The sequence below is a fragment of the Vicugna pacos genome, chromosome 10, assembly GCF_048564905.1.
Source record: "Vicugna pacos chromosome 10, VicPac4, whole genome shotgun sequence".
NCBI lineage: Eukaryota > Metazoa > Chordata > Mammalia > Artiodactyla > Camelidae > Vicugna > Vicugna pacos.
This window is the reverse complement of record NC_132996.1, coordinates 6,449,023-6,593,201: the sequence shown is the minus strand read 5'-3', so window position 1 is coordinate 6,593,201 and position 144,179 is coordinate 6,449,023. Positions and strand designations below refer to the sequence as shown.

The following is a 144,179-nucleotide window of genomic DNA, read 5'->3' as shown; positions in this document are numbered from 1 at the left end:
TATGATTGCTTTTATTATTTATTTTAAGAAATGTCTCAGATATTATCTGTGATGGTTAATTGTATGTGTCAACTTGGCTACACCACAGTACCCAGACATTTGGTCAAACATATTCTAGAAGTTTCTGTGAAGATGTTTTTCACATGATTACGAGTAAAGAATATTGCCCTCTATAATGAGTGGATTTCATTTAATCAGCTGAAGTCCTTGATGGAAAAAGTAATATTCCCCCAAGAAAAGGGAATTCTGCCAGCAGACTACTTCAAATTGAACTGAAGCAATGACTTCCTGGGTTTCTAGTCTACTGGCTTGCCCTGCAAACTTTGGACTTGCCGGCCTCCACAGTCACATGAGGCAAATCCTTATAATTTTTGTCTCTCTCTAACTCTATATGTGTGTGTGTTTGTGTGTGTGTGTGTATGTGTATGTATGTGTATATACATACATATATATATATATATATATATATATATGTATATATATACACACACACACACATACACATTCATTCTTCATATGTATACCAAGAACTGGGATTTCTGGATCATGTAGAAGTTCTGTTTTTAGTTTGGAGTCCCCATCCTGTTTTCCAATTTACATCCTGTGCCAATTTACATTCCCACCAACAGTGTTACAAGGGCTCCCTTTTCTCCACCCTTTGCCAACTCTTTTTATCTCCTGTATTTTTGTTAACAGCAATCCTAATAGATGGCAGGTGATATCTCATTGTGGTTTTAATTTGTGTTTCCCTGATGATTAGTGCTGTTGAGCACCTTTGTGTGTGACCATTTGTATTTCTTCTTTGGAAAAATATCTGTTCACATCATTTACCAATTTTAAATTGGATTATTTATCTTATGCTATTTAGTTGTATGAGTTCCTTACATATTTTAGATACTAACCTCTTATTAGACATATGGTTTGCAGATATATTCTCCCATCCTGTAGGTTGCATTTTCATTTTGTTAATTGTTTCTTTTGCTGTGCAGAAGCTTTTTATTTTGATCCAGTCCTACTTGTTTATTTTTGCTTTTGTTGTCTTTGGGTTTGGTGCCTTTGCTTTTGGTGACATAGCTAAATAATTGTTGCCAAGGCCAATAAAAATATCTTCAGTCTTCCTTTGTAAGGAATTGAATCTGTGTGTCTCAGGAATGCATTCCCTGTCATTAATCCTTCATTCTGGATGATTCTTCTTCCCCCTGGATTCACAGTTTTGCAAGTCTTCTCAGTTTGGGATTGCATACTGATTTTTCTCCCTGTTTGGTAGAATCTTCTTGTGAACGCTAGACTGGAAGAGTATGAAAAGTCTATTTAACTTTCCACATACACTTCGAATCTAATGTATCTGTGGCAATATTTACTTGTCTTTTCAGACTAACCACGAATCAGATTACTGCTTTCAATGATATATTATAAAAACCATTGCACTGTACTCAGACAGCCCTGTTTTCTTCTTGCACTGATAAATACAAAATGACTGTCAGATTTTCTACTCTGTTCCAAACTTGAAATGTGATAGACAGGAACACAGTGGACTTTTATCAAATTGCTCTACTGGTGACAGCATGATTTTTCTTTTAAGGGAAAGAGTGGTCCTTTTTCCACTTGCTTCAGTGGAGCTATCAGAGAGTAAGTTAGCACAACATTCTCTTGCTAAGATTGAATATAAATGGTAAGGAAAACATTTGGACTATGTACAGGTAGATTATAAAATAAAAAATATGTCTCTGCTCTGTTTTTTTAAAGAGAGAATTGCCTTGGAGCATGGATGTCTCTTGAAAATAAATTGAAACATTTTCTTGAAATAGAGAAAAAAGTAAAAGAAATTAATTCGACAAACATTTGTTAAGTGCTAGTAGCTAAAATAATACTAAGTACCTAAAATAATAAAATCCAGCCTCTGTCCTTGAAAAGCTTATGGTGCATTAGAGGAGACATGACATTCAATTTTGATTCATTTGATACATGATTTTGGCATTGCACTCGGACATATAAATGAACAATGAGGAAATATGGCAGGAAGAGTGATTATCTCTACCTATTGAGTCGGGATCCTAAAAGATGTTCCAGATGTTGTTATAGATAGGCTACAATTAGAAGGCGGAACTGGAGTTTATCAAGTTCCTATGGTGGAGGATAAGTAGTGGTTGAATAAGCATTTCAGGCCAAAAGACAGATTTGTGCAGAGGCTCAGAACTGTGAAATAGCCTGGTACACTTGGGAGTTTAGAAGCAGGCTGGCACTGTTAGAGCATAGACCTCCAGGGGACCAGGTTGGGAGACAACAGCCTCCCTGGTGACACAGGAAGGAGAGGTCAGGTCACGATGAGTCCTGTTTCCAGACAGAAGCTTAGATTTTATATTTAGGACTATGATTCAAATCTTGGATGCACATTAGTCACCTGGGGGAACTTTTTAAAAATTTCGTATCCCATTTGCAAAGATTTTTATTTAGTTTGTATCAGATGGGACATGGGCATCAGTATTTTTTGGAAGGGCGAGGTAATTAGGTTTCTTTTTTTTTTAACTTTTTAAAAATCTGTTTTTACATACAGTGGCTAATATTTATAAATCTCAAACTCGCAGATTTATCCCTTCCCACCCCCTTTCCCCAGTAACCATGAGATTGTTTACTGTGTCTGGGAGTCTGTTTCTGTTTTGTAGATGAGTTCAGTGTCCTTTTTTTTTCCTTAAGACTCCACATATGAGTGATATCATATGGTATTTTTCTTTCTCTTTCTGGCTTACTTCACTTAGAATGACGATCTCTAGGTCTATCCATGTTGCTGCAAATGGCATTATTTTATTCTTTTTTGTGGCTGAGTAGTATTCTATTGTATAAATATACCACAGCTTCTTTAGCCAATAATCTGTCCATGGACATTTAGGTTGTTTCCATGTCTTGGCTATTATAAATAGTGCTGCTAGGAACATTGGGGTGCATGTATCCTTTCAAATCAGAGTTCCCTCTGGATGTATACCCAGAAGTGGGATTGCTGGATCAAATGGTAGGTCTGTTTAGTTTTTTGAGGAATCTCCATTCTGTTTTCCATAATGGCTGCACCAAACTACATTCCCACCAGCAGTGTAGGAGGGTTCCCTTTTCTCCACACCATCTTCAGCATTTATCATTTGTGGACTTTTGAATGATGGCCGTTCTGACTGGTGTGAGGTGATACCTCATTGTAGTTTTGATTTGCATTTCTCTAATAATTAGCAATACTGAGCATTTTTTCATGTGTCTATTGGTCATTTGTATGTCTTCACTGGAGAATTGCTTGTTCAGGTCTTCAGCCCATTTTTGGATTGGGTGTTTTTTTAACTTATTAAATCATATGAGCTGTTTATATATTCTGGAAATCAAGCCCTTGTCAGTTTCATCTTTTGCAAATATTTTCTCCCATTTTACAGGCTGTCGTTTTGTTTTGCTTATGGTTTCCTTTGCTGTGCAAAAGCTTATAGGTTTAATTAGATTCCATTTGTTTATTTGTGCTCTTATTTCTATTGCCTGGGTAGACTGCCCTAGGAGAACGGTGCTAAGATTTATGTCAGAAAATGTTTTGCCTGTGTTCTCTTCTAGGAGATTTATGTGTCTTGTCCTATATTTAAGTCTTTAAGCCATTGTGAGTTTATTTTTGTGCATGGTGTGAGGGAGTATTCTAACTTCATTGATTTATATACTGCTGTCCAGTTATCCCAACAACATTTGCTGAAGAAACTGTCTTTACTCCATTGTATATTCTTGCCTCCTTTGTTGATTAATTTGACATAATAGGTCTGTGGGTTTATTTCTGGGCTCTCTTTTCTATTCCATTAGGTTCCTCGCTGTATTTTTAATTAATTTTTTATTTTATTTTATTTTTAGAGGAGGTACTGGGGATTGAACCCAAGACATTGTGCATGCCAAACATGCACACTACCGCCAAGCTATACCCTCCCCCAGCATCAGTGTTTTTTTAAAAATCCTGATTGTTTTTGTTTAATTTTGTTTTACTTTTATTTTAATGAGCAGCCATGGTTCAGAACCACTGCTTCAGAAATTGATTAGTCAGTAAAGGGCAGAGAAATCTACGCTCATAGGTGTGTCTTCAACTGTTCATTCTGGCCATAGAGTTGAGGAGAAAATTTCGATTCAGGGGTCATGTCTGAAAATAAGGGGAACAACTCTCTCATGAGCTGCTAATCCAGGCCCATTGACTTCCAGCCTCACCCAGTGTGCTAGAATTTCACTATGGACAGACACCTGCCCTCTCTAAGCCTCAGTTCCTGCACCAGTAGAACTGGGAATCAAGTAATATCCATCTAACAGCATTGTTATGCAATTGTATATGTGAGAGCTTTGGTTAGGAGGCACTCTTCCTGGGTAGAAGCAGTCTACAAGTTGAAGTAGACAGTGTTCTTGATTGTCCATCATCCTTACCCCCAGCGCATTATGAGATTTCCGTCTCCATTCTACAAGGTTTACTGCTCCTAAGAGAGACCCATACAGAGAAATGGTTTCTCCTCTTCCACTAGACCCTGTTATTTGGGGAGGTGACTCCCGGAACTGCTACAGCCACTTTGCTATTGAGAAGAAAAGGCATATTCGGTGTACTTGAAGGCGGTGTTGAGGATGAAATGACCAACTCTGGAGCCCACACTACTTCGATGTTTATTGTTATATGAGATAACACATTTCCTTATTATTTTGCCAATTTGAAGGGGGCTTCTTGTAGCAGAAAGATACACAAACTATGGATCAAAAAATAAGAGCATTCTTGGAGCAGATACCCAACTTGTTGAAAGCAGACTTAATTTTATCTTAAGCTTGAAAACAGACCCAAGGAGTCTGCTTTAAATCTCATTTAAACTTACTAAGAATGAAAAATTGATTCCAGTTAGATGGGAGAAGTTCCAGGACTAAAATGGCGCTTTAAGGACACCTAGGGGAAGCTGTGAAGTCCATTTAATCCTAGGTCCCTGGAGGCAACATGGCTTTACTTTTCCATGTACCCTTGGAATACCAGCCTCCAGGGAAATCATATGACACAATGCAAAGCACAAGTTGTAGGGGATACTGATGTAGTTTAATTCCGTTGCTTTCCCACTGTGTGACCTCGGAGAGGTTATTTAACCTCTCTGAGCCTCATTTTCCTTAAATATAGCATAAAGAAAATGTTACCCACCTCAGAGAGTCTGCTGTGACTATTAAGTGAGGTATAATAGTAATAACAACAAGAGCAGCAGCAGCATTGGTGGGAACATCTGTTTGTTGAGTACTTAACTGCAGAGGGAGGAGCCGTGTTTGGCGGTGGTGACTCCGCTAGACTCGTCCCAGACTACACCGAGTGCCCGGACCTATGTCTAAACAGACTCGATCCCCAGAGGATGTGGTAAGGAGCATGAGCTGTCTTCTTTCTTAGAAATGATAAGTGGCTTAGATATAGGAGCATCCCTTTATTCAATATAAAATTTCTACAGGGAGCTTTGGAAATCTACTGCTTGTATAAAAACCAAAAATCTCAGGAAGCAATGATAACTTCACACAGGAACAATTTGGTACAAAATTAAAATGCATGATTTCCTTCAACTTGATTTTTGGCCTCTTTCCTTAGACTAACAGTCTGAATTTCAGGAATTAAGGAGTGATAGTGATTAATGTCCCACATGCTTAAAAGATGTTCAAACTCTGAGAAGTCAGATAAAAAGATGACATTTTCCCGGGAAAATGAAAAATTATTTTATTTAAAATAAAATGGCAAAACTGTACAGTTTGGTAGGATGTTAGGGCAGATAATATAAATATAAAATATGAATATCCTTTGGCATAAGAAAGGATGTTTAGAAATGAATACTGTTACTTAGGAATTAACCGAGATGATAAATCTCTTAAGAAGACACATGGTTGAGCTTTAAGTCAAAGGAAAGCAAAGTTCCAAGAACAGAAAAGCCTGGAATGAGGGGTATGGATGAACTGTTAAAAGGAAAAGGTGAAAGTAGTAGCTTTAAGGAGTGAGATTCTGCCTTTTAGGATTGTTCCCAGCCTTCTTTTTCATTGTCATCAGAAATCTAATCTGGTCAGAACCCTTACTCAATTTAACTCCTGGGTCATGCTACTCAGCCAACTCTATAAAATCCTCAAATTATGTTAGAGTTGTCATCTAGCTGTGTGCATGGCACTGCGTAAACTATCTCTGGCTTCTGCTGAATGTATTTTAACTCTGCTCTGTAGCATAAAGGATTTCATCATGTAAAACTGGAGAAATGAATCTTGTATCTTGTCTTTTGAACAGAAAGCAAATATAAAAATACATGAATTAGAAAATTTACATTTGGTAAAATCATGTTATGATTTTATTATAGTTTTTTTTAATACTGTAATTTAAAAAAAATATTTTCCCTGTTGGAATTAAGTTCAGGCATTCTTTAGTAGAACAATTATACATTTTAGATCAATAATATTTTCAACTGACTATAAGAAGGATGCTGGGATTAAGAAGAGCATCTGCTGAAAGACTGTCTATCGAAAGAAGCCTGTATGACTTAGTACATTTCAAAAAAATGTGTATGTATTTTGTGGACTCATAAATAATATAAATCTTGTAATCCCCCAAATTGTATATCTAGTTCTACTCCATCATTTTACTAATGAGGAAAAAGACCTAGAGAATAAAAAAAAATGTCTTGAACAGGATCATATTGATCCCAAGTGAACCAATGGCCCACAATTTCTAATGTTTAAAAAACCTTTCAAAAATAAAGTCTGCACTGATTATACAAATATGCTTGATATTTTTTTTTACTAGAACCAAACTAGGCTTAAAAGTGAATTTTATTTACCTGAAAGGAGTGCTTTATCTAAATATGGATCAAGTGATTATAAAGTAAGAAAGCAGCATCAAAACTTAGATGAGTTCCCGAAACGTCATCAGTAGTTCTTAATCTTTGACTGAACCCAGCTAAGTTTAGTATAGATGAGGTCAAAGCTACCTTTTCTAGGCTTTTACCAGCAGAGAACTGTTACTTTGTGCGGTATTGGACTATTCTCCAAAAATGGAAATGTCTTTGGGAGGTTTGAAGTGGAATCTCAGTAAGTTATTTACAGCTCAGTGTGATTCTTTTTAACGATTCATCTCCCCACTCCCACCCTAACGTCAAGCATAAGCTAAAATTATCTTGTTCTTTGGGGGAAAGATTTGATAGTCATGTGGCCAGTGGGAAGGGATGATTGCAGATTATTGAAAATCATCACGTGATGGCAGATTTGGGTCAGGAGCAGAGAGCAGTCAGGTAGATGCGGAACTGGGGGCACATGGACACGAGGAAAGAACTTCAGGAGGAGGAGAGGGATGGCCTGGTCTCCTTGAAATGCCCTACAGAAATGGCCCTAAAACCCTCACTCTGATAAATTAGACCCCAGTATTCCATCTGAGCCAAACCGGTGAATAGCTGTCCAGCGCCATAATGTTTCAGCATTATCCCTAACTTCCCTAGGCTTAGAATCAGCTGTGACAAAGCCCCCGTGGGCAGAACAGAAAAGCATCTTCAAGAGGTCAGGCCTTTGAGGTGAAGGGGCTCCTTCGGGGAACTGAGTGAGGGGGTCAAGGCAACTCATCCTCTGGCATGTTTAGGGGAAACTGACGTGGCAGATGGCACTGGAATTCTTTCCCCCAGAAATGCAGCCTCAAGACAAGAACCAGGCGTGCCGACCTGAGGTTCATGTGAAGGTACCCTCATCTCGTCTGTTCAGTGATGAAGGGGGAAGGGGGCCACAAGGCACACCTCCCTCTCCCCCAGCTTCCATCTCCACGCCGCTCTGCAGCCTCCTTCCCTGCACGCTCTTCTCTCAGACTCCCGCAGTCCCTTCGGGTTTCCTCTTAGTGTGCCAAGCTCTTTCCTTCCTCGGGACCTTGAACCCACTGGTTCTCCTGGTGAATTACTCTTTCTCTGGACCTTTGCAGGATTTGCCTCTTTGAAGCTGAAATATCATTTTTCTCGACTGTTTTCTTCTTATTTCCTTGATCAGCTCCCTTTTAATTACTTAAATGACTTAAAGAAAATAAATGCAGGCTCTCGTGGTTTACTCTCTGGCCTCCTCTCACTAGACTGTGAGCTACCTGTCAGCCAGGGTGCGCCTTGTTTTCTCTTGTTTCTGACTCACCTACCACGTGATTGAATTTCTTAAAGCACAGATGCTGTGCTGGTTTTAGTGAGAGCTAAGGGGTGCAGAGCTCAGGAAAGGGCCAGATGGAGAGTGGGATTTGTAGACGCGCCGCGACAGAGGGGCAGGCGGGATGGCCCTTCGCGGCGGGAGGTGGAGGAGCGGGAAGGAGGGCTGCAGCGGGAGGCTCCAGACACCTGTGCTGTGGAAAGGGAAAGACTTTAGTCTGAAGAACTGACAGAAGTGGGGTTTGATCCCACGCTCCCCACTGATTCTTACGTCCAGAAAGAACAAACAAGAAGCCTTGTGTAGCCTGTGCGAGACCTGAAATTTCAGAATTGCTACCTCAAGACTGTAATCTTCTTGAAGGAAGGAATTCTGCCTTATTCATTTCAATAGCATTAAGCTCTAGACAGAAAAAAGAAATTATGCATCATTTGAAAAGTGCTAACGGTTCCTAAATACTACCGCTAACACCAAATTAAATCCTAACTGCTCCCTCCAGCGTGAGAAGGCTGCCAAGAGTACGCTCAGTAACTGGAGTCGTAACCCGAGAGAGAAAATGTTGGTTTCATTTAGTTAAGATCGACATGACTATTCCTAAGGTGATAACCATTTCTAGCTTCCTGCTTTCCTTTTCCTTCTGTCCCACTGATGCTGGAGCTGAATGCACGTGGGGAACAAAGGTGGGGACAGGGCAGGACGCCGTTTACCAAGCGCTCCCTCCGTAACAAACCCAGGTCTGCGTGCATTCCTTCCAGTGTGTCGTACGAATTAAAATATTGAAAGAGTCCACAATGCTGTCATTATTTTTACTGTTAGATCGAGGGCTAGCTTGAGATCCAGAGTGCTTATGTAACTTATAGTCACAAAGCTAGGAAGTGGCAAGGCTGAAATCCGAGAGGAAGTCAGTTAGTTTAACTTAGAAACAAATTCTCTTTCCATTACAACACACTTTCAGGAAAACATTCTGAGAAACTGAAGAAAACACTCATGTGCTAGCAGCCTCCTGGGGCACCCTTCATTACAGCTTCCCTTTTATAATAACCTGTAATGAAAAACAATTTGAAAAGATATATATATAGATATATATATATATATATATATATATATATATCTGAATCAGTCTGCTATCCACCAAAAATTAACACATTATACATCAATTAAATTTCAATAAAAATAATTAAATAAATAAATTTCATTCAAAAAAGGGGGCTGCAGAATGGCAGGTTTAAAAGAGTAATGCTTAGACCCAAGAAGGGCTCTCCAACAGCAGACACCCTATGGTACTGGTAGTTCCCATCCTAGTGAGAGAAAGGCAGAGAATAAACAAAAAAAGCTTTAGACCTGGGATTATTTCCTTTAAGATATTTAAATAATTAAATGGGGGCTGAGAAAGAAAATAAAGAGAAAATGTTTTCTAAATAGGGCAGCCAGGGAAACGGACATCTGTACTGCCCAAACCTCGGGAGAGAGAATCCTTCTGTGCTGATGAGATGCCACTCACGGGATCTTCGCGTGGGCCGGCCCTCAGGCTTCGTTTCGTCTTGTCTTTTCCACCACCCTTATTTTGCATCTTATTTCCCTTGGTCCTCCAGTGTCTTCAATACCTGGTGATTTCTGTAGCATTCAAGAAATTTTACTATCCAATTTCTTGAAATGCTGTTAAATAGCATTAGTAGTGTTTTGTTTTGTTTTGTTTTGTTTTTTCCTACAAATACAAACCTTGACTAAAGCTCCAAGTTTGTTTTGACCTTTGACTGCCGTGGTAAGCATGCCAGATGTTGTCCCAACCTTTGTTGTTTCCTCTGTAAGGACCAGAGTGACAAACTGACAATTAATCCAGGTTGGCAAAGCCCACATTGAGGTGTTTTGTTTGAAACTCACCTCTGTCACAAAATAATGTGTATTTCAAACTGAGTTTCTAAAAAGATCAGGGCACAAAGACAGAGACGTACTCTTTAAAATTCAGTTATGAAAAGCATCTCTTGGAAGTCACTCCACAGTGACTTCCAAGCTCAGCCATAAGCTCAACCATACACCATATCCTGTTATAACAGGGACAGATCCTAAAATCTATACATTTTCACTTCCACATCCATTATCTTTCTCATTTCCAGCAAGGTCCTCTGAGATAAGTGTTGTTATACCCTTTAAATAAGTAAATTAACTGAGGCAAAGCAAGATGAAGTCACAGTGAATTTCCAAAATTAGGACTGAGATGAATCTCGCGTCTCCGGAGCAAGAGAGCCCAGTGGTAGAGAACACAGATGTTGGGATCAGACAGAGCTGTGTTTGAATCACACTTCCATTATTAGTCGGACAGTGGGCAAGTTTCTTAACCACTTTATGCTTTGGTTAAAACAGGAATAATAACATGTATAACTGAAAAATTGTGCTCCACACTGGAATTTGACACAACACTGTAAAATGACTATAACTCAATAAAAAAAGTTAAAAAAAAGGAATAATATGAAGATTAAAAAAACATGATCTATACAGTTATTTATTATTATTACTAGTCTGTCTCCAGGTTCCTCATTCTTCCCAGTTCACCTCAGCTGCAAGTGAACAGTCCTGCCACAGTAAGTAGCTTCAGTCCAGCTGCTGGCAAGGGACCCTCGCACCCTTTCCCAGGGTGCCTGGGGCAGACGTCTTTATTGTTACAGCAGAAAACGTTGACAGGGGACAGCACTGTTTTTCTCCAAAACTACTATCGCAAGATGAGAAACGTATTTGGTTCTGTCTTTAAGCTTAGATGAAGGTGAACAAAATTTCCCATCCTGATGCCAGGAAAACTGAGGTTTCTCACTACCTGCTAAGAGAGGTATGTGCCTTAAGCAGGCAAGACCCCCTGTATGGGTCATTTACAATTCTTACAAGGGAGTAAATCCCCCCTTGAAAGGAATAAGTCCTCAACCACAGGCAATGTGGTCCCTGTGCCTACAGAAAAATAAAACTAAGCCTCTTTATAAGAGCTGCCATGAGACATAGTAAGTCACGGTCATGGGGCTGGCAGACGACAGGGACCAGATCTGAAGTAGCATCTGGAGCGGTGGTGGGACTGGGAAGAGCAGGGTGTGTGCAAGGTCCCCGAGGCAGCCCTGAATAAGGAAGAAGGAGACATTTTTAAGGCACCTGCACCAAGGCCATGGTTGGAGGGCTGGAGGGGTAAGGTGGGTGGGGGGCAGGAGTGGTGGTAGATAGTCAAGACGTGATCATTCAAATGATGCTTGTGCAAGAGTAGGGGCCACCTCTTACCCTGTGTACTGCTCCTGTCTCATATATGATATCCAGTGCTTCTCAGACTCAAAGACAAGTCCCAGGGGAGTCAGACTTCCAGGACTCAGTGTGGGCTGCTCCCAAAACCAGGAGGAATGCAGCAGGCTTGCCAAGAGATGAGCTACCCCTGCCTGAAAGCAGAGGAAAACAGTTCTTTTTATTCTTTCCTTCTCCCATAGCAAAATGAAAGGCCACGGAGACCTGTTCTGCAGGACAACGTGACCTTTCATGTTCAAGCCTGGGCCAGGAAATAAGGCAAAATCTGCCACTTAAGCTATGTATCCGCTTTCGGGAAATTATTTTCCATTCGGGTTTCTAGAAAATGCCACATTGCACACTTGTGTATTTTTTTAAGCTTCTCCTTTTCTAAGATTCGATCAATGCGAGCATTTAGATATGAGATATAGAGATTTTGAAAGATGAAATTTAAAGTCTTCCTCTGATAATTTAATATCTTCTTCAATGACTTGTCAACAAACACGTGTAAATTAAGTTTAATTCCTCTCCCTAATTCCATTTTTATGTCAAAGTCAAAACGAAAGATGGTTAAAGCATTCTAGAAAATTCTAGAAAATCAGTATTTAGATTCATGTTATTACTTTTGTCAAATGTTGACTGGTGATAGTGAGGGTCCATTTATGTCAAAGTGAATTTTAATAGGACAAGACCTAGATTAAAATTTGACCAAGATGAATAATTCCATTAAAAATGTTTAAGGCTGTCATTCTATTTTTTATAAATGGTAACATAAGACAAAGAAGTGAGAGGGTTCCCAAATACTAAAAATAGGCCATTTCATTCTGATTCTGCACGTCAGCAATGTCCTGTGTTGATGTGAATAATATAATCCTTTCTTTGGAAATTGTTCTAAAGATAAAGACTATTGTGTTGGTCTTACTTTATTTTTAAGAGGAAACTTGAAAAACCATTATTCACATGCCACGTTAATGCTGACAACGTGAACTATACTGAAATATTTAAATTGCTAACGGACATCGATCCTCATTGTACGAAGGAGTTTCACGGGCATCAATCCTCATTGTACGAAGGAGTCATCCCTAAGCACACCGGTTGGTAAGCGGTGATTTCCACATGGGTTGCTGATGCAGCAAATGGAGTGTACATCTGAGAAGAGATCCAGAGGATGAAAACTAGAGACACTGGAACATGAAAAACACCGCTAAAGAAGCTAAGAATGCCGACTGCAAACCCAAAATGACTGTGTTGCCCTTTTTTGATCAATTACCTATCTTTCCAAAGACATCCTACGGCAATCAGCATCCAGTTTCAACAAGTGCTTCCCAAGGCCAACGTGGGCCAAGGCATGTTTGTATATTTTACCCCATGTAATTCCCTTCACACACCGTTGGAGTAGGCTTTATTCCCCTGGCAACCCAACTGGGGACTGGATTTGTGCTCTCATTTGGGGGTCATATAATCTTCTACATGCCAGTTGACCCATCTTAGACAAGGGTTCTGTTTTATTTTACTTTGTTTGATTTTCCTACGGCTTTGTACTGTGCAGTCCCAGGCAGACATAAGTGGTGGTTCTCAACGTGGGTGATTTCACCTCACAAGGGACATTTGATGATGTCTGAAGGCATTTTTCACTGTTGCAGCGAGGTGAGTGCTACTGGCATCTGGTGAGTAAGGCCACGGGTGCTGCTGGCCAGATGGTAATGTCCCTCACAACACAGAACTACCCAGCTGAGACTGAGAAACCCTGGACAAAAAGAAGAAATCGGGAGGCTAAATCGTGACAGAGTTAAGTCTTGAGTTGGCAGTGGTTCACTGTCAAAAGAACAGAGGCATTTTTAAGCCACATAGCTCCCTCAGCTCATCCTTTCTTTGGACAGTCTGAAGATGCTTTCCGGGGTGAGCAGTGAATGCAGAGTCCCATTTATTCGATATTCATTAAACATTGAATTGTGTGCTGAATACTATCCATGAGAACATTGAAATAAACAAGGCTTAGGAAGTTCAAACTCAAATGAAGGGGGTGCTGACTAAAAACCCAGCTGTTTTTATGTAACACGTAAGTGCTGTGATAGAGGAAGGGAAGTCAGGGAACCCTGTCTGGGGCAGCAGAGAAGGCTTTCAGTGATGAAAAAACAGAAAAGAAACATTTTGAATTTTGACTGCAACTTAAACTTTCCTGTATGCTCACAGAAGCTCAGTCTGTTGGGTTTTTAACGTGCTTAGTAATTATGTACTTTCTAATATGCTTTTAAAATCCCAGGTTTCATTTCAAATTCATTCGTACGGGCGTATGCTTTTATCAAGTATGGATGAACTAAAAGTCGTTCTCTACTGTCTTTGTGACTAGGGTCATAAGTTAATAGCCTTTTTCTGTGGGAAATGGCCACTCCAGTGCCAACCCACACTATTCAAATTCTTAGAATTCTGATAATGCATTTACTATAGTCCTTTTTAATGAAAATTGAGTCATGTTCTGTTTATTCAAATTTCTTTATTTCCTTAGCAGTTTTTATATCTACACAATTTTTTTATAACCTTTACTAAGTAGCAACTTCCAGAAAATAAATCAGCATCTCTTGAGTGTCTTTGAGAATAAGTATGTATTGAGTGAACCAATAAACAGTTCACAGAATATCCTATTATGTGACAGATGTTATGCTAGCTACTGGCACTTTGACGACAATCAAAGGAAAGAGACCAGTGACAGAAATAATATGATTAACTTGCTGTATGCAGTCCCCATCCCCTCCCTTCATCCGTTCCATCACCAGTCATGCTGATTCTGCTCAGTACCTTTTGAACCTGCACACATCTCTTATATTCACTGCCACTACCCCAGTCAAAGCCACCAACGTCCTTCTTGGTGTCATGCAATAGTTTCTTAACTGCCAACACTTTCTCTGGCTTCAGAATAAGGAATGCCCTGGATGGGGGATGGGAACAATCTCTTACAAATGCAGTTCTAATCACTTCACTTCTCTGCTTAAAACCCTTTAGAGGCTATGTAGGCTTTGGAGAAGAATTAACTCTTAGAAAACCTAAACAGACGGATGCTTGGCAAGAAGTCAAAATTTTATCAAAATTTTAACATGAGATAGATAACATTTTCCTATGAATTCCTATGAATTCCTCCATCACATTTAACTTTTCAGATCTGTTGCCACATTTTTCAAAGTACTCAATAATTTCTGTAGAATCGTTTTTTCTTTTATTGTTCAATTCTTTTGCCTAGAGTATTCTTTCTTTTTTTCCTGAGTAGGTTAGCTAGTGTCTTACGTATTTTAATGTGTGTACCTTTAAAGCATATCATACATGTGTCAGTGGTCCTATTGTTTTTCTCTTTTCTTTTTTATTAAAGTATAGTTGATTTGAAATATCATATTAGTTTTATGTGTACAATATTGATTCAATATTTTTATAGATTATGCTCCATCTAAAGTTATTATAGAATATTAGCCACGTTCCCTGTGCTGTACAGTATATGCTGATTGCTTATTTATTTTATCCTTAGTAGTTTGTACCTCTTAATCCATTACTCCTCTCTTCCCTCCTGCCTCTCTATCCCCACTGGTAACCACGAGTTTAACTCTATATCTGTGAATCTGTTTCTATTTTGTTATATTCATTCATTGTTTATTTTTTATAAGTGATAACATAAAAAATTTGTGTTTCTCTGTCTGGCTTATTTCACTTAGCATAATACCCTTCAGGTCCATGCATGTCTTTGCAAATGGCAACATTTCATTTTTTATGGCTGAGTAGTATTCCATTGCGTGTGTGTGTGTACACATATATACACATACACCACATCTTCTGTATCCATTCATCTGTTGATGGACATTTAGGTTGCTTCCCATGATAATAGCTGTTGTAAATAATCCTGCTGTTAATTGAGGTGCCTGTATTTTTTTTTTCAAATTATTGTTTTCATTTTATTTGAATATATACCCAAGAGTGGAATTGCTGAATCATATGGTGATTTTATTTTTAATGTTTTGAGGACGCTCAATACTGTTTTCCATAGTGGCTGCAGCAATTTACACTCCCACCACCAGTGTCGTAGGCTTCCCTTTGCTGCACATCCTCAGTAACATTTATTTGTTCTCTTTTTGATGGTAGTCATTCTGTGACTGTATCATCCTGTGAAAGTGTAAGGTGATATCTCACTGTGGTTTTGATTTGAGTACCCCTAATGATTAGGGAGGGTGAGCATCTTTTCATGTGCCCATTGGCTATCTGTATGTCTTCTTTGGAAAACATCTGTTCAAGTCTTCTGCCTATTTTTTACTCAGGTTGTTTGTTGTTTTTTTGATATTGAGTTTTATGAGCTGTTTATATAATTTGAATATTAACCTCGTGTCAGTCATATCTTTTGAGAATGTTTTCTCCCATCTAGTAGGTTGTCTTTCTGTTTTACCAATGCTTTCTTCTGCTGTGCAAAGCTTTTAAGTTAAGTTATGTCCCATTTGTTTAGTTTTGCTTTTGTTTCCTTTGCCTTAGGAGTCAGCTCTAAAAAATATTGCTATGATTTATGTCGAACAGTATTCTGCCTATGCTTTCTTCTAGGAATTTAATGGTTTCTAGCCCTACATTTAGGTCTTTAATCTACTTTGAGTTTTTTTTTTATGTAGTGTGAGAAAATATTCTAATTTAATTCTTTTGCATGATGCTGTCCAGTTTTCCTAGCACCACTTACTGAAGAGACTGTCTTTTGCCATTGTATATTCTTGCCTCCCTTGTCATAAATTAATTAAACATAAATGTGTGGGTTTATTTCTGGGCTGTCTACTCTGTTCCACTGATTTTTGTGTCTGTTTTTATGCCAACCATACTATTTTGATTATTGTAGCTTTGTAGTATAATCTGAAGTCAGGGAGTGTGATACCTTCAGTTTTGTTCTTTTTTCTCAAGATTGCTTTGGCTATTCAGGGTCTTTTGTGGTTTGATATACATTTTAGGAATATTTGTTCTAGTTCTGTGAAAAACATCATGGGTATTTTGATAGAAATTGCATTAAATCTATAGATTGCTTGGAGTATTATGTACATTTTAAAAATATTAATTCTTCCAATCCATGAACACAAGGATATCTTTCCATTTTTTGGTGTCATCCTTCATTTTCTTTATCAGTATCTTATAGTTTTAAGAGTATAGGTCTTTAACCTCTGTGGTTAAGTTTATTTCTAGGTATTTTGTTCTTTTTGGTATGATTTTAAGTGGGATTGTTTTATTTTTTTCTCTTTTGACAGTTCATTATTTGTATATAGATAAGCAACAGATTTCTATATATTAATTTTGTATCCTGCAACTTTACTGAACTCATTTATTGGTTCTAATAGTTTTTGGTGGATAATTTAGGGGGGGTTGTATATAGTATCATGTTATTTGTGAATAGTGACAGATTTATTTCTTCCTTACTAGTTTGGATTTCTTTTATTTCTTTTCCTTGTCCAATTGCTGTAGCTAGTGCTTCCAATACTATATTAAATGGAAGTAATGAGTGGGCATCTTGTTTTTTTCCTAATTTTAGAGGAAAAGCTTCTAGCTCTTCACCACTGAGTAAGATGTTAGCTGTGGGCTTGTCATAAACGGCCTTTATTATGTTGACGTATGCTCCCTCCACATCAACTTTCATGAGAGTTTTTATCATGAATTAATGTTGCATTTTGTCAAATGCTTTTTATGTCTCCGAGATGTTCATGTGATTTTTATCTTTCTTTTTGTGGATATGATGTATCACATTGGTTGATTTGCAGGTATGAACCATCCTTGGATACCTGGAATAAATCCCACTTGATCATGGTGGATGATTTTTTATATATATTGTTGAATATGATTTGCTAATATTTTGTTGAGGATTTTTGCATCTATGTACATCAGTGATATTGGCTGATATTTTTATTTTTTATAGTATCTTTGTCTGGTTTTGGTATCAGGGTAATGGTGACCTATGGAATGAATTTGGGAGTGTTCTCTCCTCTACAATTTTTTGGAATAGTTTGAGAAGCATGGGTGTTAGCTCTTTTCATATGTTTGGTAGAATTTCCCTGTTAAGCCATCTGGTCCTGGACTTTTGTTTGCTGGGGGTTTTTGATTACCAACTCAATTTCAGATTGTGTCTTCCTATTTCACAATGGAAGGCTGCAAATTTTAGAAATTTATCCATGTCTTCTATGTGCTCCAATTTGTTGTGACAAAACTGTTCATAGCATTCTCTTATTGTTTTTTTAAATCTCTGTGATACTGGTTGTATTTTCTCCTCTTTCATTTCTTCCTTTGTTTATTTGGGTCCTCTGTCTCTTTTCTTTTTCATAATGAGCCTGACTAAAGGCCTTATCAACTTTTTTTATCTTTTTAAAAAACACAACTCTTGCTTTCATTGATCTTTTCTATCCTTTATCTCTATTTTATTTATTTTTCCCTGATATTTATTGTTTTCTTCATTCTGCTTACTTCTGGCTTTGTTTATTCTTCTATTTCTAATTCATTTAAATGGTAGGATGGTGTGTTTATTTGAGATTTTTCTTGTTTCTTGGGGGTAGGCCTGTATTGTTTGAAATGTCGCTCTTAGAACTGCTTTTGCATTTAGATTTGAAAATTTGTGTTTTTATTTTCATTTGTCTTGAGGTATTTTCTGATTTCCTCTTTGATTTCTTCACTGACTCGAGGGTTTTTTTAGTGGCATGTTATTTAGTCTCCAAATAGTTTTTTTGTATTTTTCTCATTTTTTCCCCTATACGTTGCTTCTAGTTTCATAGCATTCTGGTTGCAAAAGATGTTCAGTACAATTTCTATATCCTTAGACTCACTGAGACTTATTTTGTGCCCTAGCATGTGGTCTACCCTAGATAACGGTTTATGTGCAATTGGAAAGAATGTGTATTCAGCTGTTTTTGGATGGAATGTCCTATAGATAGCTATTAAGTCTAATTAGTCGAATGTGTCATAGACCTGTCTTTCCTTCTTTATTTTCTGTCTGAATGATCTGTCCATTGATGTAAGTGGGGCGTTAAACTCCATTACTATTATTCTATTATTGTCAATTCCTCCCTTTTGTCTGTTAGTATTTGCTTTATAAATTTAGGTGATCCTGTATGAGGTGCATATATATTAACAAATACTATATCCTTTTTTTTATGTGATCTCTTTATCATTATATAATGCCTTTCTTTGTCTTTTGTTATAGACTTCGTTTTAGTCTGCTTTGTCTGATATGAGTATTGCTACCTCAGCTTTCTTGCCATTTATATTTGCATGAAATATCGTTTCCCAGCCTCTCACTTTCAGTCTGTGTATCTTTAGCTCTAACATGAGTCTCTTGTAAAGAGCATGTACATGGGTCTTATCATTTTTGTCCACTCAGCAGCCCTGTGTCTTTTGATTGAAGCATTTAGTCTGTTGACATTTAAAGTGATTATTGATAGGTATGAACTTATGCCATTTTGTTACTTATTTTCTGCCTAGTTTTGTAGTTCTTCTCTGTTCTTTTCTACTTTTGGTTTGCTAATTTTGTTTTGTGGCAAGCTAGTGTTCTGTTCTCTCTAGTTTTTGTGTATCTGTTGCAGATTTTTGATTTGTGTTTAACATTGCATTTATACATGTTGCCCTGTATCTAGTTGTTTTAAACTGATAATCATTTACATTCAAACACATTCTAGAAGACAGATGTTTTTAGTTCCTGCCACACATTTTGTGTTTTTTGACATCATATTTTACATCTTCATGTTTATCCCTTAACTGTTGATCTTAGTTACAGTTGATTTTATAATTTTTGTCTTTGAATCCTTGTACTAGTTTATTTTGATGTTTCAAAGGAATATTCAAAATTTACAACTTCTGAGTGGAATAATATCAGATGAGACCAAGTTCTAATCTACAGCCATGGGAGTGGTTAGTAATAGACAAGGTGATGAGAAGGTACTATAGTCAGATGTGTGAGCCTCCAGCAATAATTGAACTATATCGTGAAAATATCATTGAGGAATTAGGAGAATGCTGGCTAGACCTCTGCCCTTCTCCTATATAAAATGTAGGAGAATAAGAAGCTCTCAAGGAAGAGGACTTCAGAGTAATTTGCATCCTCTGGGGACAGCTATGATTTAGTTCAGGTTAAGGAAATTTAGGGAAAGTTCTTTAAAAGCAGTGAGTATTTGCAAATGTTAACCACTATATATAAAAATAGATTTAAAATTTTTCTATATAGCATGGGGAACTATATTCAATATCTTATAATAACCTTTGATGAAAAAGAATATGGAAACATATATATATATATATATGTCTCACTCATGGATATATATATATATCTCCATGAGTGAGACATTATGCTGTACACCAGAAATGGACACATTGACTATATTTCAATTTAAAAAAATAGTGAATATATAGATAGAATTGACCCTATATCCAAATTGGAACGCAGTCCAAATTGTTGCCTGGCTTCCTTATTGTTTCCTTTTACTCTCCAAAGTGTCTTATCTTGGAAGATGAATTATATGATCACCCTAGGAAAAAGGGTGACCATATAGGATTTTGAAATCCGTACAAAATCATAAAGGAGTCAATGTGACTATTAGAAAAAGAACAAAGATGGAAGTACTGATCCAGGGACAGGAGGCACAGAAGGCTTTGGAAATAAAACTTCATCTCCAATTTTAAAGAGGAAATAAAAGCCACCAGATGGTAACTCTGTAAGTACTCTTTCACCAAGTTCTAGAATTCATGCCTGCATCCTTCCTCTTTCTTGCCCATTAAATAAAGAGGTATTGCCTTCCAGCCTAAAGATAAGCTCTTCCTCTATACTCCTGCATGTCCTCTTATTTCCACAGATAACTTGCTTTCCTGTTTAACTGATTTCTCTCATCTCTTCAACTTGTGGCTCATCGGCATTTAAATATGCCTAAATGTCTTCTATCTTAAGAATAATAACCTCTCTCCAAACTAATAACCTTCCAGCTACTATACTGTGGTTTTCTACGCCTGTTTTAACTTCTTCACTCCATTCACTCATCGACCATCTGTATTTTAGCCTCAGCTTCTTCAGCTCCATTGAAACGATAATCATCAAAGTCACCAATGATCTTCTTGCTAAATCCAAAGTCATGTTTTCAAGAGTTACATGACCACATATTGAAAGTGCTGACCACTCCTTCCCCCTTCTTGAAACCATCTCTTCTCTTAGGAACAGCACATTCTCTGTTGCTCTTCCTAACTCTCTTAACACTCCTTGTTAGAGTTTCCTTTGAAGCTTTTCTCACTGTCCACCTTTGCAATATTGGTGTTCGTTAGGATTCTGTCCAGGTACCTCTTACTTTCTCACTCTTCCTGGTTATGCTTACTCATGTCGATTGCTTTAAGTATTATATATATAAGCTTTTAACCCTGATGTCTGTATCTCCCACACAAATCTCTTGAAGTCCTGATCGGTATTTACAGCTGCTTACTGAACGTCATCTTTCATTTGACTTTCCCATGAATACTTCACATCAGCCTGTCTGCAAATAAAATCACGATCTTGTTCTCAAACATGCTCCCTCTCCGTGTTCCTCATCTAGGTGAATGGCATTGACATGCGCTCAGTTGCTTAAGCTGGAAGCATGCAAGTTATTCTGACTGTTCCCATTTTCCCACCCTCAATAGCCACTTAACTTCAGAGGACTTTTAATTCAATTCACTTTGCAGAATTGGTCCGTTGTCTCTATTTCCACCGACACCACCACCTTCTCACTGGTCTGCCTCCTTCTAGCTGGACTTCCAAATCACTCCTCTCCTGCCATTTGCTCACACACAGACACGTTCACCTACAACCCACTCTCCACGGTGTGCCGAGTGATCTAAATGTAAATATGATCAAACAACCCTCTTCCTTAAAAAATTTGGCATCTCCTTATTGCCCTGAGAACTTCGAATTCTTTTAACTAACTTTTTGGAGCATCTCAGTTTGGAGGGAAATAACTTTGAAACGGTTTTAACTTTCTGCACTCATGGCTGGTGGGCAACGTCGACTCTCCTCTCCCTGCTCAGGAGCACGGTCCTTCATGGCATTTGGGGCAGATTCTTCAACACCCGTGTTATTTGTATCTATTACAAATCAATCGAGTTTAAAACCCAGACCTCCTAATGGAGATTCACCTCACTTTCTCCTCTGTTCCTCTGGTTGGTCAGCTGGGTGGAATTGGAGGAGGGAGCCTCTTTCTTGCTGTCTCAGCTTGGGTGGGACCAGAAGCAGCACTGCCTGCCTCTGGGCTGCTTCCTTGTCCTCTCTCTTTAGAATTCTAGCTCCCCAGCTGTGCCAAGGCAGGGTGAGGGCAGGCAGCATTTGTCCTCCCCTAAACCATGCCGGTGGCTGTCACAGTCCTCTCTCCGTTGGTTGTCACGGCTTCTCTGGCTAACACGAAGCTCGCCTTCATTTTCTGACTTCTGCTTTGTTTTCCTTTTGGATTTTCACTTTGAATAGAAAAGAGGCACTGTTCTCTTCCTTCGCTTTTGATTTCCTTCTTCCTTTACCACTTTATCCTGTGTCTTCCTTCTGCCTCTTGTCTCCCCCCATCTTTTATTTGGAGAGGAGTTGGCAGGAGTCAGTCCCAGGGATAAATCGTTGTGTACAGAATAGGCCTCTTCAAGGTGTGGACAGACACCTCTGGAAGGCTGCTTCCGCGTCAGCTAGGTCTGGAGGGCAGCCACACAGCAGCAGGGAAGATGTGATGCCGTGAAAACGTGCCACTCAGATCTCCTGCTACAGGGAGTGGGACTGACTGGTGGCTCCTGGGCAGCATGCTAGGACCCCGCTTCCCATGGGTTCCTCCCAGCTAACAGATGAGCATCGTTGAGGAACTAATACGGGACTGTTCCTGCAAAACACAAGACTCCTTAGTAGGCGGCTTTGCTCGAGAACTTCCAGCTGACTGAAGTTGTCATAGAACAGTGCTGCAATCTGAGACTCTGACTTTCTGTTCCCTCTCAATTTTCTCAAGACCTCCTTCCCTTCACAGGTTTAAGACTTGTATTATGGCCTAAAAGGCTCTCCCTGCCTTTTCTGGTGTCTTCCCCTTAATTCTTAATTGAAATCTTCTCCAATAAATCAAATCCCATCTCGACATCTGCTTCGCACAGGAACTGAACTAACACAAGTGAATCCTGGTGTGAGCCAAGAAAAAAGCAGTAAGATGGCACTTTTGGACTAGCTTGCTCACCGTCCAGTGACCAGTGAGGACGCCGTCCTGGGTGGTATGCAGTGCATGGCTAGTCTCTGGCACTAGGTGGCCTCTCAGATGCTAAAGACTTCACAAGTAGTGACCTGGAGAAACTCTTGGGTGGAGGGAACATCACTGTAGGTACAGTGATCCAAGATTTTGAAAGGTATGGGGGTGCCATGTCTGTAGGCAGAGGAGCTGGTTGGTCAGTGAATGCCAAACTGTATTGATGCCTTCACAAGGATGATGAAAAACTGAGGGCCTTCAACACGCATTTAAAGGCTGAGTGTGAGAGCCAGAGAGCATCCTTAGTGCCTTAGCTCCCGCAGTGGGGAAGCTGGCACAGCTGAGTAGCTGACCAGAGATCCGAATGTTAACGTCGGAGCTCCTAATACATTTAAATGGCCAGAAAGCTTGGAAAAGGTTGAGAAAACTTCAGATTCTGAAAAATGGGATGAGTATGAGGATGTTGTTGACTCCGTACACACACCCAGCTTACAGCAGCAGTAAGAGCTAACGCTCCGCCCATACTGGAAGATGCAACAGACTTCTCCCCAACCATGTGAGAGGCGCCCCCATTACAGCTGCTCCCACCTCCTCGCCTGGATTCCAGACTGATAACCAGCTGAAGATATTCTGGGCCTGAGAAGAGAAGGAAGGTATTATATATTGTGAGGAGCCACCAAAGCGAGCTGGCCTATACCAGTGTTGGATTTTGAGGGTCTTTGATCCAGGGTGATGGAATGTAAGAGTGGACAGGCAAGAATTCATTGACTTGGAGGAAACTTCTCAAGACACTGAATTTGACGCCTTGGCAAGGACCCTAGGGGATAGGGCTAACTCACCACTGTTAGAAACCTGGAGAAAGTGATGGCCCAGGTTGAGTAAAGTACAAATGCTCGAGTTCTGGAAGACAGCAGAGGAAGGAATAAAGAGGCTGAGGGATGTGGGCATGCCGGCGTGGATGTACTCTGCGAGGCCAGAAGATACGGCAGAGGATTCTGTTTCACGGGAAGGTGCAGAGGACACACCAGTCACCAAGGTCTTCATTAATGCACTGACGACAGGGACAGCTGTTCAGCGGTAGCTCTGCGCTGCCGGCCGGTGAGCGAGGCAGTCACAGGCTGGCAGAGCTGGGCGCGTCAGTCTCCATGGGGATGATGGAACTTTGAGGTGTTAGTGGTTAGGTGGCGGCCAGGAGACCATAATCACCATAATAACTGCAGGTACGGGGGGCAGCTGAGGCGGCCCGATCGTCAGGGCGTTTTGTAGATGGTTAATTGAGTGTATCGTTCCCAGGAGCAAAATGGACAGCAGCCAGAAAGGGTGCTGTAAAAATCTACAGCCAGAAAAAGGAAGAACGGAGCAGCAGGAGGCTGAGGACATTACTCCAACACAAAGTCAAAAGTCCTTGCTCCGTACGTTCCCAGACGTAAGCCAGATGTCAGATGCTGATGGACATAGCTCATCCTGGGACGGATGGTGCCGCCGCTAAATACCGAAAGGCGCCAGGGCCGTGGTTCCTGTCACATCTCCATGTGAGTCGCAGTCTGGCCTCCGGAGAAACAGGAGGGGCCCTGGAAATAGACTGCAGCGCGCCCCCAGCTCTGCTGAGCGGTGGACCTGGTCACATTGACAGCGGTCTGGGTCTGATCAGGACGAGGAGAAGGTGGCCTGCGCAGCGAAGACTCGTGCACTCCCGGTCCAGTGAGCCTCCTTCCTGCCCCCTGCCCCTCACAGGTGCCTCTGCCCACCTTCTCAGTGTCCCTCCCCTTTATCCTTACAGGCGCTTCCCCCCTAGTAAATCACTTGTGCAGCCCATCGTGTCTGGAGTCTGCTTTTAGGCGGGTCCAAACGAACACAGGAGCCTTTTGAGCCCATGAGGAAAAAAGAGCAAGAAAGACTAAGAAACTGCATCAGGGCTTTTGTTTTACTTGAGGCGTTTTTTTCCCTTGGATATTTTCCCCAAATCCCTTGTAAACAACGTCAAGTCACGAGTTGTTTGTCCCCAGGCTGTCCCTGAACTCTCAGACTAGGAATTCTATTTCCCAAAGCTACTCCCGTCCACAGCAGGGCCGTAAATTACCATCTAACTGTAGCAGGAACTGGAGTGCGAGCCCCAGCCCCGGCGGCCCAGGCCAGAAGGCACTCCTTTCATGCTCAGGGCTCCCTTTCCAAGCCAGCTTCACTGTGATCATCAGCGCCAAAGGAGCGCTGCGGATCCTAGCCTGTGTGGTCCCCCTTCCTCCCTTGACTTGCGCTCTCAGTACTGTGGTAGGTGGCCCCTGAGCGAGCCGAGGGCCTGTTCCCACACGTGGCCCACCCTCGGCGAGTCATCATGTGGTTCTGAGAAGGTTTCAAGATCCACCCTGTCCGGGGCTTTTGTGACCTGACAGGAGGAGCCCCCTTGGGGCTTGGTGGAACTGTCTAAAGGTCAGCAACACCCCCTGCCCCATGATCATCACCTAACCTTTGAGCTGAAATTAACAATCACGTCCACCGGGCACACCCTACTTGTAAGCAAGGAATCCCCTGGCCAGTACTGACCACCCACCTCACAGTATTCCCTGAGGCTCCGAGAGCATGGATTTATGCAAATATCCCTCAGCATCCTTCCTCACCCACCAGTGGCTCTGTATCAGGTTAATGTGCCGTGTGAGGTGCGCGTCATTTCTGCATGCCTTTTTCAAAACAGGTATCACCGCTGATCAACTATACTTCAATTAGGAAGAAAAAAAAGTGTGTCACCAAATGCTCATTTCTTGAGATGTTCATGATTGTTCTGCAAAAGGGTTCTGTGGTGGTAAATTGATTAACCCAAGAGGCCATTAGCCTGAGGCGGCGTCCACGTCGTGGTGACCTATTTATGCAAACCAAACCTGTGAAGGACTCAAGGTGACCACAAACAGCCAGCTGTGCTTCAAGCCACAGCCCATCAATTATTTCCTCTTTTTTTGTTCCCTTTCTCCTTCCTCACTTTCTCTGTATCAGCCTTTCTTTTAGCTCCTGTTGGAGTCCTCCGAACCACTTCAGCTTGGTGCTGCCTGATACGAAATGATTTCACTCAAATAAACTCTTAAAATGTTCACTGTGCCCCAGTTTCATCTGTTAACCATGGTGAAAGAAATTTTGAAAATGCTAGACTAAAAAAATTATGTGAAGGAATACCAAAAAAAAAAATTAAATGTTTTGACTTCAGAACTTCTCAGAGGTTTTCAAATCATCAAGCATCATGAATCTTCCAGAGGGAGTCAAGGAGATAATATTTGCCAAAATTATTTATCATAAAACCCAGGGAGCCTCTACTCACAGAGTAGAGAACACAGCCTGAATCAAATGGAAATTCTGATCTCTGCAGGGTAACTTTCCACAAGCAATGCCTTGGGGACTGACACGTGCAAAATTCAAGGTGGAAATTTCGAGCTCCCAATTTATCTTTCAGAAGTGTGTACATTTATCAAAATTCATCAAATTATACATCTGAAATATGTGTAGTTTACTGTACAGAAATTATACCACAATAAAGTTGTTTAAAAAAATGAAGGCCAGGAAATAAAATGTATTGAAGTGGGGAAAAAAAAAATCATGGAGTGATGAAAAGAATTCAGGGTGCCGCCCCCTGGCTGATACAAGTCACACCTTGAGGTTCCAGTCTCAGCTGCAATGAGGCTGGTGCCTGGCACCCCTCTCCGTGGAGCTCCCGGCAGCCCAGGCCAACCAGACTGGAAACAATTTGATTGTAAAGTCCTGGAGTCGTCTCTGGCAAAGTAAGGGTTTAGCTGTAGTCCTTGCCTTCAACTTTACACATTGTCTGATCTAGGCTGGGAGGGACACCATTAATTATTTCAGTTCCTTCTCCCCAAGATTCAACTGGGTTCCCTCGGACGACAAACTGACGGTGGCTGAGAAAAGCAGGTCAGAGTTTGAATTCATTTGGCAATGAAGGCTACTGGATTATGTCCCTGGATATCTCCTCTGGCAACCCGGAAACTCCCAAGCTTTTGCTAAATCAAAGGCACCTGTGATAGCCGGGCGTCCACACTGCTTGTCAGCGTGAAGGCCACCTAAGTTGTGATCTGTATTCCAGCTTGGTGCACATCACCATCCGATGTTCAGCAAACCTCCAGGATGCACAGACATTCAGAGGCTTCCTCGATTGCTTCAGAGTGAACACTTTTGCCAGTTCCTCTCTGGAGTTAGGTAATCATTGCCACGTAGGTGAGCCCGACGGGCCCAAGTGGAGAACACGGCCTAAATCAAATGGAGAAGATTTAAGTGCTCGGCTGATACAGCGAATCCTAGGGATCCAGGATTCAGGAGGGGGGCCCTTGTGGGAACATTTGTTGTTGGCTTTCTGACAGTCTCGAGGCTCGGGCTGACAGTTGGCCGTAATTCAATTTTTAAATACCCCATGGCTAGCGCGGGGACACGGCCTCTGGGGACTGTCCGGGAACGGAAAGGGACGTGCTGCCGCACAGTGGAATGTTGCAGTCGTTACATGCAATTTCTTTTTAAAATCTCCATGAATTTTCTTCATTTAACAGGGAGCAGTTACTTCAATGTTTATTTATATTTATCAATTTATTACTCACTTCCTTCCATTAAGGATCTGAGAGCCTGGATTTGTTCCAAGAATATGAGTTTTTTTCCCAGATACACAGACTTGTTCTCCATCCCTGCGTTGCTTATTCTGCATCAGGGCCCCAAAGTGACACACTGACGTCCCTGTAGCAGAGGACATCAGAGCTTTCCTTTTTGCTGTTTTTTAACTGGAGAAGTATCAGGTGTTAATAATATTAATTCATCCATCAGGACCACAAAATGGAGGTCGTCCCAGTGACCCAGCCCAGATCACAAATCTAAAGCTAAATCACCCTGCACTTGTGGGAAACACGTGTCAAGGAAGCTTAAAAAAGAGCAATTGCAGTTTCCATGTGTTGGCTATTGCAAATAGTGCTGCTATGAACATTGGGGTGCAGGTGTCTTTCTGATAAAGAAGATGTGGTATATTTATACAATGGAATAGTATTCAGCCATAAAAATGACAACATAACGCCATTTGCAGCAACATGGATATCCCTGGAGAATGTCATTCTAAGTCAAGTAAGCCAGAAAGAGAAAGAAAAATACCGTGTGAGATCGCTCATATGCAGAATCTTAAAAAAAAAACATAAATACAAAACAGAAACACTCATAGACACAGAATACAAACTTGTGGTTGCCAAGGGGGTGGGGTGTGGGAAGGGACAGACTGGGAGTTCAAAATTTGTAGATACTGACAGCTATACATAGAATAGATAAACAAGTTTATACTGTACAGCACAGGGAAATATATACAAGATCTTGTGGTAGCTCACAGTGAAAAAAAATGTGACAATGAATACATGTATGTTCATGTATAACTGAAAAATTGTGCTCTACACTGGAATTTGACACAACGTTGTAAAATGATTATAACTCAATAAAAAAATGTTAAAAAAAACACAACAAAACAAAACAGCAATTGCAGTCGTCCAATTACCTTCCCCAGGAGACAGCACCTGCTCACCCTGCCCTTGACCTTCCGGCCAGCTACGCCCGGCTTCCATGTCGTTGCTTCTGACTGTCTATCAGACTTACCTTTGCCCCAAATCCCTCGGGCACTTGCTCCACTGCTTGTGAGCACTGCACTCCCCCAAGCCGTGGATTGTTTCCCTGGAATCAAGGACAAGAGACTGTGACTAAACTGTTTTAGTTTTGTCAGTGGACAGTTTCTAGGAGGGGCCTCTGTTGAGGTCTAACAGGCAGGCGGGGAGAGGGCCTGGGAAAGGAGGGTGGGTGGAAAGGGACGAATTAGGAGGAAAGAGGACAGGCCTCCTGAGCATGTAAAGAACAACTGAAAGATGTCAGGAGACCCTGTGTATTTGACTCTCTAAAGGGTCACACTTAAGTACGTGCATTCACCTATGGGTTAACTTCGTGGAGCTTGACAAAGCCCTTTTTTTTAGGGGAAATGTTGGCACTTCTGGCCTGTAAATGGCAAGAACATTCTAGCTGAATCCATTTTCCAGGATCTTTTTTTTTTTTATGTCTAAAGGAAATCAAATGAAGATCACAATTTTGTAGGAGAAAAAACCCATGAAATGAAGCTGGCCACACAGACACTCATGGACCATCCTGGGGCCATGAGGAGAGCACTACCAGGGGAGAAGCCAGAGCAAGGAGCCTTACCCCCTTGGCACGGAAAGGAGGGGGTGTGTTGGGGGGTTGGGGCATGCGGGATGGAATCCACAGCTCTCTAGAAGAGACAGTCCTTCCACCTATCAGCTCTTTTCTAATCAATTTACAGGAGGGGAAAATTAGAGTTATGTGCTGGAAAGCCATTTGCATTGCTTAGAATGGTGTTCTCATGTCCATGAACTGAGACGTTTCCTGCAGTTCTTATCTGTGGCATAGACTAAACCGCTCCGTTATCTGTACTGCAGCGTGTAGCTTCTGCTCCTGGATCCCTTGTCACGGTTATGCCCTCTATGACCACTTGTCTGCCTCGTGTATTAAACTGACCCTGGAGGCGCAGGTTCCATGCCGAATTCACCTCACCTCCTCCACACCCCGCACAGTGCCAGGTGTAAGCTCGGATGTTTCTCAGACTTAATTGAACAGAAAGTGGCCACAGTGGAAGTGGAGAGAGGAGACAGCCGTGTAAAACCTACTTTATTTGTGTGCGCAGAAGGAAATTAAGGACAGAGCTCTCAGAATCATTAAAGCTTCATTTTCCCACCTGCAGCCAGAAGTCTGTTAACTCCAGCTAAGCTTGCGCAGACATGCGAGCATTCCCACACACCCTACCTCCTGCACAGCTCAGGTTGAAAACCCAGGCTCTGCTCCATGGTCCACAGGCTGAACGAGCCAGTCTGGGTTTGTACCAGCCACCAGCTGCTCCTTGTCCTTATCAGACAGAAAAGTAGATAAATGACCTATAGCTGTCACCAATTACAGCGCTCATGCTCCCCAGGATGGTACAAGCTGTTCTTTCTTTTCTCAACAGTCAGTCAACCTAGATGTGGAAAACCCATTAGGGCATCTTTGCTGTACTTCTCCTGGCTCTCGCATCCTCTCATTGCTTGCCTGCAAGACGGCCCCTGGGCCCAGCTATTTCTTTTTCTGGGTTAATTAAGGTAGAGGACAGCCATGCTACTGATGGGAGGCGAAGACACACGAGCAGATTTTACCACTAATCTCGCCCACTTAAATGGCTGCACCCTCAATTTCCCGTCCCTCCGTTTCATGTTATTCCTAATGAGAGCCAGCTCCTACTTACTCCGTTCATCCAGTATTTATGTCTGTAAGTTGTGTTCGTAACCACTGGCAGGAAATGGACAAATCGAAATGTCACCCATGCTTGAACTTCAGCAGGATCACTGCGGAGACGTATAAGGTGGAGCAGCCCAGGACCACGGCAGGAGGGGAACTGGGGAAGGCTGCCACCACCTTAATGCTACTGGGAGTTTTTAAGCAGAGATTTCCAGTCTTCCCTTCCTTTGTTCCACCAGCAGTTATTAAGTGCTCACTGTGGACAGAAGTTCCTGTATTGTCACTGTTTCACTCCCATGCCCAGTCAGGTGACTGGGTGAGAATTATAAGAGTTGGTGGCGGTGGTGGTTGGAAACGGCACTAGAGAGCACTCACATGTTATTTGTATCCATAAAGCTCAACTCCCTACTTACTTAAAGGAAAATGTTCTTACCGATCTCCTGAATTTCATGGAAAGCAGACGCAGGGGCATATATCCTCAGATATATATATATCCCAGAAGTGTGGGGACCTCTCACCTGCACCTCTCAAGGCAAGCGGGCGCGCATCCCAGGCGTGCTTTCCCACGGGCACAGAGAGGGGCAATGGCGCCCTCTAGCGGCCGACGTTTGTCAAGCTGCTTTCTGCCTGGTAAATTGAAAGACAGTTCGTTCTCTGCCTGACTTCACTGCTGACGGACAGGAGCAACTTGACCTAAGCCTGATGATTGCTTCAACACTCTCCCTTTTCAAGATCGTCTCTCCTTTTATCGTTATGTAAAATGCATAAAGTACCAGCCTTGGCATTAAAAGAGATGGGATTAGAATCTGGGTCTCAAGCAAGAAAAATGTTCCGTCCTTCTTGTCTCTAAACCTCAGACTGGGGACTTCTGTGAAGACTGAAACAAGCAAATGTGTAAGGGCTCACATGAAGCACATGCAGAGCAAAAATAGTACATACCATCCAGCTACTGTACAAGGGGACTGCCCACCTATTTTTTTTTTTCTTACTCTGGGTCTCAGAAGTTTGACTTGAATAGTCAAATGGGATCCAAATATATAAAAATGAGCAGAGGGGCACAGTGATTCTGACTTAACATCTCTGTCATCTTTCTATAGTACTGAGTTAAATGCGCTGCAAGGAGAATTGAACCAGACTTACGTGTACACTTACCAGAACCTTCTGTGTGTATCTTCGATCGGTTGCAGAGCTCAGCCTCCAAGTCCTTCCTGCTAAGGAGCTGGGATTTGTTTTACCCCAGATGATAAGGAGCTGGAAGAGGATTCTAACTGGACAAGCAGCAAAACCGCTCACGTATGGTAGCTTCATGTTTTGGAACCAACCAAAGTAAATATTTCGTGTTTGTGATCTCTGGACGCGGCAGTGCAGGGCGGGAGCTGTCGCTGTCACAGCCCCTGTCAGGATCAGTGCTCTCCAGTGTGTGGAGTAGGGACTGAAGTGGGAGCTGAGATACGTTCCTCCATTTCTGCAACACTGTTTCGCCCTGTGTGCAGCACTGGTTAAGTTGAACACATGCAGACTGCCCTCCGTGCACAGCTGCCATTCACAGCTCTGTGAGTTGCAGGCATTTTTAACTCCTCCTGCTTCCACAGCCCTGTAGGTTTCAAACCGACCTGTGTTTCAGTCCTGAGTCTCCCACACGAATATGGGGTACAGCTAATGCTGTGTGGCTTTGGGCAAATTATTTGATCTAACTGAGCTTGAACGTTCTCATCTCTGATAAAATAATATCTACTTCCTAGGGTTGTCTGACGTTCACATGAGAGAATGCAGGTAGCAATCTAGCAGAGAATCTGGCATTGATGTGTGTTTAATAGATGACCACTGTTGCTGATTGACATGACTAAATCTTCTACAAGTAATAAGGATTTTTAAATGACAAAAATGTTAACTAATAAAACAAAAGTTATCCTTAAAAAGTCATTAAAATTTTAGAGGTGCTTCATGTCGTATTTGAACACATTTTCTTGCAAAACTCAAATATCAGCACAGTTTTACGCATCTCTGGGGAAGATAACGTGGCAGAAAAACTTGTCCGTGGCTCTTGTACAAGTCAAGGCTGTAACTGCATTCACTCTTTAGACAGTCTTCAGGTTACAAGCATGTGTATATAGAGGCCACCAGTGATCTTGGAAGAGCCATGGAGCCTGCCTGTGTCACAGTGCGCAGGCGGCTTCTGAAGCCCTAAGACACGCTGGTCCTCGAGGTGGACAGCATCGCCCCTCCTTCTCCACAGAGTGATGCTGGAGGGTGACCTCGGAAGGCAGCTCATACTGGCCCTGAGTTGCCACGTGCGTTGCGTTTGTCCTGAAATACTGGCTCAAGTCAGTCAATTTCATGAGGAAAAAAGATAAGATTTTCTTCCTTCCTTTCTTTTTCTTTCTTTTTCTTTCCTTCCTTCCTTTCTTTCTTTTTTTCTTCCTCTCTTTCCTTCTTTCTTTTTCTTTCCTTCCTTCCTTCTTCATCTTTCTTTTCTTTTTTCCTTCCTTCCTTTTCTTTCTTTCTCTTTCTTTCCCCTTCCTTCCTTCCTTTCTTTCTTTCTTTCTTTCTTTCTTGCTTTCTTTCTTTCTTTCTTGTCAATTATCCTCTTGATCTGTGATTCCTAAGGCAAACACTACTCTGCTTTTATTGTCATCTCCTGATAGAAGTGAGCGGAGAGGGCAGCACAGAATTGCCCCATTAATCACCGGGCAGCCTGGCATCTGTCACTAGCATCTAGTAGATACTTAGAAAACCTCTGTAGAAGCTGGGGTGCGTTTCATGGCATGTTAGGGGCAAAATAGTCCATGTCAAGGAAATTATGGGGAAAGGGGAGAAAGCAAGATTCGGCTTGAAGCTTGTGGGAATGAGGGGGGTGTGAGGGCAGTGTAAGCTGTGACCGGGGAGAGTGTAAACAGGGACGTGACTGAGGAACCAGTTCAGTTCCTGCAGGTGCGTCAGGAGCAAAGATGTGCAGAGGTCATCACTGTGTGCACCTCGACCCAGCAGGTTCTAATGCTCCCGACATCTCCTCACCAGTGCGCCATTCAGGGGATGATGGCAATGCGAGACAGAATGACAGGACTCAGCTTCCAGAAATGAGGGTAAGAAACAGGCCCCAGACAGACAGCTGGTGCGCAGTGTGACCGTCACTGACTTCAAGATCCTGCTTGGCTTCGATGCCACTCAGAGGAAAAGCCTCAGCCGTCTGAGGCTTCCAGGCCCTTCCTCCGTCGTGGCCAGTAGGTGTCCCCCTCCTGGCCTCGTCTCCCCCTTGCTCTCCACTCCGTCCCTCTGCTGCAACCCCACTCCTTCCTCGCTGTTCCTCAGACACACCAGACGTGCTCCTGCCTCAGCGACAGATCCGCTTAATGCTCCCCCCTTCCCTCCTTCAGGTCTTTTCCCAGTTGGCTTCTTCTGACCACTAAACCTACAACTCCCTCACCTCTTGATGTTTTTTTCATAGCACACGCCACCTTTTAACACATGATGTTCTTCCCGTATTTATTGTGTTTATAGTCTGCTTTCCTCTCCTGACCGCGGGTTCCGTGAGGAGGCAGACGGCTCTCCATCACCCAGAGCGGTGCCGAGTACACGGGGGCACGCGGTGCATGTTTGTTCTACAGCAAGTACGTGTGGCACTTGCTGTTCTCAGTCACGAAGTCCTGAGCCCCAGGGGCTCACACAGAGGTGTCAAGGCGGGGCTTCTGATCCAGTGGGGTGTCCAAGTACCACTGTGCGGAAGACTCAGCCGCAGAGCTTTTGCACAAGAAAGGAAACCATAAGCAAAACAAAACAGCAGCCTAGAGAATGCGAGAAAATGTTTGCAAAAGGTGAGACTGACAGGGGCTTAATTTCCAGCATATATAAATAGCTCATACCACTTAATAAGAAAAACAAACAACCCAATCCAAAAATGGGCAGAAGACCTAAACAAGCAATTCTCCAATGAAGGCATACAAATGTCCAAAAGGCGCATGAAAAAATGCTCAATATCACTAATTATCAGAGAGATGCAAATCAAAACTACAATGAGGTATCACCTCACACCAGTCAGAATGGCCATCATTCAAAAATCCACAAATGACAAATGCTGGAGAGGCTGTGGAGAAAGGGGAACCCTCCTGCACTGCTGGTGGGAATGCAGTTTGGTGCAGCCACCGTGGAAAACAGTATGGAGATTCCTTATAAAACTAAAAATAGACTTACCATATGATCTAGCAATCTCACTCCTGGGCATATATCGAGAGGGAACTCTAATTCGAAAATATACCTGCACCCCAGTGTTCATAGAAGCACCGTTTACAATGGCCAAGACATGGAAACAACCTAAATGTCCATCAACAGATGACTGGATAAAGAAGCTGTGGAATGGAATGCTACTCAACTATAAAAGATAGTAGAATAATGTCCTTTGCAGCAATATGGATGGATGAATGGACCTTGAGATCATCATTCTAAGTGAAGTAAGCCAGAAAGAGAAAGAAAAATTCCAAATGATATCACCCGTATGTGGAATCTTAAAAAAAAAAAAAAAGAAATGAACGTATTTACAAAACAGAAACAGACTCACAGACTTAGAAAACAAACTTATGGTTATCAGGGGAAAGTGAGTGGGAAGGGATAAATTGGGAATTCGAGATTTGCAGATACAATTACTATATATAAAATAAACAACAAATTTCTTCTGTACAGCACAGAGAACTATATACAAAATCTTGTAGTAACCTATAAAGAAAAGAATATGAAAAGGAATATACATATGTTCATGTATGACTGAAGCATTATGCTGTACATTAGAAACTGACACAATATTGTAAATTGACTAGACTTTAATAATAAAAAAAAAAGTCAGCAGCAAGGCCTCTCGGCTGTGGGGTGGTAACTTTGAGGAATAGGCATCAGGTTGGGGGTTGTAATCATGAAGTCCTACCATCAGGACCCTGAGGACATCAGAAAATAAACCCCAGGATGAAGCTATGTCCCCATCAGAAAGAGCAGCCATGTGTTGAAGGCAAAGTACGTGTGAAGTTTGGAGACAAAAACTGGAATCCAGATGAACCAAAGCCTATAGGCAGAAATGGGTTGTGTGTGTCACCATGTGCCTCTGGACCACTCCCCCCCTCCCCCAACTCCCAGGCAAGGGTCAGCACCCGTCGCAGCCGTGTCTTTATTGGCCCAGATGCACATCCTGAGGCTCGTCCTGGGATTGTTTTACAGGCATCTCAAAAGTGAGCTGGGTGTGTGGGGAAGACAGGAGGTAAAAGAGTTGGGTGTCTGAGGATTGCATCCCCAATTTCTGACAGAGATGCTCAGTTGTCAGATCCTCAGAGATAAAGTGCTTCTTGTACATGTTCTTTTGGTTTTGTTTTTTGTTTGTTTGCTTTGAATTGAAGTATAGTCAGTTACAATGTGTCAATTTCTGGTGCACAGCACAATGTCCCAGTCATGTATATACACATATATTCATTTTTATATTCTTTTCATTAAAGGTTTTTACAAGATATTGAACATAGTTCCCTGTGCTGTATAGAAGAAACTTTTTTTAAAATCTATTTTTATATATAGAGGCTAACATTTGTAAATCTCAGACTCCCTAATTTATCCCTTCCCAGTCCTTGTCCGTCGGTAACCATCAGATTGTTTACTATGTCTGAGAGTCTGTTTCTATTTTGTGTTCAAATAATTCATTAGTGTCTTCCTTCTTTCTTTCTTTCTTTCTTTCTCTCTTTCTTTCTTTCTCTTTCTCTTTCTTTCTTTCTTTCTTTCTTTCATTCTTTCTTTCTTCCTTCCTTCCTTCTTTCCTTCTTATTTCTTCCTTCCTTCCTTCTTTCTTTCTTTCTCTCTTTCCCTCTCTCTCTCTTTCTTTCTTTTTTTCTTTCTTTCTGTCTGTCTGTCTTTCTTTCTTTCTTCCTTTCTTTCTTTTTTTCTTAGATTCCACATATGAGTCACATCATACGGGATCCTATTTTATCCTCACATTGATCTCACGGGGGAAGCATTTTTAAACTGCTGAGGAAAATGAGCCTTAGAAAGGTTCGAAGTTTGTCCAAGCTCACATGGGAGCTGGTAGGTGGCAGCTTGGGCAGGGGATCTGTCTCTGAAGTGCCGTGCGTGTCTCTGAACCACGTTGCCACAGACCAGCACCAGCAGGCTCCTGTCGCCAGTCTGCCTAGACCGTGTCAGTGTGACCTGCTGATACGGACAGAATACCCTGTGGCTCGGCCAGCAGCCAGGCGTAATGGGAACAACAGCAACAAAAAGCCCAAGTCGGATGTAATGTACGACAGGGTAATTATGGTTAATAACACTGTGTTGTGTGTCTGGAAGTTGCTAAGAGAGTAAACCTCAAACGCTCTCTTGTCACAAGAAGAAAACCTGTAACAGTGTGTGGTGATGGACGTTAACTGGACTTACCGTGGTGACCACTTCACAATACATACAAACACAGAGTCATCATGTCGTACCAGTGAAACTAACATAATGTTTTATGCCAATTACATGTCAATTAAAAAAAAGAGAGAGTGAAAGAGGAAATCTGAAAGGAAAAAGCCACAGTGGTCACAGGAGTCGGTGACCCACAGAACAGCTCCTTCCAGGAAGCCTGTCGGAGGCTGGGTGGTTATTTGCGCTCTTCCCATTGGTGCTCAATGAGACAACGAGATTTTGGTGGAAGAGTCTCAGTTATCCCCAGCAAGTGACGGCCCTTAAGGAGTGGAATGCCGTCGCTGAGTTTGTGTTCGGGGAAGCTGCCTTGCACTGTGGGGTAATTTTAAAGCACTTTAGAGAAATTTTTTTGCTCCTTACCATAATAATAGGATGTCAAGTGCACAGCAAGGGTTCTCCCCTCCTCTGACAATAAAGGAAACCGAGGGAGCCAAGACACTGTGTCACCCAACAGGCTTCTTCTCGTCCCTGATCTGTCTTCCAGTGGAGATGAAGAGTGATGCCCGGAAGGTTGGAACCAGAATAGAGTCCTCGAGAAGTGGGTGGAGGGGAGGGAGAGAGCCCGTGTCAAGCCAGATTTGTGTGCTGTCTGTCAGTCTGTGGGTGGACCCCTTTGGTGGCCAGGCGGAGAGCCCCCCGGCTTTAGAGGCCCGTGTCCCTCACTAGACCTCCGTGCTGACGGAGCCCGCTTGTGTGACCGGGGCCTGAGTGGCAAGGCGTGTGTGCAGCAAGGCTTGAGAGTCTCGCTCAGGAGTCTCCTCTGCCGGGGGCTTGTTCTGTTTTTCTTCTCCTGGGCTGTAGCAAACCCCACCAGAGCAGCAAGTGGCACCCAACAAGGCGACCCAGCAAATGTATTCATTCAGCAAGTATTTGCAAGCACCCAGGATGTGCGGGGAACTCTGGAAGTGCCTGCGACATGAATCCTTGGCTCTCTAAGGGTCGTGCAGAGTCTTTTTGGTGGCCATGGCATCATGTGCTTCCCCCCACCCCCCAGTTTAGAGGAAAAATCAGTCATTGATGCTCCTTGATACATTTTATTAAGGCTGCCCTTGACTCGTATGGTCCACAGCCTCCTATCACGTTTCTGCTGTGCCCTAGGGACACCAGTGTGAGGTTCTTGGTTGCAAAGTGGCCTAATTGAACAGCCCCATAGTCTGGATCTTTTTCTTGGACCCACGCACTTTCATCTAAAGCTACCCATTCTGGGTCTCATTCTTTAGAGGTCCAGATAAATTCGTTCGGGTTGATGTTCGTAACTGGTTCATGTCTCACCCTGATTAAAATTACATTTCAGAGGGACATATTATACCTCCACTTACGGGAAGGCCACCTGGTGAGCGATCTGAAAGGCCTGGCGGCCCCGCAGGTATGCTGGCCCAGGATGTATGTGGGCTCTCAGCACTTAGTCAGTCTCATGGAGTGAGTCGCTGACTGTGGAAACAGCCCTGTCCTGGTGGATACAGAGGTCACCTGGTATAACCCCAGGTACGAGGGACCCACACACCCCTTGACTTGAAGAAGATCTTATCCGTCTCCTCTGCAGACTCAAAAACAGATACTGTTTCTCAAATTTGTGAAGATCCACAGAAAACCAAGCGGCACGGCAGAATTCTGACGCAATCTTTGGTTGCAAACCACACTGTCCTTGGTGCTGTACGCTGGGAGCAGACAGGATGCTGTCAGTGCTTCTCCAGATGCCAGCAGATGCCTTTACAGCGTGTCCCTCCCTGACGTCTGAGTGCTTTTGCTTCTAAGCGCCTGATGTGATGCGCTCTCTGCGGGGCCGCCCTTGGGAGGTGCCTGGGAGTCTGCGTCTGCCTGGGGCAGCCCTTAGCCAAGGACTGGTGGGCCAGGGTGTGAGGGTCCAGAGGTGGAGCTCAGGATTCCTCTGCAGGACCAGGCTGAAGGGGCCCCTCGTGGGAGCTGGGCTGCATCACATCATTGTGTGGCTTTCTCCTTCCCCGTCCTGCTTCCCCCAACTCGTCATCAGGTTCTCCTGCGCCTGGGAGCACCTGCTTCATACACAGCTTGCCCGGCCTCATTCCCAGGCTGCTCTCTGGGGAGCGCTCTTTAAGACAAGCAGCACGCCAGGACACGGGTGTATTTGTGGTACCACTGTCCCCAGAGGGTGGAAGGGACAATGCTTCAGCCTAATGCAGACTTGTCTGAAATGTGTGTTACTTCCCGCCAGGAGCCCTTTTGACCTGAAATAACGCACCCTCCGCTCCCTCCCACTGCACACATACCTTGATGCTCCGTTGCAAGGTGACATGTCTGGCTCTGGGGTCTGCTTAAGAGCTCCTTGAGGGCAGAAACTGTGTCATTACTGTTTGAATTTAAAGTGAAAAGACTGAATAAACCATCTATTGCTGACACCCACAAAATCCCAGGAGCTGCAGAAAAGTCAGTCTCTGTAATGAAAGTGGTATTAGATACTCTTCTTGGAAAGCGCAAGTCAAAACTTACTGAATGTTGCATTACTTTAGCTTGCAGGTAGTGCATTTGGTACTAATATGTTTGCAATTTTTATGCTGTATTGCAAAATATGAGCAGGCTGCAGGCCTGGCCCTGCCTGGAGGAGGAGGAGGAGGAGGAAGAAAAGGATGATGCAGATTATATCCTTGGCTACAGTCGACTGCAGACAGGCTACAGTTAACTCCAGATTCTCTAACACTGGACATTAGTGAATTGCTGGAAAAATCCTGTAATGTCACAGCCCTAGCTCAGATTGCTTAGAGAATAAATTTTTGTTAAAAAAAAGGTGCAGATCTTGTGACATATGAAATGCATTTTTCCAGTCACAAACAACGCTTCAGGACTTCTGAGCTGTCCTGAGGGGTGGTCATTCAAAAATCTCTACACGTTAACCACTCCTCACACAAAAGTTTTTTTGTTTTTGTTTTTGTTTTTGTTTTTAATAAAGCCTCCCAGAGCTCTTTAACCATCAGTCAGATGTCATTGGTTTAAGAGAGAAAAGTTTAAACGTATTCCAGGGTCAGACCTGAGGTGGGGATTTGTGAGGAAAAGTAACTGGGTCCCAAACTGAGACAGGCTGTGTCCTCCTCGAGGGTGAAGCGAAGTGCCCAATGAGCCAGTGACACAGCCGAGGGTTAACTGTATCCCGTGAGTCAGTCATGAAAGTCTGGACCACGTCTGTGAGAAAACTCAATAGGCTCAACCCATAAATGAATTAATAAGAAAAAAGTTGGCATCTGATCACTTCATTACTTCTTACTACTTCTTGAGCCAAAAGATAACTTCTGTTAAACAGAAGTATGACGTGAATGAGTCAAGTTGCTTACGTTCCAAGAGGGAGATGGACGTCAGCCAGCAGTGCTGAAACTTCCTTACCCGGGCTGGGTAGATCTGCTAAGAAGTAGGAGGGAACCACAGGCTGTAGCGGGCAGACGAAACCTGACGCAAATGAGCCCAGGCTTCCTTTCCTGCTCTGTGGACATTGGAGACTTTCTTCTCAAGCGTTGTGTAGTTTTCTAGGATGAGTTAAAATAGGCATCATCAAACTGTTGATTATAAATCGACTACCTGTGTTTTGTTTCTTGTACCGCGATTGGCAATGGCACCCAGCACACTGCAGTGACTATAATAGGTCTTCAGTACAAGTTTTACACATGCGATCCAATATGGTACCTGCCCCAAACCATCTTATGATACTGTTTTAAGATGATACAAAATTATTACAATCAAAAGCAATAAATATGCCTTGAGATTTTCTTAAATATTGTTGAGATATGATTTCTTTTTTCAGGGATGCCAAGTAGCGGGCATGAGGGCCAACTTCCCATGTGGTGGCAAACACCGTTAATTGTCTCTTCTTACAGCTTTCTTTCCTGCTGATCGCGGCAGGGGCCTCAGATTCCTTCTTAGCATGATCCTCCAGATGCTGCGTACCAACCGATTAGAGACACGTGAACTGAAACCTAAATTTCATTAGATTTTATGAGGTTTAAGAGGGAGAGATTTAAGACAGGGGAGAAAAAGGGATCTGAGAGCCACATCCTTGCTCTACAATTGCCAACACTAACTGAATGCGTATATGTGCCAAGTACCATTTTCTGAGCCTAAGATGTATTAACGTATTTTGTCCTCACAGAAACTTTATGCAGGAGATGATGTTAACTTTTTTTTTTTAATCTATAGAACTGGGGGGTAATAAGGCCCAGAAAGGCTAAGAAACTTAGTGAAGAATGCACAGCTGGTGATTGTCAGAGCTGAGATTCGAGCCCACGTGTCCTGGCTCAGGATCCTACACTGTGAGCTACTGGGCTGAAAAGAACTCAGTTGGAGAGGTAGGAAACATACAGAGACGAGGGGAAGAAAAAAAAAAGCTGAAATCATTGAAATAAGAAAAAGAAAGAAAGGCTCAAGTGAGAACAGAAACAAAAACCAAATCCAGATTTGTAAGCCTAATGGTTTTTTTCTAGGATCATAACTATGCTTTGAAAAATGTCTTTGATCGTACAGATATGACATGAATACGTTATCTGTGCATTACATGGTTATAGACTGAATATCACGCCAAACTATATATATATGTGGAATGTGTGTATGCATTCTTCTGTATATTACTAGTAGCAACAATATATGTTACCTTTTTTTTTTTTGAATTATAATGTAACACGGAAATTTGACCTTTTCCAATTATTCTGAAGGAGAGTCCGTTTTATGAAGATGAGTTGGGGGTAAATGTCAGATGACTGAAACACAAAACACTGAAAAGGTTAAGGCAAAAGCAGAGCATTGCCTTAGTACTTTTAGTCTCAGACACGATAATTAGTAAATTTAATTCATTGTGAGACTGACCTTGTGGTGATATGAAAGCTTGTTTTCATGGACAATGATTAGGACAGAAATGCATGGCAGGGAAGTTCAAGACTCACTTCTCGAATGTCATCATCAAGGTTTCCCTAATAACCTAGGGAAACAATTAATACTGTTCTGTGCATTTACTAGAGGACATTTCTGTCTGTCTGCCTTTTACATGCTGTTCCTACAGTTTATCAGTGGATGATGACAAAAACCTATGACTTGCGGGATGGGCATTAGAAAAAGAAGGAAGGTTAAAAAAAAAAGCATTCTTAACATCGCAATTTTTCTCCTGGTTTTTACTTCAATATAATGACATTCTACATAGGGAGTACTATAAATACTGAGTCTAAAAAACTATTTTTTAGTACTATGACTAATATGATCTCCTTAGTAGGGATAATTCCCTTTACCAGTGGAAAAGTTGGCTATTTGAAATGTCATTTTCAAAGAGTTTGAAAAACATAAAGCAATATCCTTCTGACCCATTTATATTGAATAAATTGATTATCCATCAAATGGCACAGATATAAAAAAAAACTATCACATGGTCAGCATCTCTAGTTATTCACTCAACTGTAAAATAACTTTGCAAAAATTGATTCCAAAATGAAAGCTTTTTGTGACTTGTAAATATGATGTTATCATCCTGGGGAAATGTTTTGGAAAGTGTCTGTAGAAACGTTGATGTTTGTAGCTGTAAATACAGAGTAAAGAGGAGACCTCAAGCAATCACGCTAATGATTTAAGAAAAAGAATGCATTCTCCTTAATTACACGGGTCTTTCACAGAGTTCGCGGTGGATCTGTAACCTCAGCTAGTCACACATGCAAGTAAAGATTCAAAATATAAGTCAGTGTTTTGCAGGATAACAGATGTTTAAATGAATTTTCAACTTCCACCCATGGTAGGATGCTGAGCTGTTTGCCTACATCCTACACAACCTTTGATTAACTTGTTCGCTTGGAAAGCCACTGAGGTAAGTTTCCTGAGTACAGCGCAGAGATCTGGGGCAGGAATTCATACCCTTTTCTGCTTCCCCAGTGACTCAGCCTGAATGCCCTACATCAAAGGGCAGAGTCTCAACTCCAGCGAAGGTGTTCAGATCCAGCACCATTCAACAGAGGTGCAGGGACCACTGGCATGACTCGCATAAACCCCGCCTGACACATGATGACAAAGGATGGTTTCAGAATGAAGAAGGACCTGCCTGTTAGAATCAGAACAGATGCAGGTCATGCTTAGAATGTGCCATTCGGAGACACATCTCTTCCTTGGCCTGAAACTGGAAAATGGGTCCAGACAGTGATTCTGTGACGGGCACTCGTGGGTCAGACTGCCTGGCTAGCGAATACTGCTTCACTGTCTCTCCATTTTAATTGAAAGTTTAGCTTGTTTTTTGCTATTCACATAGCGATACTATTCTCTCATACTGGAATAGTGCTGGAAAGGTGGAACCAGATAAAGTCAGTCTTTCCTCCTCACCAAGTCATAGCCACTAAACTCACTATTTCTCTCTCAGTGTCCCACGCGCATGCCCAGTTCTTGGCCGTGCTCACACCATCCCCACACCTTAATATCCATCTCCATCTTTTATGTTTTTTAGTGTCTACAATCTCTTTGAGGCCAAATCTTCTGTTTACCCATCGCTTTCCCCGACGAACGCTCTTGTGGGTCTCTGGACTGGGTATATGATGGAACTTTGAGGTTTGAGGTGCAGCCCATTCTTTCTTACATAGAGATTGAAATATGAGCTTCAAAACAAGATAACCACACTCCAAAATAGCCAGCCAAGATCCCAGGTAAGTGTGAGGCCCCTGCGTGAGGGGCTGTGTTTTGTTCCTGGTTCTGACGCTCAATCTATGTGCAAGCAACTCAGCCACTAAAAGCCTCTGTTGTATTGTTTCTAACCTCATGCAGCTTAAACCAGGTTAAATTCCACAGCGCGTGGATAGCAGTGTCCCCAGCGCCTGGCACATGGCAGGAGCTCAGTAAATGCTACCTGTACGTGTATTAGGAGTCCTTTCTTTACTTGTTTGCAAGATCCTTGAGGTCGGACACATTTTCTATTCCTTTCAATTCCTGGCAAAGTTTTCAGCAGATGGTAGATTCTGATGATTCATTTTTATATGCCTTGTAAAGCCATTTTGAATTTGTGTTATTTCTTGGTTTCAGAGTCATGAGATCAGCAGAGTAAAACCACGCATTGGGGTACAAAACCTGGGACTTCATTCTGTCCACTGGCGGTGGGTTCGCCATGAGGCACGGGCAGGGCTTGGCTCGCAGGGAGCAGTGTGTGATCAGAGTGTCAGACAGCACCGTCCTAGCCTCTTTGTGGCCCCCAAACTTCCAGAAAGCGCCAAACCTCAGAGAAATATGAGAGACAGCACTTTGGATAAACACATTTAAACTTCCTAATTACCTAATTTTCAAAGGTTAGCCTGACTGCAACATGAACGCAGGATGTAAAGCCTTGTAAAAAGTCTTGAGACTTTTGAAGGATGGTTGTGCTTTGACCACCCTTTGCCAATATGCCTGCAGTTAAGCTCTTGCTGGAATTGTCAAAGCCTTTCTTAAAATATGCTCGGTTTCTCTTTTCATTATCCAATGAAAAGGAAATCAGAAGCGATGCCCATCCAGCTGCCCTCTGAGGGAAATGACGCCGGGACATTTAATTTTGAACAGTAACAGGTGGCACTTGATGGTAGCGCCTTTTACTGAGGAACCCATAGTCATGCCTGCTGCATTTCCTAAAATGCGTATCTTGTCAAGTCAACCCAACATAAAAGACACTGAGGAATCTAAATATGTCTTCTAGAGTCGAGCCCGTCTGCTGCTGCAGAGCGCTCCTTGGCCCGGAGGCTGAGCTCCTGCGCGGCACAGCAGGCGAGCTTTGTGTGCGTAGGTGATTTTAATTTGCCGATAGTGCATTTGGTGTGAGGTTGATCGGCTTTTACACCTTCTGATTCAAATATGGTCACAAAACGTTTGAGAACAGACCTTTTCTGCATCACTGAATAACTTCTCAGTAAGCAATACCCACAGACACAAAATCACCGAATACAAAATTTCAGCTAGATTTTCTGATCTGATTACAGAAAGGTTCTTTGACTTAAACGAAGTCAAAGTTGGGGCTAAACAGGTTCTCTGTGACCATTTTATCCTTAAAATGATACTTAAAATGTGCATTGGAAGCCTCTCCTGATTGAATTTAAAGCAGCACTTCCAGTCAATGGCCAGCAGCATCTAAATGTTGAGTCTTTGGGCAGCTAAACAGATAAACCTTCATTTCTTTCTTTTAGTTTCACATCATCAGTGAGTACTAGCAACCTCTTGGTAAACGCTCACGAATGCAAATTCCTGTTTTATATACTTTGAAGGGAGGGAAGAATATACTCAGCGTAACAAGTAAGTATGTGCAAATGTCTTCAACACTGTTTTCCTCTGCATTTGATGTCATATATGGGAATTCATGCAGAACGTCCCCCAGAAATGGCCCCAAACTGTGCTGTAACTGGACAAGATAACCACATTTGTTTGTGGCTTTGATACTTCTCCGATAAAGGGCTCTTATCTGGCCAATAATTTTTCAGTCACAATGAAAAATGTGCCATAAAAAGCTTCTGAGTGTCTATATTGGCTGCAAAGAAAATAAGACAAGCACTTTATATGTGTGTGTGTGTGTGTGCGTGCACACACACACACACACACACACACACACACACACACACACAACTGAACCGTTTCCAGGGTTCAGTGAAGGAAGCATTTTTTCACTGGTAACTATAACATTTTCAGAGATGAAACAGAATTTAAGAAAGACTGCACCCCATTTTACACAGACATTATCAATCATATTCTGTGGGGACTAAGCAGAGTAGAGGATTAAACAGTATTCTCTGAACGGCAAGAGATTATTTTCCTCTAGACTTCAGATCTGCAAGTCACCATCAGAGGATCCACAGAGCAGTCGAGGAGGTGCCCGAAATCACCGCCAGAGGAAAGACCGCAGTCTGGAGTGTCTGCCCTGCCAGTGGCAACGGCTCCCAGGTGGACTCTCCATGCAGTCACGTCATCACAATAGTTACACCCAAGAAAGCAGTTTCCAAAACAAGCACCAGACACCAGGCATACTTTTCATCAAAATCTGCAACATTTAGTCTGAACAATGAAGTTTAATCACCAAAAATATTAAATAGTAGCGTTCCAAATGAAAGCACGACCCAATTTATCTTTGAACATTTCCTTGTTTAAAAAGTAGTCACACTGGCACTTAAAAAAATAAATCAGAAAATAATATGGCTTCGAGTGGACAAATAAATATAAATTTTTTAAAGAAAGTCTTTGCATTATCTATTGCTTTCCCCTTGATTTGGTTCCATCGATAATTTCTCCCCAAGTTTTCTGATAAGCTCCGCCAGGTCTTCTGAATTCTGAGTTTTTTCTTCAAGGAGTTCATAGCGGAGGCTTGAGATGTCCTGTTTAATTTCCTTCAGTTCCCCTTTGAAAAACAAGAGTGGTAAGATGTCAACTGTCAAGACGTAACGCAGAGGAACCAGTGATTCTGGGGTGGATTGAAAGCAGTCTTAATTACACACACACCTGTATTCCGAATCCTTTCAAAGGAAATCACTTTTTAATGAGGCAGGTTTCTATTTTCTCGGCTAAATATTTTGGTTAATGAAAAGGCTAGAGAACTTACAACAAAAGTCCTCCTAAAGTAAGTAAAAGGGAAGCACTGGTGGCAGAGGTTATGCGGTTTGGGGACCACGGGCCTCACTGTCCTCAACCACTTCCTTGTCTCTCCAAGTCCCCCCCAAAATAACACAGCCCGGTCTCCCCATCCACGGGTCCCACATCCGTAGACACGGAGGGTGGACTGCAATGCTGACTCCATCGTATGTAAGGGACTTGGGATTTTGGTATCCACGCAGGTCCGGGAACCAAACCCCACAAATGCCGAGGATGACTGACGTTACCTATCTTAAGCAGTGGCATCCGCTCCCAGCTGCGGAGAAATAGCCTAGCTCCCCAGTAGGGGGCGGGGTTGATGGCTGGTGAGATCCCACCTTCTCCCCTTGAGGCTCACCCCTCCCTCGCCTGTCTCTCCAGCGCTCCCCCAGCTCAGGCCCCGGCTCCCGCTCGGGGCTGGCTTGTCCCTGTGTTCAACTCACCTTCATTCACCTCATCACTCTCCTTATCTATCTGGGCTTGCAATACGTATCTTTTAATGAGCCTCTTCATTATTTTCTAGACAAAAAAAAAAAAAAAAAAGGAGAACTCCATCTCAGTTTTATGTTCATGGTAAATCTCTCATTTGGAATTGTTTCTGAGTCTTTCTCTTTAGTAGGCAGTTTCAGAAGTCCTAGCTATGAAAGATGAAGATGATTTGTCTGGTAAGGAATGCAAACTATCTCCAGATTTTAAAAGCAATTTTCACATCACCAGGGCTAATGACTCAAAAGTTTATTCTTGAGAAAAGAGTGAGGGTTAGAGCAAAAATCTAATCCTTGATCTTCATTGCTTGTCTTTTACTTGAAAGATTTTAGAGCAGGACATGGCCTTTCCGCTGGGCAGGTCAAGGGCGAGCATTTCTGAGTGTGGAAATGGAAACGTCAGTAAATGTGCTCTGGTTTATGTCTTTTCCTCCCTTACCAAGAAATGTGATCAGTTTCGATTGCATACTTGCTAATCATTTAGGAATGACTAGTTTCAGCGTGGGACCTCGGCTTCTACCATGAGGATGTTTGCTTTTGCTACACACTTTTCATGAAAAGTAAGAAGTTTAGCACACATGTAGGGGTTCCTGAGTGGATGTACAGCTACACGAAATCTTATTACCTAAGCCCAACATTAAATGGTAGATAGTAAAATTCCAGTTCAAGAACTTATTCTAAGGATATAATTGGGTACCTGGACAAGTATGTTCATAGTAGTACTTCTTAGGGTGGGGAACGGCTCAGTGGTAGAGCACATGCTTAGCATGCAGCAGGTCCTGGGTTCAATTCCCAGTACCTCCATTAAAAAAAATTCCTTCTCAGAGTAGCACTACTTATAATAGAAGAAAAAACAGACCCTAAATATTCATCAGTAGGGGATGATTTTAATAAATTATCATATAATTGTACAAAGGAATACTATACACCCATTAAAATTAATAAGAATATGTTTTGTGAAGTGAAAAACTATTACTCACTATATAAGTACTATTAACTCATTTATATAATATTACATATACATTTCTAGAATAATATTAAACTATTTGTAAAATAATATACATACATATAATCATCTGGCACAATATTCACCAAAAGTAAGTAGTCTTTATTTCTCAGTGTGGGGCTTGAGGTGATTTTTACTCTCTTATGTTTTTTGTAAGAAAACATGAACATGTAGACTCTAAGTTCCATGATGCCAGGACTTCATCTATTTTTTTTTTTTTTGCTTATGTATTCCTACTACTTAGAAAGTGCCTGGCACATGGTAGTTACTCAAATATTTTTTGAATTAGTGCATTATTTTGATATTGAGAAAATATAATAGTTCATTTTCATTTAAAGAATCATATAGGTTGAGTTTCTAAATGTTACAAATCACCAGACTTTAAACATTCATGCTTACCTGATACTGTCTCGGACGATTATTGAAACTATTTAACTGGAAATCTTCTGAGCTCCTTATGCTGGATTGTTTACTGTGCCCAAACTGTAATTTGAAAAGAATTAGAAATTGATCCTTATTTAACTGTTTAAACAATGTGGTATTTATTAGTTACATATGTGAACTGATAAAAAGTCTCATATACACAACACAATCTTATCTATAGGTAGAGCACCATTTTAACTTTATTTACTATTCTGTCTTACAAGACACATCATAGAGCCTTTAGGTGTGTTCAGCCTCTCAGTGGCTATCAGAGGTTGTCTGAGGATTCTCTTAGACTTTGTGGTTGTCAATCATGTCATCACAAGTATCATGCTTTAACCTTCCCACAGATACATCCTTGGTAGAGGAAGAGGCAAACAGGTTGGGAAAGTGGTGGCAGTGATCTTGGAAATCCATTGATGAGGGATCAACAGGCCAGCATGACTGACCACACCATCCACACCTGCAGCAGAGTGATGTGCATGCTGAAGAAACACCAGGGTTGGGGGGTGGGTAGAGCTCATGCTTAGCATCCAGGAGTTCGATCCCCAGTACCCTCATTAAAAAAAAACAAAAACAGAACCAACACCGGGGTAAGACTTTTTTGTGGAACAGAATTCAGGTACCAAGAAAGCACTAATAAATCCATTTGAAATTTAGGATCTGTAGAGTATTCTATCTGGGCAGCACTTTTCAAATAATATATTTTCTTGAAGAGGCAAATAACTAAGAATTAAAGCACTCTGCAAGAAAGCTGGTAAAGTACCATATGAACACTCTAGGAGCACGATTAAAAACTCTTTCAGGTATTTTCTAAAGGGAAAAATGGTTTTCCAAAGAAATAAGTAGGACAAACAGAGCAAAACACAGCATCTCCAAATATGTATTTTGGGGGGTGCACAACGTTTTCCAGGGGAAAAAAAACTTCAGGAATATATACTAAGTCAGCCAAGATTTATGTCTCCCAATGACATCTAAGTTGCTACAAGTAAAGCTCAACGAGATTGGGTTAAAATCCTTGACTTCACTTCAGTGCTTTTTCGCTTTAAAAGGCTACACGCTGAATTAGAGTAGCTATGCACACATACATCCATTAAACAGGTGTGAGCTGAGTGTCCTCTATATGTCACGCCTACCTGTGCTGGGTTCTGGGTACTTAATCCTCCACATAAATCATTATGATCTAGCTGAGTGATAGTAACAGGAAAAATATGGCAAGGCGGGTGTGACTCATAGCAAACAACATACAGTCTTGAAGCGGTTGTTAAGATAGCATCCTTTTCTGTGGGCTTTTCCCTTTTTCTTTTACCTTCTCTAAAAGAGTCAGCAAAATGTATCTTTTACTTTATATTAACTTAAAAAAAATTAAGATCAAATTATACAGTTGACCAAATTAGCCGGAGAGGCAGCTTAGAGTCTCCAGAAGAGCACTGGACGGAAACCTGAAAACCCAAATCTGTCTTGGCCACAGGCTGGCTGTGTGTGGCTCACTAGGGGAGAGGCCGAAACTCTGATCTCTTCTGCCAATGAAGGGGCTCTTCTGGCTGACCTCTCTAGTCCTTCCAGTCCTACTGATTTATGAATTTGATGCAACCTCCATCATATTTTAATAATATGGTTATTAATATTTATTTTAAATCATATAATTATTCCTTTATTTTTATAATGATAGAGTTATTCCTGGCTTTCAAGCTCTGATTTATGCCTTAAGGACATCATTAAACACGATAACCAGAGTCAAGCTCACTAAGGCATGGAAACAGCCCAAATGTCCAATGACAGACGACTGGATAAAGAATGTGGCATATTTATACAATAGAATACTACTCAGCCATAAAAAATAATAAAATAATGCCATTTGCAGCAACATGGATGGACCTGGATTTCATCATTCTAAGTGAACTTAAAGCAGAAAGAGAAAGAAAAATGCCATGTGATATCACTTATATGTGGAATCTGAAACAAAAAAGGACACAAATGAACTACTTATTATTCATACCATGTAGATGATTGATTTCTTGAATATGTGTAAGCACATTGTACTGTCCTTTATGATTGGATTACTGCATTTTGTTGATTCTTATTTTGTGGTTGGCTTTTAATTCCTTTGATAACTATGTAAGTTTAAAAAGCTAAAGCTCTAAATTGTTCTTAGAAACAATGAAGAGTACACATATGTAAATTAAAAAATTTGTGTATATTGTATATATGTACTTACATGCAATATATTGTATATGTGCAGTCAAATTGTATCAATTTTACCTAATAAAACTGAAAAATGAAAAAAAAAATGGCATGGTTGCAATTTGACGTCTCCTTTCATTAGAGGCCACTAACACATCCAAATGGTGTTCATGGAAATAAGAAAGTGAAAAATTATACTTCTTTGGGATTTTTTTAGAGATGAATATGTGGACCTTAATACTTGATGTCTCAATCATCCCAAATTAAGGCCGCTCTACCACACACCATGCCTATGGCAATAATCCTTTAAAAATAAAAACTTATAGTAACACCACACAAGACTTTTTTCATTTGCTTTTTTCTAATTTAAGGCCTTTGGGTTTGTTATTCCCCGTTCCCGAAACACTCTTTTCCCAGCTCTCTGCCTGGCTGACTTGCTTTGCCCGATCCTCTGGATTTCAGCTTAAAACAGAGCTCCTCACTCAGACGGCTTTCTCAGCCCACTCCGTGAAAAGACAGATCTTGAGCAAACGAGGCCTTCCTTGTGTATGCTCCACAACATGCTCCACGATTGACAATTATGTATTCATCCGCCTAGGCACCGCGGAAGGGGGCACTTCCTTTAGTTCAGCTTCGGGTCCCCAGAGCCAGCACTGCCCAACAGATGGCAAGTGCTCAAAAGTTGTTGGCTGGTGAACCGAAGGAAGGAGGAAGTGCACTTGGGTCACTAATGGAAATCGCTTGGTTTCTGGTCAGCTCGCTATACGAGACAGGTTATAACCTGGAGTCATGAACCAGATGGTTGCAGCTCAACCGCATGGTGAAGATATGTCTGAAACATGGAGAATTGGTTTTAAGACCGGGGGCAGACTTTTTACAAACTAACACATTGGATGGCACAGAAGCTACCAGTGCCAGGAAAGCCAGAAAATGCTATTCTGTTCACTTGAGAATGGGCATAATTGTGGGTTTTCTCGAGTGTGGCTCTCGAAGGGCCAATGATCGCAGCTCCGCTGTGTCACACAGATTTAGCATAACACCCAGCTCCCCTTTGCATGCGCTCTGTGGGTAGAGTCTAGGGTTTCTCAGTTGCAATATTCTTTGACATTCTTGGCTGGGTAATTCTTTATTGTCGGGGGCTTCCGGTGCATTGTATCACGTTTTCCAGCATCCCTGGCCTCTACTCCCCAGATGCCAATAACCGCTCCCCTCTCCAGTTGGGACCACCAAAAATGTCTCCAGGTATTACCAGGGCCCTCTGGGCTGCTGGTAGTGGGGAGTCAAAATCACTCCTCCTTGGGAAACACTGGTCTGCTTAAATGGTATATGATTAAAGACTTATAAATTCATTTGGATCATTTTTATGTGACTAGTTCTGCTCTAAATCTAAATATGAATTTGGATTGCAAATGCAATATTTGTTCAGTAAAAATTTCCAATCAGTTTCTAACACATAGTAAATCTTCCAACAAATACATGTTTAAAAATTGAATAATACAAAGAAACAGTAGGTAAGAAGAAACTTACCCAATGGTGCAAAGAAGCATTACTACCACTTGGTGGCAGAAAATTCTAATTTATATCTGTTTTGATGCACAGCTACTAAAATAGACTGGGAACTTGAGGGAATTCAGTTGGCAATATGAACAGTATCTAAACCTTAGTGACCTGGGCATTTATCGAGGGTACTTACTGAATGTGTGATGCAATGGGAGTGGGGGAGGGCGGCTTGCTGAGGGGAAGCAGGAGGGACTGGGTCTAAGCTTTGTTACTGCCTCATGTGGAGATAACACACTCCGATTCTGAATGAAGCACCTCTGATTCTTTTTTTTTAAATACCTTCCACCATATTTCCTGCACTCTTTTTTTCTTTTTTCACTTCCTGCTAATTAGCTTGATTTTAGCATTTCTCATCTTGTAGCTTCATTGCAGGGTTAGAGGGATGCACACCTAACAACTTGTTTGTTCTTATTAAGAGGGACAAGCAAGCCTCAGTCTTGGGAATTTATTATGCTGCTGGACGGAGCAACAGTTCTGGGTGTCTCCCACTTCCCATAAGCAGGGACTGGCCTGAGGCTGGGGTCAAAGCAGGGCACTGAACAGGTAGAGGCAATACGATGAGTCAGCAGAGGATGCACATGTGAAACGAAGCCACGGGGTACAGGACTCACAGAAGCTCCTGTTTTGGAATCAAGCAGATGTGGATTTGAATTCTGGGTCTGCCATGTGGCTGAAATGGGACTCTGGGCAGGTCATTTCCCCTCTATTATCCTCAGGGTTCTCCTGTATAAAATAGGGAAAATCATATGACCTACCTCCTAGAGCTAATGCGGGGATTACAGAGCTGAGGTGTGTAGGATGCGTAGCTTGAGAGATAGTAGGTGTTCTCCGAGTGTCAACGGCTATAAGCATGAAATAGAAGGATAAATATCTACGCTGTAGCTTTAGGACAATTTCACGGTTAGATTTAATCTGCTCTATTTTTTTTTTCCTGGAGATACTTTGCTGAATATTACTTTCAACTGGTCCATGACTAAGTCATTCCGGGAATGACCTATTCCCTAAAGAGCACGGCCATGGAGGGGAAGCTGAGGGGACGTCCCAAGATGCAGCTGATCGAAACCCTTGAAACAGCGTCTCTCTTGAAAGACATGAGCGGTACCTCCCCACAGCTGCTACAACTGTCACTCAAAAGGGTTCAGCTGGCATTCAGCTGATCACATTCTCTTGATCCACCACTGGGATCAGACACCACAGGCTTAGTATAGCCCTTAGTTTGTTTCCATCTGGCATTGAAATACACTCTATCAGAAAGTGTAAAGTAATCCAAGCCTTGGTTAAAAGATATAAAATGTGTTTGTCAGATGATAGAAACAAATTTCAATTTTCTACGTGATTGGAGAAACCCCAAAGAAAATAAAGTCATTTGACTGGAAAGATATTATAGTTTCTATTAGAAATGGGGGAAAAAGGGCATTTTGATTGCCCTTGAATTTTTCTCATATGTGTTCAGTGATTTACTGTCATCATGTAGTCATCATTCTTCCAACCCAAGTAGTTTCTTGCTGGAAAACTATAAAATTCAGCTCACCCTGACCTATTTGTGAAACATCTTTATTGGGTTATTTATAAGCAAATCACAAAATGAGCCACTTCTCAATAATGAGTACTTCACATTTGTGTCAGAGTGTTTGTCATCTGCAAAGCATCAACTGAATCCTCATGACAATCTAGTGTGATGGGTTGTACCGTTTGATCATTCTCGTTTTCTAGATGAGGAAGTGAAAGTTCAGAGAAGTTAAATGAATTGCTGACGGAGCAGAGATGGGATGAGATCCCCCTCTTCTGACTACTGAGTTCCGTGCCCTTACTAGATCGATACTGCATCGAGACTTAAGAGTATTCCTGTTTTGTTGGAGGAGGTAACATACTTAGCTTAAAAACAAAACCTAATAGCGCCCTTCCCTGGCATTTGTGTCCCATGGGGTGGCCCTGCAGCCCAGTTCTGGCTGATTAGATACAATAACAAGAATTGTTGGAAGGCGGGCGGTGGCAGACTCCGCTGGCTAGCGTGGCCCACTTTCCCTTGGCCCTACTCCTTCTTCAGGCCGGAAAAGTGGGTGTGACATCTGGAGGTGAAGCTGTCATCTTGCACCTGACGATGACAAAAAATCTAGGAGAATCAGATACTGACCCCTGACAACGGTCCTGCACGCCAGCTCTGGAGAGTTAAATGAGAGGGGGAGAAACAACTGCCTGGTTTACAACAACATGATTTTGGGTTGGTTGGTTTGTTTGTTTAAAGTGCAACTGAATGCAAGTCCTATCTGTACATTACATTTCTCCTTATTAATTCACATATAATTTCCCTCAGCAACAAGCATTTATTGCACCCCTACTATGTGCCTGCTGCAAGAATGAAGCAAAAGCCCTCCTCATCGGGGATGCTGCCCCCCCAAACTGGGGAGCTCACGAAGCTGCACTCACTACAGTAGCCGCTGGCTTCTCAGGGGGTCTTTTTTGACAGCTTCTTGATTACTGACAAATAGGGAGGCTCTGCTAGGTGTGCATGGTTGTCACCAGGCTGCCGAGAATTAAGTTAATTGTATCTCCATCAAGTCCCCAACAGACCCCTCTATTATTTCAATTTTTCCTTTTTTACATCACAACTCCTATATCCCGTCACCCATAAGTACCCCCCGATAATGTGTTTAGTATCTGTCTTAAACATCCATGTCATTCTTTTTGCTGATTAATTGGACACAGACTTATTTTCCCCCTCTCAATAACAGATTCTTTGAGTATTGTTAAAATACTTCTTTAATGTGTCTACTGTTTCTTGAAATTGCTTCTGAACATTTGTCCTTTTCTCTGAAAAGATAAGCCTGATTGCATGCGTGCCTTCATTTTTTTTCAAATATGATCTTACCTGTTTTTTGTCAAGCGATAATTTTGAAAGGTCTTCGTGGCTTCCCAAAATTCCAAATTTCTTTTCTTCATTTCTCTTTTAAAGACAGAGAGTTAAATGAGTACAATCGCTAACTGGACAATTGGAATAATAAAATGAGTTTCACTCTTTCTTTATTCCATATTTTCAAAGCCATCTCGTCTAATTCTCCAGCAAGTTTCAATGAGAGAAACAGTCTTATTGGGGTCTTCCCTCTGGTGAGTACTTAGACATTTCCTTTGGACACTGAGTTGTCTCAGGATGTAGTTCTAATCACATCTATAAATTACACTCTAAATAACATTAAGTGAGGGAAATTTTTGCCACTCAACCCACTGATTTCTGTAAATTATACATCTGGGAGAGCATCAAAGATAGCATTTCCCCCCAAAATTCCTATACAAAATAACCACAATATATTTAAAGAGGTCTTTAGAATTCTCAAAGCACTTTTACATATTTATCTGATCTGATCTTCAGGATGTAGATGTAATTTTTATTCCCATTTTAGATTTGAGAAAATTGGAGTTCAGGGAGCTTAACTTGAGAATTTCAAGTAGTAATTAGCAAATACAGCAGAAATTAGGACGTTTCCTTTTTATTCAATGATAGAATCTTATAATTGCAAAGAAACTTTACAATCATTTGGCTCAGCTGCCCACCCAGTGTAGGAAAATCTATAAATTCCTAATGTTGGTCATTCCAGCATTTATTGATTACTTGCAATGTTGGGGAGCTCACTACTTCATAAGACAACCTACCACTCTGTTGGGCAGATCTTGTTACAAATTTGTTTTTACATAGAACTCAGAACTATTTGCAGCTTCTGCCCATTGCCTCTTTTCCTATTTTTGAAGGAAAAAAAGCCCAATGTGTTTCCTTGTCAAAATTGGGAACTGTAAAGATATTCATTTTTTGCTCTTCAATCGTCAATTTGCCTTTCTACAGATGAAGCAGCCAGTTCCTTCACTTCCCTTCACAGGACACCATATCCACACCTGACCCCTTCCTGGCCCTCCTCCTCTGGAGGCATCTGGTCTCTCAGTGCCCCTCCTGGATGTAGAGTTCTCTACCCCGAAGACTCTCTTGCAGAGAGTAACCTCCCCACCCACATGCATTACCCACAGCATTCCACACGCTCTCAGTGAAATCCTCTGCACGGTTCTGAGCACACTGCGATCATTCTGCTCCTTCATCTGAGCACTTTTATGACTTCTTAAGATTACACTGCCTCATGGGATAAATGTTTCCAATGAGTACCTTAGATTTTTCTTTCTTGAACTACTTAATACCGAGCCTGGTGTCCCACATTACACGTGAGCAATTGATTTCAGAATTTTTCAGTGTACAAGCTACCTAAGAGTCTGAGAGTTTCCCCCAAGTCATAATCAGCTAGCTGTGTATACTGAAGGTGCAAAAAATTGAAGCTGTACAAATGGAGGTATATAAATACACCTGGCTGTATAAACTGAAGGTGAAGTGAGGGACGTGTAGCCACAAGAGCAAAAATGGGGCCCAGAATAGCACTCCCTTTCAGTACCCACTCCAGATAATGATATATATTATTTCAGTTCTGTTGCATGGATTTTTCTTATAGCTTTAAGTAGGAAATGTCCAGTGTGCACCTATTAAATGGACACAAGCCGAAGGCCTGCCCCTTTAGGTAGGTGACTAGGTACCTACTCCTATAGGCAAGTGACTCCACTTGGGGATGGGTGGGCATGACAGATAACGCACTGCTTCTTTACAAAGGGGTGGAGTATGGTGGTTATAATGGTCTCCGCGTTAAAAAATACAACTTTAAATTATCAAGTCAAATCACCTTGTTCATTTCGGCATCCTCCTGGAAACCTTTTTTATGGCCCTGGAACAGCTCGGAAATCCATTTTTTAAGCCTCAGTAAGAGATAAAACAGGGACTTTGGACTTGGCACCAGGTTGAAGGGAACAGGAAGAGTTCTTCCCTCCTCAAAGTAGGAAAACCAAAGTTTGGCCCTTGCAAATTTCCATTCCACATCAGCATCATCCTATACAGATAAACATGACAGTTTAGCAAGGAAACGCGTGCACAGAATCACTGCGATGCTTCTAACACCGTGTGGCTGGATGGCAGTAATGATACCTACACACACTCTCAGACCCCAAAGCCTTCTCCAAGATTTTTTCAAAAACGTTAATGTGCTGCTCACACACTCTTTCCTACATCTGCCTAAATTTTTATCAAACTTAACAGAACTAAAGATCTCAAAACTTGCATGTGTTTATAAACACACTGAAAGATATCAATGTATTTTCCTACATTCTGAAAGACACTCTGAACAATTATTCACTCTCTTATTCTGCAATAGATCACTACTTTGATTAATTTGGGACACCAAGATTTCTGGAATAAAAAATTTACACTATCACTCTGAATTTGAGAAAGGGTCAATTTTGGACATCACTCCAAAAAAGATTTGGAGAATAGTGGTATTCGTAAGCAATAATTTTTGAATAAAATATAAATTTATGCTGATATAGCATTTCTAAAGTATTTTAAATCATAGTAACAAATCACACACTTCTCCTCCATATACCTTATATCCCACCATACCCAGAGATGATGCATTTGAAAGCAGTGTTAAAATTTTCTGAAGCACTGAATATAAAGTATATAAAAATTATAGATATTCTGTGCTCTAAAGTCTGCAAAGAAGTCAGTAATACCTGAAACTAACATTGTAAATTGACTACATTTCAATAAAAAATAAGAATTAAAAAAATTTCCAAAAGAACCCCTCATAGCACTATACAAAAAAAAGAAGTTATTTTTACAGTGTTAATTTAAAAAAAAAAAAGCATCTTTTAAAAACCCTAAAAAAAAAGAAGTGTATAAAAAGGGAAAGAACAGAGGGAAAGCAGTCTATATTGTCACCACCACTACCGAGCTGATTCTTGGAACAGTTAAAACATGTAGGCATGTGGTATACAAACGTGTAGAGATTATACCTCAATTTCCTGGAATGAACTGTTGATCATTGCAATCAACATATTTAGCAGAACAATGACCATCGTAACATTGTACACTCCGTAAAGAACATAACCGATGTTTTCAATGAATTTGTGATTATAGTTGATGACTACTGATTTCACTTCAGAAAGTCCAAATATAGCCCAAAACAGTGTCTTAAAACTCTCCTCCACTCTGGGGAAAAAGAAGGCGAGAAGGGAAATGATAAAGTGTACAAATAAATGACAACGGTACTATAATAAAAGTGAGTTGATTTAGTGCCTTTGAAAATTACTAGGTATTCATAAGCAAATTCTTTAATTCCCTGAATCTCGGTTTTCTTTTCTGTAAAATGGGTACAATAACTTTCTTTCCAGGATCGTTGCAGGATGAGGTAATAGTGTTTAGATGAAGCACATAGCTCACTATCTGGCACATAATAAGCACTCAGTAAATGCTGGCATAACTGCATAACCACAGATATTAACATTTAAATAATCCATAGCTTTGGCAATGGAAGTGTTAACTTTCTTAATAAAATGATGCAATTTATTATTTGGGGGTTTCCTGCTCATGTATACTTCCACTGATAGCCAATAAATAGATAATAATAGTACGTGTCTTAAGATATCTTGAGGAAAACAGGACAATATAAACATAGCCAGTGTCACCAAAATCACTGACATGTCTTAGGAATTTTAATGTTTTAGGCGTAGTTGTTGACCACAGCTAAGCCCCTCTGCTTAGCCTGGGTGGTTTCATTTCTCTGATAAACGGAACTTTACAGGACTATGGACAACAATAACGTAAGCTTCGGCCAGTATCTCTCATTGTAACACCGAATACCTAAAATCTGAGTAATCTTTTCCAAACACACTTTATAAAAAAAACGTGTGTCAGTGGTGAACATAAGTCAAAACTCTTGTCACTTTTGATAACTCAGATCTTCTCAATGATTAAGATCTGACAAACTGAATCAGGAGGCAGCCGTTCTCACAGCCAGCACCTCAGGGATCTCTAGTAAGCAGGGCACAGCAGTGACCGCACGGATGCTGGGGTCAGTGGACGGGGGACCATGTCCTGGGTTTTCTGTGAACTAGCAGCTGTGCGACATTCAGCATGTCATTTAACCTTTCTGAACTTTGGTTTCCTCTTTTTTGTGTGTGTAACAGCAGTAATAGAAGGATGTGTGTGAGGTAGTTTCTGGCTCTAAAAATGTTAGGTATTATTACTTAATATTAAGAAGGTACCTACATTTTTTAGTTCTTCCAACTCATTTTAAAATCCACTCATTTCCATTAAATATTATATATAAGAATAGATAAAAAACAAGTTTATTCTGTATAGCACAGGGCACTATATTCAATATCTTGTAATAACCTTCAATGAAAAAGAAGATGAAAACAAATATATGTATATATATGTATGACTGGGGCACTATGTTGCACACCAGAAACTGATATATTGTAACTGACTATACTTCAATAAAGAATAAATTTTAAAAATCCATTTGTTTTGCCAAAGAGTAACTGGAGATGAAGTCTTTACCAAAACATTATTTATCCCATTGATACATATGAACACTCTTAAGCTAACATTTATTTAGTCTGCAATCTCCATGATCAAAATATCTGAAAGCACATACGTTGTGAAGGCTTCGTTTTGTTTTGCACCAATATAGTAGGAGTAGAGGTTGAACATTCCAATCATAAAGGCCACAAACACCATGATGAATATGACCATGAACTTGAAGATGTCTTTTACTGTTCTTCCAAGTGATATCTGCAGAGGTCCAAAGCTTTCATTTGCTGGTAAAATGTAAGCTATTCTGGAGAAACTTAAGACTACAGCAATTGCATAAAGACCTTCAGATATGATCTGAGGATCAGAGGGGTCCCACTTTATCCTGGCTAGGAAAAAGGAAAGACAAGAGTTACGGTGAGTTTATTAAAGTGTTTTAATTAGGTGACTTCTGTTCTGGGGAAGAAATACAATTGCATTAGCAATCCTGGTCCTGATGGAAATCTCTTAACTTAAAGGGCTTCTTTAAGTGTCAGACCTATTTGAGCTTCAGAATTTCTTGAGAAAATGACCACCCTGGTTTGCTAGCAATTTTCCACAAGGTAATAGCATAATGGTTAAGAGTTCAAATTAGGGACTCAGTATATGTAAAAATTCGGATATCTATTCCTCTAGCTCTCCATCTAAAATCAACTGGAAAAACTGGTACAAGTTATTTAACTTAGTTTTATTTTCTCATATTTATAAATAAGATAATACTGCTCCTACCTCTGTCACCTGTTGTAAGAATTCAGTTAAGTCAACATACATTCAGCGTTTAGAAAGTGCTTGGCACTAAATAAATAGTAGCATTTACTATTTAATCTTAAACTATAATAAAAAATAAGGCCCTAAATAAATGATATCATTATTTAGTCTTAAACTGTAATTACACTGTAATGTCATTTTGGGCTTGTGGACTACTTGTAGTTATTTAAACTTATTAAAGTAATTTATATCAGTCACTCAAGTCTATTTTTATCATAAAAATGTAGTAATAATTCATTTATGAACTTTTCTAGCATTATTACATCAGGTCATCAAAAACCTAATTAAGAAACCATTATGAAGAAAAATACAAAGCAGTGCGTAAGAAAGAGGAAAAAATGTAATTATAAATTTGTATTTGCTTATTTTCTGAGAAGTGGAATTAGGAAAGGGTACAATAAACTAATAAAAGCAATTTCCTTTTTATAGTGCTTTGAAAATAATTATAATATATAAAGAGATAACTTTGACTTAAAAATTCTGTATGTTAAAAATATTTGTTATAAAATAATGGCTCTATTCCCTATGTGGTACAACACATCCTTGTACAAAAGCCCTCCATTATGCACTAAAACTTGCTAATTAAATATTAAAATAACACAAAAAATTGATAATAAAAAAGAAATCCCTATGTGACATAGCCAATAAGCCCACAGAGATGTCAACTGAATGATAACTAATGTCTTACTAGAGGATTCTAAGTAAGTATTCAACAGGAATCTATTTTCCTCACCCCAGATTTCTGCAGGGAGAGATTTCCTCCAAGCAAATAACTGATCCTATTTCTATCCACTAGTCACTTTCTTTCTGGGGAGGTGGAATGACTTTTTGCTAAATGACTTTATTGCTAAATAGGGACGGATAATCATGCATATTTGCTTCAGCTTCGCTCTTCTGAGAATTCTCCCCTGGTCCTCCATGGAGGAATCTCACGTGATCATATACTTGCTGCCACACCCCAGTCTGGGGAGGACTGCCCTGTCCATGGCTGTCGGGAATTTGGAGGGTACGTCTGCCTAAGCCTAGGGTGCGATATTACCGAGCCCGAGGCTAACAGACTCAGAATTATGTCACCCACTCTGAACTTTGCCAGTATTAGAGGTGGTGATCTGGCCTCCGTGTTAGCTTCTGGTTTTATTTCTCATCTATTTGAGAGCTTGGGTGAGAAAAAGGAGTGTCATTTGTTGGGAGCCTCCAGAGCCTCCAGTAATTCCCTTGGCGTTCATACAGTTTTCATGCCTTAAATGGAAATGGTACTTAAATGTGTACTATTCTTAATAGACAAGAGGAAAAAAAATAAACCCAAGACCTAAACAGGCATTCTTAATGGAGTTTGGTAGTTAGCCAACTGATCCCAGAGATAAAGCGAGGTGATTTTTATGATTAAGAGAGGTTTCCAGCCAGAAGAAAAATCAAGGGAAAAGTTAGAAAGGGTGCTTCCTCAGATAAACTCTGAAGAAACTGGAAACTAACCAATAACTCTGAGAACTGAGTAGTAACCAAACATGTACTTTTATCAGAAAACCTTGCATTTCATGAACTCATATTGACTGCGTGCTGTAAACTCACCCAAATTGTAGTATTTCACGTTGTCTCCCAATGTGACCTTTGTCAAGTCCTTCAAAGTATCATTTGCATCAATGATGCTCTGTGCTCTGGAAGCATGCCAGAATGCCATGAATCTTGCAATGAATGATGCTGCAAAGATTGCCAACATACCAAAATCAAGCATATTCCACAACTCAAACAAGTACTCCTTGGGGCCTTGAGTCCAGATTTCTTTACATTCGGCCCATATCATGCCTGCATTGGAGAGAGGTTAAAATACCAATTCAGTTTTATACATAGTACTTAATATTTGCAAACCTCAAACTCCCCATTTGTACTTGCCTATCCCTTTTCCCCCTGGTAACTGTAAATTTGTTTACTATGTCTGTGAGTCTGTTTCTATTTTGCAGATAAGTTCATTAGTGTCTTCTTTTTTCTTTTTTTTTTGAAAATGAATATATGTATGTGTGTGTACGACTGAAACATTGTGCTGTACACCAGAAATTGACACGCTGTAACTGACCATACTTCAGTTTTTAAAAATCAATTCAATTTCATTCCAGCCTTAGCTCTTCAATAAAAGAAAATAAATTTGAAAGTTTTCAGCCTGACATTCAAAACTCTTCAAAATGTGGCCTCATCCCACCCATCCAGCCATTGCTCCCTTGTCCCCACAAGTTCCACAGTCCAACAATATCAAGCAATTTGACAAAGTTCACCAGGAGCCTTCAAACAACAAACATGTTTTGATCCATTAATTCTGTACATTAAAAATATATTTAAAGGATGTTCATCATAGGATTATTTATAATAATCACCTACAAACATACCCATACTCATACACTCAAATAGAAGTATTCATGGCACTTCCACAGATGGAATATTATGCAGCCATTTAATATGATATTTTAATTACCATGGGATAATGGACACAAGAATGTATCTCACAGGGCTCCAGGAATTTAATTGGCCGTGGGTCTCAGCTACCATGTTCTGAAGACTTTTGCCCCAAGGGCAGGCTTCCTGTTTTGAGTCAATCCAGCACTGCGTTTGCCTCCTCGGCAGTTCACACTGGACATTAAGTTAAAAGTGCTCCCTAGGACCTGTTCATGTGAGGTGTCATCCAGCATGTCTCCCCATGACCTCTGCCTCCCCATGTTCTTGCCAAACTTCCTCTCATTGGTCTGAGCTCACCACTCAGCCTTGTTGAGATCTCTTGGAATGTCAATTCCATCATGCAGCCTTCCAACTTTCTGTCTACTGAAAATTATATAAATTTGCTCTTTGTGATCAATAATGTCAGTCTTTTCCCTCAAGCCAACCGGCGTCTGACCTAAGTAGGCCACTTCTTGTTAATATTTCCAGAAGGTCCAACAACCTTCTTTCAAGAATAACTTCAAGAAAAATAAATACCCGTGTCAGAAATTGAACCAGGAGGCTAACATACACTATCACACATGTCCCTTCTGCGTTGTTCATTGCTTTCCCTTTAAATGAACACTGTGAAATCACCTCTGAATATCAAATGCAGAGGTTATTGGGGCCAATAAATCCAAGGAAAATGCTTTTATTCATAAAATTAAAAGCTTATATTATAGGTTTAGCTTTCTAAGTGAAAAAAGAAAAACTTCCAGTCTTTATAATAACGTATTAGTATGGTGAGAGTGTATTATGTTTGATAAAGAATGAAATTAACATTCATTATCTCTAATCCCATTACATAAAAGTTAATGCTTTCAAAGTTTAAACCTGAACTGAAGTCATATCTTGCTTAATATGTTTTCAGTAGGAATACCACTTCCATATAAGACCTATGAACCCTTCATGAAGAATTTAATAATAATCATAGTTGTCTGTAATTTATTAAACATTTCCTATGTGCCAAGCATTGTATTATGCACTTTACACATACAACACATTAAAGAAAAACCTATAACTACAGGCTCTTAGCTTGAGATAAAGGCAATGTCCAAATGATCATTCTTATTTTAAATCAAATATTCAATGTGAAATATAATTTATTTCTTACAGGTTTATGGTATAAGGTAAATATCAATTAAATTTGAAAAGAACTAGAGGAAAGTCAAATTCCTCTTCCCCTCTTTATCTAAGGTTTACTTCGGTGATGCAATTCACATGTTAAGACACCATCTATATTTCTCCTCAGAACACATCCAGGAAATGAAGTGATTCAGAAGTTTTGAATAACTCTCAGTGCTGCTGAATTACCTTATACTCATTTAAAACGACCATATGGAATCCAGCAATCCCAACCTTGGACATATATCCAGAGGGAATTCAACTTTGAAAAGATACATGCACCCCAATGTTCACAGCAGCACTATATACAATAGCTGAGACATGGAAACAACCTAAGTGTCCATCGACAGATGGCTGGATTAAGAAGCTGTGGTATATTTATACAATGGAGTACTAGTCAACCTTAAAAGAGAATTTAAAAAATCCATTTGCAGCAACATGGATGGACCTGGAGATCATTATTCTAAGTGAAGTAAGCCAGAAAGGGAAAGAAAAATACCATAAGATATCATTCATCTTAAAAAAAAAAAAGGAAGAAAGAAAAAAGAAGACACTAATGAACTTATCTGCAAAACAGGAACAGACTCACAGACATAGAAAACAAACTTATGGCTACCAGGGGGAAAGGGTGGGAAGGGTTTATAAACTGGGAGTTTGAGATTTGCGAATACCAACTACTATATATAAAATAGATAAAAAATAAATTTTTCTGTATAGCATAGGGAACTATATTCAATATCTTGTAGTAACCTCTAATGGAAAAGAATATGAAAACAGTTATATGTATGTATATGTATGACTGAAACATTCTGCTGTATACCACAAACTGACATATTGTAACCGACTATACCTCAAAAAAACCCTAAAAAATATTAAACGATCATATGGTAATTTGTATAGTGCTTCATAATATTTTGAATGATCATCCTATCAGCCCCAGTATGAGGAAGTCAAGAGGACATCCCCTGCCCTAGAAGTGATATAAAACTGACAGCTGATGCTTCTCCAGGTCACTGGGGAGAACCACGCTTACAGACCCCGAACAGCTTTGTGTAGAGATCCCTTGAGCCCTCACCCCTTAGCACTCTCCACATATCAACTCTGGGTGACTTCATGCACAGTCAGGACCTTAATGAAGATTGCCAACACTTTATCCACAGCCTGGCTTCTCCCAGGGCTCGCATTTTCTGTTATTTAGCAGTCATCTTCACCTGGAAATCCCATGAGTGCTTCAAAGTCAGTAACAACCCAAACTTACCAGCTTTTCATCCTGCCAGGCTCAAGCATGATCTTCCCTCTGCATTCTTCCTCTTAGAGAACTGCAGTCACCACCTTGTAACCCAAGGCAGAACCCACAGCCCTCCCTTTCTACGTGCAATATATCACCACGTTCTCTGAAGTGCATCCTTTAAGAAGCTCTCAAGTCCCTTCCCCCGTCCCCTGGGTTCTGGTCCTCCTGCTCGTCCTCACGGGGATCACTTCACTTGTCTCTCAGCCTCCAGGCTCACCGCTCCTCAAAGCCACCCTCCACCTCACAACTGCTGTGACCTTTCTAAAATGCGACGGGCCACATCACCAGCAGCTAAAAGTCATCCTCTGGCATCTCACTGCCCCTACCTCCCATCCCCCACATCCACCAATGAGCCTCTGCTCCAGCTCGGCCTAACTCATAACATTGCAAGTGGACCTAATTCCACATCTTTGCAGCTAACATTTTGCATTCATGCCTCGCAGTGTCCTTACTCCCCACTAAACTCTCAGTCGGGTTAACATTTCCCTCTCCTCAAAGCCTCAGGCTGAACGTACTGTCCAGGGAGGCCTCCTCGGCCCCTGCCACATCCCACCCCACTGAGGTTTAGGTGCCAAAACTGTGTGTGTTCATAACACCCTCACAGCCCCTCAATTATAGTGTCTGCCACGTAGGTTTTCTTTACTGATTTACTTACTGATCTGCCCCCACTCCTCCCATGAGACTTAACTTCCTTGACCGTAAGGACTGGAATTCATTCACTTCAGTATCCTCATCACCTAACAAAGGCACTTTTCGAGGCAGCTGTGAGGTATTTAACAGCTACCAAATTTACTCATTCATAAATATCCAATGGAAAGATCTTTTTTATTTGCACTGTATTTAATGACAAGCCATATGGATGGCTGATTCTAAAGACAAACAGCCTAGTAATGAATACTGTATTCCCTCTGCTTCACTTACCATCTGGGAGACCTAAAGCAAATCACTTCACCCTCACGTTAATGCAGCAGTGTACACGTTATTATTATATTACAGACTAGAGTGCCGAGGCACAAAGAGACTGCATGATGTGATGAATGTAAACTGCCTTGAACAGCTCTTGGTACATAACAGATGTTCCATAAATGTGAGTGGCTCCTACCTTCGGGTTCTATTAAATCTCAATATAAAATCATGTGGTTGTTTTTAAACTGGAAGTTACCGCCCTCCCAAAGTATGAAAGGCAGTTTTTCATCACTGGCAAGGTTTGATTAATACTATACTGTCCCTTTTCTTCCCAGGTTTTTCTTGGGGATCTAAAAAGCACGTGGCATGTGAGCAGACTGTGGTGTCGACAGTGAGCTCACGATAACTGAACTTTACAACCACAAAGCACGTCTTGTCTGTGTGGAGCACTGCATCCTGCTGTAAGCATTCGTTATCACTGATGGGTGAGGACAGTGTCGTTCAGTCCTACTGCGGAGGCTGCGAAAACAAATGATGACAGAAGAGCAGTCTTTACCTATTACCCAGGATATAATGAGCATCTCCATCCACGAGAAGCAGGATGTTTTCATCCTGAACAGCTGTTTTGCATTATCTGTGCTGGTTTCGTTAGGAAGGAGTTTGGTGCCTTCAAATCTGTCAGCTGCATTCATGACTAGCAGTCCCAGAAAAATGGTGAAGGAGGCTGCGTGGGCCACAAACTTCATGAATGGTCCTCGCATTATCTTCGCCATCTGCCAAGACACACGCCAACGGAAAATCTTAGCTTTGTTTGGTATGCTTTGCAAAACACATGTGCATACGCCAGAATAAACATCTGTACACTCCAATGTTCTGCTAAGATAATCATGCAGCTATAAAAGTTTCATCATATTACTCATCTACACATGCTGATATTCTGGACTGATAATTTAATAAATTAACTTTTTTACTGAGTGACATTTACATTCTTAAAATATTATATATAATACTGATAAGATAATATTTTATTAATATAATCATGACAAAAGGCAGAGCACAGTATCACAGTTATTCATGAAAGGCAAACTAGTTTGGTGGGCACGACGCACTGAGGAAGCAGCAATGAACGTATTCAGTGGAGTCTCCCTTGCAGTGTATACACCCTGGGTTGATATTTGCCTTGCTCGCTGTCCCCATGTGTATTTCACTGCCACGGGTGCAAGGCGGGCTTCACGTGATGCTGCTATGTGGGTGGTGATGTTGCAAAGGGAGTAAAAGTCAGGCGACCCAAGGAGAGAACTCCCAGGCAAGGACAGGACAGCAGGGCAGTTCCCATCACGTATTGATCAACATCCTGGAATTACACTGGATTGAAAGTCTAACATTTTAGGTTCAGGTTCCAGTTTTATTTCCTCATTAGCGACTGGCAATGAGTGAATTCCTAAACGATGTGAAAATCAGAGTCTTTATGGAAAAGACGGAGACAGTGAAAGTCCTTGTGCGTCTATGGCACAGGATTCATTTCTGTCTGAGACGCACGATTCCTAGCTGGGACAGAGGGTGGCTTGTGTCTCCAGGACATCCAGGATGCGTCTCAAGGGCTCTGTGCATCACCTAAAATGGTAAACAAAATTCAATATGTGTGTGCAAGGATTCCTTCTTTGGAGAGGGCCCAAAGCTTTAGACAGCTTTTCAAATGAGTTTATTATTACAGAAAAATGTATAAATGAATGATACCACCACCAAAACTTAGCCAGTAGTTGCATGTGCCAAGTACTGCTTTAAGTGCTTTCCTCTGTTAATTTCATGAAATCATGACAATAACCCAAAGGAGTGGGTGTGACTAAAATGCCCATTTTACAGAAGAAGAATCTGAGGAAGTGAGGTCCAGAAACTTTGCTGCAAGGTCACACAGCCCATCAGTGGTAGAGCAGCAATATGCACCCAGGCAGACTTGTTCAGAGTTAACGTTTCTATTTGGTTTACAAAACAATTTCATATTTTCTCATTAAAGTATGAAAATTCTTAGACAAAAATTTTTCTAAGATTTAAAAAAGCTAAATGCTATCATGGAAGGAATACAGTCGAAGTTCTCTGTTCCTATAAACTTTATCTGTATGGTTTTCCAAATCGCAGAAGTCAGAGCTAGAAGAAATCATACATAGTTCCTTCTCTCTTGATATTTAGAGTCTCAGGCCAGGCAGAAGATCAGGGTGTGCGTGTGCGTGCGCATGTGTGTGTGTGTCTTTATCGAAGTCAATCAGTCTATCTAGTTTTAAGCCAATGGGTCCATTTAGTTGGATATATTGCAGAGCCAGTCCAAAGTTACTGTGTAAAAATCTGCAGTAAAAATGATGTCTAAAAATATACTTCCGTGAGAATGTTCATTAGCTTAAATCAAAGAGTATTTTCTGTGTTTTTTTAAGATCCTATTTAAAATAGAACTCTCACATAATCAAGCGAAGATAAAGTTAAAACAAGCAGGAGACAAAGGTACGTTTGATTTTCTTTTGCCTATCGTCCTCAGCTATGTTTTTTTTTAATATGGACTTAAAAAATGAACGTAAATGTGTATTTAATTTCTTTTTCCATGGTATGCCACGTATACAATTTTAATCCTACATTGTTTTATATAAGATTCATTACAATCATGATTATGTAAGCATGTTTTATATGATTTATTTTAATCATGTTTTACACAAGGGTTAATCATGTAGATAAGATTTACTTAATCCTTTATTATAAGGTTCAATATCACCCTGGTGAATAAAGCTATTATTATAAATCTTCAACCAATTTTTAAAAATTCTCAAGTTTATATGACTGCAGTAGAAAACTAGGACTGGGGCATTGACTGTTGGTAGTGAAAACCATGGAAAACATTTATTCCCTGCCTCTCTCCAGACAGAATCAGAGGTGGCCTTCAAAATACAAAATTACCAAAAAATCAGGAGAGCACAAATTAACATAGGAGAAGAAGAGAAAAGGCTGGGGACATAAAATGGGTGAGAATAAAGCCACCCACATTACAGCGGCCCCAGTGTGAGGACGCTGGGGCCCGAGCTGAGCTGTCTGGACGCGTCCAACGCCGAGGCTCAGTCGTTCGGGCAAGGGGGTCTGACGGCCTCACTCCTGGCCTGGCGGCCTCCCTTCCTCACTAGGTCCCTGGCCCTGATGTAATATGACTCCTTATTTGATTCAGAAGGGAGAGAAAATAATCAAACCAGGCCTTTTTGTGGCTGACTAAACGTTCTGGTTTAAAGAAAAAATTAAGCAAGAAAACAAGTAAACTCAAAACCGGAAAACCAACAAAAACCTGGTTGACGGGAAACCTAAATGGTGTGTTTGGATACTCGTATCTCCTCTTTCTTATTACAAATCACTGACAGTTGTTCTTCTCCTTAAACTAAGGGAGATTCTAGCACCATTCAAGGGACTTTAGGAATTGAGGTGCGTTATTCATTTCAGCAAAATTTGTCATCTGTAATATTTTGTGATGCAAACAAGTTTCTAAAAAATAATCATAAAGAAGGGACTTTAGCCTTTGAACAAAGTGAACGACTGATATACCTGGAAAACGTTTCAAGGTAAGCCCTGAAGGAAATACTTGCCTTTAAGCATTGTATAGCATATTCTTTTTAAGCATTTATGGATAATCAAATACTTAACTATTCAATATCAATAGTAACAGAAAAGGCTGAAGCTAGCTTAAGCCAAAATGATTTGAAATCACACTGTAACCTACTTTTATTGTAACGAGTATAAAACATATTTGGGTTATGGTGGAAGAAGAGAACAAGTAAAAGACTAAAAGAATTCTTCCAGAGAAGAGCAGACTTGAGGAGAGAAAACCAAACTTTACTTGTTTGTTTTCGGAGGGGGAGGTAATTAGGTTTCTTCATTGATTTCCACTTGGAGGAGGTACTGGGGGTTGAACCCAAGACCTCATGCATGCTGAGCATGCGCTCTACCAATTGAGCGATACCCTTCCCCTGAAAACCACAATTGAAATAGAAGCAGGGACTCTGTCAAGGTGCATAAGCCTGCAATTTGATCTGGCTTAATTTTCGTGGATGCTTTGGAATTTTTTTTTAATGTTTAAAATAGTATTTTAAATATAACCAATATAGCTTGAGCAATCTCCCCCTATTTAAATAAAAATCAATTCTGGAAGCTTTAATGTTTACGTAAATTACTAAAGAAAAAAACTGTAAAATAAATGTTATCATCATGTTTTTAAACACTAAATAACAATCAGTAAAGTAGATTTTAGACATAAGAAAAAAAAATACCTTGACAGTGTCCTTTTAATTTGTTAATTTGCCTCAGTGTTCATAAACGAAGATGGAAGACAGATGCCAGAAAGAAACATGGCCAGGGAAGAAGAAATAGTGAAGGAAATCGGGTTAATAAGGATTCAATCAAAATTTAGGAAACGTGTAGCTCTAAGGAATGTCAAAAATAGCCTGTCACAACACCAAGCACTCTGGAAGGCACTGTGCTTCTGAACTCCCTGGATATGGGGAAGGACAATTATGCACTTTTAGAAAAGATACTGTAATTTAACAGATCACAGAATAATAACAATGATAATTCAGAAGTCCTTCCTCCCACTTTTAATTCAGCTTAAATTTCTGCAGGCCCAGGAAATGTGAGTAGAAGCAGAACAGAGACTACACACATGGATGGAGCCTATGTTCTAGTAAGGAGAATTAAAAAGTATTTTTTCCAAAGTGAAATCTGTCATTCCTATGAAAAAGGGAAGAAAAGAAAAATTTTAAGTTTCTAGAACAAAATCTAGGTGATAAATTTCTAATTCTAGTAAATGTCACTATTCTCACTTTATTTTCCTTCTTTGTATTTTATTTATAGGAGTGGGCTTTTGGCCTTATAAATTTAAGGGGAAAACTTCATGATGGTAGATTTTGGCCCTCATCAGAAAATACCCCATTTCCAGTTCCTAACACCAGCACTGGAAGTAATTATGAAGTTCCCTCCATGTGAAAAAGGCTTTGCACCAGCTTTCTACCATAAACCACTTAAAAATATTTCTATAAGGTTAAAGCACCAAATATGTAACTACGTAATAAGAAGAAAATATGTTGGTAACAGTGATATATGCGTTTGCGCCCACCTGCTACAAATGTTTAAAAATGAGTCATGTGTTAAGAACAGCAACTGACTCAACTATCATATCTACACAGCATGTGACAGATGATCCAGCAGACATTTTAGCTACATAGCTTTAGAATGATTTCATTCTGTCAGAGTTAAAACTTCAACAGTTCCAGAAATGTGGCTTCTGAAACATGGAGACTAAGATTGTTGGCAATGTAAGGCACACAAATTTCCATGCAGGTTAACAAAATGGCAGAGCAACATTTCCCAAACTTGCTCTGTTGCACTGATGGAAGGCTAGGTCCATTTGCACAAATTAATTTCACCAGTCTGGGAAGGTAGAGTTGGCTTACAAAAAAGAAAACAAAACAAAAAACACAAAACAAAAACCAGGCTGTCTTTGTTGTCGGGTTACAATGTACTCTGTCCCTAAAATAAATATTCTTCACTGAAACAAGCATTATATTAGTAATTGCACAATTGTCCTTCATTTATATTAAGATTTCTGTGGTCATATTAGCTAAAATAAATACAAAACAAAAACTTTCATCTCACATTTTGCCAGAGGAGGAGTAACAAGAGGAAGCATGTTCTTTTAGGATGCTATTTGAAATATCTGCGCAATGCATAATATAACCTCATTAAAAACACAAAGATGTATGCATAGGCGTGATTAGAGAGAAGACAAAAAGAAAACATACTAACTGAGGTTTTCTTTCACAGATTAAGAGTGATGATGTTACAGGTTAATTTTCTCTTTCCACTTCTTTCTCTCTGTCCTATAGCAAGTATGTGTTATTTTTGTAATATTCAAAACAAGAAGACTATTGAAACCCAACTCTGACTTGCCTGAAATTTTCATTTGGGAAACAGAATTTTCCCTGCTTAACTGACTCTGATACAGACAACTAGATATACTTCGAGGGGAGAACAGAGGTCCAGGCTTCCCAGACATACCTTGCTGCACGGAGCGAACCAGTAAATGAGAGCCAGGAAGGGCAGTCCGATGGCAACGGCGAGGACCACAAGGAACTTGACCGCCATGGTCTGCTGCCGCAGACCAGAAAGGTTCTCATACCATATCGAGAGAAGCTGCTGTTGGCAGTTTGGATGAGCTACAAACTGGCAAGGGAGTGACAAAACATTGAACAGGGTGATTAAAGAAGGATTCAGCACATACTCTTTTCTTGTGCTGTAATATTTTGGTCTGCGCTTTCCCATGAAAAATATTGTTAGAATTAAATGACATAAAATGTCTGGGTGAAGGGCATCAAGCAAGGTGGGAGAGGGTTCTAACATGTATTACCTAAACTCAAAGGTTCCAGTTTATCAAACTTCCTTTATAAGCCTAATGGGCTTTCTTTCAAAGGATAGAAAAATTTTGGAAATTTAGTATTATACAAAGATTCATCAGACTTTTATGATGACACGTTTTTCATCATCTAGAAAGAGCTATGTAACGGTTTTGCTAGTCCAGATGTCTAAATACTCTTTTAAAAAAACGTATACTCTTTTTTTTTTCTGCACTGACCTAAAATGCTAAACTTACTTTATACTAAATTCCCCTTTGCGTAGGGGTATGTCTTTTGGACAGCCTTTTCTATTCCGTTGATATCTCTTTTCATTCCTGTTACAGAAACTCTTTCAATAAGAAAACTTTATAACTGAACTTTACTTTTCTTTTTCAGAAGTTTTTTATTTTCACATATTTATTTTTTTTTTTACAAGTGAACCCTACATGTGACGGAGAGCAGCATTATTTTACCTACAAAGAGCAATAACCCAAAATAACAACTTGTAAAGAATATTAAAAGGTTAGACTCTTAAGGATGGTTAACTTTGAAGATAATTAAAACAAGACAATGCTTGTCTTCTCGGAATGGTAAGGTTTCATAACACCCATTGTGGCTGGAAGAAGCAAGCTCTCCCATACACTGTTGGCATCTGTATAAACAGGCACACCTTTTTTTGGAGGGAAATTTAGCAAATGTTTTGAAATAACAAAAGCCTAAAGAAAATAATAAACACCCTTAAATAGCAAACTGATTAAATGAACGTAACAATGATACGCAGCTTTTGGAAAAAATCAAGTGGACGTTTATTTCCTGATGTGCGAAGGTGTCCAAGATATAAACTTATGGAGAACAATGTAATATTGATTAACTACTCTCCACTAAGAGTTAAGAAGATAGAAAAGGGGTGTGTCTATGTTGTTTTAAAGTTAACCACAGCCTATATTTCTTTTATTATAAAACCGATCATTAAAAACTGATTTTTTAAGACACCTAAGAAAGCAGTCCGGGATGAAGGCATGGCGTGAAGACAGACTAAAAATATTCCACATATTAAGGTGCAGGAGATTCAAATGCACTAAAGAAGGAATTGAAGGTACTGGTCTGGGACTGGAATATATTAACACATGGGAAAATGGAGTTGAGTCTTAGATAATGGATATTCCTATTCTATAATAAATGCCTTGCAGTTTGAACCCACAAAGTCATTTTTATATCATTCAGTAAAGGAAAGTGGCAGTCACCACATAAACCAGTCTAGATTTTAAAGACTGGCGTTTGGTGTAGCTTAAATGCCTCACAACCGGGCTCCTAGGATTTGTCAGAGGACCAGCCTGGTAAAGCGTGTTAATTAGAAAAACCCAGCTCAGTCTAATCATGCCAGCCCTTCATCCTTAATTAGCACCAATAAAAACTGAAATGATGTAAATGGGGCTTCATGCCTGACCTTACTTTTTTTACTTCGTACTTAATGGCAAGTTTCAGACGGCTGAGATTTGGCCGCCCATGGTCTCCATCACTGTGGCGTGTCTCCACATCCCCATTCAGAATGGCCTCTACCTCTTCGGTATTTCTGCACAGATCGAGGAGTCCAACAACAAAATCTTTGCACTGCATGGACAGTTTTTTGTAGTCATTCTAGGAAGGACAAAGCAAAGCAAAAAACAGTAATACAGAATTAGTACACTTTACTATGCTATGCAGCAGAATTTATTGGTGACTCGACGGTCTATAGAGAAAACAAAAAGAAGGTCTACTTTAGGTTCTCTGTTCTTTTAACATGCTTTGAATGCTGTTCTGCTGAGTGATCTCTGAAATATCTTAGCACTGTAAAGATTTTCTTCATAGCCTAAAAGGAGAAATTTATCTAAAGCATGACCAAAGTTACCAAAAAGTACCATACTGTGCCAAACTCACCTGTTGATTCAGGGGAAATATAAAGTAAGCAAAACCTTCCCACGGAATGGTCGTACTATTTTGCAAACATCATATCTTTCGTGTTCATAGCTTCAAGAGCTGAGCACATAATATATACTTGCCAGATCTTTAGAAGACTTTGCAAACGGTGTTGGTAAACTTGAGAAACAAAGGACATTTGGAAAGGTTCCAGAAAAAAAGCAAACATGTATCACTTGTCTATTGAATAAGTTGATTTTGAGGAACTTTATGTGCCAAACACAGGGTCCCAAAACTGAGATCTACGATGAGGCCTGCAAACTGAGTTTCTTCTCTTTGGAGAAAAGAAAGTTTAATGAAAATGCTTTCACTGTAATCTATTGCTGATGACCTAACAGCATTTAGAAAGTTCGGATCATATTTAAACACCGAAAACTCATTTTGAACTTATAGACCCCATGCATTCATATCTTCACTCAGGTCTTGCTAATATTTCCTTCCTCTTTATTCCCTTACGTTGAAATCAGGCCATTTGTGACCCAATAATAATAAAGAAAACCAGCTAGAGCTCGTTGTATTGCAAGCGGATCATATTATCTTCATCTTCACTGTCTCTTGATTACTTGGGTTAAATAATATGTCCAAGATCATGCAGCCACTAAGTGTCAAAAGGAGGCTTTAAACCTAACCCTGTTTGGCTCGAAACCCTTTGCCTGCAAGAATCTCTTCTTTGTAGAATGCTTTTCTGTGTTGATCTTTGAAGAACCAGGAGTCAAGCCAGGCAAATATTATTCCCATTTTGCACATCATCAAACTAAGATCCCCTGAGATCACAGCCTCAGTGGCAGAGTTTACTCTCAAAGCTAGTTTTGCAGATTTAGAATTAGTTGTCTCTTCCATCTTGAAGTGTGGTGTAGGATAAAAAGCTCCCTTGCAGTGATCAAGAGAGAAAACTGCGAGACAAATGTGAGCAGCTCTGAACATGAGTCCGTAAGATAATATTTGGGGGAGTCTATGTGGAAAATAGCTTCCTACTGGGTACGTGCAAAGTACCTGCTCGGGCTCCCACTGCAAATCAGGCCAGGTGATCTTTCAGTAAAGTTTAGTAACTTCTTTGTTTGTTTCTTTTGTTGATTTATATATGTATATATATTTTTATTGAAGTATAGTCAGTTTACTATATTATGTCAATTTCCGGTGTCCAGCACAATGCTTCAGTCATACATATACATACACACCTTTGCTTTCGGATTTTTTTCATTTTAAGTTACTATAAGATACTGAACATAGCTCCCTGTGCTATATGGTAGAAATTTGTTCTTTATCTGTTTTATATATATTAGTTAGTACCTGCAAATCTCAAACTCCCAATTTATCCTTTCCCACCCCCTCCCCACCCTGGTAACCGTTAAGTTTGTTTTCTATGTCTGTGAGTCTGTTCCTGTTTTGTAAATAAGTTTGTCTCTTTTTTAGATTTCACATGTAAGTGATACTATATAGTTCAGTAACTTCTAAACAGGCTACACTTTGCTAAAATGCAGGTTCAAACAAACAGATTCTACAAAAGCAAACTGATAAAACAAATTATGTCTTAACTGAGAATGGCTCAAACTGCCTCTAAACAGGTGTCTGGTCAGATAGTCCGGACAGGGTCACAAGGAAACAGATTACGCCTTTCATGAAGTAGTCAGGTAAGGTCATGGGGAAGACCTTGGAAGCGTGGAATTGCACACGTGGCCCATGTCTGCTCTCCTCCAGTACAGTGGTCAGGGAGCGTGGGCTTTTAGAGTTAGACACAGCTGTGATCAGATTTTTCAGCCACGTGCCTTTAGAGAAGTTACAATCAGTCTGTGCGGTAAGGGCTGTTGTTGTTCTCATTTTACCGATGACAAAATGGAGAGTCAGAGAGATTAAATGTGTGTTAAGGAAATCACATATGCAAAGTACATAGCATAGGGATGAGCAGCAAGCATCTGATAAACCATAATTTATTTATATCATCAACGGCAAGATCTGCAAACAAGCCATTTCTTAACATTCATAAGAACCCATGGAGCTATGACAAAATATAATGCATCCAGCCTCTCTTGTATGTAGCGCTCAACTCTGGATGAATTCCTAGTCCTTTTGGAGACAAAAATGTAAGAGTCAAAACCAACGCTCCCGAGAATTCCAAAAAGGCTCAGGTGAAATTAGATATTTCAAAGGGAAGCATGATCCTTCAAGTGTGGGGTAACATTATTTAGTGGAACCCATGTGGACTGAAAAAGCAAAGTACAGGAGCTCTGTGCTGTCTAATACGTTGACTTAAACAACTGTTTCCAATTCACTGCTAATTCTCAAGACATATGCCAAGCAAAAACAAAATAAAACAAAACCCAAAAATATCAATTAAAAAAAGAAAGAAAGAACGAGACTCTGCTTTTAGCAATGCATGCTTTATTTCACCTTGGGAATCCACTTACAAGTATTTTCATATTTTAAGTTTTTTTAAATTAACATGTAAATTCACTTGAAATGAGACGTACATCAGAAATTGACATAAAATTCTAAACTGACTATACTTCAACTTTAAAAAAATGAGATGTTGGCAGTAGTTCATTGGCCAGATGTAGCACTATAATTTTGGTTTTTTTGAAAGAAAAAGTGAAGCTGGCAGGTTGATTTAATTCTGTCTTTGGCTCACAGGCCGACACCATACATATAATAAATTAGAAGTGGGTATTCGCCTATTAACCTTTGAGTTATAAACAGATGACTGATAGTGGGTTAATAGAGCAGAGTTTAGAGAGTATAAGATATAAAAAGTTCCTATAAAAATTACCTTTTCAAAGGGTCATGTTAGTTGGATTTACATAGTAAAAGAGATGTTATGGTGTGTAATTTTAACCTCTGGCTCTTCTTTCTGTATCAAGAATGAGAATCTTTCTATATTAAGTCAACAGCGGAGGCCTCTGGACAGTCATGGGCACGTTTGGATATGGACCCTCAGGAAGACATAAAGGAACTGGAAAAGTTCAGCAAAACTACTTATGCAGACTGACAGGGAAGAGGCCAATCCCTGATGCATAGAGGTAATTTTAGGGTAATTAAAGGTAACATTGTTCATTACCCCAAACAGACAAACATACAAATACACTCAAAAAACAGTTTAGAGACAGAAGTCATAGGTCTACATTGAGATACGAAAAGGAAGTTCCAAATTTAGAAGAATGCCTTTGCTGAAAAACCATCTCTGGTTCTGATCTCTTTGTCTTTACAATTATTCTTAGTCTCCAGTCAAGGAGAAGCCAGGCACTATGCTTGCTCTCTTTCGTCGGTATCAAAAACAAAGTTCTGGATTTTCTTTTCTTTTTTTTTTCTTTCCCATTGATTTGCTGTTTGAGGCCAAAATTCGGCTCAGCCCAGGCTTAAGTTTAAGGCGGCTGAAGTCTCATGCTAACAAAGCAAAAAACTATTGATATAAATTCAGTATAAAATTTGAATTTTAATGGGTGAAAAACTTTTGAATATGGCTTCTCCCCATTCTCTTTAAAGATCTGCGGTTTCTCAGGCCTCATTCTGGAAATTCCATCTAATTGTTAGATTTCTCTGCTGTGGAGCCAGCTCTGTGTGGAGCCAGATGATATGGGTAATAAGTACAATTTGTTTGGTTTAGAAGATTCAAGGCACACGAGTAAAACTTTCAGGGAAACTCCTCTGTCTCTTATGAAAAAGGGTTAATATGAGAGGGAGAACTTGGGAGGCGCTCTGAGAAGCTATATGTTGGAGCTCACAAAATCTTTGTTAAAGTTCTCATTATGTGACTCTCACAAAACAAATCAGTTGCCTTCAAACAGAAATATGTGCAGCCTTTCCAAAGGGCCATAGAACGTTGATAGTTTTAAAGGAATTAATTTGCAGGCCCTCAACTGTCCAAAAACTAATTTCCTTGAAAACAGATCTTTTGCTCCTAGACAAAATAATTCCCCACTCTCACTCAGCCATGCTGCAAACAATCAATCAGAGATTCACTTTTAATGATTAATCCAGGTACCATAGACCCTGAGGGACTTCCTATAGTCCCCTGCCCTAACAGACATTTCTGTTGAAGACGAAGTCGAATAATAGAAATAGAACATGCCGGTTCGTGTTGGGACATTCTGAATTTAGATGGATGGCTCAGTGTGGTTATAGGAACAATGATCATTTTTGTTTAATGTGCTTTGCTTCTTCACTTGCCAACAATTGTCAAAGAATGCATCCGTCCTGAATGAAGGGATGCCGAAGAAGGCATCAGGAGGGAGAAAAAAACAAACAACTCAATCCAAAAATGGGCAAAAGACCTAAACAAGCAATTCTCCAAGGAAGACATACAAATGATTAATAGGTACATGAAAAAATGCTCAGTATCACTAATTATCAGAGAAACACAAACCAAAGCTACCATGAGGTACCACCTCACACCAGTCAGAATGGCCATCATTCAAAAATCCACAAATGACAAATGCTGGAGAGGCTGTGGAGAAAGGGGAACCCTCCTACACTGCTGGTGGGAATGCAGTTTGGTGCAGCCACTGTGGAAAACAGTATGGAGATTCCTCAAAAGCCTAGGAACAGGCTTACCGTATGACCCAGGAATCCTGCTCCTGGGCATGTATCCAGAAGGAACCCTACTTCAGGATGACAGCTGCACCCCAAGGTTCAAAGCAGCATTATTTACAATAGCCAAGACATGGAAACAGCCTAAATGTCCATCAATGGATGACTGGATAAAGAAGAGGTGGTATATTTACACAATGGAATACTATTCATCCATAAAGACCAACAACATAATGCCATTTGCAGCAACATGGATGTTCCTGGAGAATGTCATTCTAAGTGAAGTAAGCCAGAAAGAGAAAGAAAAATACCATATGAGATGGCTCATATGTGGAATCTAAAAAAAAACCCAAAACATAAATGCAAAACAGAAACAGATTCATAGACATAGAAAACAAACTTGTTGTTGCCAAGGGGGTGAGGGGGTGGGAAGGGACAGACTGGGATTTCAAAATGTAGAATAGATAAACAAGATTATACGGTATAGGACAGGGAAATATATACAAGATCTTCTGGTGGCTCACAATGAATTGTTGACAATGAAGATATGTATGTTCATGTATAACTGAAAAATTGTGCTCTACACTGGAATTTGACACAACATTGTAAAATGACTATAACTCAACAAAAAAATGTTAAAAAAAAAAGGCATCAGGAGGGAATACTGACTACAGAAGTCACTTTTCCACATATTTAAATGTGATTCTTTCAAAGTATTCTTAATACTCATCTCTTGGATGTATCATTAGCTTAAAAGAAAGACATCTCAAATGGGCAAAGCAGAAAAAGTAAGTGAAGAAGATTCTTTTTAATGTGACTTGGAATCGTTTCCAGGACTCAAAATTTTCACAGGATATTAACTAAAACAAATGAGTAAAACTTCTATGTGATTTCTTTCAGATTCGGTATGGGTAATTCAGGAAGGCAGTCATCAAATCACATCAAGAAATATTTATTCCAACTGTCGTCATCTCCATTGTAATTTTATTCCATAAAATCTTTAATAAATCATATAACCTATTAACAAAAATGAAAATAATATTCTGGCTGTCATAGCAAGTTATTTTTAGCAGGACAGACCTTATTCTTCCACTAAATACATAACAAAAGTGTGGACATGATTCATTCCACTAAAAATGCATTTCTAATAAGAACTGTCTGTCATATATTTAAATTTTGTTTTCCAAAATTTGTATGTATTTGTTATTTTGAACAATGATGTTCAATTTATGTAGTTTTATTCAAATGTACTGTTAATAAATGTAATGGTAACTCTTTCCAGAATATTTTGAATACCTAGAGCTGGATAATAACAGACAGTAAAACAAATTCTAAAATTTCATATGTACATATACATGTTGCACATCTGTTATATAATGTGTGTGTGTGTATGTATATGAATATATAAAATACAGTGATTTATAACAGACCTTACAATAAAAAGCTATTAAAATAGGAATCACATTTGTGGAGGAAATTGGACTGATAAGTTTCAGGAGAAAAGAAAAGATGTAGCTATTCTAAATGTTAAAGAAGTTTTTCACTTATCTTTTTAAATAGGTGATAGAGCACATAAAATCATAGCATTTAGAGGCCCCTAGATAACGTTTAAAGGAGCAATTTAAGAGTTCTATTTTTAAATGTCAATATTTACACCATGCAGAAATTACATCTTTTAAAAATATTTAAACTGCACAAGAAATATTTTAGATGCCAATTTTAAAATGTGCGACGAGCATAGAATTTTCCAAATGTCTTTCAGGTGAAAAGGAAGTGAAAGAATTTGAAGACCATGAGTTTGAAGAGAGGACTGATTGCCTGCAGCCAATGTCTCGGGTCCCTGTGAGGCAGCCCAGACCTCAGCTGGTGCAGCCTCTGTCGTCCTTGTTCCCTGAGCCTCTAAGGGGCTTGACTACTAAAAAAACAAGACTAGAAGGATCTGTGCTGGCGTGTTTGCAGTTGCAGTGTTTATTTCTTGGCGGCAAAGTTAGGACTGATTTTTAAATCTTTCTTACATTTTTATATGATTATTTTCTAACATGCCTATACGCAGTTGACCCTCAAACAAAGTGGCAGTTAGGGGCACCAACCCTCCACGCAGTCGAAAAACTACATGTTACTCAACAGTGGGCCCTCAGTACCCACGGTTCCACATGCACGGATTCACCCAGCCTGGGGTCATGTGGTCCTGTAGTCCATACTTAGTGACAATAATCCACGTAAGTGAAACCGCACAGTTTAAACTTACATTGTTCACAGGTCAAACATATCATTTTACAGTAAGAAGAGAGAAGTTATTTCTGAAGGGTAGAGCAGCAGCCTTGGCGAGAAACCTCAGCAGAGACACCAGCCTCTCTAGCCCCGTCAGGGCTCACCCTGCCGTGAGCTGAGGCTGGGCTGCTGGGAGCCAGTTTAGAGTCACAGGCAGCACTGTGGGGGGCGGGGGGTGTGGCTCCCCTGAGTTTACGCACAAAGCCAAGCGTGGCTTCCTCATCTGAGGCTGTGCTGGTCTCCGCGGACCAAACTAGTCTGGAGAATGAAATACTTGTTTTGGTGCATCATGTCTGGTGAGGAAGAAAACATTATGCTTTTTTGCTTTGTCTTTGCCAAAGTCTTTAAACAAAATTAAAGTCAAGACATGGCCTCTCTCCTTGTGTCATCCAGCGATTTTTTTGAGTCATGTTTCTAATGAGAAAAACTGCTAATTGTCAAGTTCTAGGATGGACTTTTCAAGATTTTTTTAAACTGCTACCCTCTTTTAACAGTGAACTAATTTCATATGTGAGATTGATTTTTAAAAGACAGTAAGAGTAACATACTATTAAAGAGATTCGTGTTTTCAGAGAGGCTTATCTTTTCTCTGCCTTTAAACCTTCACAGAGGCAGGGCATTAAGCAAAGGGTGCGCCCATTCAGAGGCTCTAGGTAACTGGTAAAGACAGTGGAACCACACAGAGAGAGCGTGAATGGAGAGAAATGATCTGTATACCTCACTCCTACGTGAGCTGACAAAAATGCGTGGTGAACATCAAGGACTGTCCGGATCCCTCAATCCCCATAACCCTAAAGCACACCCTAAATGACAAGAATGCCCAGCAGAGCGTGGGTGGGGAGTGCTGTAAGGCCGGTCAGATAACCTTGGACGGAGTTTAGTCACATTGTGCAATGCATTCTGGGACCATGATGATTCTGGTTGGACGCGATTCATCTCAGTTTGGGCCCACCTACCCACTCCTCACTCCACAAGGTCATGCTTTATATTACAGTGACTACACTTTCCTCTCCTATTAGTTTACATACTAATCGAGGGCAAGATTACTGTCTGAAGTGTCTTTGCATTTTGTGCTCCATCTCCATCTCCATTCTCAACCCTCCTCTATACAGCATTTGGTACAAAACAGGGACTCAAAAGATGCAGACAAGTGAATGAAGGATCGGATAAAGAATTTCACAGTCTTCAGCAGCTTAGAGAGGTCTGTGAACAAACGGGCAATAACAGAAATAGATATGTTGAAACCTAAGCAGTGACATTTCATCAAAATTAAATATCAGTTAAAAAAATAACCAGATTTCAAGGGGGAGGGTGTAGCTCAGTGGTGGAGTACATGTCTACATGCACAAGGCCCTGGGTTCAATCCCCAGTACCTCCATCAATAAAATAAATAAGTAAACCTAATTACCTCCTCCTGAAAAAAAAAAAATTTGTGGACAAAAATAATCAGATTTCAAAGAGACTTCTCTCGTTTAAAGATGGCATAGTTCTCAAAAGAATGTGACAATGAATATATGTATGTTCATGTATAACTGAAAAATTGCACTCTATACTGGAAATTGGCACAACATTGTAAACTGACTATAACTCAATTCAAAAAAAAAGATGGCGTAGTTCTCTGACTCCCCAAGTCCTGGGAGTAAAGAAGTAGGAAAGAAGGAGACAGGGTGGTAAGAGATCATTTGCTGCCAGGGAGGTAGGGAAAGCAGGGTCCTCTGTCCTGGGAGCCGCTGGAGGGTTCCAGCCACCACGTACCTTCCTCTCCCTGCCTGGATGGACAGGAGCCAAAGATAGACGGGCATATGACCTACCGTGCTGGGGGTTAACAGGGTTCCTTCAGTGACACAGGTGCCGAGAAACTGCACAGGAGAGACCCCCAAAGTGTGGAGTGTGGAGACATGCTTTCTCACAGCATAAAGAATAGAGAAAATAAAACTAACATTTATCTTTGCAAAACACTGTATTTGATGAATCAGGCCTGACTCCAAGCGGCATGTAGATGGGTAAAGGAGAAAAACACATTCTAAACAACAAGAATGTCCAGCAGAACGTGGGGAGCCCTGTGAGGCGGGTAGGATAACCTGTGCACGGAGTTTAGAGGGGCACACGCGTGCGTGCGTGCGGGCGTGGGTGACTTTGGACTAGCAAACCTTCATCCTCTCCAAAGGCGGCAGAAACCACGCAGACAATGGCAGCATCTGACACCGTCTGTCTCCACTGACCTTTTATTCAGAGACGGCTCCAAGTGCCCTCTCAGTGACTACTTCCTTCATCTCTACAAGCTTTTGCTTTGCCTGTTACCTTGGCCTAAAATCTCTCTTCCTTCATTGCCTTCCTTCCCAAATCTTACTCATTCTGTCATATACAGCCGAGATGCGATCTTACACATAACGTCCCAGAGACCTAATCTGAATTAAATATCGCTTTCTCTGCACATTGCCTCTGGCCCTCCCTAGTAGTTCCATTTCTCTTCATACCATGTTTATTAACACATGCACCTGTCTCTTAAGTCAAACTGTGACTTCCTTTATCTTATCCATCTTTCTGACCTCTCTGAGGCATATCACCATGCTCTGATGATAGAAACAGAGAAGACCTGGCTTGTAAGAGCGCAGCGTACCTGGGAACCTGATCCCAGCTCTGTTGTTTACCACTTGATCTTGGACCTTTCTATACCTCCATTTCTCCATCTGAAAAGGCACTAAGATCTTCTCAAGGTTGTGATAAGTGGCAGGCATAATAAAGGTGCAATTCCTAGGATACAGTAGATCATCTCCAAATGGTACTGATCACAGCTTTTACAATATAGAATTGTACTAAAGGGCCGGTTGAAAAAAACATATAAAATTATCCACTGTCTATGTTACCTAATGCAGTGTGACCATGCAGTGGGAGCCTGTGAATGCACCTTGACTTTGACTTGCAAGGGTGAAGCCCCGCTGGGTAAAGGCTTACCTTGAACTCCTTCTCAATGTTGGCCAGCACGGCCAGCTCATTGCTGAGCTCTAACGCTGTCATGACGGGATCTTCACTGGACAGGGACAGGTAGGCTGGGCTGGCCAGGCCCTTGTAGGCATTAATTCTGGACCTCGAGTGGCTAAAGGAGTCGTGCTTCTGTTTCTGGTTGCACTCGCTGCACTTGCAGAAATAGTCGTGGGGCCGCTCGATCCGAGCGCCCTTCCGCAGGAGGGTGTGCACGATCTCGTACTCCTGGCAGTGGGCGGCCAGGATGATTGGGGTCACGTCGTGGGAGAAGCGGGTCCCGTCCTCATCGTAGGCGTAAAAGTCATCCTGCTGCAGCTCAGACTGACTCGGGCTGGTGGCTAGCCGCCTGCCCTCAGCAAAAGCCGGGTGACTGAGAATGGCTTCCACAATGCGAACATAACCTTTACTAATAGCCAAAAGCAAGGCATCCCCAACGCGAGAGAGATTTTCTTTTCTGAGAAGAAGTTCTGTGATTTCCAGATGCTCGTTGGCCACCGCCAGCTGCAGGGCATTCTGGCCCATGTAATCCACACAGTTGACATTGAGGGAGAGGCATTCTTCTAACATCTTCCTTACCACGGGGATGTTGCCGTATTCCGCTGCATCTAGAAAGCGTTCCTCTTCGATAGACAGGCTTGTTGAGTGATCATTAAACATGTACGCTGGTCCTCGGTTAGCTAGCCTTCTCCCCTTCTCACGGGGAGCCGTCTGCCGCCGGTGGGCCAGTCTATTGTCAGTGCCCCGGCTGTAACAAAATAGAAAGATTGTGAACAAATTGTATTAAAAGCATTTCAGTGTGCCAAATGACCTGCCAGTCATCTAATGCAATCCTCAAGTATATTAGATGCTGTCTCTAGTCTCCTCATCTCTAGACCAGCTATAATACAAATGAGGATGCATTTGTCTATTAATGGATTCCAAGAACTTCTCCTTTAAGACAGCCAAGCACTTTGCAGATGTTAGCATTTTCCTTTGGGGTGGAGACTCCTGCAATTGCCCTAATCTCTCAGTGCCATCACAGAGGGATTAACATGTATTTTTCTTCTAAGTGAAGTAAACCAGAAAGAGAAAGAAAAATACCATATGAGATTGCTCATATGTGGAATCTAAAAAAAAAAAAGAACATAAATACAAAACAGAAACAGACTCATAGACAGAATACAAACCTGTGGTTGCCAAGGTGGGGGGTGATGGGAAGGGATAGACTGGGAGTTCAAAACTTATAGATACTGATGGGCATATGTAGAATAGATACACAAGATTACATGGTATAGCACAGGGAAATATATACAAGGTCTAGTGGTAGTTCACAGTGAAAAAAATGTGACAATGAATATATGTATGTTCATGTATGACTGAAAAATTGTGCTCTATACTGGAATTTGACACAACATTGTAAAAATGACTGTAACTCAATAAAAATGTTTAAAAAATAAAGTAAATTTAAAAATAAAAAATAAAAAACAGTTACCGTGACAGAAAACAAAAAACCCATGTATTTTTCAATTGCAGAAGGCATAGCTGTAAGAAAGATCCATCATTAGTCACTATGCTGACATCGAGTGTAAAAGTATAAAAAACAAGTAGAGAAAATAGCAAATCCATTCAAATCAACACATATTTATTGAGTCCCTCCTAGTTCAAGGTCAGGCATTATATAAGGCCAAGAAAAAGCAATGGTAAAAATGAAAGAAAAATATTTTTATATGGTATGTTACGTCTTTATAACTCTTGTAGTCCAAAGGGGAAAATGGGCATTTAGCACATTACCTTATCAGCTGTTCAATTGCCATGATAAACCTATAGCAGGGGCATCTAAACTACCTTCCCGGAGAAAGTGATGTGGTGAAGGTGGAAGGACAGTAGGAATCAGGTGAGAGTGTGACAGTGTGTTGGGGAGAGTGGGACGGACTCAGGTGCAGGTGGAGAGCTTTTTCCAGCACAGGGATCGACTAAATGCTGCGGCATAGGTTTCATCAACAGGGACAATTAATGGACTGGACTCTACCAGGCATTGTTCTAAAAATCATTGGAAACTTGAGAAAGCTGTGATTCAAGTAGTAAGTGAGAAGGAATGAGTCTGTGATGGAGATTGTGGTCAAAGAGGTGGCTAGACTTCGATGCTGGCTTTCAGTCTGTGATAAGAGTGATTCCTCCCCTGATCAAAATGCTGCCATGAGGATGTTTCTCCTTATTGAGTCATAACTTTATGTCTTAAGGTCTTTCGAGCTTGAAGGGCTGAAGCTTTGTCACTATCACTAACCAGAAACCCGAAGAGAACAAGTTCCTGCAGAACACGGAAGAGCCAGGTTACAAGGGGAGCCTGAAAAGAAGAAAGGTGTGACTGATGATGGATGCGATAGATGCTTCCTTTCTTTATAAATGTTCTAGAAGTCACCCCTGTTTAAAGACTGTCACAAACTTTCCAGAATAAAAAGAATTTAAATAGACCCAAACACCCTTAAACCATCTTCCCCTCCAACGCAGCCATGCCTAGGGAACCTTTCTTTCCACACTGACCCTTATTCATCCTGATAACAAATCTCCGGGCAGTGTTGACCATAGCAGTGGGATGCCCAAAGAAGTTAGCAAAGTGTCAGCAACCCAGAGGTAGGTTGTGGTTCCCTTAGGAGGTGAAGAGTATGCTGCCATATTCACAACTTTTTTTTGTAGATTTTCCTTCAACAGTGAACCCTTTAGCCAATCACAACCTCTTCAGAACTAACTAGGCTGATGTTTTACTGAAGAGCTAACTTGGTAAATTAAACAAATGACATCAACGGCCATAGCCAACATACGCCACAATAATAATAATAATAGTAATAATAATAATAATAATAAATTCTAAGATACATGTTTAAATACTGTATACGTAACTTTTATTCAGTAATAAGGAAATGACGTCTACATCTATTTTGTTGTCTATGGCTTTTGCTTTGTATCCAATTCTATTTTTAATTTTATCCAAGTTACACATGTGTATGTTTGAAAGACTCTAAAAGCTTGTTACAAAAGAAAGCAACCCCTTGTTCTGTATTTTCCCCACATCCTGATCCCCAGAGGCAATGTGTCTCAACTATTTTAGCTGATTATTTTATCATTTAAATCCTTATACCCACATAACTTGGTAATACTCTTATTTTTTTTTTATTTTCCAGATTTGGTATTTCCTACAGACTTCCTGTTATGAAAGTTGAGTATCTAGCTCACTTTTGTAGTCTCCCACCTACCTTCACACCTTTCGCTCTCTCTCACACAACAGACACACACACACACACACACGCTTCATGGTCCCTTGTCATTCCAGTACAGTTATATCATGACTTTTGTCAGGTAGCTATTTACACTATGACAGTATAGGTACTAATGACATGTAGTATATAAGAGACAATGGTATCTTTTCTGAGATGGCTTCCCTGTGTCATAAAACCCAGTACTTAAAAATCCTCTTTCTGTATTCATATGCTATGTAATTAAGACATTCAACAAAACTCCTCCTTCAATATAAATCTGCTTTTAGTATATTCAACATACTATGTGTTTTTTTCCATTTTAGTTTCTATTTTTTGTATATGTGTATATATATATATATATTTATTGAAATATAGTAAGTTTACAATGTTGTGTCAATTTCTGGTGTAGGGCTTCAGTCATACATGAACATACAAGTATTTGTTTTCATATTCTTTTTCACCATCAGTTACTACAAGATATTGAGTATAGGTCCCAGTGCTGTACAGTATGAACTTGTTGAAGAATCTCATCACAACCCTCTGATCTGTTCATCCGGACCAGTTGCTGTCCAGACATGGTGACAGTACGTTGTCTTTGAATCTTTCTTTCAGCGTCATTCCAAGGATTCTATTTGCTTTGCTTTTGTGTTGAGTTCCTTATTTTCTGTATCCCATCTCCTTCCTCAGTTTACCGCTGGAGGGTGGAGCACATCCTCTAGTAGCTGACTGAGGAAACAGGCATAGGGAGTAAATTTCTTGAAATACTGCATGTCTAAAAAGGACTTTGTCCTATCGCCAAACTTCATTGGTTGCTGGGTGGGTAGAGAATTCTAGGCTGAAAATAAGTGTGAAAGCCTTGTTCTCTGAGGTTCTTGTTTCTGTTAGTTGTTATCAAGGAGTAGGATTCTGGAAATTCTCTTTGTCTCTGGTGCCCTGCAATTACATGATTTTTTTAATTGAAGGAATCTCTTTTCCTCTATCATTCTGGGTACTCAGTAAATCTCTTAATGTGGAAAAATATGTCCTTCTTTCCTGAGAAAGATTTTTGACTTTTTTCTCTGATAATTTTGTTTCCTGCTTACAGTGTTCCTTGTTTCTATTAATGCCTTTTTTTTTTTTGATGTTGGCCATTCTGGAATTATCCTTTAATTTTCTTATCTTTTCTTCCATTTCCAATTATTTACCTTTTTGCATTATATTCTGAGATATTTCTTCAATTTTATCCTCTGGTATATCTTTTGAAAAAATTTTCCTGCTATTACACTTTTAATTTTTAAAACACCTTTTCTGTTCTTCAAATTCTTTTTATAATATCTTTTCTGCTTTCAAAGACACAATATTTTATCTAATTCTGGGGACACAAGTGATAAAAACTCTACACAGATTAGAACATTTCAGAGAATTTACTCCTAAATTGGTTTTTAAATTTTAAAAATATTTTTATTTTTCATGCTTGTGTTATATTTTATATTAACATTTTTCCTCAAATAACTAGTGATCCTTAGTAGATATTCCTTTCCATTAAAAATAAATAAATATTACTTCTACTGTCTTTCCAAAAAGCATGTAATTTTCTTTTACAAGAATCAGCCAGAATCTAATGTTGATTTTGGCAAAAGGTGACTTTTGATTTAGAGGTGAGTTTCCACAAGAGCAGCTTTATTTCAGAGTTAACAGGATGGATGACGTGGAAGAGACAAGAAGTCACCAAGATTTGCTGCAGTAACAATCATCTATCATCTTCCTTCTGAAATTCTGAACCCTCATCCCTTTTCTCTGTCACTTTTCTGGCTTCTAATAACCTCTTTCGCCTGTCACTTCCTCTCTTCTCTTCTGTATCTATTACTTTCCACAGTTTCTGTTGTGGACAAGAGGAAGCTCAAAGATGAGGGGGAGGGGAAGCACCTGCTGAAAGTGGAAAATGCTTTGAAAAAGAAAAACTACAAAATTACAGGAGAAAAGAGCGAGGATTAGGGGATTTATCAAAGTGAGAGGAAATTATTGGGAGTGGAACTATTTCTGTGTAACTAAAAAAAAAAAAATTGACACAAAATACTACCAATTTACCAAAAGACCAAGAACCAAGCCCATTTTCATTTTTTTTCTTCCCTAAGATTGGGAGATGCAATTTGTCCAGTCTATTTCATGGAATTATTTCTAGGGTCAATTGAAATTATAAATGTGGAAAGCACTTACATTTGGATTTCATTTTTACAGCCACAGGAACATACACTTACATGAAGAAGGACACTGACTTTATCATAATTTTCCACTTAGAAGACCCATGCAAAGCGAAGGACTGCAGTAATAATGGTTGTAACTGGGTTTTGTCTTTTTACAGAAGGAAAAAAATTATAATTAGTAACTTTACTCATATCTCAGTTTTTAATCTAGTGTCCAATGTTTAATTTTTTCCTGTAACACTTCTAAACTTACAGTGAGGTCAGATAAGCCTGAGTCATGACATCTTTAATTCTAGTATTTTAAAATAATGATTTATGATTTCAATGCTATTAATTTGAATAATGACAAGTTCTAGCCTGTCAAGCCACTGATCCTAAGGACATATCTTATTTCCTTCTAAACTGTTATGGCTTCTATACCTGTGACCTCCATCCTTCTGAAGAAACAGCAGACATTTCCAGAGGAAAGGTTTTCTTAAGTTTTAAAGCTTCTCCTATCTCTGTCATTGCTGCTACAAATTTTATATGATATGCAATGACATAAATTTAAGACAAATTTTTATAAAAAGGCCTGGGTTGTTGTCATCTCTCTAGCACTCTGTCAGCAGGAAGGCTGGATACGGACTGTTTACAGAGGCATGTAAGGTGGCTTTAGGAGGGTAAGTATCCCACGCGAGGGGCTGGCCACACTCCTTGCGTGGGGAGTGAGATTCGAGGAAAGCTGCTTGCCCGTTGACAGAACCCATGCCCGCTTTGCTGTCTCCAAAGAAGCAACAAAAGGCTCTACGTACAGTGTTTGGTCACAAGTCATGCTGCTTAATCCCTGACTTTCAACCACAAAAGCAAAATGTGTAAAACTACTTTTTAAATGACAAACATTTGAAGCCGTTCAAGAAAGATACTAGATGTTGTCAGATCATATTACCACCCAGAGAGGGGATTTTATGAGGCTGCATTGTAGAACTGTACGTTCACAGCAGATGTCACCTAGAAAAATCCTCTCCCAGAACAAGGCACAACAGCCCCAAACACCGTGTCAACAAAAGAGACATTTTCATTCCAAATAACGGGCCCCCTTTAGCAAAGCTGATTCTTCTAGTTAAGGAAAATATTGATTAAGAATATTTCCTCATCCCTTTCTCCATAGTGGCTGTGGCTGAATGTTTAGTAACCTGCATTTTCATGTCTGGATTTTCACAATCTGTTTTACACAATACACACATACCAGTCCTGGAAAGAGTATAAGTAGCCACTCTCCCCATGGCACCCAAATACTGACTAGGTCATGAAAACAAGGGTTTTTACATACCTCATTTTTCCTGATTCTTTTTGCTGATGAAGTAGTGCCTGCTGCCCCAGATACTGAGAGCAGGAATAATGCATCTCTATTGAAAATGCCAGCAACACAAATTAGCTTCTGAGTTGAATGAACTTGAGGCTAGAACATATGCAGTAATTTCCTCTACATCCTGTTCAAATATGATGCACTCTTATCAAAGGGAGCTGCTCCTATACAAACGAAGCTCCATATTAAGTATCTAGCTTCACATTTTTATTTTTGCTTCCAAAACCCTTGAAATATTTACATAAAGCACAATTCCACTAAAGGAGTGTTGAAAACGTAAATGGCACACAACTATTCCACACGGCATGGAAGAGCCACAGAGCAGACTTACAGATTCATCCTAGGAAGATGAAAGTAAAGAAAATTCCAGAGTGTGTATTTTACTACATGCACAATTATCCATGGAGAAAATTAGATTTGGATATTTAGAGATTAACCAACAAAACAACTAGCAATTTCGCCTACTACTTTAGAGGATGAATGATAAAAAGTAATTTTATTCTAATTTTATGACAACGACACTGTTTTTACTCAACTTTCTCTGGCCACACGCCCTTGGTCCTTCCTCTGGATTAGGGAGCAATGAACAGTTAGAGTAGATTTCCTTCTTCCTCCCAGGAGAGCAAGAACTGCTTTGCCTTATTTGCCACTGGATCCCCAGTGTTTAGGAGAAAGGCACACCCCAAGCACTGCAGACACAACCATCAAGTGCATGAATCCTTCTTATTAAAGGAATGAAAATCAAAGCCTGTTCATTCCCTATGAAGCCAACAGCAAAACACTATGATACATAAAAAAGGAACACAACTTAAAGATTGAACCACAATGTGTCCTATAGTACATGTAACAGTTTGTATTCATTCAAATAAGAAGCAAGCCAAATAGGCAATGAAGGGAGCCGAAATGCTCTATTTTAAATGGCATCCTAGTAACTTGTTCAGAAGCGGAGATTTTCTTTCCTTAAGGGCAGCACTAATATTCTTTCCCATCTATTGGTTTATCTGTCTGTCCTTGACACCGCACATGGAGCATAACCACCCATCTTCACAACGCATTACCAAATCCCCTTAACATCCAGATATTTTTTCAAGATAACAGTTCTTTGTTTTGATTCAATCAGCTTCGATTTTCCCCACGGACTCCTCACATTTCATCAAATTCTAACTTTTGATCTGATCAGTCACACTAACATCGCACCACCGCCTTATTACTCTGAAAAGCAAAACGAAAGAAGACTGAACTTTTAGTTGGAAGCCAGCAAAAGTGTGACTGAAAAATGTCTTGTGCATGTTACATATTTTTCATTTGTTTATTTTTATCACCAATTGATAATCTCGTCTGTATAAATTAGAAACCTACCTATGTGATAGAATTTTGAAAACATGAGTCAATAATGGATAAATAAGTTATAGAAACTTAATTTTTTATAAAACAACTAGGTCTGAAATGTCACTGTTTCTTTTCAGCCTCCAGTTGGTGGTTTAATTTATTTCACGTGTCTTATTTTCCTTCTTTGCAACGCTCTTTGGCAGCTCTCTGGGCACATGCATTTATTTTGATCTATTTTGATAGAGTACTCTTGGGAGTATTAAGAAGTTTATGTGTAATATAGGGGAAACATATCCCAATTATCCGATCAAAGAAAGAGGTTTAAACCTTCTGCTTCTATTATCAGTAGCTACTGTGGTCCTATGTATTACACAAGCATATTTCCCATTCCACAAATAACTTCTGTATAAGACAGATCCCAGGTGGGAAAAAGATTATCTAATTTGGGTAATTGGAGGACTTTAATGAGGAGACCTTAGGGATGTGCTGGCAGGACTTAGGGAAATCCAGCATGGCGCCATGCAGCGTAGGCTTAGGTCTGAAGGGGCATAAGGAGAAAGCAGTTACAAGCAGTTAAATAGGGTAACTGTAAGGCAAGGGCCACTGGTTGAGGGTAACAGCCAACCCTCAAGGAGAGAGCCAGGGGAATTGAAACACTGACCTAACTCTCCTGCCCCGTGACATCCCACAGGGCCCCTTCCCATGGGCTGCACCCAACCCAAAGTCTGGGGACAAAGGAGCCCACTGAAGCAGGCCACACTGGTCTGTGTTCATGCCAACCCCCAGGCAGAGGGCAGGGTGCAAAGGGTGGAGAATGGACCATGAAAGACAAGCCAGCAACACCCAACACAAGCTCTGTTAAGTGAATGTGACTTTGCCGTTATTATCTCCTTCAGAAACCACATATGCACAGGGAAAATGGTAAGTGTATAATTTTTCATTATGAGTCACTGATGCATCATTGGTTCACACCTTACTGAGCTTATTTTTCCCTTCTACAAACTATCTGTCAGGAAAGACACCCACATTCAATGTCAGGCAGTCCATTATCTTAAAAAAAGAGACTTTAACTAAGATTCATCCATCCGCATTTAAGTTAATATTCACATGAGGCTGAGGATGAACAACTGTGATTCTGTGGGTGAGAAGGAGGGTAATGTGATGTCATAAAAACATGCGAAACTGTTTTAATTGCGTGTTCAGCACACAAGCTGAAGCTGCTGACTGCTGGAGATAACAGCGCTGAAGAAACAGACTTCAATCACAGGTCTGGAACATGCTTCCAACACCTTCCGCAGGGGCTAGATCCAACAGTTCACAGTGCGGGCTTTAAGCCTGTATGCACTTGGAACGTAAAACCGAGTACAAATATAGAGAAAGATGATTCGAGGATGCAGTGCATAGGTTAATTGACTTAGAAACCAAAATTGTGGAATGCCTTTCTTTGCTAACCCAGCATGAATTTAGACACCAGTGTCAAACCTCACCTCCACCATCAGGATCGTCACAGTTCACTCATCCATCAGTTCAAATACTTGCTGTTCCAGGCACTATGCTAGGCACATGGGGGATACAGCAAGGAAAGACACGTAAGGCATGGCAGAAAGGAGAGAAGTAAATGAAAGATTACAAGATGATGCATATTATTAAATAAAAGGTGTAATGTGCTACATAAATGTATAGCAAGGAGTTTTCAACTCAATCTGTGGGTCAGGGAAACCCTTCTGAAGACATTTGACTTATTGTAAGAAAGAGGAAGAAGTCAGCACAAGGGACGGAAGAGGAGAAAAAGCACCCCAGGCAAAGAGGACCATACTTGGGTAAGTCAGTGGTCCAGAGAAGATGGAAAGATGCCTATCACAGCTCGAATGTACAGCAGGTCCCTCCCCCAAGGGACTTCTTATTCCTGGCTCAGTTTAACTGAAGGTTGAGGGCTCAGGGATAGAAGCTGGAGTCTGGGTTCCATTGCTGATCTCAGCTCTGCCCTTAGGATTTATACCTTAGGGCAGAAAGGTGGAAACTTAGGTAACTCCTTACGAGCTGAGGATTCCAATTTAGGAGATTCAAGCTTTGGAACTCAACTATTGGGTCACCAGCTCAAGGGGTTTTGTTCTGGGACATCTGGAGCTTATATAATTCAAGTTTACAATGTTAAGGACAGATTTACGGTTGCTGAAAACTGAATCCTTAGGGATCTGGACTTGGGGCAACTCTGGGGAGTTCTGGGAAATATGGGGAAGAACATCGCTTTGAAGAAAGACAGGCTTTATTGGGAATCCTGACTCTGCCACCTACTTGCTGGACCACCTCTCTGAGCATCAGATCCCTTAGCCATGAAATGGGCAGAAGAGTCGGCGGGGAGACAGTAGTCACTTTGCAGGGTTACTATAAAATTGGTGATTCATGAAATTCAGCTCACGGTAATTCAGCGCCTCAGCCTCATCTCTTATGGACTTCAATCTTCTAAACCATAATTGTTCAAAGCTCTTCAGTTTAAGTATATTTCGTTTAGCAAACAAGGGGGAAGCTAAGCAGTTATTAAATGGCTTCTTTTCTCCCAATGCCATCTTTTAAATTTGCACCACGTGCCGAAGATGATAGAGTGACCCTTCCTTGTTTTTCTCCTTGCTCTATAAATAAACATAGCTAAAAAGGCATTTTCAATGCCTTAATTTTTTTTAAGTCTTCAGTGTATTCTCCACTTCAGCCTTGCTTGCTCTGCTCTTAGACTATGTTCCACCCTTTTCTCTTCATCCTCTGATTGTGAATTTCCCTTCCCCTCCCTGTACACATGTGCTCTGAAACCCAAACTCGTCTCCATTTTCCAGTGCCAAGCACAAGCCAGGACAAAATGTCTATCAATCTGCAAGTGAATGAGTAAGTAATAGAAAGAAAAGAGTATGAAGAGAAAAATGGATGGAGAGCATCCTGCTTCATCACATTCTTATGAGTTTCCCAAACTATTTTATTCCATATCAAGAACTTATTTTTTTACTATACAGATAGAATGCCACTTAGCATCAATCACCAAACATGTAACAACCATACTATACAAACTTCTTGTGCTGTCAGAGAGTTAAATTATGAAAAGAAGTGTCTCCTGTATTTACTAAGTAAGGGTGACTTTTTATCAAGTTCCTGCATCATTCAGTCAGCTGAGGGGAGGGCAGACAGACTACTCTGTAGGCGTAACCACATTTGCTGTACTTCCTGCAAAATGGCAATCTATTCATTTAGGATTTCTCCTACCCAGAAGGATGTAATCTGAATAATAACACACCAGGTTTTAGATCATGAATCCGTGGGTTAAAATGATTTTATACCTGAATATTAAAATGGTCACAAGACTAAATCAAGCAATCTTTACGTTCTTACTTATACAACTAAGATCTTCCAGTAATTCACAATGCCCTCTTTAAAATAGGCTGGTTCCTTTGAAATATAGGGCAAAGTGTTACAAAGCGTCATAAATATTGAATGTTGCCCCCAATGACTTTCGAAACTCATCTATATAACTTTGTCCTTTACACCATTTCTAGCAGCATAAATTCTGACTTTTTAAAACTGCTCACTTTTTCCCTCATCCTGTGACCAAATTCATAAGTTTTCATCAAATGCCTCAGACTCACAGTGGTTTAAGGCACAAATGCTAGGGGAACCAGATGTGGATTCAGGTTCTGATCCGCCCATGTGATGACTCTGGCTTCCTCCAAAATAAGGATTATAATAATCCTAATTCACAAGATTGTTGGGAGGGTTACAATATTGTATGTATTTTATTGGGAAATATCAGTTGTAGTCCTGACATGATACTAAGTGTTCCATAAGTCTTAACTCAAGTAATCTTGACTACCCGATGCAGTAAGTACTCTTATGATTCTCATTGACCTAAAGATAATAAAAAGTACTTATTATTTGATAATAAGTGCTCAGTAAATAGTCCTAATTGTTATTCTACTGTATTTAAAAATAATTTTACTTGTTATAAATTCAAATAGATTTACCCACCCTCAGTGAGAATGAAATATGGCAACTTGGTAGAGTCTGATTTTGAGCATACCAGTTGTGCCAAGTAAAGTTGTAAAGCTTACTACATATTTACTCCTATTTTTCTAGCTTTATAAATAAAATTAGAACACATGTGAATTTTAGTAGGAATGTAAGTTGGTACAACCACTATGGAAAACAGTATGGACGCTCCTCAAATAATTAAAAATAGAGCTACCATATGATTCAGTGATCTCACTAAGGGGTATGCATTCAAAGAAAATGAAATCACTGTTTCAAAAAGATGTCTATGGCCCTGTGTTCACCACAACAATATTTTCAATAGCCAAGACATGGAAACTTTAGTGTCCACTGACAGTTAAATTGGTAAAGAAATTGATATGCATATACAGTGGAATATTATTCAGCCATAAAAAGACAAGTAAATCCTGCCATTTGCAACAACATGGGTGGACCCCAAGGGCATTATGTGAAGTGAAATAAGCCACACAGAGAATGACAAATACTGCATAATCTCACTTATGTGTGAAACCTAAACAAAACAGAACCACAAAAAACCTGAACTCACAGATAAAGAAAACAGATTGGTGGTTGCCAAAGGCAATGGGAAAAGGAGGGGGGTGGGCAAAATGGGTGAAGCTAGTCAAAAGTTACAAGCTACCAATTACAAGGTAACTGAAAGTTGCCACGAGTAGATCTTAAAGGTTCCCATCACAAGAAAAAAAGATTTGTAACCATGTGTGGTGATGAATGTTAACTAAGCTTATTGTGGTCATTTTGTAAGATATACAGGTATCAAATCATTAAGCTCCACACCTAAAGTAAACACAAGGTCATATGCCAACTATCTCCCAACAAAAAATAAAATAAAATAATTGGATCAACTCTCATGAACGTACATATTAAATTGACTAGAACTGGGAGGATGAGAACTGACAATTACTAAGGTTTTCTCTGTGCCAATCACTTCACTGATTTTTAATTTAATTTTCACTGCAGTTGGTGAAGTTGGCTTTGTTACTTCCATTTTACACATGAAGGAATGTTCGGGGATTGATCTGGATCAGGAATGGTATATATGCAGAAAAGTGTTGTTTTTGTATTTTTTTTTAATATAGCTACTAAAAAAGTTAAGCCTGAATACCCTAAAAATGTTTCTAGTTCTCCACAGTGCCTAGAACTAGTTATAACATATAGAACACTCCTTAAATTCATACTAATAACAAATGGTAAAGCAAGATTGTAAACTGAGGTTTGCAGATGTCATATTTCATTTTCAAAATCTTATTTTTATTACTGTGAAACAAAAAAATAAGGCTCAACTTTTCCACAGAGAAGTTATTCTTATCTTTTCCTTCTTCTTTTATGGTAAAAATGAACTTCAGTTCTTATAGATGTAACTCACACCATTTTTTATTAACTGTATTTTATTGCTTTACTGGTAAGTTCAAAATTGAGAACCCTGCCAAAGGGTCCTATTTCCTCTCTGCATCCTACTCTGCAATTCTTTGTTAATGCCATCAGTCACTGAGTGAATGTTAATTACTTAAACATCTGAATGTGTGGATACAATTCTGTATCGCTTTCATTTTATCCACCAGGGCAATAATGGTAGAAGCCCAGACTAGAAGTGTCAGAAGGGCACTTAGAAATTGTCTTTTTCAACTTTTTCACTTTTCAGGTACCGGTCTTAAGTTTTCCTAGAAGAGGAAATGTGTAAAAATTATTTTTTTTAATCATCTAGTTACTTTCTACATGAGAAAACTGAGGCCTGAAGTAACTTGCCCAACATTAAACAGTTGTTATAACCTTAAAATGTTGACTCATTTTCACTCCAAGATGCTACTACCTTAAAATAAACTAGTTATTTAAAGGAAATTTGTTTCTAGTCATATTAAAAGGGATTTTCTCTATATAAGCAGCACATATGACTTAACAAGAAAAAAACAAACAGCCTGAACAAGCAATTCTCCAATGAAAACTTATGAATGAACAATAGGCACATGAAAAAATGCTCTATATCACTAATTATCAGAGAAATGCAAATCAAAACTACAATGAGGTATCACCTCACACCAGTCAGAATGGCCATCATTCAAAAGTCCACAAATGACAAATGCTGGAGAGGCTGTGGAGAAAGGGGAACTCTCCTTCACTGCTAGTGGGAATGCAGTTTGGTGCAGCCAAACTGTGGAAAACAGTATGGAGATTCCTCAAAAGACTAGGAATAGACTTACCGTATGACCCAGGAATCCCATTCCTGGGCATATATCCAGAAGGAAGCCTACTTCAGGATGACAGCTGCACCCCAATGTTCATAGCAGCACTATTTACGATAGCCAAGACATGGAAACAGCCTAAATGTCCATCAACAGGTGACTGGATAAAGAAGAAGTGGTACATTTATACAATGGAATACTACTCAGCCATAAAAACTGACAACATAATGCCATTTGCAGCAACATGGATGCTCCTGGAGAATGTCATTCTAAGTGAAGTAAGCCAGAAAGAGAAAGAAAAATACCATATGAGATCGCTCATATGTGGAATCTAAAGACTCATGGACAGAGAATACAGACTTGTGGTTACCAGGGGGGTAGAGGGTGGGAAGGGATAGACTGGGATTTCAAAATTGTAGAATAGATAAACAAGATTATACTGTATAGCACAGGGAAATATACACAAGATCTTATTTATGGTAGCTCACGGAGAAAAAAATGTGACAATGAATATATATATGTTCATGTATAACTGAAAAATTGTGCTGAACACTGGAATTTGACACAACATTGAAAAATGATTATAAATCAATAAAAAATGGTAAAAAAAAAAGACTACAGAGTTTTTCATTTAACGTTTCTTATATTATCTCTTTCATCTGCACCAAGAATCCTGTGTCTCAAGGACACAGGGATAACAGCATATCCCATATATATTCATTTGCATTTTCCCACATTACACACGAGTCTCAAAATAGAGCAGTATTAATAGTACTAGTTAGCTATATAATTACTGAAAATGGGTTATCTTTTCTTTCTTTTTTTTAATATGTGCTTTTTACTCTCTGTCTATTTTTTGATAGTTGGACAATATTCTATCTAGGCACATAGCCGTTATATATGATACTCTCTCCCCTTCAGCATCATTTAGTCCGAGTCCTGTAAGTACCTATACACCTACTGCCACCACGTGGTCTTATGTTGCTCCTTCTCTGGTCATTTCTGTAGTCAGGAGCACATTCTCTAGAAGCTTCTTCAGGAAGAAATCTTGGGGACGAATTCTCTGAGTTCTTGTGTGCTATTCAATTTGTCTACTTTCTTTCTATTGGAAGGTCAGTTTGATGACTATAAAATCCCTGGCTAACATTTCTTTCCTTGAGTACCTTAAATTTGTGTTACTCCATTTTCTGTTAGTTACCTTAACATATGGCTATCAAGAAAGGTCCGATGATAACCCAGTTAACTTTCCCTTATGAATCACCTGCTGGTTTTGTCTAGATGCCAAATTAGTTTTCCCTTTGAACTGCAGTAATTTTGCCAGAATATATCTTGATGTTGGTCATTCTAGGTGGATGTTCTTAGGTACTCAGTGTGCTCTCAATATATAATTTTAAATATATGTATATTTTTAGAAAAATTTTCTTGAGTTACTATTGTTAGTGGGGTTTTTTTCCCCATTTTCTCTCTTTGTTTTTAATTTTTTCCATTGAGCTCAGTAACCTTTACATCGAATCTTCATTCCCTGTTATCAGTGTTTTTAACTTTCTTTCTAATCCTTTAAATTTTTCTTCATTTTTAAATATTTAATATGTTGTCCTTTTCCACTGTCCATTTCTCTTAAAGTGCACTCATTTGTGTTTACTCTCTTTTGCATTGAATTGTTTCTCTTTTATTTCTAATACCTCAGTTCTGTTACCTCCTTTTTGAATTTTTCTTTGATGAATATTGTTCTTTCAGATCTTACATTGAATTTGAAACTCATTTAGCTTGCTTTTGAAATAAAAGGCTAAGCGTATATGTTTCTGTTTCCATTTTTATGTGAGCTTGGTTTCTTTGAATTATTAGAAGGAGGCACAGGTCACGGTAAACTTTCAGTGTCACAGAGCTCCCTCTTCTGTCATTTTGTGCAGCATCTTGTGTCTGAGATTTCCAGGCTCTACGCCCCTCCCCCAGTGGAGGGCTGAATGATCCCCCAAAGCTGTCGGAGTCCTGATCTCTAGAGTCCGTATGTTACACAGCAAAAGGCACCTGCAGATGTAATTAAAGTTATGGCCACAAACTAAAATCCAGGGAGCTAACTTGGAGTATCTGTGTACTCCCAGTCTAATCCCATGAGCCGCCTGCAAGCAAGCAGAGGACTTTCTCTGGCTGGAGGCAGGAAGATGGGGCAGGACCAGAGATAAGAGAGACTAGAGACAGGAGAAGGACTCAACCCACATAAGAAGGCCATTGTTGATGGTCTTAAAGATAAAGAGGGCCAGGCACCAGAGAATGCCGGCAAGCTCTAGAGACGGAGAATGATCCTTGGAGCAAACGGCAAGGAGATGGACTTCAGTCCTCAACCACATGGCACTGAGCTCCGCCATCAACCTGAATAAAGAAAAGTGGATTCTTCCTCCAATCTCCCCATAGGAGCCCAGACACCTGATCCCTGGGGTTCAGGCTCAGAAAGGAGAATCCAGAATTCTGACCTACAGAACTCTGAGATTACATATTTATGTTGCTTTAAGTCGCAATTACATTTGCGGCAATATTTTATGGCCGTAATTGAAAACAAACACACTCATGTTGTAAAATAGACTTTACTTTTTAGAGCCGTTTTATGTGCATGAAAAAAGTTGAATGGAGAGAGCAAAGGTTTCCCACACATCCCTGCCCCCACTCACGCACAGCCTCCTCTGTTATCTTCATCCTCTGCCAGAGTGGTACACTTCTTAACAGCAGATAAACCCACAGTGACACATCAAATCACCCAAGGACACTAGAGTTCACTCTTGGTGCTGCATATTCTATGAGCTTACGCAAATGCATAATGACATGTATCCAAAATTATAATATCGTACAGAGCAGTCTCACTGCCCTAAAAACCTCTGCCCGTTCTTCTCCCCCTACACTTAGCCCCTGGACGCTATCGATTATTTTTACTATCGCCACAGTTTGACCTTTTCTAGATTGCCATATAGTTGGACCATTACAGTGTGTAGCCTCTTCTGACTGTCTTCTCCCACTTCGCAATGTGTATGTAACTTTCCTCCATGCCTTTCTGAGGCTCTCATTTTCATCTGACCTTTCTTTTTCCTGTCATCCTTACCATGCTCGATTTTGACTCCACTCTTCACTGGGAGGTCTTGTCCCCCAAGAAGCTCAGTGTTGAGATTTCACAGAAGCCAGACTGCCCCTGCGTTTAGGATTCGTTGTAAGCCCCTTGCTCTCCGCTACTGGAGTGAGCCAAACCCTCCCGGGTGCAGCTATGGTGCTCAAACCGGCCCAGACCTTCTGATAAACACCGGCTGCTGCTGGGACCTCACCTATTCTCAGGTCCTCAGCTGCCACGCCGAGCGTTCCTCTGCTTCCTGTAGGACAGACACAGGTAACACGCGGGCCCTGTGGCTGGTGCTGGTTTGTCCCAGCCGCCCGCATTGTTGGGGTTTGTGGAGATACTCCGTCATCAATTTTGCTGTAAATGTTGTCCGTTGGTTTTGGGTTTTGCTAAATAGTTGCCTTGGTTGTTTACATGTGGGAACTCAAAGACGCTTAAAGCATTAGGCGTGTTCTGCTGGCACCATCTCCTCAGAATTCTGGGTCTAATCTAGACATACATTTGGAAAACTTCTTATAAATATGACTCAAAAATTAGGGCATATTTCAATCACCCAGTAGCAGCTTCTCTTGTAAAGAAATTTAGTAATAAGTTACTCCACAAAAAGAGTTACTTAAAAGCATATTTAATTATGCCCTGACTATCCATTTTATGAATTTGGGGTTTTGTGAAGCGAGACCCGTGTGTATATTACTGACTAGGTGCATCGATGCTGAGAAACTGGCAGATGGTAAAGGCAACGGCCCATTCAGAGTCAATCAGGGAAGTTCCAGTGGGATCATTTACTTTGCTGTGATGAATTATATATTTGAAATACTAAACATCTGTAAGCCTCCAGTTATGTCAAAACACAGCAAGGAATCAAGCGAGTTATATAAGATGAAACAGTTGTTCAAAACTTATTCTAGTTCCTCTGAGCACTGAGCAATGCCTGTGTGTAAAACTTCCTGTTTTCTGGGAAACGCTGAAACAGTTGGCAGCAGTGGAAATGAAGTAACACCATGGGGCAGACACACGGGAGGCCGGCTAAGGTCTCTGCTCCGGCTAAGGTCTCTGCTCCCCGGCCGAGGCGGGAAGGCTACATGTCAGCTGATGGAGAGAAGATAAGGAAACGAAACAAAATAGGGAACCAAGTAGACTTAGGTACTTAAAGCAGTTATCTTTTACTGTCTATAATTCTTTTTTTTAATTCTTATTTTTTAATTGAAGTGTGGTCAGTTTACAATGTTAGTTTCAAGTGCACAGCAAAGTGATTCAGTTATACATATACATACATATATATATATTTTTTCAGTTTCTTTTCCATTATAGCTCATTACAAGGAACTGAATATAGTCCCCTGTGCTATACAGTAGGTCCTTGTTGTTTATTTGTTTATATATAGTGATGTCTATCTGTTTATAATTCTTCAAGACATGAAACAAAGGGAAGACGTGGTATTTTCTGCAATACATATTTAAACATTTTTTTATCATATGCATTTTCCCGGGCTGATATGCAGTGTGAAGTGTCTGAATTTATCATATGTGTTTGGAGTGTGCTAAAATTAATTCTTGCTTAACTTTGCTGCCATATGCAAAAAGGCTGTGTTTCTTGTGGTATATATGAGACAGAAAACTTAGGCCAGGGGCAGCTGAATGGACGGGATACGATGAGGGAAATCTTCACCTACAATTTCAGATCAGGGGCTCCACGCATGACTACTTTTGCCAAGGACTGCAAAACACCTTGGAGGTTGTTGGGCTGGAGAACGCCTTTTCCAGTTACCGCTTCGTGCAGGAGAGAAACAGCATTACCCTGTTAGTATTCTCAGTAATCCAAGAACTAAAGCTTAGAGCGTGCTAACACACGTGTGTTAGTGTTGTTAATGACAACGTGTTCTCCAGTGGCCGAGAGGGAGGACCTGAAGCAGAATTCCTCCGACCAGGAGCCATTCGTGTAGTTTCTATTACATTGAAAAATATACTGTATCTCGAAGTCTGGAGTATCTGAAAATATCGGGCAACTCTTGGACTATTCAGATCGGGATCAGCAGTTGTCCAGTCTAAAATGTTACTGGCAGACTGGCTGGTGGATGCTCTACTGAAAGAGAAGACAGATCCCTAGAGAAACTCTTAAAAGAATTGAAATTGGAGCCATTATTGCATTTAGTTTATTGATTATCTCTAGTATCTAGCGTCATGGTCTCTAGTGTCTCGACCGTTGTAATTCGAGGGCACAATCAGCTGGGACAGAGTGAAACAGAAGTACAGGGTCTACTGGCACTTGATGGGCCACCCAGCAAAACAGGGAATAATATTAATACTGGATCAGTCATAAATTTTGCCAACTAACTCCTCATGACTGAAAGATGTAAACTGGTCACTACTCCGTTCTCCTGATGAACATAGTCCTCTTAAATGAAACTTCAAAAACACATCTTACTGGGACAGATTTAGCTTTGTTGGGTAGTTTTACAAGTCTGTCTTGTGTAAACACTGATTTCAACTAGTTGATAATCACCAGTAAGGTCGGCAGTCACACCCGGCTGATAGTCAGAGACCAAATGATGCTTATCATGAGCTTCACCTTGAGAGAGTGCTTCATTAGCTAAAATTTAAATGCTTTATTATGAGTCCTAGGAAGTCACACTATTCAGAAGAACACAAAACAGAACCGAAGAAAGAACAGTGTCTACTAAAAAGTAAAAATATTTTGCTATTGGGGCCAGTAAATACTGTCTAAACAAATATTGAACAAGTCTTTACAGCTAGATTTATATAAGCTATCATTATACTTAGTGAATGTAATATATGTATAATTATAAATGGTAAAAAGTAGAAATGAAAGATAAACCTAACTAGATAAACATACTAGGGACATTAGATCTCCACATAAGAAATAAAACTTTAGAACATAACATATGAGAAAATCTTCATGACTTTAGATTAAATAAAGATTTCTTAGATAGTATGAAACCATTAAAAAAAATTGAAAAACTATACTTCATCAAAATTAAAAACTTCCGTTCTTTGACACTCAGAAAATAGAAAAACTACAGATAGGGAGAAAATAATTAAAAATATGTATGTGATAAAGATCTTTTTTTTAATATATAAAGAACTCTTACAACTCAATGAGACAAATGATAAAAAAAAAATGGGCAAAAGATTTAAGACACATCAACAAAGTAAATATACAAATGACCACTAAGCACTTGAAAGGAAAATCAACCAAGTTAATCATCAATGGATAATTAAAAAGACCAACAATACTGAGTTTGTTGAGGGTGTGGAGCACCTGGAACTCATACATTGCTGTTGGGAATGCAAAATTATACAGCCACTTTCAAAAGCACCTTGTAAGTTTCTTGTAAAGTTATGACTCAGCAATCCTGCTGCAAGATAAATAAAAATATATGTTTACACAAACATCTGTATGCAAATGCTCATAGCAGCTTTACTCATAATTGATAAGATCTGGGAACCTGGAGAATGAATAAACTGTGGTACATTCATCCAATGAAATACTGCTCATCAATAAAAATGAATGAGCTATTGAGACATGCAGTAACAGGCAAAAATATTCTGCTGAGCCAAAAGATCCCAAAACAAAAGGTATGTGTGATTCCATTTGTGTGATTATGGATGTGAATAAAGTCTAGTACAACCTATTTCTCATTCAGAAGCATAACTCTTATGAGAGTCACATACTTCAAGGCTAATGTGTGACTGACATTCTAGAAAAGGCAAAATTATAGGGGCAAAAAATAGGTCAGTGATTGCAGCGAGGTGGGATCAAGAGAGGAAAGTGACTGCAAAAAGGTAAGCAGAACAGCTGGGGATGATAAAATGTTCTATATCTTGATTTTGGTGGTGGTTTCATGACTGCATACATTTGCCAAAGCTCATGGAACTGTATGCTTAAGAGGGGTGAACTTTATGGTATGTAATTTACAACTCAATAAAAGTTTTTCAAAAATTAATTTCATGCCAACTGGATTATCGAGATCCTTTAAAATGCTGTGGGAATTTACTTTGCTCAAACTTTGCTAGAAACATATACATGTCCCATGAACCATACACAGTTCTTTTCAATAAACGACATGTTTAGACTTAAGAGCAATGTCACAAGGAAAGTCAAATTTTTGGCTTATCTAGACTCCATACCTCGATGTCCAGAGCCATAAAATAATGTGGAAAGCAGATATTTGCCCAGTGGCCTTCAAATCACTTGATACTTTTTGACCTTTTCAAGGAATGGAGTGGAAGCCCCAGTAGTCCGCTGTATGTAGAAACTCTGTCTTATCAAACAGTATTTTAGGAACTTGTTAGTTTTGATTCGTGAAGATCACCCAGCCCTGAAAGTATGTGACTCTCTTACAAGAGTTATGCTTCTGAATGAGAAATAGGTTGTGCTAGTCTTTATACACATCCGTATGATGTATATGTACCCATAAATAACGCAACTGTATTTGGAAAAAAAACTGATATGTTTACAAGGCACATTGGCCTCTGTTTCATAATCCATAAAACGAAAATCGAGACACAGTGTCTAACCGTGTGTCTGGATCTTCTGACTGCCAATCCAGTACTCTGTTAACATATCACAGAGTCTCCAGGTGAAAACCAAACAGCTGGACAGAGCTGTCATCTACTTTACTCATTCAGCACTCACTTAGCCCCAGTACCTTTCGTATAGTGTAGCTAACATGTTAGAAAATTTTCACCATCACTTAAAAGAATGTTCAAGCAGGTGATGGAGGCCTTTATCATTTTTTTCTTCCTTTAATACTACATCTCTCCATTTGCCTTATTCTGCTGAGACGGAATTTGCTTTATTTTATTTTTCACATCAGCTACTAAACACAGTCATCAGCTTTACCTGACCCACCGGCCCTTGGAGCATCCCCAGCACCACCCAGTTTGCACGCACATGAGACTCTGTTTGTTTTGCCTGAGATTATCAACTCGTTCCATTCTGTGAACAGAGTGATGGAGAGCCACAGAAGGTGGAGGCAAATTATTGGAGTTCACAGGAAACAGAAGAGTGATGGATTTGGCATCACATTTTAGAACTCTTTCTACAGACAGACCTCATTTCATTATGCCTCCCTTTATTATGCTTTGTAGATATTGTGGTTTTCTACAAATTGCAAGTCTGTGGAAATTCCCACATGGAACAAGTCTATCAGTGCCATTTTTCCAAAAGCATTGGCTCACTCTGTGTCTCAGGGTCACATTTTGGTAATTCTAACAATGTTTCAAACTTGTCAATCGTTCTTATATTTGTTTAGGTGATCTTTGATTAGTGATCTGTGATGTTACTATTGTAATTGTTTTGAGGCACAATGAACCATGCCCACATATGTAAGACAGCGAACTTTACTAACACATATGGGTGTGTTCTGACTGCTCCACCAACCAGCCATTTTCCTTTCTCTCTCCCTCTCCTCAGGCCTCCCTATTCCCTGAGACACAACAATATTGAAATTAAGTCAATCAATAATCCTACAATGGCCTCTAATTGTTTGAGTGAAAGGAAGAGCTGAATGTCTCTCGCTTTAAATCAAAACTAGAAATGTTTGAGGTTAGTGAGGAAGACACGTTGAAAGCTAACACAGGCTAAAAGCTGAGCTTCTTCCACAAAACAGCTAGCCAAGTTGTGAATGAAGAGGAAAAGTTCTTGATGGAAATAAAAAGTGCTACTCCAGTGAACACACCAATAATAAGGAAGCAAAATGGTCTTATTACTGAGAGGGAGAAAGTCTGAGTGGTCTGGCTAGAAGACCAAGCCAGACAGAACATTCCCTCAAGCCAAAGCCTCATCCAGAGCAAGGCTTTAACTCTCTTCAATTCTATGAAGGCTGAGAGAGGTTAGGAAGCTACAGAAAGAAAGTTTGAACTAGCAGAGGTTGGTTCATAAGGTTTAAGGAAAGGAGCTGTTTCCACAACATTAAAGTACAAGGTGAAGCAACAAGGGCTGATATAGAAGCTGCAGCAAGTTATCCAGATCTAGCTCAGACCGTGGATGAACAGATCTTCAGTGTAGATGAAACAGCCTTATCTTGGAAGGAGACGCCCTCTAGGACTGCCATAGCGGGAGAGGAGAAGTCAATGCCTGCCTCAAAGTTCCAAAGGGCAGGCTGACTGCCCTATTAGGGGGTGATGCAGCTGGTGACTCTCAGTTGATGCCAGTGCTCATTTACCATTCCCCAAATCCTAGGGCCCCAAAGAGTTATATTGAATCTACTCTGCCTGTGCTCTGTAAGTGGAACAACCAAGCCTGGGTGACAGCACATCTGTTTACAGCACAGTTTACTGAATATTTTAACCCTGCTATTGAGACCTACTGTTCAGAAGAAAACAAAAAGATTCCTTTCAAAATTTTACTGCTTGGTGACAAGGCACCTGGGCACCCAAGAGCTCTGACAGAGACGTGCAATGAGATTCGTGTTGTTTTCATGCCTGCTAACACAGAGCCGCTCTGCACCCCATGGATCAAGGACTAATTTTGACTTTCAAGTCCTCTTATTTAAGAAGTACATTTCACAAGGCTTTAACTGCCGTGGATAGTGATTGCTCTCAGGGATCCGGGCAATGTCAATTGAAAACCTTCTGGAAATGATTCACCATTCTAGATTCCACTGAGACAATTTGTGATTCATGGGAAGAGGTCAAAATGTCAACATTAACAGGAGTTTTTAAGAAGTTGATTCCAACATTCATGGATGACTTTGAGGGTTCAAGTCTTCAGTGGAAGAAGTACCTGCAGATCGGGTAGAAATAGCGAGAGAACTGGGATCAGAAGTGGAGCCTGAGGATGTGACTGAGCTGCTGCAGTCTCAAGATAAAACTTTAAGATGATGAAACTTTAATGGGTTGCTTCTTACGGATGAGTAAAGAAGGTACTTTCTCAACACAGAATCTACTCTTGATAAGGGTGCTGTGAAGATTGTTGAAATGCCAACAAAGGATTTAGAATATTACATAAATTTAGTTGATAAAGTAGCAGTTTGAGAGGATCGACTCCAATTTTGAAAGAAGTCCCACTGTGGGAAAAATGCTGTCAAAGATCCTTGCCTGCTCCAGAGAACTGGGTCGTGAAAGGAAGAGTCAATTGATGAAGGAAAGTTCACTGTTGTCTTATTTTTAAAAAATCACCAGTTACCCTAACCATCAGCGACATGGAGGCAGGAGCCTTCACCAGTGAAAAGATTATGAAGACTCAGATGATAGTGCTTTTAGCAATTAGGTTATCTTAATTGAGGTGTCACGTTTTTTTAGACATAATGCTATTCAACACTTAATAGACTACAGTAGAGTAACTTCCATATGCACTGGGAAACCCAAAAAATTTGTGTGGTTTGCTTTACACAGTGGACTCATTCCCACAATACCTCCAAGGTGGGCCTGTACTCAGACCCAGTGACAAGGAGATAAGAGGGGAACTGCAAAGATTTCAAGGGAAAACAGAGGTTCCTCAATGACAATTGAGGAAATCTGATGAAATACACTAATAAGTTAATGAATGAGTGAATCAAGGGGCCAGAAGCTCAGCTCTTCCACCTAGTGCCTAGAAATTTAAGGACACTACTTAGCCTCTTTGAGCTTTTTTTTTTTTTTTCCCATTTACAAGCTGGGAAGAATAATACTTACTTTGCAAAACTGATTTGAGGACTAGACACGATGTATATAAAGCATCTAGCACATCATTTGGGAAGCAGGAGATTTTCAAAAAAAGTAAAATGCAGCTGCAGGAAAAATGTTTGATAAAATTTAACTTCTATGTATGACTGAAAAAAAAAAGGCTGTTAGCAAACCAGGAATAGAAAGGAACTTAGTCTGTCAAAACACAGCTATAAAAAAACTAGGAAATGCAAATATCAATCATAGATGGGAAACTCTTTGACGAAAAAGGAACAAGTTAGAAAGACTTTCACTATCAGATAAGACTTATTGTAAACCTTTTGTAATAAAAATGTGTGATATATGGTGGTAGAAAAACACACCAAAGGAACAAAAAAAAGTAGTATAAACATACTTATGGACATTTTTTTAATATAGAATATTTGGGGGAAAATAACTTTCAATAAAGGATGCTGACAAAACTTATTTTCTTTACTGGAAAAAGAAAATAAAATTTTACCCCTGCCCAACAAAAACAAAACACAATCCCAGGTAGAAAATGACCTAAATGAGAAGAATAAAACTACAAGGCTTTCATTAAAAAAAAACTACTCATAATCTCAGGGCAAGGAAGAATTTCTTAACAAGACACAAAAGTGCCGTTCATAAAGGAAATGTGTATCAAATTAGATGCTAATTTTAAGAACTTATTTTTATTAAAAAAATGAAGTAAAAGCAAACTAGAGTGTAAAAGAATATAATTGCAACAATTACAGTCAAAAAAAGACTAGTGTCCAGAATAGTAAAAGAAATATGAAAAAAGTACGCAGCCTAATAGAAAAAAGGGTAAAAAACTTGACCGGGCACTTGCAAAAAAAGATTATCAGATGGGCACTAATATGTGAAAAATGTGTTCAACCGCTTCAGTAATCAAGGGAAGTAAAATTAAAATTACAAAATAATACCATCATACTTCTACCAGATTGGCAAATATTAAGACATCTAAAATACCTGTGATGGGCCGAACTGTGCCCCTTTCCTCCAAATTCATCTGCTCAAGTTCTGACCCCTATGACCTCAGAATGGGGCCTTAGTTGGAGATAGGGTCCTTACAAGGGTAATCAAGTTAAAATGAGGCCATTAGGGTAGGCTCTAACCTGATATGACTGGTGTCCTTATAAAAAGGGGACATCTGGACCCAGAGACACACTCAGGGGGAGTACAACGTGAAGACCCCTGGAGAAGACAGTCATCTACCAGAGCCTGGGCCATCTCTTTCCTCACAGCCTTCGAAAGGAACTAAGCCTGCTGACGGCTTGACCTCGGGCTTCTAGCCTCCAGCACTAGCACCGGTGGACAGATGCCTGATCCTGAAGCCGCCTCGTTTGTGGTGCTTCATTCCGGCAGCGTTAGGTGCTGAGCCCTAAGCCAAGTGTTGCCGAGGGTGTGGAAGAGTCGGGAGTGGGGTTCTCGTTCATTTATTAATTTTTTAATTGAAGTACAGTCAGTTACAATGTGTCAATTTCTGGTGCACAGCACAGTGTCCCAGCCTCTCATATACGGCTGAGTGGAATACATGACGAGGACATAACCTCTTTGAAAAACAGTTTGGCACCATCTGGTAAGGCTGAAGATATGTCCATCCCAGGTCCTAACAGTTCCACTCCTGGGCACATTTTTATCCTAGGGTAAGGCTGTGGAATAGAACCTTCTGGAGTGACGGAAATGTTCTGTGAACGGTGCTGTCCCATACTACGGCCACTAGTCACATGCGGCTAATGCACACGTGAAATGTGGCCAATGCAACTGAAGGACTGAATTTTTAATTTTATTTAATCTTAACTAATTTAAATGTAAATTGTCACTCTAGTGCTTGCCAGAGTTGACCTAACTGCCACTCTAATAAACATACACTGAGATGCAAAAAATAATGTAACATAAAAAAAGTTAGAATGTCCATAGCAGTATTCTTATAATAGTCCAAATCTAGATATAACACACATATCTATTAATAATAGATGTATAGGGTATATAGACCCCATTGTATAAATGTGTATATAGTACATTTGTTCAATGAGATACCATACAGTAATCAAAATGAATTAGCTAGAGCTATAAATCAAATTAATGAATCTCAAAATCATAGTATAAGCAAATTAAACAAGAAATAAAATACAAATGGCATAATCCATTTACATAAAGTTCAAACAAAGTATATTGTTTCAGAATAAATACATAGGTGTTAAGAGACAAAAAGAAACAAAGAAACGATTACTATAAAAGTCCAGTTGGAAAGAGGCCCATGAGAGTCTTTTGTTGGGTTTTTGCAATGTTATGTTTTTTAACCTTGGCATTGGTTACATGAAGTTCAGTTTACAATTATTATGTAAACTATCCATATATGTTTTATTTATTTGTCTGTATAAGTGATATATCTCTCACTAGAGAATGAGAACAGAAATATAATTATTATCTTTACTCTTAGACCCTAATTGCTTTTGATTAATGTTCCTTTTCTTTTACAAACACATAAAATTTACATACATAAAACCACAGTCAAAGATTTTTAGTGGGATTCCAAATCCTTACGTTCTTTAATCCATCTGAATTCTCCAATTTAAAGGCACAATCCAACGTCCATGTGCAAGGTATTGTCTTAACTGACCTCCTCTTATATAAACTCCGGGTTAACTCTGGGTTAAACTCTGCCCTCCATTTCGAAAACAAACTCACTGATGCTCTTAGCACACAGAATGCTTGCGGCTACAGTACATGGCACTTCTGCTCCAATAGCTCCAACAAAAATCAGTCATGTATGTTTATTAAGAGAAGAGGAACGTAAAGAAAGATCTGTTGACTCTTTGTAGAGTAATTTGACTACTCTGGGAAAGCATCATAAGGGACAGTTTAATAGATAAAATTGCTGAACAAGTACGTTGAGCATAAAGATCTAAAATTGTAAAACTCTAGAAGAATCCTATGCTCAGATTGCTCTGGAGTGGTTTGTAACTTCTCACTGATACTGGAATAAAAATTATGCATTTTAGCGTGGTTGACCAGAGAAAGACAGGAAGCACCAATCAGCAGCCCAGAGTAATGAATACACTCAAGGAAAAACCTGGACGCCACACCTAAACACTGGTGAAGCGGTCCTAGTGTATGTTTTAACTTTAAGCAGTTTTCATAATTCTCTGCTTCAATCCACTCTTCTAATTAAACTATTAACTGCTAGTCCCTTTAGGGTCAGACAAGGAGGCATTTACTGTATTTTCAACAAGTTAATGTAGGAAAGACGCAAGAGGGGGACATTGAAAGTCTGGTTTAAAAATACTCCCCCCAGAGACTAAAAGTTCTCAAAAGTCTTGAACAGACCTATTCGCTCCATCCTTTCAAACTTACACTCTCCTCGACTTACTCTAACCAGGACTGGGTACTTAACTCCTTAGTGCCGTGAACACTTTTTACCAAGGTTGTTATTGGTGTCTATGCGGAAAATTCAACAGTCAGTCCAGCTACGCCTGTCTTGCTTGTTGTCCCAGCATCAAGGACACAAACAAGAACTTCGCCTTCTTGAAAGATGTACTTTCTCTAAGTTCTTGAGATACCAAATTCCCCCTGTTCTTTTCCTAACTTACAAGCTTCTCCTTTTCAGTCCATGCTCCTCTGCCTGACCTCTAAGTGTACAAACATCCAGGGTCCTCGTTGTGGTTCCCTTCTATTTTCTCTGTTTCTACTCACTTCTTGGAAGAGCTCATCCAGTGTCTGGCTTTAAATGTCAAATCAGTATCCCCAGATCTGGCCTCATCCCTGAGCTCCAGTCTCATTGATCTCACTTCCTGATGCCCAAAAGGCATCTAAAATTAATATGACCAACATGGTGAGGCAGGAAGGGGGCAGGACACAGCCATTCAAGAAATGCTACAGCAATTAACATCAAAATGGCGAAAGGTTCAACCCCTGGAGGCCTTGAGGCTCAAGATGATGGGAGATTTAACTTCTAACAGATCTTGAGCTTCATTATATGCCTATTGTAATACATTAGCATTGTGAATAACATGCCACAGGCACCATGACGGTCCCAAGGCTGGCCACAAAAGGTCAAAGGGTGGGAAATGGCCAACTTCCTGGGAATCCCAGCCCCTTCCCCAGGCTAGTTAGACTGGTCCTCCCACTTATTAGCATATGAAGCCACTGAGCCCATAAAAACTGGCAACAGGGCCCCTCATGGCCGCCTCTCTCTCCCCACCCCCTTTGGACACGGCCCGCACGCTGTCTATGGAGTGTGTACCTACTTTTACTCTAATCCGAGCACCCAACCCCCTCACCTCATGGCCTTTCTCTTGCCTTTCAATGTACCTCTCTAAATAAATCTACCTCTACCCAACTGTGGCTCGCTCTTGAATTCTTTCCTGCGTGAAGCCAAGGACCCACACTTGGCAGGGCACGTCCCAGGGGCTCAACAGAGGCCTGGGACATGGCCCCCCTCATGCCCCATGTCCGTTTTTCCTGCATCGATCATGCTCTTATATTCCATTCCATTTCTCTTGTTCCTCAATCTTCCTTTAACCCAGCAAATAGGCCCACCATCCACCTAAGACCAGAAAACTTGGAATAGTCCTCAATCTCTTGTTTCCCTCCATCTAATAGCTATACATCAGTAAGTTTATTGGTATTTCTACCTCCAAAACACATTTGTAATCCAGTACTTACCAATGTTCCTACTCCTATAATCCGGGTCTGGGCCCCCATCACCACTTTCCTGATCTCCTGCAATAATGCTCTAACTGGTCTTGTGCATCCATTCTTGCCTCCTACACAGAGGTCTAAATATTTTCTCAAAATATAAAATCAAACCATGTATTTATTTTAGCAAAAGACAAAGAAACTAATAGTTTCCACTGCACTCAACTAGTGTCAAAGTCTTCCCCAAGGCAGATCAGGGGGAAAAAAATCAAAAGGGGAACTAGCAGTCTGAGTATACATGGCTCTCGCTTCTCCCCAATTTCTATTCTGCTCCAGGGACAGTGGCTTTGTTGTCAGTACTGTTCCTGGAATATGCCAGGCCCACTCCTGTTTCAGAGTCTCTCTGTTCTACCTGGAATGAATTTCCCTCCAGATTGACATGTAGTTCTCTGCTCCTCGGACAGCACATCCTTGCCCAATCCAGATAAAGTAGCTCTCCATCCAATATTCTATCCCACTGCACAATTTGATTTTACTGAAGTAATATTTACCACTCTTTAAAATGACTTTGTTTGCGTAACTCATGTGTTTGTCAGGTTTCCTTTTTAAAATGTAGTCTTCAGAGGGAAGAACTTGGGTCTCAACACTGGGTGACCACTGTGAATGTGAAAGGGATAATAAATAAACAAGTGATTGAATAAATAGCTAAGAGAAGAGAAATAAGACAGAGTCTCAGGGCTGTGGTCCTAGGTAGAGAGATAGCAAAGAAAGAGACTCACAGAGGCCTTTTACATCCAGTGTTCTCAATATCCGCAAAATATCTTTATACCTAGGAGCGGGGGGGGGGGAGGGGGGTTAGATTCCCAGGCATTCACAAACTACCACAGTAAAAATTTCCTTTTTGATGTGGGAAATAAAAAAGTAGCGCACATTCTCCAAAGTGTACATGGGATGAATGACAGGGAACAAAAGCTCTGATGCCAGGAACATTTTTCAGGATCCTAGTGCTTGATTTAGAAATCCCCAGAACCTCACTGATTCAGACGAAGGAGGATTTATGATCCCTGCAGTTATGGCAAGCATAGCCCCAGGGGCCCATCAATTACTGTCACAGCTCCTTCTTAGGAATATCTCTTCCTGTCTGTAATTTAGAAAGCAGTGAGTTATCAGAAGCTTTGTACAGAAGACAGGCTCTCCGAACAGGCACCCAGGTTGTAATCTTTCTGTGAGTGTTTCTGACCTGTGTCCTAAGAGACAGCGCAAAGGCTAGACCTACACTAATAAAGGGACAAGGAGAAGGGAACAGGAATACACAGTTATATTTTCTTTGGTCTCAATAAGCACTTTCTGCCCCTAGCCTGCTGCCTCTCTCCTCCCATTCATTCATTTAAAAAAAAAAGTATTTATTTATTTGAAGCAGGAGGTAATTAGGTTTATTTATTTACTTACTTAATGGAGGTACCGGGGATTGAACCCAGGACTTCCTGCATGCTAAGCATGCGCTCTACCAACTGAGCTACACCCTCCCCAAATTCATTCATTTCTGATATTCATGATTACACAGCAAACTAAGAGGCACTAAAATGAGACTTCTAGCCAAGCCCAACATCAAAACTGTTATGTCAGTAAATAGGCTGCATTCAAATATATTCACACATACTTCTCACGTATAAACTGTGTCTAGGAGATGCCAAGTATGACTTTAAGATTCCTTAAGGCTATTCAGAGCACAGAAGCCTCGCCATATACATTCAAGCTACTGTTTCAGAAATGGGGCTCACATGGGATTTCTATAAAACCAACCATAATCCAAGTGAACTTCAACAAAGTAGGCTTTCTTAATATAGTTCTCTCCTTCCTTCTCTTCTTGTACTATAGACCAGGCATTAAAAATTCACCACCTCATTTCATCTTCCCAACAGCCTAAGAAAAGAAATACTATACTAATGTCACAGATGAGGAAACTGAGATTTAAAAATGTTCAGTAACTTGTCCAAGAATGAAACAGGCTATTTAACCAAAGCTAGACTCCAATTCTGTGTGACAGCTGTCCACACCAAGAGGAAGGAAGATTGTTTGCATTCGAGGCAGGCAGACCAGTTTATGCAATGGAAGGGATGTATGAGACTCTATACTGTGTCATTTCAGCAGGAAGAACTGAACGTGGAAGTTGTTCGTTTTTACTTCTGCATTTTTCACGGGGTCAGTTTCAGAGAAGCTGTACCCAAAGAGTTTTGATTTGCATATTTTCATATTTTAAAACTTTTGTTTTCATTTATTTTATGCTTGGTATATTAACTAGACACCTAGGCTTATCTAAAAGTTGAGCAACAAGAGAAAGTTAACCTATTAAGAAAATGAGCCCAGGGGACAGGGCCAGAGGGGATAGCTCAGTGGTAGAGTATGTGCTTAGCATGCACAAGGTCCTGGGTTCAATTCCTAGTACCTCCATTTAAAAAAAATTTTAAAAGAATTAACCTGATTACCTGCCCTGCCCTGCCCTCCCTGACAAAAAAAAAAAAGAGAGAGACAAAATAATGGCCTTCCTTCATGTTTCCCATGCCTGCATGACTCTAACTATAAAATATAAATGGATTGGGTACATGGAGGTCTTCCTGGCTCCAAAGAGGGACATTGACCTCTACAGTACCCCCATACCCCTGCCAGTTTCAGCTGGTGGCTGCCCAGGGCCAGGCAACGAGAAGAGACAAGTTATCTGTCTCTCTGCTTCTCTCTTCCTGCCTCACCCAAACAGCGATGAAGAAGTTGAAAACAAAAATGAAATACAAGCAATCCAAAAATTACTTATTAACTAAAAATTAAGGAAAGTTATTTTAATCTCCAAGCTCAGATGGATAGCAGCTGGCTCAGCCATTGAAACTGGCTGCTCCCTCAACAGGCCCAACAGATCCCAGCCCTACTTCCCTGCCCTGGGTGTGGGTGCTACCCACCCTGCTCCCTCCCCTTACTGCCCTCTCTAAGCTTGTCTTGATCTCCGTACTATGGAGCCTAAAACGAGCCACAAAGATTCTATTCCACAGATTCAGGTTACTCCAGGCTGCATTCATATTTACTCCCTCCTGTTTCCTACTGTTTATGATTTTCAGTGTTAGCACAGTGAGACCTGATATTCACTGTTACTCGCTGGCTCTGTGCCAAGCCCTGTCTCTGGGGCGCATCCTCTGTGACAGGCTATGGATGTGCAGTGTGCATTCCTTAGGTGATATTATTGACTCTCTTGTTGAAGAAATCAGCTTTCTTCACCTAACCTTCAATGGCAGGATGCCTTATGCTTGGTGTCAACTGGTCATGGAACATACGGGAGGCTTCACCCTCTCTTCCGTTCCGAACACCCCTCTTTTCAACATTGCCACGTGGCATCTGACTCTTCCACCATGCTGAAATGGACCTTCCTTTCCTTGCATTATTTTAAATCCTTCCGTCCTCTTGGCTCCCCCAGCTACATTTTCCTGTCTGGGAAGTGCCTGTGTGCTCAGTGTACTCGCTTGTGGTCTGAGTTTGGGGAGGGGTTGGGTTGACATTTTCTGCTGAGTCACAGTTGTGAATCATGGGCTTTCCCTGTCCTGCACTGAGCTCCAAAAGGCATACAAAGCTACGGACAAATGAATTATGTCTTCTTGAAGAAGGGGTCGTGGAAAGCTATTTTCTTTTCAGATAAAGATGGGAACATTATGGAATAAGATGCACATTTTTAATGCAAAACAGATGTCAAAGAGTATTTGTGCTTACAGTGAGCTGCGCCAGATTTGTATGAGAACCAGCCTTTTCTCCCCCCTGTGGTTGAGAATATAAAATATTGAAAATATTATATAAATAAAATTCTATTCATAAACTTTGAGGAGCACTAGCCCAGCTAGCCCTAGGGAGTGGTTTTCCATAGAGTTATCTTTAAAGATTTTAAGAGCAAATACTTTACACCTTAATAATCATGACATACTATGGATGTACCTCTAAGTAAAGGTGAACTGTTGTTTACCAGGGAGTTAACAGAATTTATTGATAATTTGGAAGTATTTTTATTACAGTAATTTTTCATGATTTATTTCTCCAAAAGCATCAATTCACTCTTTTTTTAAACAGTTCCTTTTTAAAGCAATATCTGGCCATTTTGTGGAAAAGTGACCTCTGTAAGTCCAAGCTGAAACATAAAATTAAAACCTGTATGTCAACAAGATATAATAACATTCCTTTTTTTTTTTTGGATCAATAGAGTGGTTAGGTTTCATTACCGTGGTATATTAACAAGCAAAATTTACTCAATCTCTAATTAAGGTTTTGTCGAAACTGACCCTGAATTCATTCTAAATCTTTAAAAATTGTCAGAATGGGAGTTAGATCTCGTCTATAGTCCTTCTGGACATTTTAAGTCTTAAAAAATTAGAATGTTTCACATATAAAATCTTATTCCTAGCTTCTATTTAAAAATCGGAGGATTTAGGAACACAAGCCTGTAGTGCCTCAAGATAACAATGACCAGGGCTCAGTGAAGACTGCCGTTTTCATATGAGGCATCCTCTCAAGTCGCTACATCCCCAACACTCCCTGCCTTTATGGCATCAGACTTGCTCTGCTTCTTTTCATTACTTGCCTCGGCATTTGAGTTGGCAACACGGATTCATTCAACCAGCCTTCCATGCCTCAGACATTCTTAGATATCGTGTACAACTGTTCCTCAACCAGCAAGTATGTTAGTAAGCCCTAGCCCCTGCCCTCGAACACCCGGAAGTCCCATACAGCAGATGCAGGAAAGAAGCACTGAACGGTGGTGTTACAAAAGCAATGAAAGCGATCTGCTCAGAACATGATGAGAGCTCTGAGCTGAAGCAACCCCAGCCTGGAGGGGAGGCGAGGGTTCGGGCAAGGAGCCTGAAGAGTGCGTTTGATAAAAAAGAAGACAAGGGTGATGTAGGCAGAGTGACTAACCTAAAGAAAGCTGCAGCAGTCAAAAGTATCCGTTCATTTATTGTGAGAGCACAAGGAACGGGAAGGAGGTGAGGAGAGCTGACGGAAAAGCAAGGAAGAAGTCAGACTGCAGAAGCCTGTGTACTGCGCTGTCCCACAGCGAGGGCTCAGGTTATATTCGATGGGTGTCAACAAGTTAGTCCACGTAAAGGGACATTAACAGTTTACGCTCATGTCTCACAGCATGAACATTTTTCTTAACTATATTGGATTTTAAACCTTTCTAAAATGCATTGCCTACATCTTCCCTTTTTAAAATTATGTTCAGAAAGCTCAGGTTAAGTTTCTTTTGATGACTCAAGGATAGCGTTATAAATGTCATTGATTATACAACGCTGCCAATAAAATATCAATGCGGTAAGTGGGACTTTTTCTCCTACACTAATAATATTCTATTTGAGTAACTCATCTTTTTTTTTTTTAATATAAACCTGTTAGGCAAACTGAAAGCTATTAATAGAAAAGTAAGAAGTCTCAAGTACTGTCTCCCCCTTCTCATTTGTTGTTTCTGATACGCCATGGGCTAAAAGTAAAGCTTCAAACTCATTACAAATACATACGTCTTTTATTTAGGTTGGGAGGTGCACTCAAGGATTGTATGCGGGGGCTTCAAGCCAACTCTTTTATTTACTCAAAACCCACCCCACTGCCACTTTTTTCTTTTAATTTTCATGCAGACTCTCTTGAGTACAGTCGGGAACAGGGCTCACATCCCTTTATCCCTCTGCTCTGCAACGGATCTGGCAGATACGAAGGGAGAGAAGCTTCCTTGGGCTGGAAATAAAAGGCGCAGCCTGCGTTCAGCACAAGCCTCCCTCCACTCTCTCTTTCACTCAGGAAAAAAAATACCAGGGGTTACCTTAAATCCCCTAAATTTTAATTTTTAAAAAAAGCAAATTCCTTTGAGATTTGGGTCCTTTAAGTCTTTCTCTTAATGAATTGCCTGGAGGCACACCTCACAAATGCCTAAAATATGCCACAGCATCTCAAAAGAGGGTCTCAGTTGCCCTCAGTTGCCAGGATGAGTGAAGTGAACCTGTAGTGAAATGAACATCTTGAGTTGCGAAAATTCCAAACCTGCTTTGACTATGAGTGGTTCCTAATTCTAATTTATTTTCCTCCTCTAATCCTCCAGAAATAAGATAGGCCAGGTCATAGAAGAGATGGCAAAGGAAAAATATGGGATTAAAAAATTAAGGTTGTAACTGAAGAAAGAAAGAGACGCAAAGAGGAAAAGAAACCAGGGGAAATCACCCAATTTCAATGGGACTTGCAAGGATTTGAATGAGCAGTTATATATTTAGGAACTGTCATTTGGAGGCAGTCCCTAAATTCAAGAAGCTCATGACTTCATCCTGAGCCCCAGAAAGCTGCCAGGGTAAATCCCTTTGCAAATTATGTTTGAAAAATTCCTTCTCTATTCTCTTTCCTTTTTACTTCTTTCATGAAAATGCTTCTTTCTATACAACCTGAAATTTTAGAATAAGTGGCTTAAATTTGGTCCCAGATAGCCCTACCAAAAATCCTAGTGTGCAAAATAAAATAATGCAATTCACATTCATAAGTAGGTAGCCACCTACCTATTTGAGTTGAAATATAATAGGAAACATTCCTTTGTCCTTATTTCTGATCCTTTGGAATAGGATATTGGAAGTGGGTATTAAAAAATATCTTATCTCAAGGTTGTAGACTCTGGAGTCAGACTGCTTAGGTTTGAATCCCAGCTCTGCCAATTACCTATGTGTGACTTTAAGAAAATTGCTTTAAATGTCCTGGGCTTACATTTCCTAATCTCCATGGAGTTAGTGGGTGGAGGTGTGGTTTCTGGGAAATGTAAATATGGTGCAGTTGGAGCCTGCAAGGTATGTTACGTGACTGTGGGTGTGTGGGGGGGCTGTAGGTGTGGGTCCTGAGGGAGAGGCAGGGGAGGATGGGCTGGGATGTGCCGAGCATCACGGGTGGCTCAGAGGGAAAATATAATAAAAGTAAAAATAGGCGGTGCCTTCTGGGTATTTATGATAAAAGACCCAGAATATTCCATCTGAGTGGTTGTGAAAAAGTCACATAGATAGTAACTTCATAAAAAAAAAATCTATGTAAACAAGAAAACCACCTTTTTGTGTACACATTTAGTTTATCACAACATGTAAAACTTACTTAGAACTAAGCATTATCTTTCCAATGAAGCAAAAAAGGAAATTTAAAAATAAATAGGAACGCAATTCAACAAAGAAGGTCAGTTCCAAATAAGATGCTACATGTTCTGCTGATTCTCCCACTGAGTCGCAGGGTTCAAGTCATCATTAGGAGAGAATTATGTTTTAAAAGTGTCATCTTGGGGGAGGGTATAGCTCAATGGTAGCATGCATGAAGTCCTGAGTTCAATCCCCAGTACCTCTGTTAAAAAAAATAAAAATCGTAAAAAAAAAAAAAATGAAATCTGATTTGGAAGCAAAAGAACTAATGAGAAGGCAGCATAATCAATGATTGGGCAAATACAAATCAAGACCAGAAACGTGTCATCTTAAACTGCAAACGTGTCCATTAAATCCTACCTCACAGGGTCAGAGTGAGGTTTAAGTGAGTTATTTGGTGTAAAACGCTTAGGACAGTGCCTGGGCACGCAGTGTGTTTTCTTTTTAAAGTTTCCTCTGCCAGGAATCTGGAAAATTAACCTGTGTAAAGTTGCTGGAATAGCACTGTCCAATACGGCAGCCTCTAGCCACAAGTAGCAATTTAAAATTTAATTGCTCAGTTGCACTGATCACATTTCAAGGGCCCTATTGGACAGGGCAGATACAGACCTCCACCACCACCGCAGGAAGCTCCCCCGCACAGCGCTGCGTTAGAAACTGACAGCAATAATAATAATAGTAACAACAACAGAGGTCACTGGGGATGGAATTAAGACAAGAACGTGGTGAGTCAGGCAGCCCTTATACATCCAGTGAGAGATCCCCGTGGGCCAGATGTGTCCTGGAGGATGGGGGTGGGTTGATGTATCAGGGAAATGAATTGTAAGGAGACTTGCAGGGTGATCAGAGTTTAGGTAGGAAAACAGTACGGAATTTTAAAGTTGTTTATTGTTTGTCTCTGGGACTAGAATCTAGATCCCATAAACCAACACCATGTATGTTTTGTTCATCTTTTTTATTTCTTGTTCCTACTGCGAGGTTCACTGCATAATAGGCGTTCACCATATCACCATTGAATTGATGAATTTTAAAAGTCAAATCTGCGTGGAGTGAGGATGGGGAGGGTGAGGTATCCAGAAATGAGGTTCAAGGCGGGGGGAAAGAGAAGCGCTGGATGGGAGGAGGGGCCGAGGTGGCGCAGCGTCAGGAAGAGGTGCGCTAGAAGAAGATGTAGAGAGAAGGTAAGAGCGGATTGGGTCTCTTCATCCTTTTGCTAGGGATGCTCAGCCAGCTTCACAGTAAGTATTCTCCTTTATTCCACTTTCTACTGTACATTTAGAGTAAGGAAAAGGTGGCCTGGGAGAAAATAGGGTTATATGTTTACTGCCTGGAGCTATAGACATGGAGAATGCCCATCCATGCACACACTGCAAAGGGCCAACGAACGCCCCCCAACACATACACCCTCCCCATTAGGAAACTAATGTGAGAGAAATGGAGAGGTTCAGGCTATGCTGTTAATTTGTTTTCTGACTTGGCAGACCTACAGGCAGCCTACAGTTTCTTCTCAGGAATGCTGCATAATTGCTCAATGTTAGAAACAATGTTTTGAACATTCCCATATGTTCTGGGGCACATGGATAAGAATTTCTCTTGGGTAGTGGCTCTCAAAATTTCATATGTATTAGAGTCACCTGGAGAGCTTGTTAAAACACAGGCTGCTGTACTTATAAGAGGAATCTTAAAATATAACCAAACACTAAAACAAAAACTGAACTCAGAGAACAGATGAATGGTCACCAGAGACAGGGAGTGAGGGGTGGGCAAAATGGGTGTAGTGTATGAAAAGGTACAAACTTCCAGTTATAAAATCAATAGGTCCTGGGACAGTAAGGTATAGCACGGTGACTAGTCAATAATACTATACTGCATATTTGAAAGTTGCTGAAAGAGTAGATCTTAAAAGTTCTCATCAAAGAAAAAAAGATTTGTAGTATGTGTGGTGATGGGTGTCAGCTAGACGTACTCTGGTGACCCGTTTGCAGTATATACATACACATGGCCAATCATGTTGTACACCTGAAGCTAATATAATGTTATATGTCAATTATAGCTCAATAAAAATCAATTTTTATGGTAAATTTTTTTCATTTTTTTATGAGTTATAGTCATTTTACAATGTTGTGTCAAATTCCAGTGTAGAGCATAATTTTTCAGTTATACATGAACATACATATATTCATGTCACATTTTTTTTTCACTGTGAGCTACCACAAGATCTTGTATCTTTTTCCCTGTGCTATACAGTATAATCTTGTTTATTCTACATTTTGAAATCCCAGTCTGTCCCTTCCCATTCCCTGCCCCCTTGGCAACCACAAGTTGGTAAAAATCAATATTTTTACATAAAAACTTGAGAAACACTAGGGTTTAAATTTTGCAACTCAACGTAAAATTAAATAAAATTAAATAAAACATTGATTAAAACATTGATTATTGTAAAAAAAATTTCAAACACAAAAACTCCTCTCAGGCTTTACTTAAACTTCAGCTGACGCATTTATTCAATCACTAATTCAAAATCTGTTTATTGATTACCTGCCAGGAAACAGGTGTCATGCGAGGCACTAGAAATATGGTAGAAAGGGATTCCTAGTCCCTTCTTCACTGAGATTATACACTTGTGAGGATACAGTGGGAAAAAGTAAGATAAACAACATGATTTCAGACAACAGAGAGACAAATAAATACTGGTTTACTTCCTTATCTCTTGACATTAACCCCATCTTTCTCATAGCAAAGGACACTCATCCCCTCTCTCACGGTCCAGGGATAGAAGCAGGAGCTACTTCCCTTTTCTGCACAGCCAAAGACACCACCAAGTTCTCAATTCCTACTCAATTGGATCCAACTGGCTCCAATTCCTGATTGCAGCCAACCGCCCCTTTCATAGTCAGTCAGTGAATCCACAGATGCCTATTACGCGTCGACTGTTTCCTCAGGATGAGGCTCTGTCTAGCCAGAGAAGGGAAGAGAAAAGAAAGAACCCAGAGAACACGTGACAAACAAAGCAGCCCATTGCTGACGTGTGCTCGGCAAGTCTTTACTCAACCCCTCCCGCGTGACTAAGTACCAAAGTGTGAGAGCAGCACCACAGGGGGAAGCCACGATGCTCGCCCGCTGGTAGGGCCAGTCTCCTGGCAAGGCAAGACCAGGCATCGTTCAGTCGAAGAGACCCTTTCTTTGTTTACATTTTAAGATCTTTAAAATTGGGCTTTAAGTTACCGTGGAGGTAACAGTAACCACAGCACAAAGTGGCACCATGACCCAAGAGCTGTGCAGAGCCCACAGCAATTAGAAGGGGTCCAAAATCAGGCTGTACATTAAAAAAAGATTAAAAGCCACACAGGATGCTGGACTCCATCCTCAGTTTCCAATTCAGTCGGTCTGGAGTAAAGGAGTAAAGCCTGATGGTTTGAAATGCTAACAAGTTCCCAGGTGACGCTCAGCACACAAGCTTCTGTCTTTAAACCGGAGCACCCCAGGCTGTGCAAGGACAGAAGCAGTTCTACGGAAATTCATTTCCAAATCCTCCATATCCGTATGGACTCTTTCCTAAAACTTCCCTTAGATTTTCCCCCAGAACGCTCTTGTAGTCAGTTCGTCATACTGGCTTTTCTTTTCCACCTCCCTTTCCATAATCCCCCTTCTCTCACTTTACAAAGGAAAAGCATAACTCACCCATTCTTAGTGCCCAAAGATGTAAAGACTTTTTTAACATTAAGTAGACGTCCCAAAGTTTAAACTCTTTTAATCAGAGTACCAAAAATATTCCCATCCATCATTTTAAGAAATGCATTTCTAGTCACTAGTAAACAAACAAAACTATTATTGATCAAAATGTGTGAAGTTTTGATCAAAAAAAAATCTGAAAACTGGAGGAAAATGTTTAGAATTCAATCCTGAACTCACTATTCAACAAGCTGTGAAATCTTGAGAAAGTTACTTAATCTCCCTGTGCCTCAAATTTCTCATTTGTAAAATGCAGATGATAAGAAGTTTCTTTTATGACTATTTTAAGTATTAAATGATATACATAAATAATGTAAATTAAGTGATATATGTTAATATACATAAAGTGTTTAGCACTGTACCTGGAACATAGGAAATGCTGTATGTGCTGTTATTGTTGTTGTAATTATTAATTGTAATAACAACTCAGAATTTTTTTACTTTAAAAATTTTACATAGATTTGCTTTTGATAAACCTATAAAAGTTCAGGAAATTTTTATAGGCTTATCAATAAAAAGGCTTCAAGAAAAAATATGTTGTAACATGATGGTTACATTATGTGAAATATGATTTCAAGTAAAAGGAATTAAAAAACTTTAATTAAAGAACTTATACATTTTTAAATTAATGGTGATGAAAATACAATCTTAAAAGTGACAGATCACTTTTACTTATAAATGGGAATTTTCACAATAATTGGCAATTACATTCTTTGCAACCATTTAAGCTTATGATGAGAAGTATCAGACATTAAACTAAAGATGTGTGGTGGTGTATATTTCTTACGTTCTTTTAGGGTAACCGACATGAACAGCGTCAAGACCACTGCTTTAGGTGTATGTCCGAGAGTGAAACTGTTGGATTGCACGATAGTCTCATTCTCACCTTACTAAGTTTTGCCAAATGTTTATCTAACAAGGTTGTTTCCCTTTGATGTGTACTCCCACCAACTGAGTGTAGGGTTTTCCTGATGTACCTCGTCATGGATACTCCATATTAACAAGCTCTTTTTTTTTTTTGGTGCCAAATTTGGTGGATGTCAAATGGCATCTCTTTGTGATTGTTTTAACATTTTCCAGATTATTAACATGACCAAGGATGATTATTGGTCATTGGTGTTTCTGCAGCTGTGAGAAAGCTGTGTGTGCGTTTGCCCATTTTTTTTTTAAGGGAATTTATAAATTGGCAGTATTTGCATATTGTCATTATCTTTTTCTAGTATAGTTTTGTCTTGCTTTTCCACTTATAGTATCTTTTAGGAAGCGCAGTTTCTTAATTTTTATGTATTAAATTTATCAATTTTTAGTATATGTTTTGTGACGTTTTTGGTGTGTCATTAGAATCTTTTTCTACCCCAAAGTCATAAAAAATTTTAGAAGAAAATGAAAGCAGATGTTTTGCCTCTTAAATGAAAATTCATCTGGAGTGGATTTTTGTGTAGGATGTGACGCAGAGATTCAGTATTTGCTTTTCCACCCCGCTATGGATGTCCAATTCTCCGTCACAACTTAATGAAAAATCAGTTTTTTCCTCATTGATTTGCCCAGACACCTCTTTTATATACGTTTAATGCAATCGAGTCTATTATCACATCAATATCACACTGGCTTAATTATCATACCCTTAAGATATATTCGGATATTTGATACAATTCCCTCCAGATGCTTCTTTCTTCAGGACTAAACTTGCTATCATTTGGTTCTTTGCAAATCTGTGTAAATATCAGAATCAACCTGTCAATCTTCTGAAAAGAAAAAGGTCTAGCAATTTTGATCAAAATTATGGCAAATTTATAGATTTAGGAAAATAACTGACATCTTTAAAATAGTTTTAATATCTGTGAGGATGGTTTAGTATACTTGCCTTTACATGAACATTCTTTTATATCTTTCGGTACCATTTTAAATTTTATTCCATTAAAGCCATGCACATTTTGGGCTAGATTTATTCCCAATGCCTTAAGTATTGTTTTTTTCAATAAATAATAATTTCTGTGATTTCTAACAGTTCATAGCTGATAAAAAAATGAATGTATTTGATTTTATGTTGATCTTATAACAATGTGCTGAACTCTATTATTATTTCTAATATTTGTCTATGGAATTTGGGGGCTTTATTATGTAGACAACTTTATGCTAATGGCAGGTTTTTTTCCCATTATTTCAGCTTTATTGTGGTATAATTAACACATAAAATTGTGAGGTATTTAAAGGGTACGGCAGGATGATACGATATACATATGTATTATGAAGGGATTCCTCCATTTAGTTAATTAACATATCCCTCATCCATCACTTCACATATTTACATGTTTATCTTTCCTTTTTTTGGTGAGAACATTTAAATTCTCTTAGAAAATTTCAATTATACAATACAATGTTATCAACCATAGTCACCATTTTTACATTAGATCTCAGCTTTTATTCACGTTAATAGCTGAAAGTTCATACCTTTTACCAACCTCTTCCTGTCTCCTCACCCACTGTCCCCTGACAACCACTTTTCTAATCTGTTTCTATAAGCTTGACTTTTTTTTAGTCCACATAAATTGATACCATGCAGTATTTGTCTTTCTCTGGCTTATTTTGCTCAGCATAATGCCCTCAAGGTCCATCCTGTTGTTGCAAATGGCAGGATGTCCTTCTTTCTCACGCTGAGTAATGAAAAAGTCTTTTCTACTTTCTTAGTTTTTGAAAATAATAAACTTTAGGATTTGTTGATCCCCACTATTTGGTTGTTTTTAAAATTTTTATTCATTAGTTAAGTGTTCAATTTACGAAAAGAGAGAGCACAGAAGAGAATAAACACAGAGAAATAATATAAAAATAAAATTATTCGCTAGCTTTTGTTTTCTCTAATTTAAGCATGTAAGGCTAAGTACCAATCTCACTGCCACTACTACACTTTCCTATGTAATGTTTTCATTGTAATTTATTTTTTAAGAATTTTAAAATTTGTATTATGATTTGTTCTTTAGTCCATGAAATGTGTGTGTGTATGTGTATGTATATATACACATATAAAAATATACACACAATTTTTAAGTTTATGGAATTTTATTTTTATTCACCTTTAATTCAATTGTATTGTGATCAGTCTTTCTATGAGATATATATTCTTTTAGTAAAATGTATGTGTTAGACCATAAAGTCTAATCTCAGTCAATTTGAATGTTTCACGTGTGCTTGAAAGAAATAGATATTATTTGAACAGCCAGTTTCTATATATTTCCAACAAATCATGTTTGATAATTTTACTTTCAAGTTTTCCTTATTTAAAAATTTTTATTTGTTCCACCTACCAAAAATTGAGATTTCCCACTATAATGGCAGATTTGTCAATTTTGCTCTTACAGTTCCTTTGATCTTTGCTTTATGTTTTTAAGACTGCTTTATGATGGCTATGCAAGTTTTAACTTCTATACCTACAAAATGAAATATACCTTTTATTATATTACTGTTGTTTTTATTTCCCCACTAATGATTTTTGTTTTAAAACATTAGTCTGATGTTATTATACCTACCAGTATTTCTTTGTGTTTGCCTGATATCTTTGTTCCTCTCAGTTTCTAGTCTTTCCATGTCCTTATGTTTTACGTATGCCTTATATTTATATGAAAATAAATGGATTGAGAAAAATCTATTCTGTAAATCTCTGATGATTTTTCCCAGTGAATTTAGTTAGTTTATATTTATTATCTTAACCTATATATGAACTTGTTTTTCTAGCATCTTATTTTTGCCTTGAATTTATCCTTTTTAATTTTAAACTTCTTTTTTCTTGTTTTCTTTTTTTTCCCCAGTTCTTTGTTTGCCTGTTCATTTTCCTCTTTCTTTTTATTTTCTCTACTGGTTTGTACAGTTAAATACTCTATTTCTATTTTTGTATAGACATTCTCTGAAATTTTACGATGTAGAGCTAAAGTCCCATTCCTTTCCAAGCAACATAAGGACTTTAGAATTTTTAAAGTCTGATAATTCCCTCCCAGTTTACATAAAATTGTTTTAGTTCTGTCCTCTTTTCAAACCCACAAATTAGACGTAATTATTATATTATAGGAGCACATTTTAATGCTACCCACGTATGTATCAATTTCATTGCTCTCATTCCTTTACTATTGCAGACCATCCCCCTGGTAAGTTTCCATCTTTCTGAAGTGCAGTGTATCCTTTCTACATTCTTTTCATGTAGGTATATTGGGGATAAACTCTTAATTTTTTCCCCTGAAAATGTCTTTATTTCAAACTCTTTCTTGGAAGAGAATGCTCCTGAGTACAAAAACAATGAAAATGACTTTGGACACATCATTCTCTCATCGTCTGCTTTCAATCCTTACTGTTGGGATGTTTGCTAGAAAAATAATTCTCTTTTCTATGTACACAATCTGTATTCTTCTCTCTGGCTGCTTACAGGTCTTCTTAATGAATCTGGTGTAAAATAGTTTCAGTTCCTTGTATCTAGGTGTGGATTTATTTTGATTTTTTTCCTATTTGATATGTGTTGTGGCTCCTAGCTCTGTAGCTTCTTATTTTTCATCAATTCTGAAAAACAGCCATTATTTTTCTAATTGTTTCCTCAACTCCATTTCCTTTATTCTTTGCTTTTGGTACTTTGAATATATGTAAACTGGTCTTTCCAATTCTAGCCCCTATTTCTCCTAACTTCTCTCGTAGTCTACATTTCTTGTCTTTCTCTGTTGCATTTTGAGAAACGTTTTAGTTTCCACCTCCTAGGTTATTAATTCTCTTGCTAGCTGCACTTGATCTTCTTCCACAAATAACTCTGGTCCATTAATATTTTTATTTCAACAGTATTTTTTTTAATTTCTGAAAGCTGTAGTGTTATCATTGTTTTTCAGTATGCTTGCTCATTTTTGATAGTTTTCTTTTGCTTGGTCACTTTTGGGATTCCATCTTTTTGTCTTTTTACAATTCAAACATTCTTATGTCCTTATCTTTAATATTTATATTGATATCCTTAAGGGTTTTATATATTGCTTATTATTTCTGCTGACTACCACTCATGATGGCTGTTTTCTTGTGTGTTTAAGGTAAATTAAATATATACCCACAATCAAGGACGACCAATTTGTAGAGAACCTAGGGGACCAGGATTAATTGAGGTTTATTAGGTCCAAGGCAGAGTCTCCTGACCACAATGCTGACATCAGCACCTGATTTATGGAATTTTGCCTTTCAAGAGAGCTCACTATTCACTGCAGCTCTGAAAGAACCTTATGACTTAGGCATGTGTGTGTTTGCTTGTGTACATACAGGAGCTGGGTTGAAGATTTCCAGTACTTCCTGTAAGCAAAGAAATATAAATTATGTTTTATGCAGAATCTAGTTGTTTTGTAACAGGATGACCATCAAAATGATCTGTTCTACAATATCACTGGAGGTAGAATTTCAAAAAGTTTTGCAAAAATCTCATAGTATTCAGAAAAAGAAGCCCAGTTACGTGATAATAAGCTTATTTCATAGTAAAATCTTCACTCTTTTGGAAAATTTTACCCATAAAATCTTGGATGATTTTAAAAAGAAAAATTTCCTCCATCCTTTCTGAAAATACAGATAATTCAAATCAGGAAGAAGGTCAACATTAGGATAAAAGTAAAACTCAAACAAATCACCTTCTCCTCTAATTTAAATATAGAATTATGCATCATGTTTTAAGAAACAAACTGGAAAGGTAGTTTTTGTTATCTACTTTCTCATAAAACTACACATTACTCTCTGGCATCCTATCAAGCAGAATATATAGACAAATCACTTATTCTCCCAAAATATATCAAGACTAGCACCTTGCCTATAGCAAGTATTTGATGAGAATTTGCTGAATTAAAACATACTATTTTTCAATTTATCTGATAATATCTGATCATTGGATCTTAGGTAGAAAAATGAACTTTTAATCTCATATGTTCGTGCATGAATGAATACACAGTAATAGTTTTCTTGATTGAAATTAGGTTCAGTTCCTAACTCTGGTTTTCACAGTTAATCTAAAGTAGCTGAAATAATAGGTTTCCAAAACTGATTACATATTAGAATCAACTGGGGAAATTTAAAAAAAATATTATTCCTAGGCCATACCCCCAGAAATACTGATTTATTTGGACTCTCATAATTCTTAGGGAATCTATACTTTAAAAAAACTACCCAAGTGATTCTAATATATAGCCAGATTTCAAACCATTGATAAACACATTGTTAATCCCAACTTTCTGGTGGCCATATTTAGACAAGAGGCTGATTTTTTTTTTTCTGTGTTTACATCAGTCAATGTGCAACACTTTTCCTTTAGTAATATCTCACTGCAATGTTCTAGTGTGGGTATATCAGATTCTCACATGTAAGAAGGAGGGTGAGGATAATTTCTAAATCTCTCTGAGTATAAGGGGGATTGCAATACAGTTTGAAAATAATTGATCTAATTTCTAGAAGACAGATTGCCATGAAAATCAGCTAAATGGTTTTCTAAGTTTTGCTCAGACACATCGTGATCTAAATCAAAGTTACATTATCACTAATATGTCACTTTTTGATCATTTTCCCTTAACCATTCTTTTCTCTTGATTTTATGCTGGATTATTTCATTTAAGTATTTAAGACTTTCCTGGGTGTAATGAGCTTTGGTCTTAGCAAGTTCAGTTTTCACAGATTCTTTCAACTTAAATAAAAAGTCAAGTACCTTTCCTCTTGCCATTTTAGCAAAAACAAAAACAATCAATCCCCATGGGTGTTCTATCAACACAATGTAAATAAAGAAATAGTTTATATTCAAATTTTCTTATTTGCAGGATTATTTAAAAATACTTAACCAGCACCATTTTAGGAATAAGTATATATCACAAAACTCTTAGAATTCATTAATTGACCTAAGCTGCAAGAATACAAAACTCCAATACTCTAGTATTTCCCCAAAAGTTAAGATGAAAACATGGTACCCTAAAGGCAAAGTCTCACAAAACCGTATGAGGCTCAGAGAGAAAAGAATTTTAGAGACTTGATTCCAATCCACTGGAACCACTTTGTATGAGGAAGACATGGTATTCATTCATCCAGCATTTACTGAGTCCCTACCAAATGCTAGTCACTGTTTCCAGACTGTAGCCCTGGCCTCCTGGGGCTGCCATTGCAGTGAAGGCGAGCAGCACAGGTAGGGGGGTTCAAGAGCAAACAAACAAGCAAACAAAGAGTCAAGTACGAGTTCAAGCACAGGTTCAGGTTTCTGAGAGCCATAAAGTCCTAGGCGAGTTACTTAACCTTTCTGAATTTGCTCCCTCATTTACAAGGAGAAGTAATGTCACCAATCATACAAGTTTGCTCTGAGGATCAAGTGAGCTAATAGAAATTAAATAAGGCAAAAGACCAGCATAGTCTTATAGTTCAAACCTCCCAAATTCTGGACAGATAATGAAGGATAGTGTCTGCCTTGTAATGTTTCATATCTTCTCTTCTCTTTCATTTACCCCAACTCTAGCACACCAAACTTTGTATTCCATTGATTCTAGGACACATATTTCTCCCACTTTAACTTCTCTGAAACAGGACATGTCTCATCATCTAAGCCTTCTTGCGATCACTCCCAGTCAGGTGTCAGTCATTACCACGACAGTTTTCAACTGCTAGTGCACGTGCAAGCTTTAAAGCAATGGCAGCCAAAGTTTCAGAACGGATGACAATGGCTTGAGAATAAACCCTGGAAACAATAGCTAAACATTCCTTTCAAGCCTGAAAAACAGATACATGTGTGTTCGTGCATGTGTGTATCGGGGGCGTGGCGCATACACGAGCAACAGTGGTGAATCAGATTTGTTTAGCAAATGTCAGGAACTCCTAAGTCAAAATAGGCTGGCTCTAAATAATTGCAAACTCAGCTTAACTACCCAGCACCAAAAGCTTTGTGGTCTATCGTGGGTTCTTTGGATTCTTTAAAGAAACGCTGCATCACCAATGTCTGTCTTTTTGGCACAGAGGACCAGATGGTGTGGGGAAATATGGACACTGAAACTTCTGAGCTGAGAAGTGACTCAGGGACGTTCATCTCTGAATGTGAAGGAGCCTTAGGAACACCTTAACCAAATGCATCCTGTTCAGATTTTCTTTTTTCAAATGTGCACAAGAGTTGTATATGACCCAAATCGATATCTAAATAAGTATAGAGAGCTATTTCAATAGTTTTTCTGAATACCCCTCCAAGAAACAGGTCTTGAAGAAAACATTTTCCTGGGAAAGAGAGAGGATTCTCTCAGTGCCTAGGAATCAGCCACCACCGCCATCCTCCATCCTATCCAACACAAAAGTCTGTTTCCAAGAGGTTAACATAGAAATAATAAAAATGAGTTTGATCTAAAACAGCTAAACTGCCCAAAAGGATTTTTTTAAAGAGCTCTAGAAATCATGTCATTTCCAATTCTCATTATAACTCAAGATAATTTTGTTAGGAATTCCCATGAAGAGAACTCTTCCCAGTTTGCAAGGCGGGTTTTGTGCTGACCTGCTACACGCCAGGACAAAATGCTCTTTGTGCTGCAAAGCTTCTGCAACTGAAACATGAAATCTGCCTTGTATAGGCAGTCAGTCTCTAACATGACTGTCTGTGCAGTCACTGATTTCTGGCAATATACACTTTCAGATGAATACCATATGAAATGCTTCAAAAATTATGCAGACCCTGCAACGAAATCTCCATTTCACGCTACCGTTCAAGTCAGGTCAGTATTTCTGCCACAACCTGGCATGAAATTATATTATTTATAATTATATAAATATTAAAATTATTATAATTTATAGCGTGGAAGTAATTTTATCCACATGATAAAGAGAAAGATTTGTCTTTTGTAAGATTTAAGGAGTCCCATCAATTTGTGGACCATTGGTAAAATTAGTAAGTAATCTGCAGGTTAATTAGTTTTGATAGATCCTTAATCTTCCTTTGGTGACAAAGACTGGCAGTTTTTCAAAACCTAGTTTCACCGTTTATCTAGATAAGTGATAAAAGAATCTTCCATTCCTTCCTTTCTTTCTTCTCATTTCTATCAACCAGTGGCTGTGTAATCCTCAGCAAGTCACTTAACCTTTCTTTGCTGTGGTTTTTTTTTTTTCTTTCTTATCAGTAAAACATCAGTAAAATGGAGATTATAAAAGTGCATACCTCATAGATTTATTAGAAGTGTTAGATTGCAATACCTATAAAGCACTTAGAGGAGGGCCTAGCACCTAGGAGCCCCTGATAAATCTAGCTGTTATTTTTATTATGACTTGACATAATTATGTAAGGTCAACAAAGATAAATGAATAAACAGATTAATGAATTAGTGAAAGAAGCAGAATGTATAACTTGACCTTCATAGATGATCAAGATCTCAACAGAAAGAGAAGGTGTTAGAGCAGGCAGATAGCTAGATGTGAGCCGAGAAAGAGGGATGCAGGTCAAATGGCAGGAACTGGGCAGAGAGAAGGGGCGCAGGCCAAATGCAGGAAACCACACATCATGTGAGCACCAGGGGTCCCTGGGCAGAGAAAAGAAAGCAAGAACCTCAGGGCTGATAAGCAGTCACACAGTTTGGGGTGACAAGTGGCCTGGAGGCCGACAAAGAAAGGTGAGAAAAGGCAGGAATCTCCAGTGTCCGAATGTAACCTTTTGCTTATTATGTCCTCATGACAATAAAACTGGCCTTGCAGAGTAGAAGTACCCATCATGCACCGACGCCATGACACTTCTGATCCAGACTAAATAAGGACAAAAATCCCTCCTCCCTTCGGGAAAGTGGAGTTGGGATGAAAATCAGGGAATACGACCCCAGACCCTTCCCTCCCCAATGAATGTTCCACTATTCATTTTTACGCCCTATGTAACCAACCTGCCAAAGAAACTCAGGGCAGCTGCTCACCTAAGGCTGCCCGCTCTCCCCTTGAGAGTGTACTACCCATCCCTTAATAAATCCTCACTTTACTCTTTTTAACCACTACGTCTTGTGGCTGATTTCTTTCTGCAGCGGGACAAGAACCTGGTCACTGGCAACACCTATGAGAAGACAGAGGAGAAGGGGTGATGAGTGTGCTCCCTGAGAGCACACCAGGCCACACATCCAGCGTGCGGGGGCACGAGCACGGCTGAATGGGACGCTGAGAGAGCAAGGGGCTCCTCATTCTGCCAGCCCCTCTGTCCACACGGTCCAGTCTGCAGTCTTGAAAATGAATTGGTTTTGTCTACTTGACAACAACTTACCAGCTATGTAAATTTCTGAACATTGCTTAATTAGCATCTCTAAATTTCAGCATGGTCATTTTTAAAATGGACATTTAAAATTGCCAACTGGCTGCTTTGAAGAGCAAATTACATTTGAATGACATCTCAAAAAGGACCTGCTACAGAGTAGGTATTCAAAAACTATTAGTCCCCCCCAAAACACATGCCAGTATTTTGGATTAATCCTCTACAGAAACAGCAACCTGCATTGAACTGTAAGTAACTCTCATCAGCATCATTGCTCCTCTCTGTCCTGGCTGAGTTACCTGAATTAGGTAGAGAACATTTAAGCCGCAGTTAATACATGTTGTTTGGGTATCTGTAACATTCATTTCTATATACTGCTCCAAATGGACATTCTCTAAGAAATGTGACTCAATCCATTCCAATAGCTTGAGTCTTAAACAGCATACAAAGTTTTAGATGCCAAAGTTTAATTGAAATTTGGCATATAGATGAGCACTTCATGTGCTGAAAGCCAGCAGAAGATTCCTAAACAAAGAGCAATCACAAATGGTAATTTTCTCCAACTGGATCCAATTATATTTAGCATTTTTTTATGAAAGAGAAAAACAAGAATGGACGCAAGAAAATGTTTTCCTCTTGTGATTTGCTCTCTAAGAGACAAAGATGAACTATCTCATGAAGTTAAGTTACTTCTTACAACTCAAGGAACATGACTCTCTAGAGAAAAAAAAAATTACGCAGTGTCTTCCTTGATGTAAACAAACATTCTGTTACAGAATAAATGTGGCCGTTTCAGCACATCTGGCAAGAGCTCCACAACCTACAACATTAAGCCCTCCCTAAAAAAGATGTTTCATGATAATAAATTGTTATCAGCAGATGTTGATCACTTCAAGCCTGAGGAGGTTTGGAAATGAAATAGGTGGTTTCCATCATGCAGAGCACAGACCTTCGGAAGTGGTCAATTAAAGGAGACCCGTCATTACCCAGATGGAGGCTCGGGGATGCTAATTCCTAAACGAAGGAGAAGCAGATCCAAAGGTGACTTTCACACTCGCTTTCCCCTGCTAGCATAGCAGCTTCCAGACTGCGAACCCTTAACCAAGGTCTAGGTCTTTGCTTTCTGGGTAGAGATGCTAGTTTTTCCCAAGGACACACTAATGCCAGGATTCTCTCTGAATTCTAAACCACTGCATATGTGTAAGAAATCAGGATATCACACCTGCTCCCTTTGATTGATTTTATTTGTCACTATAAGTACATTCTTATAGGAAAATGAGCCTCTTGATTTTACTTGGAAATCCCTTATACTGCCACGGGTCGGTCATGTTCTAAAGTAACTGCCCCTCCGGGTCAGATAGTGAAGCTATACCTCTGTGGGTAAGTGGCAGGGTCTCTGCTTAAAAAAGTAGACATACCTAATTGTTAATGATCCAGGAAATAAGGAGATGCCAGGAAAATAAATGGAGCTTGAAAGGCATATTGTACATTGGATAGAGGAATGGGGGAGCGGTATTCCTTTGTCTATCTGGGCTGAGACTGACTTAAGGGGTCGATTGTTTGGGATCCTCTGAGAGAAGGAGGGAAGAAAGCTCTCTGCCAGCTGGATGAAGCCTGGAGCTAGGCAGGGGCCAGTCCTTAGGAGACTCAGTATCTGAACTGGAAGACAATTATAGCCAGCCAGGAGCTTTTCTCTGTATGTTAATTCTCTTTGGTTATCCCTAAGCATTTGACAAGTACTGATAAAGAGACAGCCTCACAAGAGCCCGGGGCAGAGCTAAAAGGAGAGCAGCATGGTGGTGGCATTGTGATTAGTGACAGACTCCCCAGAAGAAGGTGAGTCTCAGTGGACAGGCAGTTGGAATATAAGATCTGGGTATCTCTGTCCATGAGGACATTCGCCCTTCTGCCTTCCTTCAAGGACTCAGACACTATTTTATGAAAAGAGCCCGCCTCACTTTATTCCTTATTAGAATAAATTCTGGGGAGAGGATCGTGTCTTTGTTGAGGAATAAATTAATGTATGCCTTCTGTTTGCTGGACACAGTTCGGTACAAAGTGATACGTGAACAAATAAGTGTAACCGAGGTCTGGGTAGATATGTTTATCAAATATACAGAAGCAAAAATGGTGGAGGGATAGTAAGAATATAAAAGTATTATGTAATTCACAGATCTGAGTCCATTCCCTAACTTCAATCTTCAACCATGTACTCTATCAGCAATTAAGGTCAGAAAACATTTTCTAGTCTGCAGTCTGAATTTTTCATTGCTTTAATACATAAGTGAGTTGAACGCATATTTTATTTGCCTGGAAAAAAGAAGGCTGTGTTGGGGGATTCTATTTATCTGTGGTCTCTGACATGAGGTTCTCTCTCTTAAATCAGGAGTTCAAAGTCCGGGTCCTAGGGCTCATATATGGGTTTCATCCAAAACCATCCTGAGATCAGGGGAGGATAATGCTCAGTGCTAGAGCACATGCCTAGGACACATGAGGTCTCGAGTTCAATCCCCAGTACCTCCATTAAGAATAAGTAAATAAATAAAACTAATTACTACCCCTGTCCCCCAAAAAATTAAAAAAGGAAAGAATAAAACCATCCTGAGAACAATAAAAGTTTTAAAAGATCCCTCACTCATTAAAACATTTTTTTAAAAGGTCATTTTTGTTTTTATCATGTGAAATAAAAGATATGGTTAAGAATCTCTTTGGGTTCTCCTAAGACCTTTGGATCCCTTTTTTGTTCATGTCCATGTTGAAAGAGATCCTACCAGCAATGGAGCACTGACTTTGTATAAAAAACTACATTAGTAACTAGAGAACAAACAACGCTTTATGCGAAAGAAAAATCATAGTTCTTACCAGCTACACATTACATAACCCAGGTATGAAGGTACATTATGAGTACATTTCCATGTATATATATATATATTCTGAACTTTAAAACTTATTCAAATATTTTATAATTTTGGTTCATTCTTAATATTTCTTCTTTAGTGTTCTGCAGTTTCAATATGATATGTTTAAATGGGTTTATGTTTCTGTATCACACTAATATTGTAGTACTTCATAAACATGATAAATAATCATTTCTCAAAAATTATCACCCATTATCTATTCAAATATTGCCTCTCTCTTCCCTATATTTTCACCTTCTGGAACTCCTACTTTCTGATTTCATGACTCAATTATGCTTATATTTTCCATTCATTTCTCTGCATTCTGGGTATTAGCATTGATTATACCAGAGCTAATCTGAATTTTAACCCTTCCATTGTGTTTTTACTTCAAAATTACATTTTTCATTACCAGGTTTTCTATTTGTCTGTTTTTTAAAAAAAATACAAGTCATTCTTTCTTAGGGTTTAATTTCTCCATGTATGTTGTCAACATGTTACATATGCCCATTTTATATTCTCTTTCAATGTTGCTGTATTATCTCAAGTTCTTAAGGTTCCAACACTGCTGTTAAGTCTCATGTTAGCGCTCGCTCATGGATTGTACTGTCTGCCAACTGTCATTCTTGGCTGATTGTTTTTCTGTGTGTTTTGTCAGGTATTGTATTTGTCAGGTATTTGTCAGGTGTATCTTTCGCAGGGCTTGCTGTTTTCTTGGAAATCCTTGGCGGTCTAGATGGTGGGTGCAATTCTTTCAGGATGGTTTTCTGTTTTATTCTGCTAGGAGCCTCAAGGTGTTTTTCAGCTTGAAGATTTCTAGGTCAGTTACATAGTGTAAAAAACAAAAGCAAAAAACAAAGAGTCACGTAACAGGCAGGCCTAAAGAATGAAACTCTTAGGGGAAGATTCTTTTCCTTTTACTCACAGAGTTTCTTGTTCTCACCCTGAGCTAATGGCATATTATTCTAGCCTAACTTTTCACTAAAATATGGGTCCTGGCTTTATGCAGCAGACAGGGATGTCTCAGTTCCAACTTGTAGCATTTGGGAACAAGGCCCTAGCTTCTCTCCATCTCATATGGGCATTAGACTCTATGGTCACCAGATCCTTGATTCCTGGGGCAACCACAGCAATGGTACACAGGCTAAAAGCTCTGGCTTTTAACTTCCTTGCTTTTGGCACATACTAATCTCTTTTATTTTTGTAAAATTGGGTACATGTTAAAGTCATTTTAAATATTTTATCCAGTATTGCTAGCTGTTTGAAACCATAACTTTTTTTTTAATATTTAGTCTACTCTATTGCCAGAGCTTTGGTGTACAGTTATTTTGTTATTCTTAATTAGTCAGTCTTTTCCAAGCAGAAAAGAAAGTTCAGCTAGACCGTGTTTCCGATCTTGAGAATTTAGAAACTCTTAACATTTTTTTTTATGTACAGAATTCTTCTCCATCTTCAGAAGTGACGGACTGAGACATATTTTTAAGCTCTAAATGAAGTAACTCTTTGATATATCTCCTGGGATCCTGGTAGGACATGGACCATTTCTTGCTAATCACCATTACAAACTGATCACAGTAGACTGTATTAATTGATTTCTAATTAAAAGCTGAGAAAAGGAAGAATTTGAACCTTTTTCTTCTAAAGACCATCTCAAAATGTTATTTCTTACAGTATTAAGGCCTGAGAATATGTAACTGGTCTCAAACAAGATAATTTGTCAGAATTTTCAGTTGTAAAAGACTAATACATGTAAAAATGTTTCTATATAAGTGAACTATGAAACAATGTTTTAGTAAGAGTCATAGAATTTGTCCCCACAGAAATGGCAATTTGAAAAAAAACTGTGATCTTATAATGGAAAAATCTCAGTGATTTGAGATAATGGCTATCCCCATATTTAAAGCTACCAGTGATTGCCACTTTCGCTTACAATCTGCCTCCCACCCTAGGAAAATATATGCAGTTGTTTAAATCACAGGTCAAAAGCATATGGAAGGCCTTCTTTGTACTCTCCACCAGAGTGAAGTAATTTTCTTTATTTCTTTCTCATACATAATAGGTGTGAAATACTGTTGTTTATTGATCAAAATGTTTCAGTTCCTCGATTATTCAACTGGAAAAAATAAAAACCAAGCCAGAGTAAACAGTGATGAAAAGTAACAGAATCTTCTGGAAGTAACAGATATAGACAAGACCAAACTCTTATTCTGAAACATGGCTTACTCTTAAATTTATTATCGTAACTCTGAAGTGGCACAGGGGTGCTCATTATGAATTGAAGTACATTAAACTATTTCTATCCATCTCTCTGCTGTCCAGGTTCTATCTGGGATTCCTGAACTAAGGGAGAAAACTACTTATTCTCTAAATAGTAGATAATGTAAAAACTAGATAAATCAATAAGGGAGTAAACCACATGTGAAGAAAGCATTGGGGAACGTTTTCAGGACAACTTGGAATTATTACTTTATTTAGTCTCTCTCACTAGTAACATATAACCACAAGTTTCTGAAATCAAATTATTTCCCCCACACAGCAACAAGTGATCATAGAATGATCAAGTGATAAAAAGAACAAAGAAAAGATACTGTCTATGGGATAGTCTAAGTTTTTAAAAAAAAAAAATAGCCTTCATAAGTCACTTAATTTGCCGCAGGTTACATTAGCAAACGAACGTAACCCTCAGGCTTAGGAGATCTCAAGTCTAAGCCAATTTAAAAAAAAAAAAGTCCATTTATGTTTTAAACATATACCCTCAGAGCAAATTTGGAAATAGCTGCATTCAGAATACCCAGAGTTGATTTCTTGTTCTGTTTTTTCTTGGCATATTATCTCCTTGCTACTCAAAGTGTGGTCCATGGACCAGCAGCCTCCACATCTACTCAGAAATTGTTAGAACTGCAGAATCTTGGGCAGCTTCAATCCTACGGAATCACAATCTTCATTTTAACAAGATCCCTAGGTAATTCATGTGCCCATCCAAGTTTGAGAAGCTCTGTACTAGGAGACAGAAACATTTTCTAACTTAACATCAAATACAAGATTTCTTTTGGGGCTGATGACAATGTCCGGAATTAGTGGTGATCATTCTATGATCACCAACTTTGTGAATATACCAAACGCCACTGAACTGTTCACAACTTAAACGGGTGAATTTTATGGTACGTGAAATATATCTTCATTTTTTTAAGGAGAAAAAGATAAGCAAAAGTAAACGCTTTCAAACTGTGCAGCACATAGATGATAGAAACCAGTTCCTTTTTTTTTTTCTTTTAAATCTTGGGAGGAAATTCGATGCACCATTTCCCGTAGCTCACCTCTTACTGCGAACGAGATCCACAGCAGGCCTTGATTCTGGGGAGCCCTGACCAGTGATCTGAGGACACACCCATGCATCCTGCCCTGCCCTCCCCAGAGAGACAGAGGGACAGAGACACAGAGAAACCGAGAAAAAGACACACACGCGCGCGCGCACACACACACCCCCTCTAGAGCTCCTTGCTGTAGAGCCGCTGCTGAGAACTGCCTTCCTCGGGAAACCGCACGCGGATGGATGTGACATGTGAAGAAACCAGACTGCCCAATCAAAGGGCCAAAGAGGCGCGCTATCTGCCAGCTGCACCTGCGGTCCCGGGCGTGTGGGGGAGGAGAGACTTCTTCCTCATTCAGCTCTCTGCCTGCCCCTGCCACTCTCTTCCCTCCCATAAAGAAACTGCAGATTCTAAAAATCTCGTAGTTATTCAGAGTCCTCAACAAACGACCCTCTTTGGCTTCTGCAGTTAGGATTCTCCGCACCTGCAACAGGCTAGGCCCTTGTGAAGGCTTCGCGCCGGGGATGGGGAAGCCTAGAGGTCCTATTTCTCCGGTGAAACAGAGGCGGGGGAGAGGACGTCTCAGGGAAAGTCCATCCCCCGCCCCTCCACACGCGCATCTTCTAACTTTTGCGGCGGTCCCGCGGCCTGAGGACCCGAGCGCGCCGCCCGAGGGGCTACGGCGGGCAGCGCGCGGAAGGCGGGCGCGCTGGTCCCCGAGTTCCCGGGCGGGCGCCGGGGCAGCCCCCGGGACTCTTACGAGTTCTGGTCACCGCTCCCACAGGCTAAGGGACACAGGCGGCGCGAACGTGCATCAGTCTCCCACCATATCATGCCTTTGGCGCAGCGACTCGGTCTCCGAGGACGCGGGATGACTTCCGGGCTGAAAAAAGTGCCAGACCCCCGATCACCTGCAGTGGCGTCGGCACCCGCGGTCTCACTCTCGTGGGCAAACCTACCCGCGCGTGCTCGCCCGGGCGCCTGGGGTCCCAGCGCGGCTCCCGCGGCCCTGGGGGGACGCGCGCGGAGCCGCTGGTCCTCTCCCGCGAGCGCACACCTCCCGCTCGCCCGCCCGCCGGCCCGGCCCGGCCCGGCCCGGCCCGCGGCGCCCGCACTTACAAGCAGGGGTAGTAGCCGTAGGGAGGCAGCTGGGGCTGCGGGCAGCCGTCGTCCCCCAGCTCCGAGTCCATGAGCAGGTAGTCCTGGCTCTCGTTGCGCCGCGCGCCGGCCCCGGCCGCGACCCGGGGAGAGCCGCCCCTCCGGGGCCCGAACGCTGCACTTTGGTTCATGGCGCGAACGCCCGACCGGCCTGGGTCCCGCTCCCGGGAGACGCGCCTTGGCACTTCCAGCGGGGACCCGCTGCGGAGGGGTCCGCGTCCGCCGTCGGCCCGGCCCGGCGACAGACGGGTGCCCGGGGAGCGAGGGTGAGAGGCAAGGAGCGCGGACGCCCGGAGCGCTGAGCTCTGCGAGCGGTTCTCCCGCCGGCGCCGGAGAAGTCACCACGGAAGGGGTCGCAAAGGGGACCTTGTCCTGGGCGCGTCCGGCAGAGCGGACCCCGGCGAGGAGGCGGCCGGGGCTCCCGGGCCGGGCGAGCGCAGGCGGGGCGGCGGGTGGCGGCGGAGCCCGAGAGCCGACAGCGAGGGAGACGCAGCTGAAGAGTTACTATGTCAACCGAGACTCTCCAGCCCTCGGCTCCCGCCTTCTTCCCCCGCAACCTCCGTCATGATCCCACCTTTAAAGGGATCGGAGCGACGTTCCCGAAAGCAACCGAAGCTTGTGGTGTAGCCAGGGTAGCTACAACTTTGAGGGCCAAGATGAACCTCAACTAGGTGGAGCCACACACGCTTTTTTTATTTTTATTTTTGGTCCTGCCTATTTAGAAACCATACCAATTAAGAACTTTCTAGGAAGCTTCCCTTAAGTAAGACTCGAAGAACACAGGAAACCTGTTTGGTTTGTTTGGTTTTTTTTCCCCAAGAGACAGGAGCCTCTCATTTCTCCAGACTGCCTTCATTTTCTTAGGGCATTTTTCTCTCCCACTGCCAATCCCCTAAGTTATCGCAATTCTTCACTTTAAAATGAACAACGTTCTGTGTTCCCAGTGCCAGATGTTCCCAGTTTCTGAGCAAATCAACCAAAATAGGCAAGCATTTTCCGATAATGCCGATGGAGCCCAACAACCTGCTTACTTCAGAGAAAAACTTTCCAACCGTCACTGCAAACGCCGGAATTATTTCTCTGCCAGATGTTTCCCACATTTCCGCACTGTTTTTAATTTTAAGACTTAGTTTTAAATTCTGATTTAATCTTCATACACATGCGAAGTGCCAAACTTCTCAACAAGGACGAATCAGTATCTGTAGCAGCTCAAGAACTCGTCAACTAGGAATCCATTCATTCATTCAACAAATAACTTAATTGATCCCAATTGTGTCCCAAGCACCATTTTAGGATTCAGAGGCAAACTAGCCAGATAAGGCCCTGTCTGCCTTCGGAGAGATTTCAAGGAAGAGAGGGAGACAGAGACCAAACAAGCAAATGAGAAAGTATCAGAGACAAAAGCTACAGTAAAAATAAGCCAAGTTGATGTGACAGTAACTGGAGACTGACTATCTAAGTAGATCATTGGTGGTTAAAAGAGATCTTACCAAGCAGGTGCTAGTTAAGTGGAGATGGATGGGGCAGGGAACCAGATGTGAAAAGATCAGAAACCCACTCAGTAGGATTGAGGAAAGCCAGAGAGTCTGAAATTCTGTTGACAAAAGTACTTTTGCTTCCCATAAACAGGCGCACAATAAAATGGATGTTGGAAATGTGAAACCCATCAACCTGATAGAGGAGGAAAGAGGTCACAAACTTAGAGCGTTTGACTTTGCCCATATGCTAAGATCCAAAACTCACGGAGGACAAGAACCACTGTATTCTGAGGGCCTAGTTCTGTCTGTATTTGTCACTGGTATGTGGAATGAGTGAATGAACGGATGGATGGATGAAGTACAGCAAAAATGAGAAAACATTCTTGGCCACTAAAAGAACATTTGCCCTGAAAAACTAACCACCATCATTCTGATGTATGCTATTTCTAATTTGACTCCCTTTTTTGATTTTTTTTATCAAAAAGATGTGAAGCCATAGTTTAAAATTCTTACTGTTGCCTGATAATTGTACATAGCGATAACATACACTACTTGAAATTTGTTTATGACAATTGCTGTCTGTAAGAACTCGGTAGCTTTGATGGTTGAATGAATCAGTTAATAAATATTTAATTTAATTGTTATAGGGAATCTGCTGGGAACATCAAGTATAGGAAACAATTTAGTGGGGGAAGGAATATTCAGATGTTCTCAACCTGACTCCAGTTCTGTGAGTTAAAGCAAAGTTAGAAGAGACTGGCTGTGTTAGTGATGTGTTAGTCTCTAACTTAAAAACAAAACTTGAGACAGAATTAATATTGTTGTTGTTATAGTGAGT

The 144,179-nt window shown here is 40.0% G+C and overlaps 1 protein-coding gene and 1 long non-coding RNA gene across 3 annotated transcripts; one reads left to right on the top strand and one right to left on the bottom strand.

Moving 5' to 3' along the window:
* Window positions 1-42,750: 42,750 nt before the first annotated feature.
* Window positions 42,751-45,475, top strand: LOC140698631 (uncharacterized). The gene is made up of 3 exons (XR_012076403.1): window positions 42,751-42,937; window positions 44,438-44,543; window positions 45,064-45,475. It is a non-coding gene; the product is annotated as an uncharacterized lncRNA (long non-coding RNA).
* On the bottom strand, window positions 45,217-142,513 carry TRPC6 (transient receptor potential cation channel subfamily C member 6). Of its 2 annotated transcripts, XM_072968918.1 has the most exons (13): window positions 141,825-142,513; window positions 83,626-84,400; window positions 73,375-73,560; window positions 71,588-71,752; window positions 66,069-66,285; window positions 61,297-61,530; window positions 59,045-59,309; window positions 57,399-57,594; window positions 56,234-56,437; window positions 54,394-54,468; window positions 47,757-47,840; window positions 46,310-46,385; window positions 45,217-45,636 (listed from the first exon to the last, which is right to left on the bottom strand). In XM_072968918.1, the coding sequence occupies exons 1-13, from the start codon at window positions 141,992-141,994 to the stop codon at window positions 45,485-45,487; spliced, it is 2,799 nt and encodes a 932-aa protein (XP_072825019.1). In that variant the 5' UTR covers window positions 141,995-142,513; the 3' UTR covers window positions 45,217-45,484. The 2 variants fall into 2 exon arrangements, with proteins under 2 accessions (XP_072825019.1, XP_072825020.1); XM_072968919.1 differs by lacking the exons at window positions 71,588-71,752; window positions 73,375-73,560 and having other exon boundaries at window positions 141,825-142,424.
* Window positions 142,514-144,179: the final 1,666 nt, after the last annotated feature.

What these genes read in the sequence shown, in the direction of transcription:
- TRPC6 (XM_072968918.1), bottom strand. Translation starts at nt 141,994, where the DNA reads ATGAACCAAAGTGCAGCGTTCGGGCCCCGGAGGGGCGGCTCTCCCCGG. An exon ending in CAAAACGAAGCCTTCACAAC is followed by an intron (nt 57,595 to 59,044) that starts GTATGTGCTTTC and finishes CTTTTTCCCCAG; the next exon opens with AGTGGAGGAGAGTTTTAAGA. An exon ending in GAGTGATGAGGTGAATGAAG is followed by an intron (nt 45,637 to 46,309) that starts GTGAGTTGAACA and finishes TGTTTTTCAAAG; the next exon opens with GGGAACTGAAGGAAATTAAA.